We start from the raw sequence: 144,179 nt of genomic DNA on the forward strand, positions 1-144,179 counted from the left end.
GATATCATAACACTAGCCTTAACATTTTTCTAGAAGCTTTACCCACATTTTCTCATTAATCCCTGCAAAACTCAAAGTGATTATCATCATTATTGTTGTTGTTTCATTTTATAGATGGGGAAACTAGATAATAAACAAATTGACTTGTTAAGGTCAAGCAACCAATAAGTGGAGGGGTTTGAACTCAGCTGTACTGACTCCAGAGCTTTTAGCTCCTACATTATATAAGGTAAGACTGTTGGTATTGTTATTAAACTGTACACTTCATGGTTTCTGCAATTTGTCTGGAGGAAATGTGCAATCTGAGTAAAATTTTCTTATCTGATTTTTGAGCGGTGAGGGGCTGGGATACTTCTGTCTGTAAAGTGGGAATTGACACCTCCCATAAAGCATGCTGGACTCTGGAGTATCAGCTAGTCAAGGAGTACTTTTGCTAAGTACCCCTGTTCTCAACTTCTCTGTAATCCAGTTTTCTCTTCTATAAAATAGAAAATAGAAGTACTTATTACATCTGGTTTAGGAGGAATTAAATGGGAAAAGTGCATGTTAAGTTCAGGAAACTTCTAGACAATATTAATGCTTGTATTATTGTCTCCTGGCACTCAGGAGTACAATCTATGGGCTGCTTCCAACTACACCCTCCCAAAGTCCAGAATGCATGGGAGAAGGAATATGCCCACTGGGTATAGAAGAGTGAAAAGATCTCTAAAGTTGAGGATGAGATCTCTGAGTCCTATCTTTGCCTTTCTCTAGCAGTATGACTATAGGCACGTCACTTGCCTGGAGGTATACGGGGTGAATCATACTTGTCACTCAGAGAGTCATAGCCTGAAACAGAGAGAGAGTGGTACAAACAGAAGTTCTAGAGTTGGTGCTGTAGGTCACAGTCTTGACTCTGCCCTGTGATATTAAAGACTGAGGAAAGATTGTGAGAAATTGAAAGCAGTATTTTACCAAAGTGACACCATTATTTTTAATTGGCATGTCACACCATTTTTCAATGAAGAGATTAATTTTCAGCTGCACAGAAATGGGCCCCCTTCACTTTCTAAATTTTAAACATATGTCTGGGTGGTTGCTGAGAGAATATGATGATCAGAGCCTCAGTAGAGGAGAATGTGACCAGCCAGGAAATCACCCTGGAGAGTAAAAATACAACTCTCTCTTCTGGCTACGGGCTTAGCAAGTAAATATGAAAAGGGAGTGAGAGAAGTGGGAGACAGAAACAGATAAAGGAACAGAGAGGCATAAGGCTGGGTGAAGGACAAGGAGTTGAAGAAATCCAGATGGAGTCTTGGGCTTTAACACATCCTGCAGATGCTTGACCTGGAGCAGACATGGAAGGGTGTACAAATTTTTAATTTCCTCTGTGAAGAATACAAAATAGGCCTTTGGTTCCCAGGAAGATAGCTTGTGATTTCTTTTGTCATCAGTGTTTGCCTGAGTACAGACACCAAAGGATGTTTGTCTGCCATGAACTGACTTGACTCCTGCTCCAAGGTTTTCCCATTCCCAGTGGGGCTTTTTGTGTGTGTGTGGGGTGGGAGCGTGGTCTTAGAAGGTATTGAAAATCCTGGGGCTGGGGGCAGAGGATGGGAGAGAGATTCAAAACTGAGGTGACCTGGATAAGAAGGGACTTTCTGGCCTCTGCAGTGGTTCCCTGACTGGCAAACCCAGTATAGTGTAGTTGTGACAAGTATTGGTGCCGAAGTTGGCCAAAGCTGGGCTGGAAGTTTGCTTCTGCCACTTACCAGATACGTGTCCTTGAACTCTTTGCTTCCTCTCTGTGCCTCAGTTTTCTCCCATGTCTTGTAAACATAATAATCACTTCCATCTCCTCATGTTATTGTGCGGATTAAATGGATAAGAACACATCAGAGGCCTGGCGTGGGGCCTGGCACATAGTCGCAGGCACTCCATAAATGTTCAGCATGACTCTCATAATTCGGAACAAGAAAGAGCTGCCACCTGGGCCATATATTTCACAGACATGTCTTGTCTCATGCAGAGTGGTTGCCAGAACTGGACTAGCCCATAATCTCCACGCCTTTTCAAATGCTTTCTCAAAATACTAAAAAGGTTTTTCTTTTTTCAGTTCCTCTCTCTCGCACCCTAGTGCCCTCTTGGGCTCTCTCACGCTCTCTGATGCTCACCCCCTCCCCCACCATCACCAAAGAAGTCCCCCGTGCTCCAAAGAGATATAAAGATGTGACAGTGCACAGGCCTTGTTTCATTTGAAGCTGGGGAGACTTGTCCAAAAAGGATGACAATGTTGCTTTTGTTTCTCAGACCCTAGAATCTCCCAGAAATCCTGAAGTGGACATTCCAGCGCCTCTTCAGCCCACTCCTAGCTACTTGAGCCCCAGCTCTCAGGAATCCAATAGTGCCACCTTTAAGGCCTCAGTCACAATTCTGACACCTGCATCCTGGCTCCTATAGAAACTCCTTCTCTCTTCTCAATGTATGTGATGTTGAGAGAACTGCAGGATGAATGGGGAAGGCATAATCATAATGTTAATGGGGCTTTTAGACATGCAAATGTATGTTCCTAGCAGGGATGAGCTGAACAAAGTCAAGATGGACAAGTCTCAGAGCCCCAGATGTGTGATGTTGGGAGGAGGGGCCCAAGACATGATGAAAGGAAACATAAGGGCTATTTAGAAAAAATGGGACATTTGAAGGACCCAGTGAGAGGTGTGTCAATGGACAGACAGCATGAGAAAGTCAGGAAAGAAGTCTGAGTGCCTGCAAGGAGCATAGTTCAGAGAATTCTTGAAAGCCAGAGAGCAGGAGAGGAGCCTAGATGGGGAACTGCTCAAAGCTGGGGGCTTTGTGTGCTCAAAGAGCTTCCGGACAGGAGGCCATGGGAGCCTGGCTGATCAGGCCGTCAGGTAGATTCTGAATAGTTTCAACCTGGGACCTAGCACTCACCTAGGAATCAGGCTGAAAGGATCTGGCTTCCCATTGAGTTAAGCTGGACTGTGAACCTAGGCTTTTGCTATGTGTAACATTTGAACCTTGCATGTCTTCACACTGTAATAATGCATTTCAAAGAGCTAGCAAAAAATCCTGGCAATGAGAACCCCAGGTGACTCAAAGGACACAGGAACAGCCCTGGTTTTGAGTCTAACCTGCATCAGTGTCTACCTAGGCCCCAATAAATTGCTCTTCTCTTAACAGTGTTTTTTCAATATATCTATGGACAAAACCAGAGTATTGTGTCACTGAAGATGAAACAAAATGATAGTCTTTCCCCCAAATTTTTTAAGAAAGTAATAAGTTGATGGATAGAATATGTTCCCATAAATTTTGCTGACATCCTTGGTGCGTATACTGCAACATAAAAGGTAGCATGGGATTATAGTGGTAGATATTTTATGATTTAGATACAAGTATTTTGGATTTTCCACAAAGAGCTCTATAATTTTCAGTGCTATGTCACTAAAACAGGTTTAGAGGCTCTAGAATTAAAGGTTGAGAGCCTTGTCTTTATTTTGCATGATGACGTTTTCCCTTTCATGTTTGCTCCCTTCCAATTCATTCTTCATGAAATAGTGAGAATGGTGTTCCTAAAATGTCAACCAGATCATGTTATTTCCCAGCTTTAACTTTGTAATGGCTTCTCATTGCCCTTAGACTAAAATACAGCCTCCTGACCACAGCCCCACTGTGAGCTGGCCCCTGCCCACCTGCCCACTATTATCTTGCCCCACTGTCCTCTTTGGTCACATTATTCCAGCTACATATGATTTTTAGCTCCTCAAATATGCCATGCTCAATGCCAAGCTCATTGAACTTATGCATGCTGTTCCCTCTGCCTGTAGTATCCTTTCTATCTGTGGTAGGTAGAATTTGGGCCCCTAGACCCTTCAGCCCCTGGTGTCACATCTGTGGTTACGTAATATTACATAACAAGAGGAATTACTCAAATATAATTATGGTTACTAATAAGCTGACCTTAAGGTGGAAACATTATCCTGGATTAATTATCCAAGCAGGCCTAATGTGATCACATGAGCCCTTAAAAGCAGACAGATGCAGAAAAGAAAGTCAGAGACTGTACGCATGAAGATTGAGATTGGACTCAAGCCACATTTACTGACTTGAAGATGGTGGGAGGCCATGTGGGAATCATGAAAGGGAAATGAGCATGGAAGTGAATTCTTCTCCAGAGTCTCCACTAAAGAATGCAGTTCAGCCTATACCTTGATTTTGATCTTGGAGACCCTGGGCAGAGAACCTAGCTGAGCCACACTCTGCCTGAGCCACTGAACTCTGGAAATTGTGAGACAATAAATCAGGGTTGTTTCCATTCACTAAGTTTGTGGTGATGTGTTACAACAGTGATAGAAGACTAATACGTCATCCTTGCCTTTTCATGCTTATCTTTTTCCCATCTTTTGGATCTCAGCTTAAAAGTCAGCATATTCAAAGCACGACCATCCTACTAAAAATGAATCTCTTCTCTGCATGCCCATTTTTCTCCCTCTCAGTCCTTATTGTTTGCTTCCCGCATGGCCCTTATCATAGTTTCCCCTATTGCACTCCTTTGATGTTTTAACATAAGCACCATGAGAATAGCTTCCCTTGTGGCTCTTTGGTAAGGAATCGGCCGGCCAATGCAGGAGACGTGGGTTCAATCCCTGGGTTGGGAAGATCCCCTGGAGAAGGAAGTGGCAACCCACTCCAATATTCTTGCCTGGGAAATCCCATGAACAGAGGAACCTGGCAGGCTTATAGTCCATGGGGTCACAAAATAGTCAGACATGACTTAGCAACTAAACAATAATAACAACAACAACCATGAGAATAGGGAGTTTTGTTTCCTGCTGTAGGTCTGGAACACACAAGAGCAACTGGCACAGAGTAAACATTCAATAAATATCTGTTGAATGGTTGAATATTTATTGAGCACCTATTGTGGCAACTCAAGTTAGGCACTAGTGTTTTCCCCATTTTATAGATAGGTGATACTCAGAGTGGGTATGTCCATTGTTCAAGATCTTCCAGCTAGTAAATGGTAGAGCCAGGATTCAAAGCCAGGTCTTGCTGACTCTCAAGCCCATGTCTTCTTCTACTGTGCCACACTGACCCCAAGCATCAGCACAACTGACACTTAGGCCTGATAAGACCTTTGCAAGGGGAAAAGGAAAAATATTCACACACGCACAGGCAGCTTTGTCTACAATTTCAGGGAATTCAGAGAAGTCATAAACCTCAGGTTAATTTATGTGCTACCTGCTTCGAACAGTCATCACACTTAAATAAAATAAAATACAAATAAAAAAACAATAAATTCACATTGGCCGAACAAATAATTAAGAGTGTAAGACATTGAGGCTTGAAGTTACTTTCTTCAAGATGAAGAACTAAGCACTTACGAAATGAAAAAAAAAAAAAAAATAGAAGTTAGCTGGCTTTGATCAGATGAACTTCAGATGCCCTTCTAGTTTTTAGATGAATATTCCTGAAGGTGGGAAAAAACTTTAAGACTCAAAAATGTTAAATGCCAATAGTAAGATGACAGACATGGAGGCAGCCAGGAACTTAGGGACTGAAAATCATGTGTCCTACTGCAAGACCTGTAAGACTATAGCAGTTCCTCAGGTGTCACCTCATATTTCAAGTACTTGTGAAGTCACCAGAGATTTGAAAATAGCCTGAAGCAAAGCTAGGAATGAAAGCTCACCACAGAGTTGTGAATTTTGAGGGAGGGCAAGATTTCTAACCAGCCAGCTCCTGTGGTTTAAAGTCTGGGAGGTATGACAGCTTCCCTTTCTCCAAAATCCCCCACCCAGCCCTGGCTTGGAGGAGATTTCCAATCCCCCTGTGAGCACTATTTCATCAAAACCAAGTATTGACATTTCCTCTCAACTTTGTGCAACACTTGAAATTCCTTCCAGATAAACAACAGGATAGTGGCCAACAAGGAGCCCCAAAAGAGGTGAGATAAGGCCGTGAGATTTGACTGATGAAGTTGAGTTTCTGAAGGCTACTCATACCCCGCAGTGATCAGGCAGCAGCCGGCAGACTTCTGTCTTCCAGCTTCACTGCCATCGTCCTAGGGTCTTCCAGGCCTCTTCTGGTGCCCACAACCTTGGAACGCCACTCTCCCTTTCCCTACCTCCTATCCCCTTCCTTGTGGTGAGTCATGAAGGCCCCAGACTCTCAGGCTGGGCTTTCTGAGGGCAACTGAAAGTACTCTGGAACAGGCAGCAAGGAGAGCATCAGTACACCCATTTCACATACAAAGCTTGCTTGTTCTCCACAGAGAGGGGCCACCCACAAAGCCTGTGTTCTCTTTAAGAGTCTGGACATGTTCCGGCTAAATCGCCTTTACTCTTCTAAATGACCTTCTTGACCCCCATAGCCTTCCCTAAGGTTTCAGTTACCAGTTTGGAAGGGGAGAATATGATGGTGAATAATTCAGGCTCTGGAGCCATGCTGTCTAGCTTCATATCCAGCTCTACTACTGCTTGCTAACTGAATAGTGTGGCCTGATGCCAGTTACCCAATGTTTCTGGGCCTCTTTCCTCCTCAGTAGAAAGTATAGTAGAGTTACTATGGAGATAGTAACTATTGCCCTGAACTCTTGGTGTTAAAAGGATTCAATGAGTTAACACAAGGAAAGCACTTAGAACATTGCCTGGCTCATAGTTAGCACTCATCAAAATGTTAGCTATTATCCTCTACCTATTCTGGGAGGCAAAGAATCCTCTTGTATATCCATAGCACAAATAGATACCTTACCTGATGCTTTCAAGGCCATTGCTATGCATCGTATAGAACAGGGGTCCCCAACAACCCCCGTTCCCACCCAGGCCACACAGCAGGAGGTGAGCGGCAAGAGAACAAGTGAAGCTTCAACTATATTTACAGCTATTCTCCATCACTCGCGTTACCACCTGAGCTCGGCCTCCTGTCAGGATCAGTGGCAGCATTAGATTCTCATAGGAGTGTGAACCCTACCGTGAACTGCGCATGCGAGGGATCTAGATTGAGTGCTCCTTATGAGAATCATCCCGATACCATCCTCCCTCCCCCATCCATGGAAAAAGTGTCTTTCACAAAACCAGTCCCAAAACCAGTGTCAAAAAGGTTGGGAACCACTGATATAACGCAATGTGTGATGGCCTTAACTTGGGTCTGTGCATTGCCCTGCCACATTAGTGAAAACAGATGTGACTTCCTGAGCACTTACTACATCTCAGGCCCTGCCCTAAACACTTTACATAACGTTATCTGGATGCTGTTGTTGTCCTCACCTACCCCATCCAAGCACAGAGAGATGAAATAACTATGTAATATAAAATGTAAGTGAGATTTGTGCAAGGGGTGATTGTCACAGGCTGGGGCAACAAAGGAATGCTCTCTGGAGGATACAGAACTCTGATTTTGGATCACAGATCCCTAGATCATTCAGATAAGCAAAGGGGAAGAGGAGGGAGAAATCCAAGTAGAGGACATCAATGAAATGGAAGGTGGACAGGACCCTAGTGTGTATAAAGGGAAAAGACTGTTCTGACTGGTCCAGAAATCAGTAATGGACAAAGATAGGAACTCAGGCTGATAGCCTTCCCACCTCACGGATTGAGTACCTGAGCCTTGGTCCTGGAACTGCCACCAGAATCCAGAAGCAGCAATCTTTTGCTTTTCTGACCTCATCTATCCACTTTAGATGATCAGGCTTTCTAAGTCATCCCTCTGGGCTTCCCCTGCCATGGGATCCATGGCCACATGAGTGTCCAAGGCCAAAATCTCTCCTTCTCAGCAGCTCCACTGAGATTTAGCAAGATGTGTAGGCCAGGTCAGGAGATTCAGCCTTGGGAATTCAGAGCTAAAGTGGATCTATTCCCTACTTTAGGATCCCAAAGCAATTCAAATCCATGCCAGAACGTTACCCCACCCCTATTTCTGCCATCATTTAAATTTCTTGCTTCACTGCTGACCATGGCAGGGAGAACCTTTAAGAAAAATAATAGTTGCTTTTGTTACAAAACTTTGTGAATCAGTCATGTTAGACTGTTGGTAGAACCAGGAGACAGGAAGGAGAGCTGGATTTCTAAGGAAGGAGATACAGCCAAAACAAATTTTTCCAGTCCAGGAAGGGTTAATGGCAGCACAGTGTTTTATATTGCAAGCAAAATGCCAAAGAAAAGAGAAGATTCTCCCCTCCCTCCCTCCCTCCCTCCCTTCCTTTCTTCCTTCCCTTCCTTCACCTTTAAAACAGAGGATATTATAAACTGGAAGAAAAGAGAGTATCCACCTTCTTATCGCCACCCCCAACCTGCCCTCCCCCACCCCCAACACTTGACAGTTGGAGGCCCATTTTCTTGGAGTGTTGGATCTCATCTTGATGAGGACAGGCAGTGTGTGAGAATTCTATCTTCTCCTTGAGCCTGAAATGCATGCCCAGATGTTGCTATGGTAACTTGCTGGTACTCAGGCTCCCATCTACACAAGCATGATGCTTCTCTAGTGACCACCAGTTCCCTAGCTTTTATTTTGGTTTCACCTTCTCTGGATATAAATAACATGTTGGAGTCTTAGCAGATCACAGGCTAGTCTGGGAAACATATGTACCGCCAGCAAACACAAAGGGAAGAAAAGTAAGCTAAAAATGGTCTGTAAGGTGGAAGACCTTATGTGAAACTCTGCATTAGTGAGCTATGTAACTTAGCAAGATGTTTCAGCTTTCATGATCCCCTCATTGTCCCTTCCTAGTATACAAGGTAGGGGAGTGGGCTAGCTGATATCCAAAGGCTTTTCTCTCCCCCTAAATGATTCTGTGCATATCTTTTAGTATGCATAGAAATGTCAGTGGTAACTGTTTCTAGAAAATCAGCTGGCATCCTGAGAATTTTAGAAAGAGGTTATTTAATGAAAGGTCTGTGAAAGGAGTGGGAGAAGGGAAGTAAGTGGTGGGTCGGGGACAACTGCAAGTAGGAGACAGATGATGACTTTTTACCCTCCTGTTTGGTGGAAGAACACTCAGAGTCAGATACAAGTGGGAAATGGAGGCAGCCCTTCACTCCTCTGTCCTTTTTACCTTCTGGGTAGGTGGTATCTATCACATAACTCAATCTCCCAAATTTCTAGATTGCGCGAACTCAGTCTCATAAACTTTCTAGATCTCACAAACTTTCTTGCCTTTATGTAGTCCACTTTCCCCACCTGAATTCCCCACCATCTCTGCCAACCAAATCCTGTGTGTGAGTGTTAGTCACTCAGTCATATCCGACTTTTTGCAAACCCATGGACTGTAGCCTTCCAGGCTCCTCTGTCCATGGGGATTCCCCAGATTACTGGTGTGGGTAACCATTCCCTTCTCCAGGGATCTTCCCAACTCAGGAATTGAACCCAGGTCTCCCACATTTTAGGGAGATTCTTTACCGTCTGGGCCACCATGGAAGCCCAACCAAATCCTACATCAATGCAAAATCTTAAGCTCCTGAGATGTCACCTCTTAATTCTTATCATAGACTGCTCCTTCATTTTAGCCACCCTTACTTTTGTAATTTTAAATATACTCTCTTTTAAAATTTCATTACTTTCATATTGATTTTAAATATGGAGAGATGCAAAGAAGAAAACAGGAATGAGCTGTAATCTGTGTTAAATATTTTTTGGTAAAAGTAGTACCCATATAAAGGTTAGAAAAGTCAAACAATGGAAAGGTTTTACCAAATGAAAAGCAAAATTCTCTCCCAAGCTGCCCTGGTCTCTTTCCCCAAGATCACGATAAAATACTCCAAATGATATTGTCTGTAAGAAAACCAGCATTTGTTGTTCAGTTGCTAAGTCATGTCTGACTCTTTGCAACTCCATGAACTGCAGTACACTAGGCTTCCCATACAGCATACATATGTATATCTATATTACAGAGCATAATCCTTTATCCTAAACCCTGGAGGCCAGAAGTATGTTGGAATTCGAAAATTTTCAGATTTTTCATATAGTAAGATAGTGCTTGTGACATTTAGCACATCACTCCCACAGTGGGGTTGGGGAGATCAAAGACCTAGATTAGACATGTTCAATATTAAACACATTAAAGCTTGTCACACACTATTTTGAGATAAATGAAGATCACAAATAGCCACATGTCAGTTAATATCAGGTTCTATCCCAAATGAATTTGTGCCAAGTTTTGGGGTATGGTGGGGAATGTTCTGTTTTCAGAAGATTTAGGCTTAAGGAAAAGCAGATAAGGGATTGTCTTTTTTTTCTTTTAATTTGGTGGCACTGGGTCTTCCCTCATAGCTTAGGGCTTCCCTCATAGCTCAGTTGGTAAAGAATCCACCTGCAATGCAGGAGACCCCAGTTCAATTCCTGGGTCAGGAAGGTCCTCCTCTGGAGAAGTGATAGGCTACCCACTCCAGTATTCTTGGGCTTCCCTTGTGACTCAGCTGGTAAAGAATCTGTCTTCAATGTGGGACACCTGGATTCGATCCCTGGATTGGGAAGATCCCCTGGAGAAAGGAAAGGCGACTCCAGTATTCTGGCCTAGAGAATTTCATGGACTGTATAGTCCATGGGGTCGCAAAGAGTCAGACACGACTGAGTAACTTTCACTTTCACTTTCTTTTCCAGGTTTTACTTGTGGCATGCCAGGGTCTTAGTTGCAGCATGTGGGATCTAGTTCCCTGACCAGGGATTGAACCCAGTGCCCTGCCTTGGGAGCATAGAGTCTTAGCCACTGGACCACCAGGGAAGTCTTGGGGATTATCTTTATATTCATATTCATTCTCTGTCTCTGCCTCTCTCTCATAATACACACACCCACACCCACCCACACCCACACCCACACACACACACACACACACACACACACAGGGTACTATATACGTACTATTCTCCCCTTGCCTCCTTTTCTCCTGAATAACTTATATTAGAGGATTTTAAATTTCAGCCAATACAGATCTAACTTATTATTTTTGTTATCCCCCAATATTCCAAGGTATGGTTGCACAAATATTTACTTATCAAGTCCCCTGCTGGTGGACATCTTGGTAATATTCTGCTTTGGGATTTTGATTTTGGCTGATTTTATGTTGATGTTTGGGGGGCATTCATTGCAATTACAAAGTTGCAGGGAATATCCTTCATATTTTTTAATGAACTTTTTGCAGTCTATCTGTAGGGGAGATCCTTACCAATAGAATTCAGTACACTTTTATATGTTTGGATCTTGGGTTTTTGGATAAATTGCAAGCTCCAAAGAACAGAGTTTGTTTCTTTAAGTTCTTTCTTATCCACCTCAGAGCTCTGACATATAGTGCTAGTAAATATTTTTTAAATAATAAAGATAATGCAAAAGATGAGATAATGACCATGATCATGAAGGTCCTCACATAGATCTTAAAAATAATACAAAAATATGTAGCAAGAACTTGAAAATAGCATACCACTCAACCCTATAGTGCCACCTCTTAGCTGTTTTTCCCCCCTAAGGAAAGTATTTTACATGTAGATTTTTATGAATAAAAATATCAGTTGGAACAGTAGTCATAATAGCAAACCTTTAAGAATGTCTAAACGCTGAACCCTGCTGAAGTTTGCAAAATGATATAGAGAAAATTTTAAGATCAAGCGGAGAAAAAAGCAAGGTAAAAGTTACATATACAATTCCCAGTTATCTAGAGGTATTTTAAAGGCACTGGACTAAAGTATGAACAATGTCTACATCTAGGTGGAGGGATAATCAGAAATGTTTTTTATCTGCTTTGAAACATTTTTCTATATTATGCTTATTATATCTCTATAGGGAGTTTATGTTGCTTTGATAATTAGGACCAAGACTTTTGCCCTAAAATCAGCTAGAAGGAAAATATCTTCATCTATTTGGGCTGCTATGACAACATACCATGGACTGGGTAGCTTGTAAATAACAGAAATGTATTTCTCACAGTTCTGGAGGCTGGGAAGCCCAAGATTAAGGTGCTGGCAGATTCAGTGTCTGGTGAGGGCCTACTTTCTAGATCAATAGACAGTGCCTTGTCTCTGTGTCTTCCACCACATGGTAGAAGGGACCAGGGCTCTCTCTGAGGTCTCTTTTATAAGGCATTAATCATGGCAACCCACTCCAGTGTTCTTGCCTGGAGAATCCCAGGGATGGGGGAGCCTGGTGGGCTGCCGTCTCTGGGGTGGCACAGAGTCGGACACGACTGAAGCGACTTAGCAGCAGCAATCCTATTCAGGAGTGATCTGCCCTCATGACTTTATCACTTCCCAAGGGCTTCACTTCCTAATACCATCACGTGGGGTGGAGTAAGATTTCAACATATGAATTAAAAAAAATTATTTATTTGGCTGTATCAGGTATTAGTTGTCCACTCAGGTTCTTTAGTTGTGGCATCTGGGATCTAGTTCTTTGAACAGGGATTGAACCTGGGGTCCTTGCATTAGGTGCACCGAGTTTTAGCTGCTGGACCACTAGGGAAGTCCCAACATATGAATTTTGAAGGGATGCACACATTTACTCTAAATTGGGAAGGATTGTCATTTTCATGTCCACATGGAAGTATAGGGACATTTCTTGGTACTTACTCATACTTTCCTCCACTTGATATCCTAGAGAATTCTCTCAAGGTCCCCAGGATACATTGCTAGCCATATAGTATGCTCTGACATGTAACTATTTTATAAGCTCCAGCCCAGGTTGAATCATGCCTTCCTCAGAAAGCCTTTTCCTCCCCATCCCTGGCTCCACACATACCTACCCTTCAGACTCATTCTAGTTTACATTAGTCAGGTTGACTACTTAATCATTTTAACAGCTTTTTCATTCTTTGTATATTTTTCATAAGGGTTGGCTGGCATCTCTCTCTCTCTCTCAGATGGTTGCCCACTTGAAGTCCCCTAAGACCTAGGGAAGGGCTTTCCAGGTGGCATGGGTGATGAAGAACCTGCCTGCAATGCAGGAGACATAAGAGATGCAAGTTCAATCCCTAGGTTGCGAAGATCCCCTGGAGGAGAGCATAGCAACCCACTCCAGTATTCTTGCCTGGAGGATCCCATGGACAGAGGAGCCTGGTGGGCTACAGTCCATGGGGTCGTAAAAAAGTTGGCTGTGACTGAAGCGACTTAGCATGCACACACACAAGACCTGGGGAAGAGTCATGCCATTAATCAGGAGGAGGAAAGCCAAAGATGTTAACAAGAGAATCTGCCCAATTTGAGCCGTTGTCTGCCACCAGCTTTCTTCTTCCTGAGTGGTTTCAGATGGATATCTCTTTCTGGGTTCTTAATGCTTGCCTTACTTTGGGGTCTTCATAGAGTGGAGGCTATTTATAAAGCCAGGTCCAAGTAATATCCCACCTCTATCCATCCAAAATTATGTCCCCAAGCCAGTCTTCTCTTTCTTATGGCCATAACCATATTTTCCCAGCTGATTTGCATGATTACATATTCTGACTGGTGGAAGGGGGCCTCTGATCTACATGTTCCCTATCATGTTAAACATTGATGCCTTAGGGCTGGCAGACTACAGCATTTAAGTCTAATCTGCTAAAGCAGCCTGTTTTTGTGTGGCCTGTGAACTGCAAATTAAAAAAAAATATTTCCTAATGTTTTAAAAATAAAAAGAATAATATTTCATAACCATAAAAATTATATGACATTTCAATTTTAGAGTGCATATATAAAATTTTATTGGAACACAACCATACCCATTAGTTTACATGAATGCTTTTGTACTATGGTGGCAGAGTTGGGTAATTGATACAGGGACTGCATGGCTTGCAAAGCCTAAAATATTTACTATCTGTCCCTGTAGAGAAACATTTGCCACCCCTTGCTGTAGTGCATTCCCATCTATTAATTGCTAGTGTTATCCCCAAATTCTATACCTGGAAAGTGCCAGACTATTGAGATAAAAGAATAAGCTTGCCTGGACATGAAGCGATAGAGAAGTTTGAGAGCACAGTGTCTATGTCGAGATGACAACCAGGCTTGCGATCATTTATGGTGCAGACTCAGCTTTGCCAAAGATTTTAAGTTTTCAAGAGAAGACAGAAAATCCAGATTTGTATGTGAACTCTCCTGGTTTATGTTGGCAAACACTGCTCAGGTCAAATATATCCTATCTGCCAGCTACCAGTTTGCAACGACTCCTTCTCAGACTTCTAACATGCAAGTTCAGATTGTAAAAGTCAGAGCCCCACATTCCACCAACCTTGCAAACCAAGGATGCAGGCAAAGGACAAGTGAGCTCATGGTGATAGCCTGCTCCACTGCACATGCTGCAGCACTGGAGGGTGAGGACTAGAAATGAAAACAAGGAGAAAAGACCAGCATGTCCCTCTACTGCCTTATTTATGTGGCTTCTCTGGTGGCCTTAAACATCGGCGACAATTCTCTTCTTGGAACTCTCCACACTTCCTCCTCCATCGCTGGCCTGTTTTACAATTTCTTTCTCTGGCTCATCTTTTCTCGTCCATTTTCTCTCTCCCATTAAACCGGGTCCTCTCTCTCCTATCGCCACTCTTTTAGGCATCTGGGTCACAGATTCTGCCCTTGGCTGTGTTGTTCTTACAGCATCCTTCAGGTTCTACCAAGAGAGGGATAGGTTCTAGAAGGGGTTGAAATTCTTTCCTCCTTCTTTTTCTTGCATTTGCGTGCATGCTCAGTCATGTCCAACTATTTGCAACCCCATGGATGGTAGCCCACCAGGCTCCTTTGTCCATGGGATTCTTCAGGCAAGAACACTGGAGTGGGTTGTCATTTCCTCCTCCAGGGGATCTTCCTGACCCACGGATTGAACCTGCATCTATTATATCTCCTATATTGGCAGGCGGATTCTTGACCACTAAGCCACCTGGGGATCCCAGAGGGAGTTGGAAGCCCTAGTTAAACCTCTGACCTAAGATATGTCATTCAACCCAACTTTCCTAGAGAACCAAGTAGTGAATTTTAAGCCTTTTTATTAAAGTGATGTTTTGTTCCTCATTTGCCTACTCTTCTTGCAGATCTTTCCCTGCGAAATCTCATGAGGATAAAGGCTAATTGGCAACACAGAAATTTCAACATTCGCAGGTACTATAGACTATGCCATTTAAATATGAACAAAATTTCACCCCAATTCCTAACAGAAACCTTCTCTCTTCGTTGTCTTTCTTTCTCCTACTCTGTTCTATCCCAGGTTCCATGATGAACCCTTTTTCTTATGCCCACCCTTGACATGCTGCTATGACCTCAAATTTTTTCTTGCTCCTTTTCCGTTCACATTCTGTGCCTTCTTCCTACACAATCTCAGCCACTCCTGTGGCCTTAAATACAGTATCCAGGCTGATGAATCCAAAAATCTTTATCTTTAGTCTAGATTTCTCTCCTGAGCTTCAGACTCATATATTCATCATCAGACTCATATATGCATCCTCACCTTAGCAAGGATACCCCAAAGGTACCTCCAATCAACATGTCCCCAGTTAGACCTATTATCTCTACTCCTTCCCTTCAAACCTTCTTCTCTTGAAGAATAGGGGTGTCTTACTGCATGGCACCCCTGTTCCCCAAGACACTCAGACCAAAAACCTGGGACTCATCTCAGATTCCTTCCTCTATACCTCTCCCACATATTCAATCACTCCCTCATGTCCTGTGAATGTCACCTCCTAATTATCTCTGAAACCCACCCCTCCTCTCCATTCATATTTCTATTATTTTCCCTAGTTCTGGCACTTATTACTCATCAAAAAAGAAAAAAAAATTAACTATGGGAATAATCTGCTTCAAGTCTAACCCTTTCAATCCATCCACCAGGCTGCTGCCACAGCTATTTTTCTAAATTGCAGAGCAGGTCCTATCCCTTTCCTGCTTTAATACCTCTAACTCTGTAGAAAGCCAAGTCTAAATCCCTGTGTGTGGCATGTAAGACTCCCTGTAAGTGACTTCTGTTTGGACCTGTGTGTGCTCAGTTGTGTCTGACTCTCTGCAACCTCATGTACTGTAGTCCACCAGGCTCTTCTGTCCATGGGATTTCCCAGGCAAGAGTAGTGGATTGGGTTGCCTTTTCCTACTCCAGGGGCTCTTCCTGACCCAGGATCGAACTGGCATCCACTGCATTGGAGGCGGATTCTTTACCACGGAGCCACCTGTGAAGCCCTCTGCTTTGGACACTATTCTTCAAATATGCCCTGCCCTGGGACTTCCCTGGTGGTCCAGTGGTTAAGAATCCATGTGCCAATGCAGGGACTATGAGTTCAATCCATGGTCTGGAGGATTCCACATGCTGCAGAGCAACTACTCCCCTGTGCCACAACTACTGAGCCCATGCACTGCAACTGCTGAAGCTCACATGCCTAGAGCCCATTCTCCACAAAAGAGAAGCCACCCCAATGAGAAGCCCGCACACCACAACTAGAGAGTAGTCCCCACTTGCCACAACTGGAGGAAGCCCGTGCAAAGCAACAAAGACTCAGTGCAGCCATAACTAAATAAATAAATAAAAAGTTGAAAAACATTATGTCCTGCCTTAGTTGTTTTGAGCACCGTTCATTCCTCAATTCCAAATACATCATGCTATTGGATTGCCCAAAAAGTTCATTCAAGTTTTTCTGTGAGATGTTATGGAAAAGCCTGAACAAACTTACGGAAAAGCTCAGATGAACTTTTTTGGCCAACCCAATATTTCTGACCTTCATGCCTTTGCCTCGAATGCCCTACTCCATACTCCCCACCTCAACAAATCCTACAGCACAGCTTGTCAGAGCTTTGCTGGGTGACAAGCTAATTAACATCTGATAGGCATTCATACTGAGATGGCTGGTGGTGACTTCTTGTCAAAAAATAATATTTGTGCATACCATGTGACAGGGATTCTTCAAAGGGTTTTCTTGTGTTAGCACAGGTAATCTTCATGATGGCTCTATGAGATAGGTACTACTGTCACTGTCATTTTCTAGAGGCATCTAAATCAACAGTTACAACAGTTCATAGGTGGTAGAGATACAAACCCAGGTCTCTGGCTCCAGAGTGTGTACTCTTAACCACAGCTCTGTTGTTATCATCACCTTAATTATGTCACAGCTTTTGGGAAGGCTGTGTGGGCTCTTCAGTCAGAGCTTGTTGAAGCTCTGCCACTTACTAGCTATTTGACCTTGAACAAGTGAATTATCCTCTCTGATTCTCAGCTTCCTGTTTGTAAAATAAGAATAATTTTTGTAAAGATTAAATGAGGTAATTAATAGGTGCTAGGAGAAGGCAATGACAACCCACTCCAGTACTCTTGCCTGGAAAAAATCCCATGGACGGGAGCCTGGTAGGCTGCAGTCCATGGGGTCGCAAAGAGTCAGACACGACTGAGCGACTTTCCTTTCACTTTTCACTTTCATGCACTGGAGAAGGAAATGGCAACCCACTCCGGTGTTCTTGCCTGGAGAATCCCAGGGATGGCGGAGCCTGGTGGGCTGCCGTCTATGGGGTCACACAGAGTTGACCACAGCTGAAGTGGTCACACAACTGAAGTGACTTAGGAACAGCAGCAGTGTATAGTAGTACAGAACCTGATCCATACTAAGTCTTTAATAAATACTATCATTGTTGATTGTTCTAGTGAATAAAAACAATGACTCCAGTGGTGGAGATTTCAGACAGCAAAGGGAAGCATATATAGAAAAGTAGTTAAGAAAAGACCTTTGAATTCTAGCTCTCCCTCTTGAGAACTGAGTGATCTTAGGCAAGTTACAAAGTCTTTCTGTGTCTCAGTTTTTTCATCTATTAGATTGGGTAATAATAATCTCTATTTCTTAAGATTATTTTGAGGCTGAAATAAGTTAATAGATGTAAAACTTTTGGCACATCGCCTACATGACTGTTGGGTTATGATAACAAATATGTTTCTTTGAGGCCCTTGCCTCTTCTTCCCATGTATATGGACCTCCAAATATGCAGCTTTGTTTTGGCAACATCTGTGCCAGACGGCTACTGCTTTTATTGTTTTTTTAATCATTAGTGTCCTTAAAGGAAGAGGCTTAACTTCTTCAATATATCCCCAAAGCCAACATAGTTTCTGGAGCATGGTCTGATTAATGAATGAATAGGTCTGAATCAAAACATGAATAAATAAACAGAAGAATGAAAAATAGGGTTGAAGTTCTGGGGCTGATATAATATCAGCAGATATGACCAATTTTTCTGACCAAACAGCAGAATGGAAAATTCCTTCATACCCACTCGGGGGACTTACTAAATATTTAATATATGGCACTTAAATAGCAATATGCAAATGGCATATTCCATTTCATTTAACTCAGTGTACTACTTCATAGTCCTTCATCTGAAAGCAAACATGACATATCATTCATTTCACTTTACTCAGCCAGCATCAGCATGAAATAGCTGCCTTTTTTCAAATCATGGCAGCCTGAGGGTCTGTAACTGATCTAGATGAGGAAAGCTGAGTTGCCTTTTGTGGTTACAGCCACCTCTTAAATTTGAAGGCCCTCTGCTGCTGCTGCTAAGTCACTTCAGTCGTATCCGACTGTGCGACCCCACAGACTGCAGCCCACCAGGCTCTGCCATCCCTGGGATTCTCCAGGCATGAACACTGGAGTGGGGTGCCATTTCCTTCTCCAATGCATGAAGTGAAAAGTGAAAGTGAAGTCGCTCAGTCGTGTCTGACTCTTAGCGACCCCATGGACTGCACCCCACCAGGCTCCTCCGTCCATGGGATTTTCCAGGCAAGAGTACCGGAGTAGGTGCCATTGCCTTCTCCATTGAAGGCCCTCTAAGGCAAGGATTCTCAATCCTGACTGTGCATCAGGGTAACTTCAGAATTAATTAAATATGTAGCTGCCCAGGTACCCTAAAAGAACTACTTAATCATATCCTCTGGGAACAGACGTCCAAGGCCTTGCACTTTTAAAAATTTGTACACGTGTTCCCCATCCTGAACCCCCCTCCCTCCTCCCTCCCTGTACCATCCCTCTGGGTCATTTTTATTAAAAAAAAAAATTGTACAAATTAAGTGGTGCTTTAAAGATAGTCGAGTTTGGCCAGTAGATGTCACTGAATCCTTCCTAGGTTCTGTCACCCACCTGTCTTATTGTCTTAACCTTTACAAACTTACTTGGAAAACTGTCTATAGCAAGTAGCTGAGACCATACCCCAAAAGCATCCATAGCTGAGGTCACATGGACCAAAAGAGAGAACAAGGGCCCTGTCATATACAGCATCCGGAAACCAAATGTTTTCCTGGTCAGCTTGGTGAAGCAAGCCTGGTGAAGCCTGCACAGGAAGCAGTCTCCAAGCCTGTGGTTTTTCATTCCATCTTGATGCATTGATGGCTAAAGTGATATAGTCTGAAGGAGCCACTGTTCCTTTGAATTCCTGGGAAAAAAATAGATCCCTGAAACAGAGCACAGAATCAGAAGCAGCAACTTCATTTTCTTTTCAAATGGAAGAAAAAGAAAACATGTAATTTCTAAACCCACTTCAATTTTTAATTTTTCTAGTTCTGAAGAAACTGGGTGGAAGGGGTGGGGAAGTGCAGCAAAAGAAGGTGCAGAAGCAACCCCATCTGCTACAGAAGCCCTCTATAGAACTTGAGCACTAAAAAAAGAAACAGACCGTGGCTGGCTTCAACAACTCATCCTCTCATGGTTCAGTCGAGCCAGTTGTACCACAGAAGGATGCAGGGATTTACTCAGAAATGTGGCTTTAGTTTAAAACACAAACGACCCCCTGCTGGAAAACAGTTGTAGAGCTCCTTGTCTGGGAAGGCAGGCACCACTCATTCACACACCACGCACTACTGCTCCCTAAGTTTCAGGGCCTCAGGTCAGGGTGGGGCTTCCTCTTGATTTGTAGTCCGTTCCTTCACAGCTGCCATGTGCACATCTGCATGTGGCTGTAGTGTGTTGGCAAGTGTCTTAGTCTGCATGGGCTGCCATAACAAATACCATAGACTGCATGGCCTCAGCAACAGACATTTATTTTCCCACAGTTCTGGAGGCTGGGAAGTTCAAGATTAAGGTTCAGCAGGGTTTAGTTTCTGGTGAGAGCTCTCTTCCTGGCCTGCAGACAGCCCTCTTCTCACTGGGTGCTCATATGGCCTTTTCCTCAGTGCTCTCCCATGGGTAAAAGACATTTCTGCTTCTCTTCCTCTTTTTATAAAGCCACACACTTTATCAGATTAGGATCCCATTCATATGACCTCATTCAACTAGATTACTTCCTAAAAGCCCTATCACCAAATATTGGGGGTTAGAGTTTTAACATAGAAATTTGGGGATGGAATGGGGGACACGATTCAGTCCATAGCAAGAAGGCAGTGTAAGAAAACTGAAAACAGACACTTCTACCTCCCTACGAGCAGCTTCTGGAAAGGTCTACCAGGAAAGAAAAGCACATATCAGATGAGGGAAAGAGCCCATACTCAACTGCCACTGAGTCAGTCTGCATTCCCCAAATTCCACCCTCCATCCCTAACACGCCCTGTTTGCCATCTCTAACAGCCAGCTTGATACACTCTGTGAAGGAGTATCTGCTTTAACTCAGTTTTCAAAAGGTACACCATTTATACCTCTGAGGCTCAATTTTCTTCCCTCTAAGCAGCAGTCCCCAATCTTTTTTGGCACCAGGGACTGGTTTCATGGAAGACAATTTTTTTTCCATGGACCAGGAGGAGGGATGTGATGGTTTCAGGGTGATTCAAGTGTATTACATTTATTGTGCGGTTTATTTCTATTATTATTACATCAGCTCAACCTCAGACCATCAGGCATTAGATCCCACAGGTTGGGGACCCCTGCTCTAAGGAGAAGAAATTGGATAAATTTGGTACCACTTATCAGCGTGATAACAAAAATTAATATTGATTAGGTATCACAAGTGCAGAGACATGAAATGCTTGCAAAATGATAATCATAATTGCATTTGGACTAAGCACATTCTAATACATTACCTCATTGGATCAAAGTAAGTCAGGAGTTGTTATTTCTATTTGGCAGATGAGGAAACAAATACAGATGAGCTATGACAGTGCCAAGATCGCAAAGCAAGTTACTGTTGAAATCAATACTGTAGGCTAAAAGAATGTAAGCAGTCATTGATAAATTAACAGGGCCACACTAGGCCCCTGGGCACGAGAAGTGCTGTTATATAGACAATACCACACAATTTAGCACTCAATTTCTTTCCTACTGTTTCATATTTCACTTATCTGGTCTTGAATTATCAATTTCACAAAATCAGAGACCTAGGTTTGTATATTATTGAATTGCCTGTAAGGCTTTGCCTAGTACTAGGCCAAGAGGGTGAACTCACTGAAAATACTCAAATGTTGGTATAGCTCTTTACAGTTTGCCAAGGGCTCTTGTATAGATTATTTTATTTCATCTTTATGACAACTACCAGAATATCATTTTAGGAAAGGTCACTTTGTCTTTTCATTCTCATGATGCTTATTTTAATGCTTTTGTTTTGGGAAATATTCACTGAGAACTTATCATTATTTTATCGTGAATAACTAACACTAATTGAATGCCTACTGTGTAACAGACATTGAACCAGGCACTGAGCCTAAAATGCTGAGAATACAAAAAGTAAATCATGTGTGTCCCCACCCTGAAGCTGTCTTGTGAATAAATAAATGATGAAGTTTATAACAATGTAGAGATAATCTCAGGTGAAAATCAAAGGGTCTCAGCCATACATATACATGTATCCATTCTCCCCCAAAGCAACTTATCTCATTGTTTTCCAGATAGTTGTGATAGAGAGCTCTTCTTCACCTTGTATATTCTTTGCTTCCACTCCTTGCTCTCAGACGTAGTCCTGGGGCTACATAATATAAAATTTCTTTTCACTTGACATCCCTTCAAATATTTGAAGGCAACTGTTATCATCAGTCACCCTCTCCTAAGCTTCCCTGTCTCTGGCTCTGCCTACCCTGGCTCCCCCAGAGCCGGGCCCACAATTTACCCCAAAGGACTCAGCCCTTCCCTCGTGTCCAGAGCAAGGGAGGCTTGAGGTCAGAAGCGCTCAGTTGGCCAGCCTGAGCCTCCTCCACTCCAAATTCCAATCCTTGAGGCTCTGCATTAGGGCACACTCCTTGTTTTGTTAGTTTCTGAATCCCAGCCTCTTTCCCATCTGTACCCTTGTTTGTAAAGCAAGAGATGAACCTGCAACTCCAGCATGTTAATTAGAGGAGAGGAGGAACTGAGGAGGAGAGGAAAGGTTGCAGATAAAATAGGGGATTTCATGGGTGAAACAATGTGCTCAAGGAGATAAGGGCGAAGTCCAGAACAAAGGTGGAGATGACGTGTGCATGTGTGCTCAGTTGTGTCCGACTCTTTGCAAACCCATGGACTGTAGCCCTCCAGGCTCCTCTGTCCATGGGATTCTCCAGGCAAGAATAGTGGAGTGAGTTGCCATTTCCTTCTCCAGGGGATCTTCCTGACCCAGGGATCGAACCCAGGTCTCCTGCATTGCCAGGTAGGTTCTTTACCACTAGCTCCATCTGGGAAGTCCAAGGAGATGATGGGGTAGGTCTTAATCTGGAAGAAGGATGCCCTATCTTCAAAGACTTAAGAAAACTAGTGAGTTGAACGGAGCTCTTGGTAAACTTGCTGTTGGAGAGGGCTGAAAGTTGAAATTGCTCCTGAGGCTGATTTTGAGCTGGTTGACGCCAACATGAGGGCTTCCCAGGTGCCTCAATGGTAAAGAATCATCTGCAATGAAGGAGATGTGGGTTCCATCCCTAGGTCAAAAAGATCCCCTGGAGAAGGAAATGGCAACCCACTCTAGTATACTTGCTGGGACAATCTCATGGACAGGGTAGCCTGGTGGGCTACAGTCCATGCAGTCTCAAAGAGTCAGACACAACTTAGCGACTACACACACACGCACACACACAGCTCCAACATGACGATATTCCTTGTTAAAGCTGAAGTGCTTTTTGAGTGAGAAAGGGTAGTGCTCTACCTATTGTTATATATTTTCTTCCAGTTTTGCTAAGATATAATTGACATACAGCACTTTGGAGAAGGCAATGGCACCCCACTCCAGTACTCTTGCCTGGAAAATCCCATGGATGGAGGAGTCCGGTGGGCTGCAGTCCATGCGGTCGCTAAGAGTCAGACATGACTGAGCGATGTCACTTTCACTTTTCACTTTCATGCATTGGAGAAGGAAACAGCAACCCACTCCAGTGTTCTTGCCTGGAGAATCCCAGGGATGGGGAGCCTGGTGGGCTGCCGTCTATGGGGTCACACAGAGTCAGACACAACTGAAGCGACTTAGCAGCAACTGTATAAGTTTAAGATGTACACCATGATGATTTGACTTATACACATCATGAAATGATTACTACAATAGGTTTAGTGAACATCCATTGTTTCATACAGATACAACATTATGTTTATCATGTTGCAGGACACATCCCTATACCTATTGCTATGTATTTTTAATAATACCCTTGGGTTCCCAGTTGAAAACTCAGATTTCACACTGAAGTAGGAATTAAGGCTGTGAGGGAGGGAGGCAGTTAATTGTAGGCTGTGGGAGAAGAGAGCCATGGGCGGAATACTTCCTGAGGTGAATAGGAAACTGGCTGAGGGCAAAAACAGAAGTTCTCAGCTGGAATTTGAGCCTCTAGGTGTATAGTGGCATCAATTTTCTTATCTTTCTTCAGTAGTCACAACAGCTCAGATACAGGAATGGAAAATGCAGCTGTTTTCATTCATTTATCAAAAAAAAAAATTCAGTAAGTACCTACTTTATGTCAGGTACTATTCTAGGCTCTGAGGATATAATAATGAACAAAAATAGGATCACTTATAGTATCAATATGGCTGTATATGTCAGCATTTTCCCTTTTACTTGCTAGACATTATGCAAGAACAATGAGGAGAATGGAAAAATGCCCTCCATACTCCACTTATCTACTAAGATAGATATAATCTCCAGATTCCAAATTGCAACAGCTAAAAGTATTTGAGATAGGGGCCGAATGGAAAGAAGGCATGGGAAATGAAGAAGCATTGAGAGTGTAGAAAGAACACATAGATCTTAGGAAGCTTAAGAAAAAAATATACTTCCTGAAGTTGACTGGAACATTCTGAAGTATGAAAGCTAATTCCATGGTTTACAGCAACAGACCCAAGAACTAGGATGAGTAGAGCAGGGGCAGATACCCACGTAGACTAGGTTTGATTCAGAGAAGCCAACAAAATGGGACCAGACAAAGAACCTCACAGAGGAGCTATATTTGCTGTAAGAGAGTGGTCCCCAAACTTTTTAGCACCAGGGACCAGTTTCCTGGAAGACAATTTCCACAGACCAGGGAGGGGGCGGGGAGGGATTGTTTCAGGATGATTCAAGTGCATTACATTTGTTGTGTACTTTATTTCTATTATTATTATACTGTGATATATAATAAAATAATTATTCAACTCACCATAATACAGTCCCTGTGGTGCTAGTGGTAAAGAACCTGCCTGCCAATGCAGGAAATGTAAGAGATTTGGATTCCATCTCTGGGTTGGGAAGATCCCCTAGAGGAGGGCATGGCAACCCACTCCACAGTATTTCTTGCCTGGATACTCCCATGAACAGAGGAGCTTGGCGAGCTATGGCCTATGGGGTCACAAAGAGTCTGACATAACTTAGTGACGGAACACGCACACACACGCATGAGAGGAACCTGGTGGGATACTGTCCATGGGGTCACAAAGAGTTGGACATGACTAAAACAACTTGGTACCATAATGCAGAATCTGTGGGAGCCCTGAACTTGTTTCCAACAAGACAGTCCCATCTAGGGATGACAGAGAGCAATGGGGAGTGGCTGTAAACACAGATGAAGCTTTGCTCACTTGCCCACTGTTCACCTCTTGTTGTGTAGCCTAGTTCCTAACAGGTCATGGATCAGTACCAGTCCATGGCCAGGAACCTGCGGTAAGATACCCATCTGTTTACCTGCAAGGGATAGAGCTCTGGGAGAGTGAAATGTGGAGGGCTACCCTGGCCCATTTTCCAACACTGCAATCTCCTGCAAATAACTGAGACTGAATAACCCAAATCATTCAAGAATGGCTAATAAAAAAGGAACTGACACAGTATTGATAAAAGTATACTATCTTTTAAAAGGTGGAAATGTGCAACAGAGACAAAATGCCATAGTTTTACCACTTAGTAGATGAAAATTTGTGCCCCAAATTCCTCCAACTACTTAAAAAATAATGAGGTAACCAACTCTCTGAATGAAGAATACAAAACAGAGATGAACAAATTCCAGGAGAGATAGTGATATAACAAGAAAGTGAAACTAGCGGAACTCAGGAGAAGTGATCACATTATGGATATATTTTGAAGATGGAACTGATGGGATTCACTGATGGGTTAGATGGGGAATATCAATTGCATGAGCCCATTCCAATGACCTCAGAGAGTTTCTGGTAATGGGTTCATATGGTAGTGTGTTTCTATATTTGCAGGAGACAAATAGGAAACAAATATATAATAGGAGAGCTTATCCTATTAGTTAACATTGGTTAAAGACTGCTATGATCATTAACTTTATGTGCCAACTTGGCTAATGCGGCCAGTTGTTTGTTCAAACACCAATCTAGAATTTGCTGTGAAGATATTTTTAGATGTGATTAACATTGAAATAAGTAGACTTTGTTTCAAACAGATTACCCTTCATAATATGGGTAGTTCTTATCAATCAGTTGAAGGCCTTAAGAGCAAAGACTGAGGTTTCACAGAATAAAAGCAGTTCTGTCTGAATATTTCAAAATCGATAACTTCTCAGTATCTATCTTTCTCTCTGTGTCTCCTTCCCTCACTCTCCTCCCTCTCCTCCCTCTCTTATATTTTGCTTTTCTGGAGAAACCAAACTAGTATAACTGCTGGCTTGATTACACTCTCATTTCCCTCCCTTACACTTTCTCTCATGTTTGAGATCCAGCAAAGGGAAGTTCGGTGGCAGATATACTAAGTTTGTGTTAAGTGACATATTTATGTGGTTTGCAGTCAGTCCTGTGTACAGATAAATCATTGCTAAACCACTGTGGTAAAGGAATGGCTTCCAGAAATACCTCCACTATTCATTCTGCTGAGCTATCCAGCATGGTAATACAAAAGGGCAAAGCCACAGGTCTTATCACTGTATGAAAGTGTCTTATGATACTTGGCACTGAAAGTGTGTGAGTACTGAAGTAAGGTTTGCATGTATGGATTCACAAGCTAATCTGAGGAAATTTTCTTCAGTCCCCTGATGTACAAAATAGTAAGCAGGGCATTCAGTTCTCACTAATGCCTGAGAACAGAGGAAGTTTTGTTCTGTTAAAAATGTACTCAGTAATACAGTGTATACAAGTATGCACACTACTTTTGTTTATTCTGTGATGGGATTTGCATAAAATCCAATTATCAGAATTCTTATGTGTATAGCACACAAACCTGAATCAGTTCTACAAGCATCAGTTCTGCTTCAAGTGTGTGAAGTTGTGTGCTTTAGCATCCCAACTATCAATCATAATGATACATATTGATCAACCATGCTAGTGGAAAGAGTAAATTATCTTCCTATTTTCTAGATAAGGAATGTTATTACAAAACCACTGTCATATGAAGAAACCAACAAAAATATGAAGCCAAGAGTGTAGGGAAAAAATATTATAGACGTGTCAGACGGTTAATTCATAAAAATAATATACTGTCTTGTTTTTCTTTTCTATTGTTCTGTATATTGTATTTGTCAGCTTGTAAAACTTAGTTGTGATTTCTCATTCTAAATAAGTATATTAATATCTGCTGGTACATTTATAATTTTAAAAATTCTTTATCATAAAGAGGGCTTTTCTCTTTCTGACTTACTTCACTCTGTATAATAGGTTCTAAGTTCACTCACCTCATTAGAACTGACTCAAATGAACTCCCTTTTATAGCTGAGTAACGTTCCAGGAAAGTTATGACCAATCTAGATAGTATATTCAAAAGCAGAGACATTATTTTGCCAACAAAGGTCCGTCTAGTGAAGGCTACGGTTTTTCCAGTATTCATGTATGGATGTGAGAGTTGGACTGTGAAGAAAGCTGAGAGCCAAAGAATTGATGCTTTTGAACTGTAATGTTGGAGAAGACTCCTGAGAGTCCCTTGGACTGCAAGGAGATCCAACCAGTCCATTCTAAAGGAGATCAGCCCTGGGATTTCTTTGGAAGGAATGATGCTAAAGCTGAAGCTCCAGTACTTTGGCCACCTCATGGGAAGAGTCGACTCATTGGAAAAGACTCTGATGCTGGGAGGGATTGGGGGCAGGAGAAGAAGGGGATGACAGAGGATGAGATGGCTGGATGGCATCACTGACTCGATGGACATAAGTTTGAGTGAAGTCCGGGAGATGGTGATGGACAGGGAGGCCTGGCGTGCTGCGATTCATGGGGTCGCAGAGAGTCAGACACGACTGAGCGACTGAACTGAACTGAACTGAACGTTCCATTGTGCATATGTAGCACAACTTCCATATCCATTTATCTGCCAATGAAGAATAGCATTGAAACATATACATTACAATATATAAAACTCGCCAGTGCAAGTTTGATGTATGATGCAGGCATGCAGCCAAAGCCAGTGCTCTGTGACAACCTGCAGGGATGGAGTGGGGACAGAGGTGGGAGGGGGGTTCAGGATCGAGGGGACACATGTATGTCTATGGCCAATTCATATTCATGTATGGTAAAAACTATCACAATATTGTAATTATCCACCAATTAAAAAAACAAAAACATAAAGAGGGCCTTCCAAATTGTCTTAAGTTTCAAAATGCACATGATGTGGATTTGCCTCTGGGTGTGAAAGAAAAGAGTTCTAAAAGATACATCCTTTTTTGAAAATTTAAACTTTTTATATATTATTTATTTATTGACTGTGCTGCCCATAGACTTTCTCTAGTTGTGGTGTGGGGGGTTCTTATTGCAAAGGCTTCTCTTATTGCAGAGCACAGGCTCTAGAGTGCACAGGGCTCAGTTGTTGTGGCACACAGGCCGAGTTTCTCTGCAGCATGTGGAATCTTCCCTGACTAGGGATTGAACCCATGTTTCCTGTATTGGCAGGCAGACTCTCAACCACTGGACCACCAGGGAAGTTCTAAAAGATACATTACTTTTTTTTTTTTTTTTTGATCTTTTAGCTTTGGTTGTTGGGAAGAATACATATGTTACATATTTGTCACACAGCTAGTTTTTAACTCCAAGCCCTGGTGGCTTAGCGGTAAAGAACCTGCCTGCCAGGCAGGAGACACAAGTTTTATCCCTGGGTCAGGAAGATCCCCTGGAGAAGGAAATGGCAACACACTCCAATATTCTTGTCTGGAGAATCCCATAGACAGAGGAGCCTAGAGGTCTACAGTTCATGTGGTCACAAAGAGTCAGATACAACTTAGCAACTAAACAACAACAAGTTACAAGAAACTTATTTCTCTTTCCTCTTTTCCTAGCTCTAGTTTGTCCCATGGGTGTATCATGGTGGCTTAGCTAATACCACCCTTCTCTTGGCCGTCTTCTGCAACATGATATGTGCCTTGATTACTTCCTCTTTTACTCTCCCTTGTTTGTGCAACTTAGCCCCACAACTGGATAAATGCAAATTACCTAGACGCACAGCTTGAAAGTAATGTAAACAATCCTACCTTCCCTCTGTTTTGATCTCAGGTTTATCTAGGAAATTTATTTTTATGGATATGTCTTCTTTGGAAAATAATATGTGTAGTAAGAGAATGAAGTAGGTATAGGCAAAATGAGAGAATAAAATGTCTAGTGTAGGCAGAACGAGGGGGGATTATTGAAGTTTGATGAATAGATTCTTAGGCCTATAGTATATTTTCAATATATTTGGAATTTAAAATCTTTTATCTATGCCACATAGCCAATTTTGGATCCATGTGAGAGAATTTACGACCTGGAAGGTAGTATTTAGTCTCATGGAATCAAGAAATAGAAGAATTAAAAGGGACATCAGAGATCAAAATTCAGTGATTTCATAGTATAGAAGTCATTGAGGCTAAAAGAGCTGACCAAGATCATAAATATGGTGGTGGTGGCCTCAAGGACCATAAACCATGTAAGCCAATTACAAAAGTAACCAATGTGTCTCGTTTGATCAGAGCAATGACTCCAACCACTTAAGAGTTTTATCTGGGGAGAATGGGCAGCTATTTCACCATAGGTGCTAAACGTGAATGGAGAAAGTAAAATGCCTTTAAAAAGAACAAAATAATGCTATTATCAGCAACATGGATGGACCTAGAGATTGCCATGCTGAGTGAAGTAAGTCAAAGAAGGAGAAAAATCGTATGACATCCCTTACATGCAGAAAATAAGAAATGATACAAATGAACTTACAAAACAGAAACAGACTCACAGACTTAGAGAAAGAACTCATGGTTGTCAGGGGGAAGGATGAGGGGAAGGAATATTTAGGGAGTTTGGGATGGACTTGTACACTCTGCTATATTTAAAATGGATAACCAACAAGGACCTACTGTATAGCACATGGACTCTGCTCAATGTTATGTGGCTGCTTGGACAGGAGGGGAGTTTGAGGGAGAATGGATACATGTATATGTATGGCTGAGTCCCTTTGCTGTGCACCTGAAAATATCACAACATTGTGAATTGGCTATACCCCAATACAAAATAAAAAGTTTAAGAAAAGAAAATGACCGCCTACTGAAGGAGGGGTGTGTGTGATAGCTCATGTTCAAATTGGACTTATTTAACTGTGTGCAGTTGAGAGTCTATTATGTAGCAGAGGAACTGAAGAGGGGAAGGGAAGTAAGATAAATGCCAGGAAATCCTCAGCCAATGTTTCTCAAAGTATGTAGTCTCAGAACAAACTACATCAAAGTCTCCTGGGAAGCTTGTTAAATTGCAAATTCCTGGGTCTTATCCTAAAACTACAAGAGAAGTTCTCTGGGGCAAAGCCAGGGAGAGTGCATTGAATAAACGCCTGCCTGAGCTGATTCTGATACAGATGGTTTGGATAGGACTTCAAGAAGTACTCTTCTAGATTAATAGATTAATATCAAAGTAAATAATGATGTGATAGCGGTAGTGTCCTATAAGAAAAAGAAAACACTCAGAATAAGGCATGATAATGATTCTACTGAAATAAATGTCCAAGATATCTGGGTTATAGTTTCACATCCATCAACAATAAAATTTAGGGTTAGTTGTTTAATTCTCACCATCTCATTTTATTTACTTTGCAAAGGGAAGTTTTTGAAAGATTTTTAGCAGGGAAATGACATGATATAAGTTATATTTGTTGCTGAATAAATATAAATATTCATGCTAAATAGATATAATAAAGGGTTAAAACAAGAATGAGCATGACAGATCAGTTAACATTATAAAGCAAGTATACTCCAACAAAAATTAATAAATAAAATGAAGTATATACTTTAAGGAGATATTTGCACTCTATAAAAATAACAACAGATCGTATTAAGAAATTTAAATAATTCCCTAAAATAAGCATGAAAACTAAACTTTAAAAAAAAACACACAAAAATTATGCTATTGAACCTTTAGACCATGACATTTTTTGTACCTTGTTTTATGTTCTTTGATATATTCTAGTGTCTCCTTGTTTATAGTCTATGGAAACTTTAGTAGAATTTGTATCCTGATGTTGTGTTAAAATTGTATAAATCTTAATTATGTTGAATTGATTGATAGTGCTCTTTGGGTTTACTATATCCTACTTTTCTGTCCATTCATTCTATTAATTTTTGAGAGTTTGATATTGAAACCCTAACTAAAAATCTTACTTTACTTTAAAAAAATAATTGTAATATATAGAGGAACTATATGTAACTTTGTTCTGTATTTTCCAAGTCTCCTGTAAATGTGTTATCATACTTTCATAATTTAAAAAATAAATATATAAATTATGCTATTGAAATAGCATGATAATGAAGGACTATGATGATAGCTTGAAATAGGTTGCTGACAATAGAACTGGAGCATAGTGAATGAGTTTTGCTATTTGTAAGGATCAGTGATGAACTGGCTATCAGCTCTGAGGGAGAGGGGCTTCCCATGCGGCACTAGTGGTAAAGAACCCACCGCCAGTGTAGGATACTTAAAAGAAGTGGGTTCAATCCCTGGGTCAGGAAGATCCCTTGAAGGAGGGCATGGCAACCCACTCCAGTATTCTTGCCTGGAGAATCCCATGTACAGAGGAGCCTGGAGGGCTATGGTCCGTGGGGTCACAGAGTCCGACACGACTGAAGTGACTTAGCACTATGAAGGAGAGATAGGCTCATGGAGGACTCGTGAGTTCCAGGCTTGTGATGAATGATCGATATTTTAAGGGGATATGAATGATTTGAGGGTTCAGGTGATTGAGCATGAGGTTCAGATAGGTCAAAGTAGGTCAAGGCTAAAAGCCTAGGAGGAAATAGGGACATCAAAAGACTTTATGGTCTCTTGGAAGTCAAAGGGCAGATAGAGTGGGAGTAGGGGAACTGGGAGGATGGGAGACTGTGGCCAGAGAGCGGGATCCTGGTTTATGTGATTTCCACAGTGGAGGAGTTCGGCAGGATGCCAAGGTCTGGGTTAGCGGCAGGCACAGTGGACACAAGTGGAATGGATGTGGGGATCTGTGGAGCTGGCAAGGACAACTGTGATCCAGGGACCAAAGTCATCATCACACTTAGGATAGTGACCAAATTGGTAGATGAGAGTAAACAAAGACTAACTGGATGACAAGGGCTTTAAATGAACTGGAGATTTTTATATGAGTGAAGGAGGAATAATAGCTTAGAACCTGCATTGGGGAGCCTTTAAAGAAAATATCTTCCCTGTGCACTTGAAACTATCACAACATTGTTAATCAGCTATACCCCAATACAAAATAAAAAGTTTAAAAAGTACAAAAAATCCCTCCCCCGTTCGATATGTGAATTGTGGGAGAATGAACCCCTCTACTTTTGAGACTTCTAAGTGTCAGTTTGAAGCAGGAGTTATGGGATCAAACAGACAAGGTTTGTAAAGCAAAGAAGCACAAATGTGGTATCATTCTGTTTGTTTGGTGGGTTATACACTTTGGTTCCAGGAGTAGCACTTTAAATTTTTCATTATTAAAAATTTCATCTTATGCATATGAAAATATTTTGGGATGAAATGCTATGATGTCTGGGATGTGCTTCAAAATAATATAGGGTCGATGGGTGGGAGTTAAAAATTAAGCAAGATTTGCCACATGTTGATAATTGCTGAAACCCAGTAATGGTGATGTGGAAGTGCCTTCCACTCTTCTGTTTTTGTGTGAGTTTGAATTTCTTTGATAAAAGTTAAATAAGCTGCCTCATCTTTATAGATTCAGCCTATCCTTTTGCCTTACCTTTTCCCTATAGTCTCACTTTGTGAAGCTTTTATCCCCTCTCTACGAGACCCACAGGGACAAGTATTCATCTGCATTTTACTGATAAATTATTGCATTTAACTTCTCTGATCCTGTTAAGGGATTTATCCAAAGGTAAACATCTGTTTCGCAGCAGATTTAGGACTAGAACTCCATGTTCTTTTGACTTCTGAACTAGTATGTTCTACCACCTAATTAAGTGAGTTTTTAAATTTCCATTAAGAGACTGTTAAAATTCAGAGGAGTTCTCTAGGGACTTGGATCTTGGAAACATAGTCTTCACTTGGTTGCAAGTCTGACAAAGTGAGCTTGCCTTTGTACCTGCTATTTCTTTTGCACTTAATGTTTGTTCCCACCCTCTAGCTCACCAGGTTAACACCTGCACATCCTTCGAAGCTCAACTTACTTCTTCCCCCACACATATACTTTGTTCCATTCCAACAATCATTCCCTCCTTTGCACCAATTTTGCAGCTTGTTCAGTGTTTGTGTTTCATATATCACAATGAATTGTAAATGTATGGGTGTGGTTTTCTCTAATAAACTAGAATCATGCACTGTGTTTTATGAAACTTTGGGGCCTTGTACATAATGGCAACATCTAACTCATCTCACACGCTAGTAAAGTAATGCTCAAAATTCTTCAAGCCAGGCTTCAGGAATACGTGAACCATGAACTTCCAGATCTTCAAACTGGTTTTAGGAAAGGTAGAGGAACCAGAGATCAAATTGCCAACATCCGCTGGATCATCAAAAAAGCAAGAGTTCCAGAAAAACATCTACTTTTGCTTTATTGACTATGCCAAAGCCTTTGACTCTGTGGATCACAATAAACTGGAAAATTCTGAAAGAGATGGGAATACCAGACCATCTTACCTGCCTCTTGAGAAATCTGTATGCAGCTCAGGAAGCAACAGTTAGAATGGGACATGGAACAACAGACTGGTTCCAAATAGGAAAAGGAGTACATCAAGGCTGTATATTGTCACCCTGCTTATTTAACTTATATGCAGAGTACATCATGAGAAATGCTGGGCTGGAAGAAGCACAAGCTGGAATCAAGATTGCTGGGAGAAATGTCAATAACCTCAGATATGCAGATGACACCATGCTTATGGCAGAAAGTGAAGAACTAAAGAGCTTCTTGATGAAGGTGAAAGAGGAGAGTGAAAAAGTTGGCTTAAAGCTCAACATTCAGAAAACTAAGATCATGGCATCTGGTCCCATCACTTCATGGGACATAGATGGGGAAACAATGGAAACAGTGAGAAACTTTATTTTGGGGGGTTCAAAATCACTGCAGATGGCCATTGCAGCCATGAAGTTAAAAGACGCTTACTCCTTGGAAGGAAAGTTATGAACAAGCTAGATAGCATATTAAAAAGTAGAGACATTTCTTTGCCAACAAAGGTCCATCTGGTTAAGGCTATGGTTTTTCCAGTAGTCATGTACAGATGTGAGTTGGACTGTAGAGAAAGCTGAGCACCAAAGAACTGATGCTTTTGAAGTGTGGTGTTGGAGAAGACTCTCGAGAGTCCCTTGGACTGCAAGGAGATCCAACTAGTCCATCCTGAAGATCAGTCCTGGGTGTTCATTGGAGGGACTGATGCTGAAGCTGAAACTCCAATACTTTGGCCACCTGATGTGAAGAGCTGACTCATTTGAAAAGACCCTGATGCTGGGAAAGACTGAAGGCAGGAGGAGAAGGGGACGACAGAGAATGAGATGGTTGGATGGCATCACCGACTCAATGGACATGGGTTTGGGTGGACTCTGGGAGTTGGTGATGGACAGGGAGGCCTGGTGTGCTGCGGTCCACGGGGTCACAAAGAGTCAGACACAACTAAGTGACTGAACTGAACTGAATATGTAGTTATTCAGCAACTCACACATGCCTAAAACCAATGGTAGAGGCAATAGGCAAATGAATGATACATGGGAGCCAAAACAAATACCCTGGGCTTGGCCAGTTTGTGCATCTGAGGGGTGAGTACTTGGATGTGGTATGAAATGGTGGTGCTGTGGGAAGCATTTTCCCCTTTAGAAACCAAGTCCTGTTATTCAGGGATCTTCATTTAAATACCAGAGTGATTGCCAATCCATGTAGAAACTGTCTCAAGATCCAGTCACTTAACAGTTTTTTTCCTCCAATAAAAGCCAACCTGTAGGATCAGATGGAGGTGGTGAAGGAGAGAAGCAGGAGGTGTTTTCTTCCTGCAGTGTGTAACTCTTACAGATAGAGCGGATTGCTTATCATGGTGGAGGAGGCCGACAGGATGGACGGTGCAGTACCACACAGATAAGAGGACTTTATAATATTGGATAATAAAGCTGCTGTATAGCACAGGGAACTCCGCTTGGTGCTCTGTGATGACCTAGATGGTGGGATGTGAGGGTTAGGAGGGAGGCTCAAGAGGGAGGGAATATATGTATACTTACAGCTGTTTCACATTTTTGTACAGCAGAAACTAACACAACATTGTAAAGCAATTATTCTCCAATTAAAAAAATACTGATATGTATACATACTCCTACAATGTGGTCACTTTTGAAGGAACGCCTGCTTTTTCTGTCCACAAATGACTGCTCATTAAGAACTAGACGTAATATATTTCTGAAAGGAATGCTTCACAAAGCTTTGTAAGACGGTGTGGTTAACTTTAGTACTATCTTCTCTGTCCTGAAAAAGAGGAGTGGGTTTTCACACATACAGTTTTTAAAGCACTCATCATAAATATAAAGGGAATTCAGCCCAATTTAATAAAAAAAAATATAGAATGGAATGAATTCTATACCTTCTCCCTATCCATTCTGCACCACTCAACATGCTCAATGTCAGTGTGAAAACTGCCATTTCAAAGCCTGTGGGGATCTTATCCTCCCAGGTCAGGCTGGGACTCGATGGTAAACAGGAGGCACAGAGAGGGCAGTGTAAAGTCAGCTTTAACATTTTCAGTGAAAAGAGCCAACTTGTTTGTGGGTTTGATTTGCTTTTAATAACAAGCTCCCTCAACCAAAACTGATGAATTGGCATAAGAACAAGGGTACAAAAGGAACATCAAGGGGCCTTCCAAAATGCTAACCCAAGGATGAATTCTCTGCTTTGGGTGGCCATCATTTTATCCCTTGGAACCAGGAGATAAAAAGATGCAAAGCTTTTAATATATGCTGCCTGAATATATAAAGGAACCAGTTAGACCATGTGGCTCATGGTGATGTTGTCTTAATACTTTATAATCACATTCCATACCTTAAACAAATGCAAAATCTGCCACATGCTGCCCTTCAAAGGTGATTTCACTGGACACTGAATAAAGCCTCTTCTGGGTAAACACCAAAGCATTTTCCACACAGTATTGCATTTTAAAATAGCTAACTTTATTATCAGTGAAAAGATAGGCACAAAGTGGATTCAAACCTGCTTAACTTTATTGGAACTAGCTCAGTTGATTACAGAACAGGGTCTCCATCATTATGGGGCCACATACATTTTAAATCAAAGGTGATTCCTGTCCAGCCATCTGCCAACCTCAGCTATCCATTCTACAAACACATGCCATCAATCACAAGGGAGGCCAGAAGGAGGTCTGATGGCTCCACGTAACCCATCGTTGTTGCTACCAGAGAAAAATAAACAAACTCCCAACACTTGTCTAACTGATGATGGACGGTACTTGGAAGATATATTTCCAAGGATCATGGCGGGCTGAAATTGGTGGCAATTAGCCCGTAGCTGATGCCTTCCTTTGAAAACATGTTCAGCAAGACTGCACACATTTTAAGTAACACATTCCAAATGTGAATGAGCAATTGAGATAATGAGATTGCATGGCTAACAGACAAGAGAGTATCATTTATAAAAGTTAGTGCATATGTATACACTTGAAGCTGCCGAATTATGAGTGGTTAGGCTCTTGATAAAAAAGTAGTCTGCACAATCAGTTTGTTCGTTTCTCAACTGGTGTCCCCACCCACTTTGTAACAAGAAAAAGAATGCACGACTGGGCTCTTGGTGTTTCCCATGGCAGATGACATCAGATATTTTAGGTTCCCACTATCCTGTCGTCCTGAAGCTCAAAAGCAGCATTGAGAATAAATCCTTCATTAAAACAATAATCAGATACATGGTCTTAAAAGACAGCTCAAGCTAGTTTTATTTAATAGAAAATTGTTAATAGGAATTTTATATCAAGTAATGTTTATTCTAATGAAGTTTTTCTGTACATGGGACATTGGTATACAACTGACTCAGAAGGTCCCCAGAGACCACCAGGCAGTACAAGTTAAGACAACAAGGTCACCCTCCTGTCCTGAGGTGCCAGTAAAATGCATAGATAAGTGGGAGCCCAGAAGAATCCCCCAAATGTTATTATTTCCACACAATCATGAAAAGGTGGCTAACTTGAGATTTCTCCCATAAACCTGAATTTTTAAAATGACACCTATTAGAGATTTTCTGAAAAGGCTGGATCTATCCTCCCAGTAAACAGAAACACTGACATGGACTTCTTCCATCTCTTAGATGTTCCGTATTACTTTAGCAAATTACCTGGGATTAAAAACTGAGCCAAAAGGGACTCCCTCTGGTATGAGGGGGCAAAGAAGTTGTGAAAAGTTCAAAATAGTAGTTGGCCAAGAACTTCTTTTCCTCAAAATACAGGAGTCTAAAGAGACAGCTGCCACACAGTGTGGAATGCAGACATTTGTCACCTTACAAAATGTGATTAAAATGATGGCTCCCAGAGCTAGCAAAAACTTAGCAATGTGTCATGATCATGAAAGGAGTAGATGAAATGGTGGTTTCTTCTTTTTCTTTTCTATTTATCTGAATAGAAAGTAGCAGTCCTGAGGTTTGCTACTTGTTGCTTCTATTATGTGAGGGTTTCCCTCCATGACTAAAGGGTAGTATGAGTGAGTATTAACACAACTGCACTTTTCATTTCTATTTGGGATTCAGTTGATGACTGAGGACTTGTGTAGGATGATCATTTCATTTTTTAAGATTTCAGTCAAGACTGGCTGAAAAGTTACATCACCTTCCCTCCTGTCTCTCCCTCACCACAGACAAAATAATTCCTTTCAGGAACAATACAAAAATATTGTTAAATATGCCATTTCTACATTTGCAGAGGAACCCTGTAAAATGATCTGATACCCAAACCCATAGCAAGAGAAGAAGTGAGGTTGATTTCTTAGGGGGATGTTTCACGTGACTCTGTTGAAATAAGGATCAGGAAAGCAAAAACCTTGCAAAAGGCACTGCAGGAGAAGCAAGGAATTCAAAACGTTGGACAAATTACTCAAACCAGGGACACTGTCCAAAGTGCATGTGCTCTGGACTATGTTGGTGTCTCTTCTTAAACAGGAGCATTCTGTATAGAAAAAATGTTTCCCAGAATAAGTATGGTAACTGGCAGAATGGAAAGTTGTAGTGTGTGGTCTTGAAAAAGTCATTTAACCTCTCCAGGTCTCAGATTCCTCATTACTAAAATGAGGGGGTAGAGCTATAGCTTAAGTTCTTCCAGCCACTATGCCTCACAATGTAATATATCAGGCCTACTCTTCTATTAATCTGGTTTCTAGCTAACACATCCCCAAACCCCTATCCCCCCCAGCCTTATCTAACACCTCCCTTCCTTCCCTCACCCCCCACCCGATACCCCTGAAAAATGATCTTAATGACATTGTCTGTGGATCTGTCACCTTAATGAAGGGCAGAGAGGTGACACAGAGCAGAGACCTGTGGTAACAGACAGCCATTCTGTGTCCCTAGAGGCAGCCCAAAGGCAAAGCTTGGGGCTATGGCCTCGTTGGTCCCTGCCCACATGTGTGTTTCTTGCTGCTCTCCAAAGGTGTTCCAAGATGAAGTCCCTGGCAGTGAGAAGAGGTAGCCGAGAACAGTGCTGCAGCACCCTCTCCCCCGACTGCAGCATAGTACTTTGGGCTCCTGATGCTATTCCATCGGAGGTGATAGCCAAATTTGTCTTTTAAGACGTATGTGAAGAATTTGGGAAAACAACACGAATTATTTCAATGCAGTCACCAAAAATTCAAAGCCTTCAACCTTTCAACAAAAATGCTTCTTCATTTTGCCAATGATTAGCAGTTTGAGACTGGTGACACAGCCAGTGAATTTTGCTAAAGAAATAAACACTAAGCAGCTTGGTCTCAGGAAAGGCAAGCAAGCTGTTTGTGTTCCTGGCTCTACACAGACTACACAAGTCTGCATACAGCACCTCATGCAACTGTCCGTCAAGGCCTCAGGTGGTCTAACTCCCTAAGAGAGAAGTTGTGCATCACTCAGCTAATTTACTTTCCTAGCATCCGACAGCAATATATTAATTATCCAAATGCATAAATTACTCCAGAGTATATATATGAATGTATGAACCTCCACAAGGGGAACCAAAAGAACCCACTTCCAAAGCACCACTGAAATAAAGATAAACACAATCTCCTGGCCCAGGGTAGCTGGGAAATTGGGAGGGGGAAATCAACTCCAGCACCCTTCCACACCCCAATACTCCCTACCTTTTCTCCAGTTTACACAGCTTCTAAAACTATTCCCTTTCATGAGCCCAAAGCAAGAGGTCTCTCTGGATGCTGCCTAGGTGGTAACCATACAAAACAGCACACACCTCAATCCTCTCTGGCTTCCCACTTCTGAACTACATGTTACACACAGTCTTCCAAACATACTGTGCTCTTCTATAAAAGAATGATCTGGAATATGGAAATGCGAAACAAATTTCAGCACGTTCAGAACATTGATGTATGTCCAGCTATTAACAGTCCTAGTAGTTGTATAAATCCAAACAATAAACTTTAGAGCACATTTGAATGGATCTGGCTTTAGAGGTACTCCCTAAGGGTACCAGAACAGACTGGAGTTCGTACAGTATTACCTAAGTACTATGTTGATTCAATAAAAAGTTCCTTTAAAAAAATCCCCTCCCCCAACCCTTGTCCTCACCCTCAAAATAAGAACAAACAAAAGGGAAGAATGATTAAAAGCATTCTTGCTGATACGCTGCAGCTCTTGATTTGACCATTTAGATGAGATATTCCACCATCTCTGTATCAGGCTCTTGTCCCAGGATCTGAATGGGAGTTTTTCTTTCCAGAGTGTTGGAGTGGAAAACAGAGCCATCTAAATGGAAATAAAGGTTTAGAAAACACTTAGGGACAAGGTGAAAACTCACATTTTATCCTCATTTAAAAAAGTATTTATTTTTAATTGGGTAATTGCTTCAAAATATTGTGTTGGTTTCGGCCATCCATCAACATGCATCAGCCATAGGTATACATCCTGATTTCTTAAAAAAAAAAAGAAAGAAAAGGTTTGGGCCACACTGTGTAGCATGTGGGATCTTAGTTCCTCTACCAGGGATCGAACTCACACCCCGTGTTGGCAGCTCAGAAACACTCAAAATTTGAGAAACGGCTTTAGAGCCCATATTTAAGCCTATGGCAAAGTAAGATTGGCCCACTACCCTCTGCATCTTGCTCACCTGAGCATTTACTGTTACTCGGAAAATGACCTTGCCTCATCCCCATTCCTGTCCTGGAGAAGTCCTCGTCAGACTCTCTGCCCTCATCTCTTCTGATGAATCTGCTTTAGCACTTAAAAAGTCCGGCCCACATGACCAACTGTACCTACACATCAGGCCAACCCACCAATCCATAATTGAGGGCAAAACTCCGAGCTACCTGACCCAGAGAATCCTTACCTGGCTTATCCGGATTGCAGCTCAGGCTTGGTGTAGACAAACGACGTGGTCCAGAACCAGCGGCTGGACTTGCAGGAGCCTCAGACTGAGCCAAAGCTGGAGCTGGAGTTGGAGCTGGAGGAGCAGCCGCAGCCGGAGCTGGAGTTGGTGCCTGAGTCTGAGCCGGAGCAGAAGCCTGAGCCGCTGCCGGAGCTGGAACTGGAGTCGGAGCTGGAGCTGGAACTGGAGCCGGAACAGCTGGAGCAACCTGAATGGCGGCGGCGGCGGCAGCGGCAGCAACAGGAGCAACAACAGTAGCAGTGACAGCAGAGGCAGTAGCTGGAATTGGAGCTGCGGTGGCAGCTGGAGGAACGGCAGCAGCCAGAGTAGCAGCCGCAGTTGCTGGAGACGGGGCGGTGGCGGCAGCAGCGGCTGGCGCAGCGGCAGCAGCGACAGCCACTGGAGCAGCAGCTCCCATGGTGGTGGTGGTGGCGGCAGCGGCGGCAGTGATGGTGGCAGCGGCGGCGGCAGCAGCAACTGGAGCAGGAACAGAGATGGGAGCTACAGCGTTGGTTTTGTTGGATTCTACTCCCCGTTCCGTTTGGGTGCTGCAGTCCCGGCTGCCTGTCTTGGAGTGAGCTGACAGCAGGGGAGTCGAGGGCGGCACAGGCGAAGGGGTGGAAGGAACTGACTCAGCACGGTAGTCTCCACCCAGGAGGATACCTACGAAGGAAAGAAGGAGAGAACTTAGAAAACTACAGGCTATTCCAATAGACACCTGATGACCTCTTCTTCCTTGCAGGAGGTTCAGGGGGAAATAGGAACAGTTCCAAATTCTTTCCTTGTGCCTCTAGGGAACCCAGGAATTAGTTTGTCAGGCACCTCCCACCAGCGCTGGCTCAAAGTTTCTTTCAGACTGGGAAGATCCCTTCTGGTTCTCATTCTCTAACCCCCAGCACAACATATTTAAACCTTTAAGTGTCCTGGGTATCTGTTTTGATTTATTTTTCCAATAGTGATTGATTTCCAACAAGCTGTCAGAATGCTTCTGCTTGGTTCCACTTGTAACCGACACTAGCTATTAGCAGACAGCTGGAAAGGACTGAGGCAAGGATTCTGTAGTCGCAGATGGGTATGATAGTAATTGTGTGATCTAAGGCTCTCATCCTAACCATGGTCCCCCAAATACCTACTCTAACCAAAGGACAGTGCAAGTGTCAGAGGACCAAGAGAGGTATTAGAAGCAACAAAAAGAGCTAAAATAAAAAAATATAAAGAGCTTGTTTCCTCAGGCTCTAAAAAAATGTGCCTCGTGGTATCCACAAAAGTTCTGGGGTTTTGATTAGAGGGGAAGGAATGGACAGGAATGGAATGAAAAAGTACATTCTGTTCTCAGAACATCCTGGTAACAAAAACCTGCCACCCAGCTCCACTTAGGTTAACTAGAACTCTGAGTCCTCCTATTATATGGGAGGAAAGAACACAGAAAAAGTTGGAATTTTGAAGTGTTGAATGACACGAAAGCCACATGGGCTTTGGACAAAGCCAAAAGGTTCCACGTGGCAAAAGCCAAAGCTGAGAATTTTTAATAGGAAATTGACATTATCTTCCTTCCCAAAGAGAACTTGGGATTCTTATCAGCCTGTGGCTTCAACCAGTGTTCTCTCAGTGAGACTTCACACTGTCTGCTAAATATGCAGTCAGCCTCTCATGATGACTAAACTGAACCTGGTGTGCCTTCCTCTCTAAAATCAGGACCATCACTCCTTCTCATTGCCATGTGGGCATGTATCCAAGTCAGGGTTCTCTCTAAACATGTCACTTTAATCTGCTGTGTTTACTGTCATTACCTAGGCTCCCCTTCCAGCTCTTGTCATCCCGCTTCTCTTCCATGATGGGGGTGCCAGTCAGGGTTGAAGAATGGGAGAGCAAGCCTGATCCAGCATTGGAAATGGACATCAGAGACTTTGCTGGCCGCATGGATGACAGCTGCTCTGTCTTACTCGGCTCCTTCCGGGAACGCTGCTGGAGTACTTTGATTATGGCATCCTTCTCAATAATCTGGGCATGGAGGGTCTTAATCCTAAGAGCCAAAGACAAAAAAATGTATAAAATATTGTTGCCACCTCTAGGTTTTGATCTTGAGCTTCGATCTTCTTTTTCTAAAAAATCTTTTTGGCTGGCCATTCTGCCATGGTATGGGGATCTTAGTTCCCTAACCAGGGACTGAATCTGTGGCCCCTGCAGTGGAAGTGCAGTTCTAACCACTGGACCACCAGGGAGGTTCCCCATTATCTTTTCAACTAAGGGGTGGTCTACTTATTTCTGAGTTGTAAGACAAGAGACAGTGTCTTGCAACAATTTTTAACGCACACCCAAATGGGCACAGCAGAACATCCAGGAGTTATTGCTTAAACCTTAGGAAGCCAAAGAAAAAGTATCTGTGAAAAGAAAGGTTGTATGTGAGAGAGTAAAGTGATGCAGTGGGTACCACAGATAAGAATCTGAGTCAATGGAAATGATGAGTCAGTCAATGAGAACTTCTAAGATTGGGCTACAACTTGGGCTAATAAGTAAGTGACCATGAGCTTCCGAGAGACATCAGATACCCTATCTCCCAGTTTGAGTGGATACTCTTTTGCCAAGCACTTTACTGTACCACAGAGTTGAGGTGCAATCCTAGAAAGAATACCCCAGAGTGCAAATAGTAACAATTCAGTTCTAGCAGAGGGCCTATGAAAAGCAATTACCAAGGACAATGAGGAAAGCAATATTATTTGGAATTCCAGAGTTAGAATAATCAAGGTAAAAGTCATTCCATCTCAAATCCTAAATAACAGGCTGGGAGCGGGGAAGGGGTGGAGGAGGTTGCCTTATCAGGTGTCCCTGCGGTGAATGAAGATGCTTGCTCTTCCCCACTGACCTATCTGGTGTCTCTGCACCAACTCTCAGATCCACCAGAGTCCAGATCAGCATTTTACCTGCCCTCCATGTCAAGGCAACGCTTGTTAGCCATCAAGATTTCTTCTTCCTCCTTCTGGATGCGAGCTTCTAGAGCCGTGTCATAGCTGGTATTAGGAGAGTGGCTGATGACTGTAGTGTCCCTGGGAAGGAAAATGGCAGTGATGATGATGGGAGGGCAACAAAATTGATGAATCCTATCTCCCTCCTAAGTCAAACGTATTGTCAGAAAGTCCTAAACTAAAATCAAACTTATCAGGAATGGTGGTTTTCTGGGTGACTTACTGGTAAGAATCAGTGATGGGTTCTATGAGAGATGTACAGGCTTGCCTTCAGAACTACATAGACACCCTCCCAAAACCTCTGGCAGAAAGTCCCTTCAAGTTTTTAGATCATGGCCAGGCAATAGGAAGACATTTATTTTTTAACTTTATAGTATTTATATTACATATGAGAAATGCCCACTTTATTCTCATGACAGTCATGGAGAGGAAAAAACTAGACTTTGAAGGAAGTCAGAGAATGTACCAAATTGCTGTTGCTACATTCAACAGCATAACTCTACCTGAGTGTTTGCTAAAAACGAACTCTAGACATGTCAACAGACCAGTTCAGGTAGGGCATGGGAACTGAGTGAGAAGCAGAGTCTTTGAGTCAGTGCCACTTGATTCCTATCGAAGCTACATCTGAAACATTCTAGGCCCAAATCAGTGAGTCCCCCTCAACTGACCAGTCTCCTGCCAGAGTCCCAACTGCCTGAGGGACCATCATGTTCCATCTGAAAGTATCTCAGGCCATTAACTCAAAGAGTAACTAACAAGGAGAAAATATGTGTGTGTATGTGTATGTGAAAGAGGTAAGGGGTGGGGGAGAGACACGGAGAGGAAGGGAAAGGATGTAACCCATAGACAAGGCTGATGTTTAAACAGCGTAAGTCAAAGACACATGACACATGGAAATCCTATATTCCCCTGATAAGTGATATCATGCATCTTTCTTTAGTTCATTTAGAACTAGTGGTAGAGAAGAGAAGGAAGAAAACTGGATCTTACTTGAGTAACTTGGAGGGAAAGAAAAAGGGATTAGGAAGAATGTTGATGTAATAACATTGGTTTTAAAGAAAACCAGACAATGGGCTGAGAAAACAATGACCGGCACTGCTGTGTGATACTTCCTCTGAGAATGAGGATCTGCAGGAGAACTCCAGGCATCTTTTGTGCTGGCAGCTAGTTATGTCCTGTGAGCTTAGAGACTGTGACCAGTGCAGATGGCAGTGAAGGGGCAGGGGAATGAAGAGGCAGAAAGTTGGTATTAAAGTTGGGATACTTTGGAGAGCTTCTGCAAAATTAACAGTTCCCCCAAATGCTTGCCTCTTATATATGAGGTGGGGAACAATGTACCTGAATTGTGAAGTAATTGGAGAGCAAGAAGGGAAAGGACTACAGTGGCTTTCATCATTTGCTATATTCAAAATATTTTAGCATCTCAGAATTTGGAGAAGGCAATGGCAACCCACTCCAGTACTCTTGCCTGGAGAATCCCTACCAGAGGAGCCTGGTAGCCTACAGTCCATGGGGTCGCTAAAATTCAGACACGACTGAGCGACTTCAGTTTCTTTTTACTTTCATGCATTGGAGGAGGAAATGGCAACCCACTCCAGTATTCTTGCCTGGAGAATCCCAGGGACAGAGGAGCCTGTTGGGCTGCCGTCTATGGGGTCGCACAGAGTCGGACACGACTGACACAACTTAGCAGCGGTAGCAGCAGCAGAATTCTACATTTGCCCTAGTTCAGTTCACTTGTTTGTAATCCTACTGGGAATGGCCCCTGTGTCCCAAAGTATGCAAAAGAAAGCAGCGTTGTGTAGTGTTGAGAGCACAGACCACGACTGTAGACCTGGTAAGGGTCAAGTTCCACTTTCCCAAGTCCTCTGCCACTAACAAACTCTAAGAGCTCAGGAACTGGTTAACTGCCCTAAGCCTCAGTCTCCTTGTATGCAAAACAGAGATAATAATTATACCCATATCTCATAGGATGGGGGAGGGGAGGGATAAAATGAAAGTATGCATGTAAGACATGCAGTGCCAGGCACAAGAAAATCCCCCAACAAAACTATCCATTATTAAGAGAGAAAAGTATAGGTAGAAAGAAAATTGCCTACAAGAGAGTATGAGTTGAATGAATTCCAGCTCTAGGTATGACCCTGGAGGAGTTCCCCACAGTGCAGAGTTCCCATGTGATGGCCTGGCTCTGACACTGGGGACTTGAGTTTGCGGTCTGTCACTGGGGGAGCCAGTGCTGGCTTCCTGCCACTTTCACTGCATAAAAGACCATTTTGGGGACACATAGCCCTGCCAGCTAATTGATATGGACACTGTGAACTCCTCAGGAATGGAGCCTGAAAATGTGGGGCACTTAGTGAATTCCTACAGAGCTGCCAGGATGGCCTTCAACATCAATCTTCCTTGTAGACCAGGGCTACCAGGCCAATGGCTTAAGCCAAAGCAAGCAGGCACAGCGCTGGAGGGAGCAACTTGACCTGCTAACTTCCAATACTCTGACCGCACCCAGTAGAGAGATACTGGACTTGAAATGACAACCTACAGACCCCAAACCCAGATACCTGAATTTACTATTCTGCATCTCAAATTCTTAAGTAAACTGTTTCTGGCAACTATCCTTCCAATCATCTTCTCTCTCCTTCCTCTGTCTGACAAAGTTATCCCTGTCACATTACTTACATTGCTTTCTAGAATGTCACCCATGACCTCCTAATTAAAACATCTAGCGGCCTTTTAAACTTCAAGGCCATCTTTTCCTATCAGTAGCAGCCTTTTGTTTATTTAATATGGGAACTCAACCATGAGTGGAGCACTGTGTTTGAAGTTCCTGGGAGGCTGGAGAGTGAATGGACATGGATAAGACTAGTCCCTGAGTGCAGGGAACTTGCAAGGGGAGGGGGAAAAAAGAAAAGAATTAACTACTACAGCAATGAGTTTGGACTTAATTCCAATAGGCACCGAAGATTATTAGAGCTTTTCAAAGGGAATGAAATAATCCAGGCTGTGTTTTAGGAAGATAGCTTTATCTCTGCTGAAATGTTATGGAGAGATGAAAGGAACCATAACACTAGAATCAGGCAGGCCAGTCAGAAAGGTTATAATCCCAGCAACAGATTTTGAAAATGGGACCCAGTGAAGTGGCACAGGAAATGGCTACAGGAGGGAGAATTGCTAGAACCTGGAGACTATTTAAATTTGGATGTTAGGGAGATGGAAGAATGAATGAGGACTCTGTTGTTTCTAATTCTAATGACTAGAAAAGATGGCATACTGCTCTAATTCTGTGACAGGAAACCAAGAACTTTTCTCTCTCTTTCTTTTTTGGAAAACGCTATGAGTTTTGATTTTAGTTACAGTGGAGTTAAAGTATCTTATTGAATAGCCATGACAATATACAACAAGTTGTTGAAAATTCTAACTTTAATCTTAGAGATATCAGAGTTACTATTCGAAGCTAGAGTAGTCAATTCAGTTCAGTCACTCAGTCGTGCCTGACTCTTTGCGACCCCATGAACTGCAGCACACCAGGCCTCCCTGTCCATCACTAACTCCCGGAGTTCACACAAACTCAAGTCCATCGAGTCGGTGATGCCATCCAGCCATCTCATCCTCTGTCATCCCGTTCTCCTCCTGCCCCCAATCCCCAGCATCAGAGTCTTTTCCAATGAGTCAACTCTTCGCATGAGGTGGCCAAAGTACTGGAGCTTCAGCTTCAGCATCATTCCTTCCAAAGCACACCCAGGACTGATCTCCTTTAGAATGGACTGGTTGGATCTCCTTGCAATCCAAGGGACTCTTGAGAGTCTTCTCCAGCACCACAGTTCAAAAGCATCAATTCTTCAGTGCTCAGCTTTCTTCACAGTCCAATTTTCACATCCATATATGACCACTGGAAAACCATAGCCTTGACTAGACAGACCTTTGTTGGCAAAGTAATGTCTCTGCTTTTGAATATGCTATCTAGGTTGGTCATAACTTCCTTCCAAGGGGTAAGCGTCTTTTAGCTTCATGGCTGCAATCACCATTTGCAATGATTTTGGAGCCCCCCAAAATAAAGTCTAACACCGTTTCCACTATTTCCCCATCTATTTCCCATGAAGTGATGGGACAGAAACCATGATCTTAGTTTTCTGAATACTGAGCTTTAAGCCAACTTTTTCACTCTCCTCTTTCACTTTCATCAAGAGGCTTTTCAGTTCCTCTTCACTTTCTGCCATAAGGGTGGTGTCATCTGCATATCTGAGGTTATTGATATTTCTCTCAGCAATCTTGATTCCAGCCTGTGCTTCTTCCAGCCCAGCATTTCTCATGATGTACTCTGCATATAAGTTAAATAAGCAGGGTGACAATATACAGCCTTGACCTACTCCTTTTCCTATTTGTAACTAGTCTGTTTTTCTATGTCCAGTTCTAACTGTTGCTTCCTGACCTGCATATAGGTTTCTCAAGAGGCAGGTCAGGTGGTCTGGTATTCCCATCTCTTTCAGAATTTTCCAGTTTATTGTGATCCACACAGTCAAGGCTTTGGCCTAGTCAATAAAACAGAAATAGATGTTTTTCTGGAACTCTCTTGCTTTTTCCATGATCCAGAGGATGTTGGCAATATGATCTCTGGTTCCTCTGCCTCTTATAAAACCAGCTTGAACATCTGGAAGTTCACGGTTCACGAATTGCTGAATCCTGGCTTGGAGAATTTTGAGCATTACTTTACTAGCGTGTGAGATGAGTGCAACTGTGCAGTAGTTTGAGCATTCTTTGGAATGGCCTTTCTTTGGGATTGGAATGAAAACTGACCTTTTCCAGTCCTGTGGCCACTGCTGAGTTTTCCAAATTAGCTGGCATATTAAGTGCAGCACTTTCACAGCATCATCTTTCAGGATTTGAAATAGCTCAACTGGTATTCCATCACCTCCACTAGCTTTGTTTGTAGGATGCTTTCTAAGGCCCACTTGACTTCACATTCCAGGATGTCTGGCTCTAGATGAGTGATCACACCATCGTGATTATCTTGTTTGTGAAGATCTTTTTTGTACAGTTCTTCTGTGTATTTTTGCCACCTCTTCTTAATATATTCTGCTTCTGTTAGGTCCATACCATTTCTGTCCTTTATTGAGCCCATCTTTGCATGAAATGTTCCCTTGGTATCTCTAATTTTCTTGAAGAGATCTCTAGTCTTTCCCATTCTGTTGTTTTCCTCTATTTCTTTGCATTGATTGCTGAGGAAGGCTTTCTTATCTCTCCTTGCTATTCTTTGGAACTCTGCATTCAGATGCTTATGTCTTTCCTTTTCTCCTTTGCTTTTCACTTCTCTTCTTTTCACAGCTATTTGTAAGGCCTCCCCAGACAGCCATTTTGCTTTTTTACATTTCTTTTCCATGGGGATGATCTTGATCCCTATCTCCTGTACAATGTCATGAACCTCCATCCATAGTGCATCAGGCACTCTGTCTATCAGATCTAGTCCCTTAAATCTATTTCTCACTTCCACTATATATCATAAGGAATTTGATTTAGGTCATACCTGAATGGTCTAGTGGTTTTCCCTACTTTCTTCAATTTAAGTCTGACTTTGGCAATAAGGAATTCATGATCTGAGCCACAGTCAGCTCCTGGTCTTGGTTTTGCAAACTGTATAGAGCTTCTCCATCTTTGGCTGCAAAAAAATATAATCAATCTGATTTTGGTGTTGACCATCTGGTGATGTCCATGTGTAGAGTCTTCTCTTGCGTTTCTGGAAGAGGGTGTTTGCTATGACCAGTGCGTTCTCTTGGCAAAACTCTATTAGCCTTTGCCCTGCTTCATTCCGTATTCCAAGGCAAAATTTGCCTGTTACCCCGGGTGTTTCTTGACTTCCTACTTTTGCATTCCAGTCCTCTATAATGAAAAGGACATCTTTTTTGGGTGTTAGTTCTAAAAGGTCTTGGAGGTCTTCATAGAACCGTTCAGCTTCACCTTCTTCAGCGTTACTAGTTAGGGCATAGACTTGGATTACTGTGATATTGAATGGTTTGCCCTGGAAACAAACAGAGATCATTCTGTCGTTTTTGAGATCGCATCCAAGTATTGCACTTCGGACTCTTTTGTTGACCATGATGGCTATTCCATTTCTACTAAGGCATTCCTGCCCACAGTAGTAGATATAATGGTCATCTGAGTTAAATTCACCCATTCCAGTCCATTTTAGTTCGCTGATTCCAAGAATGTTGACGTTCACTCCTGCCATCTCGTTTGACTACTTCCAATTTGCCTTGATTCATGAATGTAACATTCCAGGTTCCTATGCAATATTGCTCTTTACAGCATCAGACCTTGCTTCTATCACCAGGTCAGGGGCAGCAGCCAGGAGGAGCTACCCCATACTAGAGGTCAAGGGTGGCGGCCGAGAGGAGCAACCCCATGTCCAAGGAGCAGTGGCTGCACAGGTGCAGGAGGGCTGAGAGGAGCTACTCCACGTTCAAGGTCAGGAGGGGCGGCTGTGAGGAGATACCCCTCGTCCAAGGTAAGAGAAACCCAAGTAAGATGGTAGGTGTTGCGAGAGGCATCAAATGGAGACACACAAACCATAATCACAGAAAACTAGTCAATCTAATCACACAGACCACAGCCTTGTCTAACTCAATGAAACTAAGCCATGTGGGGCCATCCAAGATGGGCGGGTCATGGTGGAGAGGTCTGACAGAATGTGATCCACTGAAGAAGGGAATGGCAAACCACTTCAGTATTCTTGCCTTGAGAACCCCATGAACAGTATGAAAAGGCAAAATGATAGGATACTGAAAGAGGAACTCTCCAGGTCGGTAGGTGCCCAATATGCTACTGGAGATCAGTGGAAAAATAACTCCAGAAAGAATGAAGGGATGGAGCGAAAGCAAAAACAATACCCAGTTGTGAAGCTAGAGTAGAGAGCAAGATAACTAAGACAGAAGGTAGAATGAGAGGAAAAATCGAGAAAGGAACTGGAGAAAGGTCTCCAGAATGCAAGATTAGATAGACATGCATAACAAGTGTGACCAGCTTCTACCCTCTGGTATCCATTTCTTTACTTCCCTCTTTCCCAGATGTACTTGGTCCCAAATAAAAGTGAAACACTGCACATCTGGAGAACACTAACAACCTGATTTAGTAAGTGCAAAGTAATAAGTTACATGGTTGGTCAGGTGTGTTACGTTTTTATTTTTTTGCTGCTATTTAGAAATAGATCACCATTTGTGAGCTGAAACTAAAAATCTGCATTGCCAAATCGGTTCTTCTTAGATGAACTCCTACTTGCTAGTAATTTCCCTCATCTACATTAGGCATCTAGAGAGGAATCTTTAGGAATACAATAATATGAAGTTATAATATAGGCTATGTTACTGAGCTTATTTATAATAGTCTAAGAAACTAAATAAACCTCAAATAGCAACTCTCGAAAGGGGATAATCCCTATTTCACCACCTTTGAAATCATCCTATATGGGGCACAGCAGATTATAGAGTTAAGATGTCAAAAATGCAGATTTAAGTCCTGGTTCTTCTGTTTTTTAATAGCTGTATGATCTTGGGGGAAGTATTTCATCTGTCTGTGCTTCAGTTTCCTTGTCTATACAATGAAAACTAGTACTTGGCTCAAAGAATTATTATTAAGATAAGCAATAATTGTAAAGCACTTAGAACAGTATCTTATAGTAAACACGACATGTGACTTCTTGCATTGACAGCTTTCCCTTTGACAAGAGATGTTTCAAAAATCAAAGTGCCAGAATGGGTATAAACAGAAAACCTAATGTCTTCTCACCTGAGAAAAGACAGATGTCTATTTTTGTATTAAAAATCTGTATTTTATTATTCACAGTGGTCAAACACTGGAAACAATCTCAAAATCCATCATCAAATGAATGCATAAAGTGTGGTACATCCATGTGATGGAACACTACTCAGCAATAAAAAAGGAACAGACTATTAATATACATGAAATGCTGGGCTGGAAGAAGCACAAGCTGGAATCAAGATTGCTGGGAGAAATATCAATAACCTCAGATATGCAAATGACACCACCTTTATGGCAGAAAGGGAAGAGGAACTGAAAAGCCTCTTGATGAAAGTGAAAGAAGAGAGTCAAAAAGTTGGCTTAAAGCTCAATATTCAGAAAACTAAGATCATGGCATCTGGTCCCATCACTTCATGGGAAATAGATGGGGAAACAGTGGAAACAGTGTCAGACTTTATTTTGGGGGGCTCCAAAGTCACTGCAGATGGTGATTGCAGCCATGAAATTAAAAGATGCTTACTCCTTGGAAGGAAAGTTATGACCAACCTAGATAGCATGTTGAAAAGCAGAGACATTACTTTGCCAACAAAGGTCTGTCTAGTCAAGGCTATGGTTTTTCCAGTGGTCATGTATGGATGTGAGAGTTGGACTATGAAGAAAGCTGAGTGCCGAAAAATTGATGCTTTTGAACTGTGGTGTTGGAGAAGACTCTTGAGAGTCCCTTGGACTGCAAGGAGATCCAACCAGTCCATTCTGAAGGAGATCAGCCCTGGGATTTCTTTGGAAGGAATGATGCTCAAGCTGAAACTCTAGTACTTTGGCCACCTCATGCGAAGAGTTGACTCACTGGAAAAGACTCTGATGCTGGGAGGGATTGGGGGCAGGAGGAGAAGGGGACAACAGAGGATGAGATGGCTGGATGGCATCACTGACTCAATGGACGTGAGTCTGAGTGAACTCTGGGAGTTGGTGATGAACAGGGAGGCCTGGCGTGCTGCGATTCATGGGGTCACAAAGAGTCACACACGACTGAGTGACTGAACTGAACTGAACTTAGAGGGAGCTCAGAGTAATCATGATGAGTGAAAGAAACTTAAAAAGAGAGTACTATATGGCCTTTTAAAAAAATACGACATTCAGGATTTTTTGCAAAAACAAACAAACTTTTTGGTCAACCCAATGTTGGGCAATGTTGCAAGTTTGCCAACGGAAAAGGCAAACTTACAATGACAAAGAACAGATGTTGTCTGGGGTCAGGCATGGGAGAAAGGGTCGAGTTAAAGGGGCATAAGGACACTTTAGAATGTGTCCTCTATTTTGATGGTGGATACATATACAATAATGTCTTTGCAATGATATACAATAATGTTATTTTACATATACAATAACATTATTGTATATCATTACCAACATTCACCAAACCAGACACTTCAAATGAGTAGTTTTTAAATATGTAGCTAATACTTCAATTGAAGAAAATTCTGCAACTACCATTGACACCAACATTTCCTAATCATGAAACCTGTTATTTACCTATGAGCTATTATTTTGGGAATATATTAAGTTTGGGATACTAGCAGAATACACAGAAGAAACCAAGCAGGCCATTACAATGTGACACTAGATTTAAGGATTTAAATTGTAGAGTGAGAAATCATCTCTGTCCTTCTTTCATTTCTTTTCTCCTTCTTTCATTTTTTGTCCTTTCTTTCCTTCCTTTATTACTCAAACGTATGTTGAGCACTTTCCTTCTGCAGCCAATAGCCTAGGTACTTAAAAATTATTCTGAAAGAAAATCAGATATAAAGGCTTTACTACAGAAAGGGGCAAAGAGCAGAACCTTGGTTAATACGTTAAGGATTGGGAGGAGGGAAAGTGAAATCATTGGAGAGAAAATAAATGGCAAGAGAAGTTGGAAGGGAAGGCAGAAAAGCACACAGGTTCTGAAATAAAGTTTTCTGAATGCCAGTTTCCAAATCTGAAAGCTCATAAAGAAAGAAAGGAGGAAAAGGAGACCAATCTCCATGGCAGAGCATAAGATGCAAATATTTGGAAAATAGTATAATCTTAGCAATAGAAGGGTCTGGAGGAATCACCTAGTCCAATTCTCTCATTTTACAGGAATTCAAATACAATCTCTCAATCTCTCATGTGGGTTGTATTAATAGGCATGCAAAAGGTACACAGTCCAGATATGGAATGTTTGTCCAGGGAACTATTACAAAGTGTTCCTACTAGGTGGGATTTGGCTGCTTTTTATCATTAAATGATAAGCATGCCCATTTTACTGAAAATAGTGATTACATGGAAACTTTCTACCTGGTGATTTAAAGGAATTCAATTTAAATTAAATCTCTTTTACAGGAGCCAACAGACTCTGGAAAGAAATCCATCTGAAAGGGGATTCTCCCCATATTCTAAACTTCCCAGGGAGGCAGGAAAGGGGTAGTTTCTTTATATAAGGCCCCCAAATGACAACCTCCTACCTTTCCTGAATTTTGACCTGGAGTCTATTCTGAAGTCAGTTTCAATAGCAAACTTCCCAGCACCAACATTTTCTCACACAGCACACCTTCATGAGCTCTAGCTTTCTAAGTTTCTGCCCAAAGATGACAAAAATTCCCTTTCATCATTAGGGTTTCCTGAACAACCTCTGAACAAAGAGTGGGCACAGGTGTTTTCTTGGGAACCAGCAGCTAAAATTATACTTCATTCTGCTTCTAAGCTGCCTACAAACTTCTCGACCACCTTCCAGCATAGCTGGGGCTTCTATGCACTCTATTACTACACTGGCATGTACTGAGCACACTGTTCTCAGAAGAAGAAAGAAAAAAGACAGGTAAGCTTAAGCCCATGAAGACCTCAAAATCAAGACATAGGCAATTTGTTTAAGGTTTATAGGGGGTATGTGAAAACAGACAGATCACATTAGAGAAATGTAAGCCATCTTCCTGAAGCACTGGGATTAGATTTACAAACCACCAGTCCAGCTTTTAAGCACTGACCTCCCTCTGATTTGGCAAGAAAAGGACTCAAAAATAAATGTATCCACCGCCCCCTCTACACATATTCCAGCCCAAGTCTGGCAACCACTGCCAGACTCTGATGACTTACCACATTTAGGAGAATGCTAAAACAATACTAGGATTTTTAATAACTTTCTGTGTAGAGACCTATCTGGGTGCAATATGCTATAGCCTGCCTTAGCTACCCAATTCCAGACCATGCTCTGTCTATATCTCCAACATGCACCATCTCCTGATTCAAATTTAGTTTTTGTTTCTTTCCCAACGGATGATTACAAACAGCAGCAAGACAGACAAACTGGGTAAGAGCACAGTGTCCCCCAAAGACCAATAATAAATGTTTATAACGAGAAGAGGGGAAACACATAAAAGGCAAAATGAAAAAGTCTCCTGCCATTTTCTCTGCTTTACCAAATGGAATGTGACTGCTTACATGCAATGAACTCAGGGACACTGAGAATGCGGGCTTCAAATAGACCTTCTCAAAGGGCACAGACAGATTCGGGTTCAGTACAACCTTCGGCATACCTTGGAGGAGCCAGAGCTATCAAATGGCAGTAGCCACTCCTGAGTGACATTTAGTTTTGGAGTGGCATTTCTCTGGAGAAGCTTTCATTCCAGTCCTGGGGCTAAACAAAGAAACCTACACACGTGGCTCAAAAAACCTGAGGCCCTGGGGAAAGAGATGTACACAATTTGATCTGGTCTGCAATTGTTTGGGCTCCTGAGGAAAGCTGAACTATGAGTCTAGAAAGTTCATCAGTAACTTGAATTTTCAAATCCTGTACCCTCAGCCCCTACAGTCATTCAGTCTCTGCATGTGCTGTGCAGTGCTAGTTGCCCAGTCGTGTCTGACTCTTTGTGACCACATGAACTGTAGCCCACCAGACTCCTTTGTCCATGGGGATTCTCCAGGCAAGAATACTGGAGTGAGTTGCCATGCCCTCCTCCAGGGGATCTTCCCAACCCAGGGATCGAACCCAGGTCTCCAGCATTGCAGGTGGATTCTTTACCACCTGAGCCACCAGGGAAGCCCCAGAATACTGGAGTGGGTAGTCCATCCCTTCTCCAGGGGATCTTCCCAACCCAGGAATCAAACCAGGGTCTCCTGCATTGCAGGGGGATTCTTTACCAGCTGAGCTACTAGGGAAGGTCCAGTCTCTGCATAACCAGATTAAAAAAAAAAACTGAAAACCACACACTTAAGCAGAAACTGAGAAAAAAGAAACACAACATGACGGGGGGTGGGGGGACCCTGGAAAAACTATCATTCAGTCACTTTTCTGTTCTCCCCACCACCCCTGCCCTTCATGTCGAGATTTTACCAGCCAACTACTTACCTCTGAGCAGCTACAGTCGCTGCAGCATCCAGAGCAAAATGTCTCATCACATTCTCTTCCAAGTACTTCTGCTCCCACTTAGTCATGTCAGCTTCCAGGGCCAGGATCCTCTCTTCCTTCTCACGAAGGATTTCCATCAGTGCAGCGGCATTGTATTCTGAAACATTGGTCGGCTGAGAGTTGCCCTGGCGCTGTTGGGGGAGATGCCGAGACCTCTGAAATTAGTGTGTTAGGACCATGGTGGGCCAAATCCCATTTGAAGAGTCCTTATTTTTGCACAGAACTACTGCCCAAGCCACTGCAGTTTGGACTCCAATTCAGAAGCTAGGGAAATTCCTAGGACTTTCTACCTTAGGCTTGAGTATGTGACTCTGGACCACAAAAGGAGCCTGCCATATCAAATTATAATGCTGCTCAGAAAGTGGATCATAGAAACAGAAATTTAAAATCTGGGATTTCATCTCTACCTTTTCCCTAAATTTGTGTGATCTTAAGTGAATCATGCCACCTTTCCTGGATCTTTATTTTCTCTCATCTGAAATTGAGGAGTTGGGGGGACTTCTCTGCCAGTCCAGTGATTAAGACTCCACACTTTCCACTACAGGAGGTATGGGTTCAACCCCTGGTCAGGGAACTAAGTTCTAAGATGCCAACCATGGGGCCAAAAAAAAAAGTGAGATGTATGACTAAATGACTTGGAAAGAACATTGGGAAAAAAAAAAAAAAAAGAAAGACCATTGGAAAGACCATTTCCAATCCTAAAATATCCCAAAGTCTGTTTGCATAGCATCTTTACCTCTTATAAAGCATTAAGGACTGTGTTGCACTAGGAAGCTAAGGAAGCCGACTATGTCTTTACAATTGAGAGCCGCTGTGGAGTAAGACCAGGTGGGACAAAATTGTATTTTTGTTTCTCATGTCAGACACTATCTGACAAATGGACGATCAGGAGCCATCTCACTTTCTGGAAACTGTCCATACCTGCTGGATTCGGAGGGATTCCAGTTCTCTTTCCAGTCGTGTCCGTAGACGGTGCTCCAGCTGCTCTCGCTTTTCACATGCAGCCTGGAGCTGTACAAGAGCCTGCTGCATCTTTTCCACCTTATCTACATACACTTGCTTCTTCTTTAGCTGAAAATCCAGGTTGGGAGAATTGCAAGATGGAAGGAAAGAAAACAACAGGGTCAGTTATACAGAGCTCCCCAAATCCAGCCCTGTGTTTACATCTCTTCCTGTCCAGCTCCAGGAAAGAATGAATAGCAAGAAGATCCTTCATGAGTAGCAGGCTGCCTTGTGTTGACTATACATAGAATGTCTCAGCAGATAGGAATTAGGAGCTCCTTTTTCATCTCTCCCTCTATCTATGTTTCCCCCAAATCTATTTCTATCAAGAGAGTCTTTGCTAGCAAGCTCCTAAGATTCCCATCTATAGATGTCCTCACCTCTTCCCTTCTTTAAACTGTAATATTCTGGGGGAGGAATATCTTACTTTGGTCCTTACATTGGGCGGAATGCTAAAGAATGAAAGGGCGCTCCCCAGGGAGAAGTGTTTAATTTGGAATGGAAAGGAAGCCCCTTTATATAGCAGTCTCCCTTTTAAGTGAGACAAAAAGGGTGGTCAACAAGGAGGCCAGAATTGTCTTTCTGAACTCTACAGTCCTAGTAATTACTCAGTGTCATCACTACTGTACTCCTGGAACATTTCTACCCCTCAAAAGTGAAGGTGCCATGCAATGGTTCAAAAGTCTTTAGTCTCTTCATTGACCAGCACTGTCCCACCAGTTCTATATTACAAGAACACAGGTCATTTGCGATTTCTGCCTTACTCATGAGCCTGAGCTGATAACATTGGACTGTAATCTCTTAACTTTCACTCTTGCAAAGAGAAAGAATTATATGTGCAAGTCTATGAACCATAACGAACAACAAAAGCTGAAGCAGGCTGGGACTAAGAGTTTGAGTTCTTTGTACCCTTGTAACTTCCAAGGCAAATTCTATCATGGCAAAACCCTGATTCCATTGGAAGGAAGGAATGAAGAGAATTCCAGAGCTTTTAAAAGAAGGCATATAGACCCTGGGGGCTCAGTGGTAAAGAATCTGCCTGCCAATGCAGGAGATGCGGGTTTGATCCCTGGGTCAGGGAGATCCCCTGGAGAAGGGAATGGCTACCTACTCCAGTATTCTTGCCTGGGAAATCCCATGCACAGGGGAGCCTGGTGGGCTACAGTCCATAGGGCTGCAGAAGAGTGAGACACAACTTAGTGACCACACTACCAACAACAACATATAGACTCTCAACATCTAAGAAGATAGGGCAAAGTACAACCTTCCCAAATTGTTAGGAATGAGCAGATGATGCTCCTTAATACTTAAAACGCTTGTGGGAGTGCCTCTTTTGCTAATAAAATCAACTCATGGACTCTTTCTATAGTAGAAATTCTTCCCAGCTGGTCACATCTGTTATTGTTATTTTCCTGAAATCTCACTACAAAGATTTAAATGTAAAGATATTATTGATAACATGGTCCAAAGGAAATTCAAGAATTCAGCTCAACTCTAACTTTCCAACAAATTCCCAAGCCCTTGAGATACCTAGATAGACAGTTGCAATGTAAGAGGTCACCCACTTTACCAGCATTGCCCCCATCCATTTAGCTGGAGCCAAGCCAGCAGAACCAACCTGACTCCCTCATTGCAGAAACCAGGAAACAGATTCAAGGCAATGTGTCCAAATCACTGCTCTCTAGAATGTCCAGTTAGACAATGATGATACATGCCAATTGGGAACCTCTCCTTGTCTTTTACCCGCTCTCTCTCCAAATTAGAATCGCTGAACTTTCTCTAGGTAGAAGAAAACTTCTATTTTCCTACCAGACTTGTGTTATGCTTTGCCTAGGTGACTGGGAAAACCTAAAAAATTTGCACTACATGTCTTGACATTTCCTTTCATTCCAAGGCCTAGTTCAATCTAGCCTTGTAAACCAGTTGAGGCAAGTTTTAAGTCTAAATGCTTTTATCCATTAGACCTTCGCCTAGAAAATAAAAGAAACAAAAATTGCCATTCTCTTTTTCTTAATAAGCTTAAACCTTTCTTTTCTGGGATATGTGACTATTTGTAATAACATAGACTAGGGCAATCAAGACCTTTAAGCCATGGATCCCCCTGCCTTCTTATTTGCTAAGCTTTGAATAATTGGACAGCAGAAAATATCCTCTATCCTTTACCTTTTGGGTTCCATAGTCCTGATGAGCTATTTAAAGCTGAATGCATTTATTTGTGAATCACTCTGAAAACCCTAGGGGAGCCATGCAATGTTAATGTAGAGAATGTTAACTATAATTACTGAGGCTTACACCAGTTATACTTAAAGGCAATTAAAATTAGATAGCATGCAGTTCTTGCCTTGATGGTAAAAGTACTGCAATGTAAGCTTAGAGAACTGAAAAATAAGCAGTCCAGGGCTAGGTGTCTTTCTCCATGCCCTGTCTTTCTTCAGAAAGGTACCCTCAATGTCTTAGCTAAGGAATCCCCAGCAGTAGAAGTCACTGAGCCAACCATCTGAAAGGGAAAAGCAATAAAGGCCTAGAGTTTTCTGAGTTGGCTGAAGACAGTTACACAAGTCAGACAACTTCCACAAGCAGGCTAAGAAAAATCCCATTATGCTTCGCCACTGGGATGGTTTTCCATAGGTACCAGGACCTCTGTTGTTGGCAAAACTCTTCTACTTTCTTTAAAGAAGAAACAATGCAGCTCAAACATAAACACCAAGAAAGTGAAAGTGTTAGTTGCTCAGTTGTGTCCAACTCTTTGCAACGCTATGGACTATAGCCCATCAGGCTCCTCTGTCCATAGACTTCTCCAGGCAAGAATACTGGAGTGGGTTGCCATTCCCTTCTCCAGAGGATCTTCCTGACCTGGGGATTGAACCCATGTCTCCCACACTTCAGGCAGATTCTTTACCATCTGAGCCATCAGGGAAGCCCTATAAACACCAAGATCACCTAGTAAATCCTTAATCCCTAAATAATTTAGGATACAAAAAGACAACTGTTACACACTACCAGTGGATACTACAAGTGCTAAGACCCTATAAAGATGCACTCAATGAAGTCAGCAATCTTCAAGGTTACATATTCTATGTTTTCTAGGTCTCATCTATACACAGAAAATAACACATGTCTATTAGGCTTATTAACTCCTCTATTATCCTAGACTTTATATGCTTCATTTTTGCCTTCATCATGGTAAACCCCTTTTATTTTCTGCCTCTCTTCTGTAAACCTATCTCATATGCTAAGCTCCTCAAATGTTAGCTCGGTAATTAGGACATCCTGAGTCCCCAACTTTACGTTTCAATGCCATCAGAAATGTCAGTGGTTCCTTCCAGGCAAAGAGAGAGGCCATAGAGGAAAGTGGTTAAGGTCATGGGCTCTGGCCTCAGGCTACCCAAGTCCAAATCTTGGCTCTCCCACTTACTAATTGTATGAAACCTGAAGAAAGCTACTTAATGCCCCTGAACTTCCATTTACTCATTCATCAGTAGCATAGAGATGATGATAATTTGATATACCTCTAGAAGGAACCAATGAGATAAAAATGAAGTGCTTAGTAGAGTGTCTGGTACAAAAAGTACTCAGAGTTGTTTTTCTGTTTTAAAGAAAAAGTTAATGCCAAGTCGCACATGTTCTAGTCCTTTCAACTTGGAACATTCACTCCAGATAGCCTTGACATGGTTCTCATTATCTCAATAAGTCTAATTATCACATCAATTAAGGCATTAAAAACATAGCCATTTTGCCCCAGGAAGGCATATAACAAGGAGGCCTCAAACCCCTTGTGCAACAGAGCTTCATGTATCTTTAGAGGGCAAGGCCTTTCATTGGAGATACAATTAGAAGCTGTAAGGACACCATATTCTCTCAAAATGATACAATTTGGAGGGCACTTCTGCTTTATGAGAAATATTTTTGTTGTTGCTTAGTCGCTAAGTCATGTCTGACTCTTTGTGACTCTATGGACTATAGCCCACCAGGCTCCTCTGTCCGTGGGATTCTCCAGACAAGAATGCTGGAGTGGGTTGCCATTTCCTTCTCCAGGGGATCTTCCCGACCCAGGGATTGAACCTGAGTTTCCTGCATTGGCAGGTGGATTCTTTAACACTGTGCCACCAGGGAAGTCTGAGAAATACTTTACCTATAGTCAAAGGTACTGTTTAAATAAAGGCACTTAGGCAGATGTCATTCCCTGCCCCACCGCACACCTTTGTACACACACATCAGAAATTTCCATTTGACAGTAAATTGAAAGATAAAGGAGCAAGGTGGCAATCAGGAGACTTGGGTTCTAGTCTCACCTTCACTCTTAATGGTAATTTCCTTCTCTGTTCTCCCATTTGTAAAAAATGAAAGAGGTGTTCAGTTCAGTTCAGTTCAATCACTCAGTCGTATCCGACTCTTTGCGACCCCATGAACTGCAGCACACCAGGCCTCCCTGTCCATCACCAACTCCCGGAGTCTACCCAAACCCACGTCCATTGAGTCGGTGTTGCCATCCAACCATCTCATCCTCTGTTGTCCCCTTTTGCTCCCACCTTCAATCTTTCCCAGCATCAGGGTCTTTTCCAATGAGTCAGCTCTTCGCATCAGGTGGCCAAAGTATTGGAGTTTCAGCTTCAGCATCAGTCCTTCCAGTAAACACCCAGGACTGGTCTCCTTTAGGATGGACTGGTTGGATCTCCTTGCAGTCCAAGGGACTCTCAAGAGTCTTCTCCAACACCACAGTTCAAAAGCATCAATTCTTTGGTGCTCTGCTTTCTTTATAGTCCAACTCTCACATCCATACATGACCACTGGAAAAACCATAGCCTTGACTAGACGGACTTTTGTTGGCAAAGTAATGTCTCTGCTTTTTAATATGCTGACTAGCTTGGTCATAACTTTCCTTCCAAGGAGTATGTGTCTTTTCATTTCATGGCTGCAGTCATCATCTGCAGTGATTTTGGAGCCCCACCCCCCCACAAAAAAGTCAGCCACTGTTTCCACTGTTTCCCCATCTTCATTTCCCATGAAGTGATGGGACCTGATGCCATGATCTTAGTTTTCTGAATGTTGAGCTTTAAGCCAACTTTTTCACTCTCTTCTTTCACTTTCATCAACAGGCTCTTTAGTTCTTCTTCACTTTCTGCCATAAGGGTGGTGTCATCTGTATACCTGAGGTTATTGATATTTCTACAGAGGTTTTGGGAGCCAGCAAACCAAAATGGTCAGCAGTAGGCCAAATTCAGACATGCTCACTCATTTACATATTGGCTAGGGCTGTCTTCCTGCTGTAATGGCACAGTTGAGCAGCTGCAGTTGCAAAAGAAACTATATGGTCCACAAAACTGAAAACATGTACTCTCTGGTCCTTTACAGATAAGGTGCCTGCCCCCAGAGTGATTTTCAAACTGTTCCAGAGTCCTAGCATTCTAAAGAGTGCTTCAGAAGCCAACTGCAATTGGTGAGTTGTAGCAAGTGGCTCCTCTTTTATTTATTTTTGGCTGTGCTGGGTCTTCCCTTTCTTTCCCTAATCCTATGATCTCCTCTTGTGGTTCCTTAAATCATTCTTACTTTCTGCCTTGATCTTTTAGACTCACCTTCTCTTCCAATTTGTCACCTCCTGCTGTACCTCAATGGTCCAATCTATGGTAGTTTACTCTTTTACCTCTATACTAATGATTCTTAACTGGGGGTGATTTTGTCCCCAGGGAACATTAAGTGTGGAGACATTTTTGATTGTTAGATCTGGAGGTAGGTTGCTATTGGCAACTTGTTAGTGGAATCCAGGGATACTGCTCAACACCCCACAGTGCACAGGACAGCCTCCCCCATCACAATCACCAAAAAATGATCTGGCCCCAAATATCAATAATGCTGAAGTTGAGAAACCTTGCTCTCCACTTCAGCACTACTGGAGATTTCCTTCATATCTCTCTTAGGTTCTAATTATAGTTCATTTTTCACTATACTGCTGGTGACCAGTTAATATTAAATAACTGTCAAATACAGGAACAAAAACGAGCATAGCATAGCTTAGCTATAATGCTAAGATATAAAAACAATAAACACATTCATAAATGTATTTGCTTTGCTTGGAAAGTCAAGATAAGGGCTTCAAATCATTTCTATTAAGAGTTAAGTTTTTAGAGGGGAATCATAAAATTGGGGGAAAGAATTGCAGGAAGGCAACCTATTGAAGAATAGGGCAAATACTCTTGAGCTCAATCATGTTTTTTCATCGCACTTCTACAATAATTTGAACCCATTCCCAAGTATTTGGCAGATCTGTTAACCTCCTTCTGACTCAGGAAAATCTGATCCCTGCAAATGAATACCATGTGATGGCATCTCTTCCCTCCTTCCAACAACTGCAGATGTCTTTCAAATTTATTTTTTCAAGGATGGCTAATTACAAAATTACATCTAGGGCCCTGAAAGCTACCCATTTGTCTCAGTCATTTGTAAGAAAGTGATTTCATCATCAACCTTCTCCATTTATTCACTGGTAGACAAGGCATAATATGGGATATTTTGGAGTTAAGAGATCTGAGTTTTCTTCTAGATGTATTGTATTACCAACTATATAATCTGTCTGTACTTTAATTTCCTAATCTATTGAAACTTTCAAGGTTCACAGTGGGGATATATTAAGTATTTGGAAATACTTTCAAAAGGTTAAAAAAATACATGGGGGTGGGGGTGAACAGGCAGAACACAGGATTTTTAGGGCAGTGAAAATATTATATATGATACCATAATGATGGATATGTGTAATTACGTATGTTTACCAAACCCACAGAATATACACTACCAAGCGTGAACCCTATTGTAAACTATGGACTTTGGGTGATTATGATGTGTCAATGTAGGTTCATCAGTTGTGACAAATGTACCACTCTGGTGGGGAATGTTGATAATGAGGTGGGGGGGGGGCGGTGCGGGCTGTGCATGTATGTGACCAGTGAGTATATGATGAAATCTCTGTACCTGTCCTTCAATTTTGCTGTGAACATAAAACTGCCCTAAAAAAAGTAAAGTCTTAATAAACAATAAAAAATATATAATATGGATAAGTAGAGGGAGTGGACTATTATGAGCTAGATGAACACCAACATATACACACACCCAATGGCTAAAGAACATTCAGACTAATACGGCACTAAGTCCGATGTCACAGAGGTCATCCTTCATTATGTCTTGATTTTCATCTTCCCTTCTATCTCCCAGAACTCTGAACACTCACAGTCACCACAAATGTCACAACTGAAATGTACTTTCTTTGTTCCTCTCCTTCATACAACTAAGTTATATGTTGCATGTTGCTCCATGAGCCTCCAGTGATTTCCATTTGATCTGATTTAGTCTCACCCAGGAGCACATAGCTCCAAGTAAGAGTTCCCTCTGAAGCAATTTGGTAACATTACCCTGGTATTAGCAAGTTGCCTGTGTCCACTGCCAAGAAGCTGTGGTCCACTGGTAGATATTAAAAGAACTGCGGAGTAAAAAATAAAACCACGTCTAGAAACTTGCTACCAAGGGAATGGAGTTCATTCTGTTAAGCAGACTAAAGAAAAATACACAAGGCTTTTAGTTTGGGGATTTCAAATGCCAAAATCAGGAGAAAAACAGAATATCAAACTCTGAGAAGTAACTTTACCTATGTTGGGAGCAGGGACATAATTACTCATACTGAGTGGAGCTATACCTACTTTAAAGAAAACATGTTGCCCGTAAATATGGAAAAAAGTCCTCTTTAAATGAAACACCCTTCAAATGAGTCAACAATTCATCAGCAGAGCACTCAAGAAGATTTCTTGCTATATACATATTTTATCTGAATTCCTATCTCTACTCTCAATGCACACATAAATCGTACCCTCAGATTTATAATCCATTATAACCACTGTATGAATTTTACCTATCACAGCAAAATCCTATTGTTTGAGGATTATTCTGGATGAGACATATAAATGTCTATCCCTAGGACATCTTCCTCTAATATTTGGCAAGGAGGAGACAATGATGCCCTGTGGATATGTGTGATAGCGAAAATTATGTCTCTCTAAAGTCAAAGACAAGTCAAATAAGTGGCAGGGGATCGAGAAATGAGAAAATATGAGCCATGAAGAATGGTGGTGGAAATGAAATGAAACAATATGGATTTAGTTTTGGAGAACTGAGAGGAGTGGCAAAAGGACTCTGGAAAATGCACCACCGCTAAGGGTTTTCACTGCAGTGTCTAAATATCTGTACCAGACACTGCAGCTGAGAAAAGGTTAACACTTGGGCCCTTTTTGCCTCTGAATCTCTGTGGCTGTCAATCTAGCCTAAAGCCAAAGAACAAGGCTCACTGGCTCTTTCTGCCAGCCCTCCCACATTCCACTCTATCCCTTCCTGTGCATTCTGCTCAGTAAGCAGCCCACCCGCAGCATCTTCCCTCTTTGATCTTGCCAGGGCCTTTTTCCCACTATCCCTGAAACAATTACCCAAGCAGTAGCTCCGCTCTGGATCATCATAAGACAGCAGCCGGCTAGAAGCCTGGGCTGCCTTGAGACTTGTGAGTGGATATGCCAAGCATCTGTCGAAACTCTCCAGTGAGGTCAAATTAGTGGTGGGCAGAGGGAAGTCTCTTTGAATGTGAGAATACCATGGTTGCTGTAGGACACAGAGTTCTTTTGACTTGGAGCTTAATGAGGCTCCACTTCAATAGGACCTATGTGTCCTGAAAGATAAGGGCAGGGATGGAAAGACCCCATTTACCTCAGCCAGCTGTATGCTGCGTAAGCAAGCAGGATTATAGTCAATCACCAAAAAACAGGTCTGCTCTTTAGAATGATATTCCCTTCCTAGCAAGATACCATATCCCTCGATGTCAGCAGAGCAGGGTTTGTGAGAAAATCTGAGCTGAACTTGGAAGAGGAAGGAGATTGTGACTGCAGAAGAAAGTTCTCTGTAAGGCCAAGGAACCCTTTCTGTATAGAGCTTAGAGCACAGTGAATGCTGAGTGTCATGGGCAAGAGACTTAATAGGATTAGAAAGATAGAATGGATTTCAGGGAAAATACCTGAATGAGGATGTTGTAAAAGAGAAAGACGTAAATAGATGCAAGGGTCTTCAGACCATCAAAGTAGTCATCATTGTTCCCTAGCCATCTTTATTTTTATTTGTTGTTGTTGAGGTGATAAGTCATGTCTGATTCTTTGTGACCCTGCCAGGCTCCTCTCTCCTTGGGGTTCTGCAGGCAAGAATACTGGAGTGGGTTGCAATTTCCTTCTCCAGGGGATCTTCCTGTAACACGGATCAAACCCATGTCTCCTGCACTGGCAGGTGGGTTCTTTACCACTGAGCCACCTGTCAGTGGGCTCACAGGGCTTCCTGTCACTTCACTTATCTACACTTCAATTTTCATATCTGTAAAGCAGGTGATATCATTGAGATATAATTGATTTGTAACATTACATGCATTTCAGGTATACAACATTATGATTCAATATATAATATGTGTCAATCTGACCATCTTGATGCAATGCTGAATAGGTAAACTTGAGTGACCTTGCACTTAGTAGGCTAAGAAAATATTCCCTAGGGGAGAAAAAAAAAAAAGCTTAATTTGGGAAATTTTCCCTAATTCTCATTTGCAAAGTAGACTAGAGAGGTTTTCTCTGGAAGAACTTCTAAGGAAAATCATGGTGCCATTTGTAAGCCATGACTAAATTATCTGTTTCTATGAGCCATAGACAGGCATCTGCCATATCCCTCTGCCTTCCAACATGACCTGACTTCAGCCACCTCCAACAGATAGATAAATATTTTCTGTTTGGGAATACTCTTCTTCATTTAGAAATGTCCACCATTTTTGTGAAGAAATCACAACAAAGAACCCTTACTAGATTAGTTCCAAGGCTACTTACATCTTAAATACCTCCCTAATGTTCTACTTAAAATTTTTACCCCAGGAAAAATGAGACCTCGTGGGGGCTGAGTCACAGCAAAAACAAGCAAAACTTCAGTTATCAATTCCTGTCTTTGAAGATAAGGAAAAGGAATGTTTTCCTTTGAATACAGTGGAGGAGATACGTCAAACATCACCCAGGAGCAAACTTAGCCCTTACGGGCTACTTAAATGAAAAGGTAAACAGGAATCCATGGATTTTTTCCATGAGATGTGGTTTTAAGCCCTGACATGTGCTAGAGGTGATCTAGCCTGAGATACTGGAAGCCATTTCATGGCCTCTACCTCTGCAATTCCGCCAGGTACAAGGCTCCCAGGTTACACTCGCTGTCACATGTCCTGCCTCCTTGAGCCACAGCAACTCAGAATTTCCCAATAACTAGACTGTGTGAGACAACCAGTTGGATGAGGACTAAAAAATTAACTATAATTGATGAGCTCATGTGAGATATCTCTGACTACTAGATGCCATCATTCAATTCTAGCCCAATATTCAGAGCTTCTTCTTTAAATTGTAAATCTACATGTTTTGGAGCAGGGCCCTGGAAAATGACAAAAAATCTCTGGAACAAATGCCCAGAAAAGCCTCAGAAGTCTGAAGCCAGAAATATATTTCAGGCAACTGTTTCACTGAGGGCTGCTCAGTGGGAACTACAGATTAATATCATCTCCATACATGTATGTTATTTCCATGATTAACAGCTAGTTACCACTGAGCCCTCAGACCTGAAAACCAAGATGGCTGCAGAGTCTTTATCCCCAGTTTGTCTCCAACTAGATGGGCATCCTTCCTGGAGAGGCAGTGGGCTGTATATATACCCTAATCTCAAAGCAGTCTGGACAAGCTTCCCATAGTCTGTTGAAAAAGAGTGGCCCAATGAGTAAAGCAATTATTTTTTTTTAATTAAAAGATGCAGAGGTTTACTAAATCTGAACAAGCGCCCACATTCTCTTTTTGGGAGTGGAACCAAGGGATGATTCAGATGGGGAGACAGGCAGCAGGGTCTAGGGAATAAAGAGTCATGAGATCCCAGTTTTATTCCTGGCTCTGTTAAGAATTGCCATGTGACTACCAGGAAGCTACTTCTCAGTGGGTCTCTCAGTTTTCCCTTCTCTAAAAGAACACAGTCTTAACCCTGTCCTGTAATTTACTCTGTGATCTCCTTGCAAAAAGGGAATGGAAGGGACTATATGAATGTGGTGAAGGGCTAGCTAGAAGGAGTGCTAAGCTCCTAAGACCTGGACACCAGGCACGTACAAGTATCCTTCATTTTCAATAAAGAAACTTGGCAGTATTTCTGATCTAGACAACTGATGAAGCAGAATATTAGCCTGACTTGATGCAACCTGAAGTTTAATGATTAAACAATTCAGGTTAAAGGACATCATAGGTTAGACGGCACCATCTATTAGAAAAGTTATGAGCCCATATTGCAGCTCCAACAAGCATGTTAACACCCACAAAATAATTCAAAGGGTATTTATAAGTCAGAAGATTTTTAAGAACTAGAACATTCTTACTGAGGGAGAGGAAGCAGGCAATGAATGAAAGTAGGAGAGGCACCTCACCTATAATAGCCAGAATGGGTAAGGCTTTGAAACTGAACACTTTCTTTTTTAATCTCAAGTTTCTAAAGATTCCAACTTCTTATAACGGAGGCTATTTTTTTCCTACTAATTCCAATTTCAGAATAGACAATCAGTGATATATATATACACACATATATATTTGTATATGTATTTTGTGTATATATACATACACATACATGTGTATGTATATATACACAAAATACAAATATGTAAACATATATCTACACACATATATAGATATATATGTATATCTATCTATCTATACCTATAGATACAAAAATATATACAAAATCTGTCATTAGCTTAATTTAAGGCAAGGTTAGCTATCAATACATAGTCAGAATTTGGAGAGGGATGGTAGTTAGTTTATTATATAAATGAGCAAATGAAAATCACTCCTTGACCTTGGTAACTTTCAATTCTGGAGCAAAAGGAAGGAACTCGAAGAGAAGAGACAAAAAATCCAAGTCCAGTCACATCAGTACAGTTATAACTAGAAGTAGCAGATAGCATCTTCCTGTCAGGGGATGATGCAGCTGCCAGTTTGCCAAAATGGGAGACCCCCCCAACCCAGGGCCATCAGTTTCTAGCTCTTCTACCCTCAGGCTCACATGCCACCTGAGGAAACTACACATACCTCTTCTTCCAGCTTTACCACCTTGGCCTGGGCATTGCTCAGGGCCTGGTCTCGGATTTCGATGTGTCGCCTTTGGTCCTCATTGGTAGAACGAGCAGTGGCCAGCTCCGCTTCCAGTTTCTCCTTCTCACGCTGGCTCTCCTTATCTATCAGGACATGAAATATCAATACTGCCATCCCGGAGCTGGCTCAAAACCTTACCTGAGCAAAACTGATAGTCATACCCATTCCTGGACATTTAAGTGTTGTAACACCCAGTAACAAGAAGCAGGACGCCGACATCTGGACTCTTACCACTGGTTCTACCACTAAATTGCTGTGTCAATTTAGAAGTCACTTAACAATGGTGGTTTGTGCAGAAGCAATGAGGAAACAGATGTCAAAAGTATTGTGAAAAATATTATACAAAGGTGAACACAAAAACACATACAGACACACATATATCAGAAGAACAGGTAGGCTTGTCTCCTCCATTTTATTTCTTCAAACAGTCTTGTATTGGCCAATGAGCCATTGAGCCTCCACAAAGTTTCCCCATCATTTCCTCAATAGACAGTCTATTAAATCAATTAAAAAATCGATATTAAATTGATCAGAAAAAAATGGTATTTCATAAAAATGCATAAAACTGGCAATGTCACCCTTTATTCACTAACATAGTTATCAAACTGAGGTCAATCTGAGATGACACTGTAGGTACAGATGACCATGACACATGTGGTTATGCCCCATGCCCTTCTAGGTCCCTCCGCTCTTAACTCTGACAGACCTCACACAAAAACTCAAATGAGCAGTTTTGATGCTCAGTGGCAGGAAGAGTGCCCTTCCTCTCAAGACATGCATACTTAAGTCTTTAGGAGAGACTTTATCTGGCTACACCACAAGGCATGGCATGTGGGCTCTTAGTTCCCTGACCAGGGATCAAACCTGCATCCCCTGCCTTGGAAGCTCAGAGTCTTAACCACTGGACTGCCAGGAAAGTCCCTGTAGGAGAGACTTTAATAGGGCAACCTACCTTCCTTCCCACCTTGACTTTACATACCTGTTCAGATGTACCTTGGGAAGAAATAAATATTTGTTGAATACTTCTTGCATACCAAGTATTGTACTAACTTAATCCTCAGAACAACCATGCACGGCAGGTGTTGTATTATTCTCTTCTCCATTGTGCATATGAGAAAACAGAGTCTCTGAGAGCTTGAGTACCTTGTACTATGTCCCACACCCTTAAGGCCAGGTTGTTCTGAGCTCTTTGTACTGTACCAGACAGCCTTCTTCTAGGATTAGGTTGGTCTGGCCTGTCTAGGGGGCCTTTTCAAGAGTATTTTCTTGGCTCCTGCCACACTTCCAACCATGTAGCACTCTGCAGATGCCCAAAGGCAAAAGAAATGACAGAGCCACACAAGTCATGCCCTCTTCCCTACCTACTAGGCTCCTTCCAGAACCATTTGACAGTCTTGGACACTGCTGCTAATACAGTTTGATCTACTAAATGACCACATTTGAGAAACCAGCAGCAGAACTCTCAGGACACCTGAAATATCATCTCCACACAGGGAGTTTGTGAAGTCAAAGATCCAGGGCCAAGAACCCATACATTCTCTGTGTTTTAAACTGGGAGGCCACCACCATCTCCACCAGCAAAGTAGCCTCCAAGGGACACCACAAAAGCAACTTCACAACAACTTACACTAAGCACTGATGACACCAGAAAAGCAACATTCCTTCCTCTAAGGCAAACTGACAAAAGAACAGGAAGCTCAGGGAAATGAGGAAGGAAAAAAAAAGCTCCAGTTCTAAAGCCAAAGCACAAGAGAGCAACCCAGGAAGGGAGGGGGATATTGTAAGTGAAGATCAAACAAACTGGTAAAAGCTGACTGAAAGCCGCATGGAGTGACTTGAAAGGGTCATGTGGAGGCCCAACAAAGATGCGGCCCAGTGGATCCCCACGAAGCACTTCTCCAGCTGAGAACGGCACTGGTGGAGGCCGAGGGTAGCGGCCACCAAGCCTTGGGCATCTGCAGAAGTCAGAGGAGATCATCTATTTCCTCCCGACTTGTCTCGCCTTATGGACTCAATCCACTGTGTAGTTTTTTACTGCTGTTTTTACTGTGGCAGTTGGAAAGAATGAAACATTGTCTAGCTGGGTGGAGTCCATTAGGGACCCGATAATGAAAAAGATTAATTCATTGTCCTGGTCCTAGGAGTATTTCCAGACAAAGGAAACACTATTAGGATGAAGACATAGCTCTGCCCTCCCGCACAACCTCCAACTCCACACTAAAGTCACTAGTTGAGGCCTTAGCCATGGTCTCCCTCTAGTTCCCCTTGCAATCCTCCAATATGGAATCATATGATATAAAAAGGATGTTGACGGGAGCCCCAGGTACAGGTTAGGTATTCTAAGTACTTGTCTCAGTCCTACGTGGTAATCTCATCTCTTCCAGAACCAGCAGATGCAGCCTTCAATGATAAGTCCCTTCAATATGAAGGGATCTCAAGTTTACCAAGGTCCTTTTCAGCTAGCTATGACAAAAAGCCAGAATTCCAAGGGGCTTCTCTGTTTTAATACAGAAGGAGTTATGTTGATGTGACTCGATGTTGTGGCAAGCAGCCTTCGTGGCCAGAAGGAAAAAAACAATCTCTCAACTTGATGCTTAAACAGGAAAAAGAATCCTTATATGACATTCACTCTTACTGGCTGTTTTAGGAGGCTATATAGAACTGCATAACCTTTTCATACACCTCACTCCCACTCGTACATGAATACCTGCTGCTGAAGCTTTCAGACTTACTTTTTGCAAAGAGCTGAGAGATGGTTTTTCTGGTGTCTTCTGACCCCTCATATTCCTTCTCTGCAAGCTGCTTGTTGGCCGTCTCCAGACGCTCTGTGGAATTTGGAGACAATCAACAGGGCCCTGAGGACAAACTTCCAAGCACAAGCTATTTGCCCTCTAAATACTGATCTTGAGCAAAACAAGCCTGTCTCTTCTTATTACACAAGAAGGGGTGACACAGACAAAGGTTTGCAAACGTGGATCCCAAAACAACACTAGACCATGACTGGAAAGTAGGAGGCAAGTACTTTAACACTTTCACTCCTCACTGATAAACCTAAGTCCAAATTTCTAGATTCCATCCAAGAAATCTGTCCCTGAATATATGATATTTTTCATTCACTGGGGAAAAAGAGCACCAGAGTTCTTATAAAATGTTTAAATTTAAATCTTTATAAAATCTTTAAAGCCGGAAAGGAAGACAAGTAGCATAGACTATGGGGGCAGGCCAACTGGGTCCAGGAGACCTGAGAGGAATACCGTCTGATTTACACATCAGTTCATCCCCCTTTAATTAAGAAAGCTTAGAACCAGACACGACTGTAGTCACAAAAACCTAGCCTGTCTATGCTCTGTAACTTGCTGACCATCCCAGTGGACTGGACAAGACCTAGAAGCCTCACCATGTGTTCCTTAGCTTAGCCCTTCCCTTCACCATCCTTTTTTTAAAATTGAAGTATAGTTTACAATGTTGTGTTAATTTCTGCTATACAGCAAAGTGATTCTGAGATATATCTATATCTATATACACATTCTTTTTTATATTCTTTTCACTGAAGTTTATCAAAGGTATTTTTTTTTGTTGACTGCTAGAGGTACTGGTAGGCTCTGACATCCCTTTCTATCATAGGATATTGAATATAATTCTCTGTGCTATACAGTAGGACCTTGTTGTTTACAGTAGGACCTTGTTGTTCCCTTCAACCTCTTGACTGATGCCTTTCAGTGATTCTCTCACCTCTCAGATCCCTGTTGAAGTCATGCATTCTCCGAATCTCGCCCTCAAGCTTGTTTCTCATAGCTTTCTCCAGGGCCTCTCTTTTGGAGGATGACTTGACAAGGTTCTCATATGCCTCTGAGACTCGCTGGATTTCTGTCTCCACCTGAACAACAAAAATGAAAGACAGTGATGATGGTAGGAAGCGGATGGGGGAAGAAGATCTGAAAACATATATGCAAATCCTTAATGACAACTTCTCCCAGGGATTTATGGATGGCCAGGAGGCAATCATAACACAGTCAGATAAGAAAAGTTTACTGAAAAAATTTCTAAGTTCAACCTCAAGCTCAGTAATTAACTCACCAGTCCCCAAGATTTCCTTAGGTTAAAAACAAATATGTTTATCTGTCTTCAGAGAAGGTTGTAGGAGAGGATAAATTTCATAAGTATAGTTACAAATGATTTTCCTTTCCTTTCTTAATTTAGAAAACAATAATAATGTATATAGTTACTGCAAAGCATTCAAAGGGTTTTTATATGTTTATTTCGATCCGGGCTGATATTGGCCTACACAAGATACCTCTCCCCCATTTTAGGAAAGAGAAGACTGAGATGGCCTTTTACTAGAAGGCAGAGGCAGAGATGAAAACTAAAAACCCTAAGACTTAGCCTCATTAGTTAGTTCAGTTCAATTTAACAAACATTTACCAGGGGCCAAAAATTACTGGAACTCTTTAAAGCACTGTGGGGTGTGTAAATATGAATAAGGACATTACAGCTGCCCTCAAGAAGCTTTCAATCTAATCAAGTAAAAGAATACCAGGAGAGATATGTTATTAAGAAAAGTTGGAGTAGTGTTATAAATTATAGGGGAGAAAGAGGTTGTTCCTGTTTGGGGGTGAAGGGAGAGGAGAATTTCAGGGAGGAGGTGGTATTTACAGTCAGATCCTGAAAGCTGGGTTAAATTTCAATGAGCAGAGGTGAGGGGAAGGGTATTCTATTCTAAGTGAGTGAATGCATTCCCAGAATGACCAGTAGTCTAATTTGGCTGGACACTGTGGGGTACACAGGGAGAAGCTGGTAAGATCTGGCTGCAAAGATAGATTGGAGTCAGATCATAAAAGGGCTTTAATGCCAGGCATTTGGACTTTATCCCATAGTCAATGGGACACCGTAACAGATTTTTTAACAGAAATTCATGATTAGAGTTGTGTTTTATGACACTCCAGCAAATCTTGTAAAAGGTAAACACACACATACACACACAATGTATACATACACACACAACCTCAAAGAGAAAGGATCCCGCCCTGAATCAGCCCGAATTGGGAAGAAAATAAGAAATCTGACTCTAGAGTCTCTCTGGAACCAGCAGAGCTTCACTGTACATGTCACAACCACAGAGATATTTGCATATGATTTGTATAAGACAAGTAAACCCCATTGCCTATTAAGTAATTTTCAAGTTAAATCTGACTCCTGCAACCATTCTGCATTCCTTCTCAGCTTTTCACTATCCTCCTTAACAAAGCTCAGGCTACTTTAGGGGGAGAAATATTAGCACCCCTCCCCCCGCCCAGTGGGAGACTCAGGGAAAGGTGGGGTTACCAAACAACTCTGATTGCACCTGCCCCAGCTCCAGCATGATGCCTGAGGCGGGACTGCCTGCAAACAAATGAAGCTTACATCACAGAAAAGAGCAGACTTGAGAGTGTTTTTTTCCTTGCAGATGGTACCAAGATAGCAGCACAGAAGGTGAAAACTGGTGAATGGCATTTAGAGACAAGATCTGCAAGGCCTGAGCCCAATAAAGCTTTTGCATGAAATTCAAGTGCTTGGTAGAGAAAATAAACATTTCTATTTGAAAGAGCAGGCTTGGTGCTGGTCCGCTCTGGGCTGTCTTCAGAGTACAAGGTTTTCTAGTGCCCCACGGAGTGCCACACCTGGAATGCAGTCCCCTTTGTTTATGTTTTTATGGAAGTATATTTGGTGTACAGTACTGTAGAAGTTATAGGTGTACAATATAGTGATTCCCTATTTTTAAAGGTTATACTCCACTTATATAAAATATGGGCTATATTCCTCATGAAGTGAAAGTTGCTCAGTCCAGTCTGATTCTTTGTGACCCCCTGGACTGTACAGTCCATGGAATTCTCCAGGCCAGAATACTGGAGTGGGTAGCCGTTCCCTCCTCCAGGGAATCTTCCCAACCCAGGGATCGAACCCAGATCTCCCACACTGCAGGTGGATTATTAACCATCTGAGCCATCAGGGAAGCTCAAGAATACTAGAGTGGGTAGCCTAACCCTTCTCCAGTGATCTTCCCAACCCAGGAATTGAATGGGGTCTCCTGCATTGCAGGTGGATTATTTACAAGCTGAGCTACCAGGGAAGCTGGCGTTGTGTAATGTATCCTTATAGCTTATTTTATACCTAATAGTTTGTGCCTCTTACTCCCCTCCCCCTATGTTGCTCCTCCCTCTTTCCCTCTCCCCACTGGTTATCACTAGTTTGTTCTCTGTATCTTTGAGTCTGCTTCCTTTTTGTTATATTCACTAGTTTGATGTATTTTTTTGATTCCTCATATAAGTGATATCATTTAGTATTTTTTTCCTGACTTATTTCACTTATCATAATACCCTCCAGGTCCATCCATGTTGTTGCAAATGGCAGAATTTCATTCTCTTTATGCCTGAGCAGTATTCCAGTATTTATCTGTTGATGGACACTTAGGTTGCTTCCATATCTTGGCTATCGTACACAGTGCTGTTATGAACACTGGGGTGCATGCATCTTCTTGAATTAGTGTTTTGTTTTGTTTTTTCAGATACACATCCAGGAATGGAACTGCTGAGTCATATGATAGTTCTATTTTTAGGTTTTTGGGAAACCTCCATACTGTTTTCCATAGTGGCTACATCAATTTACCTTCCCTTCCTACTGGCAGTGTATAAGGGTTCCTTTTATTCCGCATCCTCATGGAAGGCAGCCCCTTTACTCAAGTTGTTCAGAGTACTATTTCAAGACATTGTACCAATCCTTTCCCAATACCATTTGTAGATACTTCCCCCACTAAAAGGGCAAGCTGTACATCTGTCAACAGGAAAAGGAGACACAGAAGGGCATATCCATCGGTTTGGTCTGTGGTGGGAGGTGAGGGGAGAGAGAGGATGGTGGTGGGTTTCCAGGTTGATTCTATCTACTTATTCCCCTCATGAGCCTCAGGCCTTCTTATTTTTCCCAGCACCAGCTGACATCTACCTTATTCCCCTCATTTGTCCTCTTCTAACCCACCTGTGCCTCTAAACCACTGCAGCGTTGGGTCAGCTTTCACTTCTCCCAGCACTCAAGCTGTCCCAATTGCACTTGGTTGAGGCATCTTTCCCCATATTGGAGAACAAAACAACCCAGACTCTGTTCTGCTCCACCTCCCTGCCACCCATCTTCCCCTTCATTAAAAAAAAAAAATTCACTATCCTCTAGAAAAGAGAGTCTGTAGAAGATCTGGGTTCACCCTTTATTTACTACATCAAAGATGGGGCCAGGGCCACCACAAAGAAGAGTTTAGGGAGCATTGTCAACTGTTAAACCTAATCAGCCGAACTGGACCAGTCTGCTTATAGTGTGTGAGTACCAATGTGATGGAACAGGGGCAGGTATGAGAGAAGAGAGAAAATTTTAAATTGGGGGCAAAGCCAGTAAGAAACATTTCTCACTCAACAACCCCCATCCATCCAGACTTGGGAACATTAGGCACGGTAAAGGCATTTTTTTGTTCCATAAAAATACTTAGCTGATAATAAGCCCTCCTCTCCTTTAGGACTCAGATCTGGTGTTTACACAGTGTTAGCTTCATTCAGGCCCCTGAAATTTCCACTGTTGGGTGTCTCCTGAGGACAGAGTTACTGAACAATACCAGGCAACCTCCCTTCCCTCCTCCACCTTCATCCTCACATCCCTGAGCAGTCTGCATTGTCTGGGAGATCAAACCAAAGGAGCTCCACAAGGACAGAAGTTGCAAAGAGGCTGCCAAAGGCAGAACCCTATTCACCACCAGCCACAGGAAGCTAAGAGCTAAGGTTCCTAGCTTAGGGCACTCAAGACCTAAAGTCCCAGCTGCAAAAGACTCAGGAGGGGCCCAGGGAAGAATGTGAACTTGGGACATACACTCCTTTTGCTACTTCCTTAGCCTTGGGCTGTCACATGTCACCCATCTGTGGTGTGCTAAACCCCTCCTGCCCCCCACACACACCAGAGGAGAGCAGATGTTTCATTTGAGCTGAGGGAAGGACCAACACAAGAAGGGGGGAAAGTAAAGGGCATTGAAAAAGTTACAATGAAAACTACCACTTGGAAAAGTACTCTAGGCCCTTTCCAGAACAAGGCAGGTCAGGATTTAACTTCAATGATGAGATTTTTCTGGGAACTATGGATTTATAGTTAAGATTCAAATTCAGTATTTTGTATTTGGGAAAATGTAATCAAAAGGAAAAGTCTTTATGCTAGCAGGTACTTCTCCAAAAGAGCCCTCTCCAGTGTTCTTGACCTTCTGAAGCAGTTTCCCTGCCTTTTGTAATTCTCAAACACTCAGTTAAGCTTTCTTGGGGGCTATGGTTTCTGTGAAATGTTACTTCTAGAGAGGCAGAAGGTTTTTCTAAAGTTTGCTCCATCTAACCTTCAGATATAAGAATCCTGAAGACCCACCCATATGTCATACAGGGGCCCACAAGTGGACACTTTTATATCAATATTAAACAAATAAGATTTCGAAAAGACTCAAATAGCCGCATACGGAGGTCTCACCTTCTGCAGTCTCGCCACCTTCTCATAGCATCCTTCCAACTCCTGCCGCAAGTTCCGGTTCTCATCTGAGAGAATCTCAACCATCTGCTGGGCTCTGGAAACAATGGCAAAAGGGTCGGCTGGCATTGGCTGATATGAAGCAGACGACTGCTGAGCTCGTGGCATAGCGGAATAGCCTTCTCCTGGCTGCTGCTGCTGCTGGTGATGGTGGTGATGGTGTGACTGTGGCTGCTGTTGACTCAGGCCAGGCTGGGGGAGACGGTAATGATCCCCCTGGTGAGCCTGGTTAGGAAGGAAATGCTGCTGTGGCCTAGGCAGGTGAGCCGAGTGGTCTCCTTGGCTGGGGACCAAGGGGTGTTGGGCAGGAGACAATCTAGCAGATGGTGGAGACTGCAGCAAGGGCAAGGAACCCCCAGATGTGAGGGAAGAAGTAGGGCTGTGAGGCTGAGCGTTCCGGGCTGACAAAGGCAATGAGATGTCCTGTGTTGGCCTGGAAAACACGGAGGGTGTACTCAGGTTAAGCTCCCAGTTGAAGGCACAAGAAAGGGAGATGTGGAGGCTCCTGGGCCCCCAGAACAGGTGCAAAATGAGGAGCAGGCAGGGTTGGACTACAAGGTCTCTCCCAAGACCTCTCCAGTCCCTTCCACACCTGGCCTCCTCTCAATACCTGACCCACAGAGGTGTGATCCTATGGAGGACAGATCAGATGATCTCAAAGGTTGCTTTGTGAAAATCAAAGTAATGCATCCTTATACACTTGTTTCTCAAGTCTAAGCATTTCAAATGCGTCTTTGACAACGTAATTGTCACCTCATGATTTTAAACTAAGCTTTTTCTGGCATTCTGTATATGGCCCTGCACACAGAAAGAGTCACAGAAAGTTCGTTCCACTTGCCCAGAAGGAAAGAGCAAACCGTCATCAAATCCACCCCTCATCTTGTTATCTGCAACTCTCTTGGATAATTCATATAGTCAGAAAAAACTACCTGAGGATATACAGGTACTTACTAAATTAGAGACACCAAATAATTATTGTTGATGAGAGTTGTTAATAACTGAATGATGCTTTTTAGCAGCAATAATTCCAAGAGTTGGAAGGGATTATAAGTAACACTATCATACAATTTTGATGTACTGAATCACAAAATGTAAGGACTGGAAAGGCCTTAAATAAATTATGTAGTCCAACTCTGTCAGTGGACAGAGGGGGAAACTGAGGTCCAGAGAGGAGAAGTATTCTGCCAAATATTATAGAGTGAGTTAGAAGCAGTGCCAGGGTAGAAGAAGCTAAGTGCCATTTTCAGGTTCTTTCCACTACTATTAAATAAAATGCACTGATTTGTAGTGATGTTCAGATTCCCAATCTATTACTTATAGAAAGTTCCAGAAAGAGAACTTTGGCACATGGTTTAATGTGACTTTTCCATTTTGGTACCTAATACTGGACTATGAGCCATTAATGGAAAGTGTATGCAAATTGATCATTTCCACCATTGCCACAACCAGGAAGAATATCTGTCAGTATACACCAAACACACACAAAAAATGTTCACCTCCCTGCTCCTGCCCAGTTAACCTAATATACTCCCACATCTAGTGGATGCCTGTCCTACAGTTGTTATTTCTCAATCCAGGGAAGACAGATGGCTAAGAGCACAGGATTTGGATCCCAACAGAGTTTGGAGACCTTTCCTACTGCTTACTAGCTGTGTAACCTTGCTCAAGTTACTTCATCTGCATGAGCCTATTTTGTTCCCGAGGTCACAAAAGAATTACTAAAATACTGGGCTCTTCTCAGTGTTGAATTACAAACAGTCTCATATCTACCTCCCAATGAGAATGGTTGACCCTGTTAGTGATTTTACTTATGGGATATCCACTTAATCTTTGCACTAAATTGCATAAAATTTGTGGTGAAACTGGGACAAATCATCAGGAGCAATTAACTTTTAACTGGCATTCCTGATGCTAAAGCACATTCCCTCCCACACATAACTCCAGTTATCATTACTGTTTATTTATCTATCACTACAAGAGATCCTCACTATGACGGATTTTTACCACTACAAAACCATTCCAAACACTTGCTCACACATACCCAATAACCCAGATGTTCACCAGAGTCCTCAAACCTATTCAAGTTGAAGGTTGTTGCTCAGCCCCATCAGTGCCTCTGGTGTACCCACATTCTTCCAATTTCACATATCTGTCACTATAAATAATTGCTGAATACTGAAGTGGGCAAACTACTTGTGGACAGAAGAGTTTACATGGTTTTCATGGTGACGACTGGAAAGTTGCTACCCTACATAACCCTTACGTCTGAGAGTTCAAAGCACTTACGCAATCAGAAGCATGGGAGCTGTTTATAAACTTATGTGGGGGGAGTCTGTCTCCATTTTTCATACTGTGGATCTTTAGTTTCCTCAGAGGTTAAATGGACTATGTACTCTCCTTCCACTTTGAGTAAGAGCTATTATAAATTGGGTTGGCCAAAAAGTTCATTTGAGTTTTTCAAAACATCTTACAGAAAAGCCTGAATGAACTTTTTGGCCAACCCGAGTTAAACTATGGCATCCTGGGATCTGTTAGGGCTTATGTCTCAGGCAGAAAAGAGGGGCTGAAATTTCATGTTCTCTAATCCAGTCCTCAAATTTTAAGGGGAAAATGACAATATTAACGTTCATCCTCATTGCCAGGATGTGTAAACCCAAGGCCTGGGAGGTGTTCTCTTTTAAAGACTGAACGCCCAGCTATGAACTGGGCTTCCTCCCCTCAGCTCCCCTGGGTCCTACCAGCAACCTAGACCTCTCTGTCAAACAGACCAGCCACTGACCTCTCTCCCACCTGTAGACCGAAAGGCCTCCCCATGCCCTGGACAGAACATGGCCTTGCAGGGGCCTTGTGGAAGGGGTGACCACACGTGCCTGGAAGGAGGCTCCAGAGTTGGATAAGCCCAGGTTGGCAGTGGCCATGACCACGACTGTGGGCTGTGCCTAGAGATAAATGGAGAAGAGGCAGCTGCCCTTCACATTTCCCAGGCTGGAAAAGGAAGCAGATTTCCGTGCACCGTGATGTTGGGAAAACTGAGGCAGTCCAACCCTGGCAGGTTTGCAAACACGAAGCAAGGCTTGGGCAGTCGTAAAGGAAGAGAAAGCCCTCCAGCCAACGAACTCCATCTGGATCTCAGCATCCGCCCACCATGAAAAAGCAGGACAGTATTAATGCTTGTGTGAATTCCCCCCTGAGAAAAGGGGACTGAGGAACGACGGGTGTGGGAGAGAGCTGGGGGAAATGTCAGAGGAAGCAAACCGACACTGAAGATAGAGTAATTGTAATAATGGTAATAAGGGTGTCAGCTGGGTGAGTGACACTCTCCCCAGCTCCTTCCACTGACATATTAACCAGGAACAACAAGGCGCGTGTAGACAACAGAATCACATGAACCCATGGAAGCCCTGACCTGCCTCCCTGCCCCTTCCCTCCCTTTGTCCTTCTCCTTCCTAAGACAACCTGGGCCTCCGGTTCTCTGTGGAAAAGGGACCTGAGAGACATGCGGGACAGAAGCCAGGGACCAAAATCAGCATCTCCCCGAAGCCAGGGAAAATTCCCACCCAGAGACAGCTTGTGAGGATACAAACGGAAAGCAATCGAGCTGACACTGCAACTTATACCCTGCCCCCCACTGACTGGAGCCCCTACTCTTCCCAGACACATGTCACCCCAACCCCCCACCCCAGCCCCCAATGCACGCAAGACAGTCCTAGCCTACACGTATGCATGCTCCCCCATACACCCTCTCACCAGATCAGGTGCCAACAGCCTGGAACCCAATTTATTCTCCCCACAGAAACTGCCTTTCCCAGGCTCTGTGATGGTCACTCTCTGAAGCCTGGAGAGAGCTGCAAATTCCTGATTGTTTCTCTTGCACAACCAACTCTGCTCTAAGCTACAGAGTTAGGTCACCCTTAGATTCCACTAAACAAGGATTTCAAGAAACCTCAGATCTGGGCACGATGTCAACAACTGAAAGGAGGTGGCTGCTTTACAAACAGAAAGGATTTGATTTTTAAAAGCAGTTGATAAATGCATAAACCCCGGCTGCAGAAAAGGCTCAGCACTTAGACAAAGATTCAACAAACTTTTAATTCTTCAGATGGCCTGGCCTTGTTTCCCATCTGGAGTTCAGGGCATTCAGGATATTTATTTTTTAAGTGGGGAGGAGGGCATAGGGAAAATGAAGTAATAAAAAAGACTGTTTATAACATTGTGTTCATCTTAACAGCAAATCTCTAGCATTTCACAGCACCTCTGAAAAAGAAAATGGCAACCCACTCCAGTACTCTTGCCTGGAAAATCCCATGGATGGAGGAGCCTGGTGGGCTACAGTCCATGGGGTCGCAAAGAGTCGGAAACAACTGAGCGTCTTCACTTCACTTCTGAAGGTCAACAAAGGTTTTTTTGGACAACAATTTGCTCAAAGAGCTTGCTCTGAATCTTGATCTGTAATTTGTGGATTAAGAACTAAGTATTTTGTCTTCTAATTGTTTGGTACTAGCAGCAGTTACTTGGAAAGGTGCTCACAAACTGTCTAGCTAGTTGGTTTAAAGGAAATAAAGGAGGAAAAACGTGCGTCCACCTAAAATGGTACACTTATGGAAAGCCATTCAAGGTCCTCCCCTTGGCAGGCATTCGTCAACATGTGCCACACCCTCACCTCAGGCTCTGCAAAAATTTTATTGCCAGTTTGTCTGCTGCAGACCCAAAACTCACAAAGAGCATCTTCTGATTAGGACTGTTTTAGGCTTGACTTTTCATTGAGCATGGGCTTTCCAGGTAACTCAGTGGTAAGGAATCTGCCTGCAATGCAGGAGGTGCAGGTTCGATCCCTGGGTAAGAGGGATCCTCTGGAGAAGGGAATGGCAACCCCCCAGTATTCTTGCCTGGAGAATTCCATGGACAGAGGAGTCTGGCGGGCTATAGTCCATGGAATTGCAAAGAGTCGGACACAACTGAGCATGCAGGCACATTCATTGAGCATATCAAGCACCCTATTTCTCTCCCATAGAGGGGGGAAAAAAAACAAACCACCAATTCTCTCCCATAGAGAAAAAAAACACAAAACTATTTCCTCAAACCTGTGTGTTAAAATACTGCTCAAGAGAAGATAATCAGCGTGGGCTCTACTGCTTTGGGGAGCAGAGCAAGAGATCCATAGATAACATAGGAGGGAGGAGAAAATACAAATCTCTTCCGGTTAAATATATGCAACTAAGTTTCTCTGGCGGTTTAATCAGTATGGAGGAAAAAAAAAAAAAACCCTCTTTGGGCTCCTTAGTATTTATTTAGGCAGATCAAAGGGCTTTTCCATCTAGCTTCAAACACTGTGGGAGTCATTTCAGATCGCAAACAATACTCCTGAATGAGTTCTGAAAATAGCTTTCCTGGGAAGGCGGGCCATGTGCTAAGCGGGTCTTGGATTCTGCTCCACACCCCAGCCAACACATTCCCCTCCCACAAGGCAATACACACACATCCCATCCACATACAGGAGTCCCCCCAGACTCTTCCATGCTGATGAGAAGAGAAAAACAAAATCCCCCCGCTTCACTGACATGTTGCTGGCTTGCATGGGTCTCCACTAAGCTAAGCAGTCCAATGGACCAACCCCTCCCCGGGTCTTTCACTGGGCAGATGGGAATCAGATTCTTGCTCATTTAAACCAAAAGGGCCCTGTCCCTTACCCCATTTCCTGTTCCAAGCCACTTATCAGAAGTTAGGCTCCTGCCCTTTGAAAGCTGCACAGCAGAGGTTGAAAAGGGTTAGGAAATCAACCTGAGTTAAGGAAAAAAAAAAATCCTAAACTAGCAAAGTTAGGGGTGGAGCCCAAAGTGAATTGCCTCTGGCTAAAAAACAGGACCTGAAGGTGAAAAAAGTAAAATACCAGGAAATGCCAGGTGCATTCTCTTACCTTCACCCTACTCCACCCCTTGACTGCCTTCTTTCTCTCCTGAGTCACCCACTATACTTCAAGCCAAGAGACTCTTTCCCAAATGAGTAAGAGGGGACAGGAGACAAAAAGTTAGACATCAAAGAGATCATAGGCCTCGTCTGGGGGCTGCCTATGGAAAAAAGCCACCCATAATTACCCATGGTAATCAGGCAGGAATACCACATATAACTGACATCATTTTTGTCCAGCCCTGAAACCTTCCCTCTGTAACCCATATGCTGAAATACTCCTGACTGGAGACATGGCCCCAGTAGGAACAATGAACAGAATCAAGGAATCATAAGGTCTAGTTGATACAGCAATAAGTCAATAGGCCCCTGAATAATTCAGAACTATATTTAGGGATTAATGAATATTCAGAACAGTCCTCCTGAACTAATGGCAAGTTGTACAGAAGCCATGGGAATATTTTTTTTTCTTCTGCATTTTAGCGTTTGACCAAAACTTCTATACAATATGAGGTGAATTTAACTTAGATGTTTAAAAACATCACCTGCAACTACTAAACTCACTACAGAAGAAAGATTAAGCAGCCCAGACTTCGTGAACTGCAAGGAAGTACAAGGCTAGTCACATGCTGAACCTGCACATACAGAGTTCTCCCAACAATAATATCCAGATGCTTGTTTAGTGTCTGAGCGAATCATGGTAATTCTGCAGAAAGATTTGTTTGCAGAAATTAGTGAAAATAATTTTGTGGAAGAGAATAAATGAAAGTGATAGGATATTCCAGACTCAGGTGCAAGATAATTTACTTGCCCTCAAAGGAGGGCTTAATAACACACAAGAAGAGGAACACTGCCTCTTTCTTCAGTCTCCCAGGAGACTGGACAGTGAAATGCTACTGAAATCAAGACTTGTGCTCCTGTTCAGCCACTAGGCAGTTGAGGCCATGCTCAACTATAAAGTCAAGGGTATGTTAATTACAGGACTAATGATGTCTGAAGAAGGGTACACGTTCAGGTTGGCAGGACATTTACTAATCCGAGGGTCAGCCATGCATTGCAGAGTTTGTTACACCAAATGCCTGCCCATTACTTCCCTTAAGGTTCCCGACACACAGCAGAAGCTGGTTGGGGATAAGGTCAGGGAATGACAGAAAGGGAACTGTCTTACCTGGCTGCTCCATACTCAGGGGGATGCTGATACCTCATCAGTTGCCCCTCTGTTCTCCCTGGCTGGTTCAGACGATGCTCACTATAGTAGTGCCCTGGCTCTTGGGGCTTGCACACTACAGATTGGGGTGGCATGCCCTTGAAGGGATACTCTGGTGGGGGGCCTCGATGTTCCATGCCCTTCAGGCTATGCTGGCTGGGAGGTGGCCCTTGGGCCTTGTAGAAATCACTGGAACTTGTGGGATTCTTGTACAGGTCATTGGGTTGTGGTGGGGAGAGGGGAGCGCTGGTAACAGGCGGATGGGCCTTAACTCCACTGGTAGCCAGTGACATCTGCATGAGTCGTTCACTCAGGGAGCGAACGTGTCCTTGCTTAAGATCTCTGAGTCCTTCATCCTGATGCATCTTTCCAGGATTGAGCCGCTGAACTGATGGGCGTCCCTCAGTCCTCATCTTCTGGTTGGTCACTCCAGTGACATAGAAGGCAGCTCCGACACTGGCATGCTGTTGGCCCCGAAAATACTGGGATTGGACCTTGGCTTCCTCATAGGTCGGGAGTTCTTCATTATTCTGCATCCGAGGAGACAGCTGTTTCTCCATGATGATGTTTTCTGACTGGATTTCCTGCCCCTGAGGTTCCTGTCGGGCAGCATGAGCCACAAGCTGTTGGTGGTGGTCTTGGGGACTCAGCACATCATTCTGAGGGCCTGGGTTCCCACTGGCACTGGGGAAAGGAGGGCCGTTCCCTGTGGCTTGCTGGTGTATGGCAAGCAGGTTGCGATTCTCATTGGGATTGCCATAGCGAAGCTGCTCTTGTAGTAGACGCTGCAACACCGTGGTTCCTCCACTTGGCTGTTCATCAGAATTTCTCATCTCTATTGCTGGTGGTGCCTTGTGAAGAGAGAGAGAAATTGGGCACCTGGGCTGCCCTTGACCTGGGAAGGGGAAACAGGAAGCTTAACACCCAGTTGATGGATAAATCAGTCCTCTAAAGGGGGAGAAAATGAGTATTTGGGGGGGTGAGGATTTCTCTGCAGAGATCAAGTAGAGAACTGAATCTAGAATTAACCAGTTAATTTGTTGACCACTTTTGGCTCTAGCATTAACATGAGGAGGAACTTGGAGGCATACGAGCCCTCTGTTTCCTCTTTTACTTTTAGCCTGGGTTAAGTATTCACTCTTAACTCCTAAAAGGACTGGGGAAACCTGAAGCAGTCAAGTGAGGTTGTCAGAGAGTGCAATTTTCCTAGGCCCTTATCAAGTTCATCTCTCTGTATTCTATTGAAATGAAAAATTCAACTCCTAAGGTTGTGGCAGCAGGGGCAGGAAATTACCCCATAGGCAGGATCTGTAAAACAGTTCAGCATGTGGAGGGAGCTACAAAATGTCAAATGATAACTAAGATAAATAAAAAGTGATGAGAGAGCTTGGTTGTACCAGATAGAAATGATCTCTGCTTGATGCAAATCTTTTTCTCTGATCTCATAAAACCCTGAAACATTTTTTTTTTTTAAATCCTTTTTTGTATTGTCCATTTTGGATGCTCCTTGGCTTAATAAGAGAAGAGCTTGGGATAACCGTTATTGACAAAGTTTCTCTTTCAGCCATCCAGGAATAGTCATTGAGCATTTGTTGTTGTTGTTGTTGGGTACGAGGAGTTTAAAGGGGAAGCCCTCTTTCATTTGAAGTGTGCCACTGACAGTAGTATAGTATCCACAAATTCATTAGAAGCTCATTAAATCTTTGGACAGAATCTGTCTGTCATGTTAAGTCCTGCAATTTGATACTAAGCTTTAGTAGTGAAAACTTTCACCCCAAGGATCTTAAGTAGTGTTGGAGAATGGACATGATGTCACGCCAAGTCACAGGTAGGTCAACCTGAGCCTCAGGTTCCTAGCGGAGAACTTTGGACTCCTGGCTTCCAGGTCCTGATTTCTATGACATGAAATAGTTTCCAGTGTCTCTGGAAACATGATCCCCTTTGCCTTCAATCTTACAGGGACTGACCCAGAAGATGTGTGTGGTAGCTGGAGAAAGGTCGTCCCCCTTCCTTTTCAACTTTTCTGATTACTGCTACCTGGTTTCTAATTGTTCTATCGAACAGTTTGACTCCACAGTTAACCTTCCAGAGGCCCCCTTTAAATCCCATTCATCAGATTCTTGGGGGAAGCATATACCAAGGGGCTGAGCAACCTGCCCTTAAGTCCCCTTTCACTCCCTGCTAATGACCCTCAGGGATTCCTGTATTTCAACTGTCAGACTGATATTTTCTATTAGGCTGACAAGTATAACATAAATCTCTCTTGGTGCCTTAAACTGGAAAGATGATTACCAAATTACTTCTCCTCTGTCAAAAGAAAAATAGAAATGGGAGTGTGTATGGTTAAAACAACACCACTGAGCAACCCCTCCTGCAAGGCAGGGAGATCCAGACCGTGAGCTGCCCCAGACTCTAGAGAGTACACCACCCCCTCCCACCCCACACCCACCCCACCCCGTACACACACAGGTTCACACACACACACTGGCACCCACACACACTGATGGTCCATACCTATTTCTGCTTTCTTTCAGGCTTAAAGCCTTGCTCAGGATAGGGAATTCTTGCTTATGAGCAGCTCCAGAAACCGCAACAGTAGATTCCCTCTGCCCTAACACTCAGGTTCAGGGTAAGCGTCGCCAAGAGTCCAACCACTGGTCACTCTGAAATGGTCAGGAGGGGGAGGGGGAGAAACAAAAATGTCGTTTCTATTTTGCCACTAATGGCCAACAGTTAACCAAACCAGTTCTTTGAAGGGGATGACTTCGCCTCCCGCTTTTTTTTTATTTTTTTGCCTTTTATGTGAGTGGCAGAGTCCATTTCCACAAGGACAAAAGGCAATCTCAGTCTGGTGGCTGTATTCAGGAGGCCAGCCAGTCTCCTGGAGATAGAAATGTGCAAGATGGCTCTGTCATAGCCTCACAGCCCTCAGGAGCTATTGCTCCCATTCTGAGTTGGAATGGTAGTTTAGGCACTAAGTCGTGTCTGACTCTTGCAACACCATGGACTGTAGCCCACAGGCTTCTCTGTCCATAGGATTTTCCAGGCAAGAATACTGGAGTGGGTTGCTATTTCCTTCTCCAGGGGATCTTCCCAACCCAGGGATCGAATCCAGGTCTCCTGCATTGCAGGCAGATTCTTTACCGGCTGAGCAACCATGGAGTTGGAATGGTAGGTGATGACAAAAGCTGTAACTGCCATCACCTTGAGAGTGCAATCTTTAAACTGCTATCAATGGCAGGGGAGGTAAGTGGGGCTCATTGGCCCACATCCCAGAAGGGAAAGCAGTCATCAGAAAGTAGATTTTAGTAAAAAAAAGAACACTTGGTGAAGCTCCCGATTAACAGCTACAGGCTCAGAGGGCCAGAAGAAAATCCCAACTTCTTGTCAACCAAGCCATTAAGTATTTGTTGCATCCTGGCTATTCCAGATATTTGCCAGCCTCACGCTAGACACAATGAGGGATAGAAATGACACATAATATATAGTTCCTGCCCTCACAGAGCTTACAATCTGATCAACAGTCCATCCATTCTTACTAGAGCAGCAAAAGTGATGGCCCTTCTCCACACACAGCAGCAACTCTTCTCTGAGAAGATGGCTCCACTTGCTTTCTCAGTGCCCCAGTGTCTCCACGCAAGGAAACTACTAGACTCACATTATAGAGACTAGATGCAAATGCCCACCAGATACGGATTTGAGAGCCCTCACTTCAAATGACTCCTTTGACCCTCAGCAAAAAGCCCTGCAGGTCCAACCAAAATGGTTATGAAACTGAGGGGTTGAGGTGAGAGGCACATGATCTACATTCCTATTTTCTGCCCTGGACTAGCCATGACTCACTCATATCACTTAAAGGAAAGCCTTTAATCTGCACCAGGGACGCCATTTGAGGAGCAAAGCAATGCAAAGGAAGCACACCCGCGCCCCTGTGCTTTGGGAGCATGTCCAAAACATCCAAGTTGGAAAAAAAAAAATCTACAAAACCGCACGGTGATTAATTTAACATTATTTCCTTGCAATGTTGCCAAAAATAAAGAGAACAGATATAGAGTGAACAAACACGGATATTTGTCTTTCCATCTTGTCCAATATATAATGACAATCAAAAAGCAAAATTATGCAAGGTAATTGTTTTAGGGTGTCTCCCCTAATTTCAAAAGCAGAGGAACAACTTTTAATTGGAATCAATGCTGGACTGCTAACAGAGCAATGGTAAAGAACTGCTGTGTTTCTATTGCCCAACTTTGAACAAAACAGTTGTCTTTTTTTTTTTTTTCAAACGAAACACACAGAAAACAGGGTTTTAAACTTGAGCCCCTGGTGAGAAACCACCACGACTCTTTTCCAGGACTATTTAGATTCTTCATGCTGATTTTGCCTGGCTTGCTCCTAACACCCAGTTCCTCACCAAGAAAACTTATCCAACATCTTGCTCTCTTCCTTCAATTTTGTCCCTTCTCCTCCATATCCTTTTCAAAACCCAAATCACTTTGTGTCAACTAGACAGACTGTCCCTTCCCAGCACCCCGCCCCCTGGCCTTTTTGTTTCTGTTTAAAAGAGGAAAAGAAATCAGTCTAAGAAAAAAGCTTTGCTGATTCCTTTCCAGTTTACCGATTTTTTTCCCCTACAAAACTTATATTCATCTACATGTTCAGAGTCACATAAGAAGGAAAACACTACTCCATTTTTTTATTAGAGAAAAGATAGGAAGATTCCTTGTCTCATGCGCAAGAACTAAAATAGTGTGAACTTTGCAACCTTTTATCTGCCCTCAGCTTTAATCATGCCACTGCCAGGGGTCTGATATCATCTTCAATCAATAAAATAACCTTGTTTCTCCTGTACAAATAGACTGTCCCTGAGGATATTTGATAGGGGAGGAAAGGATTTCTGTGGTTCTCTCTTTAAAAATGCAATTTGAATCTATATATTCAACTCTTTTGTAACAACAACAGGGCAGCAAGGCCAAGCTAAGTTCTCACTGCATTTGCAGTCATCGGCCACTCCCAGTGTACCTGAGAGAGTGAGCCAAAATGAAACCACCAAGGTGTTTCCCAAGCTAAGTCCCAGAAAATCAACGTGGCCAGGACACACCAAATTCCAACCCTTCACATAAATTTTGAAATCTGCCTATAAGATCTTCTTTCTATCCCTTCTACCTCCTCCTCCAATTCTGCCCTCATCCCTCACTCTACCAACCAGGATGAAGAAGCTGAGTCTAGGGAACCTGTTTCTCTGCTAAATCTTGGTCAACTTGTTTCATACCATTTTACTTCCAGCTAAGTGGAAGGAAGCCAGTTCAAAGTTTTCCCCATATCTGTGTGCATGGATTTGTGCATAACACACACACAGACACACAACCTCCCACATAAAGATGCCACACAAGCCATTGAATTCTCTCATGTCCTCTCACATTGGTCCATATTGTGGCCTGAAGTGTTCTAGAAAATGCCTTTCCCAAGGGTCTTGAAATGCAAGCTACTAATTTGCTTCCTTTGGCAGGTAAGAAACAATGGTCCCTTTGCAGGTTATCCCTAAAACTTTCAGTGGGTAATGGGCAGGCAGTATAAATATCATGATTAAGAGCCTGGGTCCAGAATCACACTGCCCAAATCCAAATCCTCGATCTATGGTTTACCAACTGACCTCACCCATGTCTCTCAGTCTCCCCAAGTCTCAATTTCATCATCTGCAAAATAGGGCTAACGGTGCTCATACCTCATATGGTTGTTATAAAGATTAAGGGAAGTAATCTATGTAAAGTGCTAAGCCCAGAGCCCAGTACATTGTAAAGGCTCAATAAAAGTTAGCTATTACTATTACTATTTCAAACTGGTCTTTTTCTAGCATAGTACAGTTATTTTATGAAGAAAGTTTTTTTTTTTAAACCTTTTATTTACAACTCAAATCTTCTATGTCCACACCCTTAAATAAGTGAAGGCCAGAACTAGAAAGACTCTTGGAAGACCATCTGGAAGTCTAACCCTCTCTTTCTAAAGATGAAGATGTCAGAGCTTAAAAGTGATCAGAGCCAGGGCCAGAATGCAGGTTTTATTATTCCTAGGGTAACAGCACTTCCACTACAATATATGGGCTTCCCAGGTGGTGCTAGTGGTAAAGAACCTGCCTGCCAATGCAGGAGACACTAAGAGAGGCTTGATCCCGGGTCAGGAAGATCCCCTGGAGAAGGAAGTGGCAACCCACTCCAGGATTCTTGCCCGGAGAATCCCTTGGACAGAGGAGCCTGGCGGGCTACAGTCCATAGGGTCACAAAGAGTTGGACATGACTGAAGTGACTTAGCATGCACATTCGCACTACAATATATTATGTAGTATATTAGCTTGTACATTGAAGATTCTTAATAAATATTCATTAAATTGAATTGACTCTGGTTTTAAGAGATTATAAATCTGGCTTAATGCTACCATCAATTTTCCAAGTCCACTGGAAGTAAAATGTTAACTGGAGGAGGGAAAATTCAAAGACATAAGAGGGATATGTTTAGCCAGAGGTATGGCAGAAGGACCTGGCAAAATCTCTCCTCTTTAGGCCATGATATGCAGGTAGGTTGGAGAGTAATAGGAATCTCCACTGATCAATATTTCCAGGTCTCTGTTTCAGGTCTTGTCAACATCGTACCAACTTGGTACTTACTGTGGCTTAAGTCTAGCACTAGTTTAAGAACAGGTTATGAGTTGGGCCCACCTCTTTGCTCCTATCTCTACTTCTATCTAGATTAGGTTGGAAAATTATTTTAAGAATCACAGTGGGTCCTTGGCATTTCCAAATCTTAGGATCAGTGTCAGTTAACTGTTTCTCAAATGGTAACTCAAGGCATGGTCAATTTGGTAGCAGTTTTACTCTTCTGGATTCTAAAACAATCAACTTGAACAAGATAATAGTCAACAAAGGTGATTAACCCTAAAGAGTACATGAGCAGTGAAACACTAACAAGGAGAATCCTGATGCTACCACCCTCCACTCCCCTCCACACAGACCCATTCCAAGGGAGGAATAGATCACACCATCACATCCCATTTCTTCTTGCCTCAGAAAAAGTATAAGCAGTCCATGGAATCAGATTGAGCATAAACTGAGAAAAGGTTAAGAATATACCTGAAACTTGCCAACTTTACCAATCTCCTGTTTTCAGTGGCATACTACCCATTTTTATTTTACAAGTATAATAATATAAGCACAATATGCAAATACTGATAACAAAGAGAAAAAAAAAACCACTCATAATCCCAGCACCTCAGCCCAAGCATTGTTAGCATTATAAAATATTATCTGTAGTTTATTTCTATGTGTTTTTGTATTTTTCACAAAGCAATGAAATATTAACATAGGTATCATTTTGGCTCCTCCATTCCACTTAATCATAAGCACTTTTTCTATGTTGTGGCATAGACTTCTTAACAAACAATTCAATGTCCATTAAATGAGTGCACCAAGATTCCCTAATCCATTCTCCAATTATTAAGAGATTTAAATTGCTTTTTCACTTTCTGCTAAATAATGTGACAAGATTATCTTTGTGATTTAGCCTTTTTTCAATATTTTGGATTGTTCCCTAATAATAGAGTCCCAGAAGTGAAATTAATGGGTCAAGGAACATGAATGTTTTCAGACAACTCACCAAAAAAAATTAATAAAACTAACAAAACACCAAAGCCCCATGAAATCTCTCCTTCATTTAATGAAAAGTTCTTCTGCTCCCATTTTTCCACCAGGGCAGAGCAGGACTCCTGGGAGGGAAAGAAGCCAGTGTAGTATCCTAGTGGCTTGCGAAATGGCAGAGTAGAATGTGGGTTCCCCTGTGAATCCAGCTTGCACGCACTTGCCCCAAATTGCCACTCAGCCAAGAAGCTAATTAGTAAAAGCATCAGGTGGGTGAGAACAGGTTCATGGCCTGTAATGGCTTATATCATGTTTCATTTTTGCCCTTGGAAAGATCTGACAGCTCAAAAACATTCAGTTCCAGCGACCCAACATGGTACATTCTGAGAAATAAATCTGTTAATTTTCAGAACCAATCTTCAATGTATTTTAAAGGCTATTTTGCTATATAGAAATAAGTGCACATGACCAATGAGCCTGTGTGTGTATCTCTATTTTCAACCACAGTTTTGAGGCACATTTAAGGTCAGTCTTGTTTAATATTATATGAGTAAGTGGCACCTGTCTTACATGGTCAATGTGTTATAGACGGAGGTTTATTTGCAGATCCAACCATAAAAGTCATCCAGTCTTAAGACAGAGGAGGCAACAGGGCAGAGATGCCCGTGGCTTAGCAAAAGCAGACACAACAAGCATTTCTTTCTGGGCTGCTCAGTCAGAGCTTTCAGAAGACGGCAGTTCCTCTCTCTCCATCTTCTCCTTGAAGAATTTTCCCAATCCAACTCCATCTTCCCCTTGCCCCCAACTCTGCTCAATGTGGAAAATTAATTCTCTCTTCTCAGTCTCCTCGCTGGACTTTGGACACATCTCTATTACAATACTTATTGCACCATATTTTCCACAAACATTTATTGAGCACTTACTATAGCCAGCTTCCCCCCAGCTCAGCTGGTAAAGAATCTACCTGCAATGCAGAGACCTGGTTTCGATCCCTGGGTTGGGAAATCCCTTGGAGAAGGGAAGGGTTACCCACTCCAGTATCATGGCCTGGGGAATTCCATGGAATGTATAGTCCATGGAGTCGCAAAGAGTCGGGCACAACTGAGAAACTTTCACTTTCTTTCACTTTACTATAGCCAGGCACTGAATAGGCCCTGCTGCTGCTAAGTCACGTCAGTCATGTCCGACTCTGTGCGACCCCATAGACGGCAGCCCACCAGGCTCCCATCCCTGGGATTTTCCAGGCAAGAATACTGGAGTGGGTTGCCATTTCCTTCTCCAGTAGATGAAAGTGAAAAGTGAAAGTGAAGTTGCTCAGTCGTGTCTGACTCTTTGCAACCCCATGGACTGCAGCCTACCAGGCTCCTCCGTCCATGGGGTTTCCCAGGCAAGAGTACTGGAGTGAGTTGCCATTGCCTTCTCCAGAATAGGCCCTAGAATGGATTAAAAAAAAAAAAGTAATATGGAGTCTAGTCCTCAAGGAGTTCCCAGTCAAGCAGAGGGGGCACAATTCAATGGGAAACCAGAGGTCTGAGCAGATAGCTCAGGCAATGCAGAGGATGCTGCAAAAAAAGAAAACTCTGGGCCACCTGAGCAAAACTTCCTACAGGGAAAAATCCCATGAGCTGAGTAGGAGAGGTGGAATCTGATAACCAATGTTGGGGAAGTTGAAAAAGGAGGAGTCAAAAATAGGTTGATATATATCTTCCAGAGTCATTAGCATATGGTAAAAGCTAAGGTCAAAGAGTGGGCTGGATCATATAGAATAGGAGCAGAGCAGAACAAGGATGAAGCTAAGGATAGACTTCTCAAAAAAGTGATCATTAAAGAGTCAGGTGCTATGCAAATGTGGGAGTGAGAGAGAAATTCCCTTATGTACTGAATGGCTTTTCCCCCATATACCTTTAATCGAGACCTGACACTGCTCCAGGGTCAGAAGTCCCCACTTGCAATGCAGAGAGAAGAAAGTTCATTCTTATTCTTTTATGCTTCCAAGTATCCAGGTTGAAGTGAAGTGAAAATGTTACCCTCAGTCATGTCTGACTCTCTGCGACCCCATGGACTGTATCCCACCAGGCTCCTCTGTCCATGGAATTCTCCAGCCAAGAACACTAGAGTGGGTAGCCATTCCCTACTCCAAGGATCTTCCCAACCCAGGGATGGAACCCAGGTCACCTGCATTGCAGACAGATTCTTTATCACCTGAGCCATCAGCGAAGCCCCAATAGAAATCATTATGATAGGCTGAGCCAGAAATGGAAATTTGTGATCTTAGAGGGCATGGGCTGAGTGCATGATTTCCTCTGTATACTTCCCAACACCTAAAATATTAGGTGCTTAATAACTGCCTATTGAGTAAATAACTTTCCAAAGACTCTGCTAGAGGCAACAGAAAGAGAAGAAAAGGAATGAAAGACACAGAATAGCAATAACAATAATACTCTTACCTTAAGTTTCTCAGCCTTTCTTCTAAGGAGACAGAAGCTTTCACTTCTGTTATCTTATTTGTCCTTCTCCGCAGCTCTGTAAGGAAATAAAGCCTGATGTAATTAATTCCATTTTATTAACAGGAGAAGCTTAAGTCCAGGACAGATAGTTTTTGATAATTAATTTGACCAAGGTTTCACTCTGACTTACTCGTGGGGCCAGGATCAGAACCCAAGTCTTGTGACTTCCTGCCCCATGCTGTGTGACTAGACACAAACTTCTACAGAACTCTCCAATTATTAAGACGACAGTTCCCAGGAAAAATTCATCAGGAAAGCAAATTCCTCTGGGACTTCAACAGTCTCTTGAGCAAGCCAGTGCACTGCACCTATAAGAAAATATCTAAGACGTTTCCCCATACCAACATTGCAATGGCTCAATGTAATCATTCACAGTGGTGCTTTGCTAACATAATCAGGAGCTCTCCGTTTTGTTGAACCCGTTTTGAAGGGAGCTCCATTTGCCTTCAGTCTGGCTTTTCTGTCTGAGTGGGGCTCAGGTGCTGACTACAGGTGTGGCACCCAGCAGGTGCATGGACAGAAGCCAGCATTTCGTATCTTCATACCAAAGGGCCTGAGTCACTCCCCAAAGGCAGCCGCTTCTCCTCCCTCTGATTTGCAAGCCCCAGGAACCTGTCTTCACTGAGTTGCTACTGAAAAACAAAATTCTAGACCCTGATTTCTCAGGAAGGGCTAAGGTGGAATCAATTAAACTACAAATCAGATAACCCAGCCAATGTCCCCACTTACTCTCAGATAACCCAGCCAATGTCCCCACTTACTCTTCAAAACTGGTGCAGGCACAGGTCATATTGCATCAGGGAATATATGTACAGAATGACTATCCCCTACTAGTTACAAGGGAAAGGAGGACCACAGCAGACCCATATTACATATTTATTTAACTACAGGACACTTATTCTATTGCAAATGGCCTTCAACCCTCAGAAGGAAGGATTCATTTCCCTAAATAAGATGGAGTACAGTAGAAAGAACATGCTAGAAATTCTGCACTCCAATTCCCATCATAACCACTCTACTTCAGGCTGCCATGGGAGAACCACTTAGCAAACTCACAAAAAGTACCAGGTCGGAAAAGTCATCACAGTGTCCTAATGGAAGCCAAGCTGAGAGTCTGAGGCAGACAAAATGTTCTAGGGAGTAAGGGGGGCGGTCATCAAATTTTTCTTAGCTCCAAAATTTTTTTTCCTGAGAAAGCAATTTGCCTCCACCACACACACACACACACACACACACACCAAAGAGAAACTAATTGTAGGAGAAAAGAACGCAAATGTTACCTTAATAAAATGGTTTATTGTCATTTGTCGTATTTCTCCAATTCATATGGGAAACTCAAACTAATAAGCTTTGGTTTACAGCCCATGATCCACAAAGTAAAACTGGCTACTAAACTAAAATGTGATCGCTGTATATAAACAGAGTGAAAGAAAAATCTGAACTGAAAACCTAAATGTAATAAAGAGGAAATTAGATTTCTTCAAAATAGGCAATCTAAATAATTTTCCCCATCTGTGATTTTTATCTTTGCTATCAAATGGAAAATAATGTCATTAATTCAATGCAAATCCATGCCCCTTGAAAACAACCAAAATGAGTAAGTGATGTACTAATTAGCTTCCTAATGGGGAAGGTTTTAATTGAACCATTCTATAACAACCTTCATCAAAGTTTCCAGGGCAACTTCATAAAAGGATGTCAAACCTGGCCCATATTTTTATCCCCTTAAAAATAATTCTCAATGCACAGAAACACAGAAAGCTTATTTCTCTTCAATGCTGTTAACACTCAGGCCACTACATTTTCTGATGTCAGCAATCTCCTTCCCACAAATATTCCAAGTATGCACCACCGTCATTCTCCTTTCAATTATGTGGTTTCTCTGCTCCTTTACTGATTGAGTCCAGGCCTCTCGGATAATGAGAAGCATGTGCAGGGAAAATATGCTCTTAAAAAACACATACATCAGTTTCATCTGCATTATGAGTGGGGGGAGGCGATCATTTGTCCATATCAAAAGGATCAAAATTTGAAGTATACTACAGGATATATAAAGGGAAAAAATAAAGATCAGCATCAATGCCTAAAGTTGGGAGGCAGTTATTGTGATCTGAAGCAACATCAATAAGGATAAAGAGGACTCCCCCAATCCACCCTTTCTAGCTTGGCCACATTTATATTTAATGTTATCTTAATGTTGCTTTGGGGGGTATTTAAGTTCTGACATACACATGGAAATGAGCCACGAATTGTACAGCAAGCATAAATATTCCATCATTAATAAAAACCAGCTGTGTATAAAACACTACAATGGCTGGGTTTCAGTTACTGGCTATCATCAGTATGTGTCACAAACAAATATTACTCAAAACTTTCTCCCTTAAAACACACACACACACATCCACACACAGAGATACATGCAGAAATTTTCTTTACTCTTTAATTTTTTGTAAGAACTTTGAAGAACTCAATGATCTCCATGGCACATTCAAACTAATGTCTCTTTTTGCAGCTATTTTTCACCACCCCAGCAGATGCTGGAGTCCTCTGATTAGAACCTCAACTTATCATATAAATGACAATGTTGTAATTTTTTTTATAAAAGTCAAGAGGACGAATAATACAAATGTTGGGACAATCAATTATAGTCCGTACGGCAATTGAGGCATCAAAGGGCTCTGGATGTTATAAAAGAGAAAAAGCTCATTAAAAGTGAACACCTGCTCAGGACCCTATAATAAGCCTGCTCGGCCATCAGGCAGACACCTTTCATCCAATGACCTCAAAGCATGTGCCCAATATGAAGCATGCCTAAACACCTCTGTGAAATATTAATATCCTTGCTTCCCAGAAGGGTAACTGAAGCTCAGAGCAGCTAATTCATTTACCCCTGGTCACATGGCAAGTCAAAGGGTTGGGCAGAGAAACCCAGAGCCTGGCTTCAAGTCATGCAGTCTAATGATATTTCATGAGTTGGGGCAATAGTGAAAGTGACTTAACAAATGTCAAGGGCAACCTACAGAGTTTTGTTTTTTTTTTTCTTAAGCAGATTTTCAAAAATCACCTTAGGAGATGTTAGCAGATATATCCATCTGCATTTTTCCCATGAACACATATCATTAAAAAAGTTCCTATATTTGACTTGGTACTTTCTGATTACTAAAAACTCATACTTCACTTTCCTATTCTGGTTAAATGAAATTTAATCTAATTTATGAAGAGCCTATCAAAGGAAAATGAAAGGACCATGTAACTGAACTGTCACTGTATAGTAAAGCCTCAAACGAAGAATCTCTTATGTGTGGGTCATCCTGCTTACTCCCTATGTCTTTTATTTAATTATCTAAAGCCCTTAGTTTCCTTACTATTATTTATTCTAGTTTAATATTGATTTCAAAGCTATTAAAAATTTTGTGTTCTCTTGCTTTTTCTTTCTTGTTTGGGAGATTTCATAGTATACCCATATTTGTACTCTCCTGAAGGGATACCATGATACAGTGACTTAAGAATCATTGCTAATGATTTAGACAAAGTAAACAGTGAACTCTAGTTTTCCTTTTGCTTAAAAAGAATGGGAGAAGGGTAACAGGATATCAAGGGAGTACACTTAAAAGCCTTGCTAGATACATGAACACCCTATATTACAGAAATGGATTAGGGATTACTTATTAAATCTGTTAGTTTCTCCTGGCATTTGATTCCTCACATATACTCAGATTCTGACTTCATTCCTCCACATAGATTTACAAAGCTAAGTCTTAGGTGGGCTCTTTTTCAAAATTTAAAAGCAACAGTGTACACTTCTAGGACTCTCACTCTGTAAAATTCATATTAGCACAGAAACAAGGACTTGAAAGGAACTACAAAAAGTGAAAGCAGGTGATCTGTTAGGATGTTGGGATTCTTGATGAAGTTTTGGGCAGGGTCTTAGCTTTTTAATTTGATACGTTGCTAAAATACAAAACACAATGCATTTATATCAATATATTGATTATTGATATAGCCTTAGAGGGTTTTTCTTAATATATCCATGTGACTACATGATTGTATTTCTAACAACTGCTGCACCTCATTTAGTAGGAATCATTCACATTCACATCAGAAATCGAGGCCTAATTAGAGAACCCTAAACTTTTGATAACTGGTTCTCAAAATCACCCTGTCTGATCCCCCACAATTTAAAGAGGAGGGTGGCAAACTTAGAGTTGGGCTCAGAACCAAGTCCCACTCACCAACAGGCTCACAAGGAAAACTTATTGTGCATTTTTTTAATTTAAAATGGCATCAGTTGCTATTATTTTTGTCAGCCTTACTAGATACATGAACAGACTACCAGAAAAAAAAATTCCGAATCCTTGGGTTATTCAAATATAACAACTGGAATTTAAATCTTCTACCTATACAGGATAGAGGCCCATTTAGACTTCTCAAAATCCACGAAGTCTGATATTGTTTCAGAAAGTCATACTAGCTTTCTTCTATGAGTGGATGTATGCTGAGGCTAAACGTGGCCAGCATTATTACAAGTCAGGATGATTTAGACAATTAACTCCATGCCATGTAACAAAAAAATTTCCAAGACCAAATAATGGCCTCTCTTATTCAAGCAATAATCATTACAACAAAATTCTAAAACCTTTATGCAATAAATATGTTTCTGAGCAGTCTCAGAGTGAATTTTTACATATCAAGTCATAGTTCAAAGACACTAACTAGGAAAGCTAGTTCTTTCAAAGAAAACGGTAGTGGATTCTTTTATAAAACAAATGACCTCCTATTTTCCTTCTTTTTCCTTTTTGCTTTCCTAGTTCAGATTTCGTGTATGGAAGGGGAGATGGCCCTCCTTTCTCTGTTTTAAAAGGGGTCAGAAGCCCACCATGGAGAAGAGTAATGCCATATGGGCAGCCTGTTTAATGCCCCCCTTAGTTCTTGGGACCAAATTCTAACCTTTGACTTAGGGGTGGGACCCTAGATTTTGGACCAAAGTCCACAAAAGGAAGCAAAGAACGAAGAAGTAAGCAAGACTAAAGACAACACGTCATAGTAAACCAGCAACAAAAATTCCTGGGGACAGGAAATCAATGCAGCACAATTCTAAACAAATTGGTTTAGTCCCAAGCTAATTAACTTGTCAAGCAGATCTCCAAACCCCCTGAATCCATGAGGGAAAGAGGTGATGTAATAGGAGATCTGGAACATTTACCCATTTACCATCCTAAAAGGCTCAGCTACGACCACACACACCTCTCTCCACTCCTTTCAGTAGGTTTAAGCTGGGCTTAATGGGTGCAAAGGACAATTTCTTCCAGACAGACCCTAAGAATAAACTGTTCTCATGCATTCCAAATGCTCAGTCTCCATGGAAGAGGCTACCTGGTCACAAACATTTCTCAAGAGGGACTATATCATCAACACTTCCTCATTGGTAACACCCCCACCCCAACAAAACAAAACAATTTCTAGCCATCCTGAGAACTTTGGGGCACTTTGGTGGGGAGAAAGGAAAAGAAACCTTTAGAAGGGAGTAGGAGAGTGTGAGAAACAACTCTTGTCCCCAAAATGGAAAAAAGGCCTTAAAAAAGCTGATCAAAGGACGAAAAGGGGGATGGGGGAGAAGGGCTGCTTAATTACAAAGACACCCTTTTAAAGAAGGCACAGGCCCTGGGAGAGGGCTCTTAGGAGAGGCACAGAAGCAGATGTACCCACTTAGAATTCTGGCACTCAATGGAACCTCAAGGTCATAGCATCCATCCCTCTGCTTTCTGAATAGACTGTTCCTAAGGCATTCTAGAAAGAGACTGATTCGGTCTTTACAAAACTTCATAAAAAGCAACTCCACAAAACACCTTGGTAGTGCATTAGTCTAATAAATCCTACTTCATAAACCAGAAATGAGATTTCAATTTCCAAATCCAAAACAGTATTGAATGTGAATTTTTAAATTCCCTAAAATCTTTTACATAGGTGAACAGATCTTTCAAGCAAAAGTTATTTTACATATAAGCATGGTTAGAGATTTACTTCATATCTAGACCATGAAGTAAGAAAAAGTGCTTTCAATTTTATGGAGCCACAGACTTTTCCAAAGAAAGAAGTATCTTAAAATGAAGTATGATGTAGTGCCAGAAAGTCTCTGTAAATGACACTGGATAAACCCATACAGAATAGCTGGAACCTGAGTTATCATCTGTAAATAGATGCAAGTACTCTACAACCACCTGGCTATTAAAATGTCCCAGGCCAGTTACAAAATGCAGTTTCGTCAGGCCAACTTTTCCTTCTCAGTTGATCTGAAATATGATAGCCTTTAAAATTGTCACCCTGTAGCATTCCTTCCCTCCTTCCTGCTTTCTTTTCCCCCATTGAAATCATCTAATTAAATCAGGTAAAAATATAAGAAAATAATTTGTTCCCCAATAAGCAATGTGTTGCAGACATCTTGGTAATTGGTCTTTGAACACCACCATTCTTATAAGTTTGCCATGTTTGCTAGATTGGAGGTTAGGTGGGAGATGGGTGAAGATTTATCTAGCATCCAAAATGGTATTTCAAACTATTCTTAGCTACTAAATGAGGGTGCTGAAAGGTCTAACTCAGAAAGCTTCACAAAGGCTGTTCTGAGAAAGGACTTTTCAGAAAGCCTAGTTCAAGGAGACTTAAATACCCTTAGCCCCACATTAGGGAAGATTATGGTGACTAATTATCTTCCTTTCTGAATGGGAGAAGAGGGTTATATTTTTTAAAGCTTTAATCTGCCTCCCAATTTCCACTCTTCATGGGGGTGGGGGAGGACAGCGAAGAGGAAGGAAAACTAAACCAGATACTCCAAGGTGTCAGAAAATCCCTTCTAAAATACATGTTAGAGATTAGAAATGCCATTTCTCACAAACTGTCCTTTCCTCTCTCATTTAATTGTATGTAGTCCTTTACTGCAAATTACTATTAAATTATTACTAGCAGCAATTAACCAGGGATTGCTCAGTCTACAAAGACTGTCACTTTGTCTCTCACTTTTCTTCTCTTCATTGGCTTACCCTGATAAAGCTGTTCTGCTGCTGAAGCATCTGTGTACAGCGACCCAGCCTTGGGACCCTCAAGATACCTGCATGATCAGGCAAAACTAATTACTAACATCCATAACGCAAATAAGGGGCAACCCTTTCTTCATGACCACACACACACCTATACCTAAAAGAGTATAGCACTGTAGATTACTCCTCCAGGCTAAGATTTCAAGAATTCACAGCCCCGGGGAAGAGGAGTGTGAGCTCCCACCCCAACCCCAAGCATTTAGGAAAAATGCATCTAACAATCTGAGATAAACCCAGACATTCCAGATGATCTAAACGTAGACTTCAAGTTCCCTCTGCTCTTTAGTTCCTTTTGTGTTTAATTACCTAGAGACCTACAAGGACCCCAGAAGGCAAGAAAGTAAAGGTGCCATCAAATAGTGGTACCCATTCGCATCTCCGTAGGACGGGAAAAGGAGCGCACACTCTTTAACCTATTTAACTTACTGCACATCCCGGAAAACTTGAGGCCAGCTGCAAAGAAAGTAGAACACAGGCATCCCCACGCAAATCTAGATCGACTCACTCACGCTGAGGTTATGATCAAGTTCACGCCACCACGGATTCCTGCCCCAATTCCCCGCGAAAAGTAACCACGCGTCTCCTACCCCTGAAGGAAGCGAAGACAAGGTGACGACTCTCCTCGCGCAAGTGGCTTCGGTCCCGGGCCAGAGGCCAGGGGTAGGCAGGAGGGAAGCCCCAGCTCCCGGCTGCTCCCCTCCTCACCGCTCCGTCCGGTCTCTCCTTGGTGGCAGTGGACAGGCAGGATACCGGGCCGGAGGGTGGAGCAGCGGATGGTCGGAGGCGAGACAGACTGGAGGTGGGGGTGGAGGGGGCGCTGAGAACTAAGAGAAGATGAGGCGAAAGGGAGCGGAGATGGAGGAATAAATCAGGGGGTCTACCAGCTTAGGCAGCTAGAAAGCTCCTCAGAAGGAAGGGGCGTGACTGCGATGAAGGCAGCTCCTGGGCAAAGGAGCTAGGAGCTAGGGGAGGGGGACGAACGGGTGGCTTTTCTTCTTGCGGTGAGCGGCTAGGACCGCCCAGAAGCCGGGGCGGTGGGGGTGGGCGGGGAGCTGGGTGGACTAGGCAGTGGGGCGGAGAAGAGGGCGGGGAAAGAAGCGGGGGAGTCGGCCAGGACCCCGGGCTGGGGCGGGGGGGGCGGAAGAGGGGCGGGGCTAGGGGGCGGGGAAGTTCAAACAATTGAACGCCTGGGTCCGATAGCTCCGACGAAAGCGGGGACGCTCGCTCTGGTAGCCCACGAACGTGGCACGATTCGGTTATAGTAGCCCCGAGTCTACGCAAAGACTGGCTGGGAGGAAGGAAAGACTTGTGCAAAGACTCCAAAAATAGTGTGCGGCAACAGCGGAGCGGAGTCGCGTGGGAGAGCTAGTGCCACTCCCCGCCCCATAGCGGGAGGAAGAAAAACAAATAACAGAAATGCTGAAAAGCAGCTTCTCGAGAAGCTTGCTTAAAATAATTCAGGAAGGAGCAGCGATCCTTCGTTTTCCTTCCCCTCTTGCTTCCTATGACCAGGAGGCCCCCACCCAGGTCACAGCTCCGCGAGACACCCTCCTTTCTTCCTCCACTCCCCCTAGCCACCCCTTTCCTCCCCCGCGCCACCCTGCGTTCCCGCCCCTCTCCAGGCGGCGGGCCGCGCTGGCAACTGGGGTGGCGTGGGCGGTGCTCTGCCGAATCTCCGCCTCCTGGGCGGGCTGAGAAGGCCGGTCTGGGCGGGGCCGGCCTAGAGGAATAAATCCCGCCCACCAGTCTTTGACGGCTACCGGTTGGCGAATCCTGGCCCAAGGTTCTCTTATGATTGGTCACTTGCGTCGTCGCTCGGATTCTTTGGTCCCACCCGCCCTCAAAATTAATAAAACCAAACAAGAGGCTATTGTCTTGCTCTCGGTTCTCTCGCAGCTACTGCCGAGAAAAGAAAGATGAGACGCTTGGTTTTTCCGTCTCCTAAGAGAGTACGACAATGTGTCGGCTGGATCCGGTACACCTTCCCGGCCCTCCGGGAATAGGTAACTTTTTTCCCCCCTTAATTCATTAGGCCCAGAGGGGGGAAAAAAGTATGAGAAGTCTCAATGTGGTGTTCACATTTCCCGGCTGCGAAAAAATTGGTATTGCTTGAAAAATACAGCCTGGTTGAGAACAGCTTCCTGAGACACTGAAAATCAACCATTTTAATCCAGGAAAGGAAAGCACAAAGAAATAGCAGGAAAGATGAAATTCGGAACTAAAGGAAGAACTCCTTCAGACTCAAGCACTCAGTAGCTAGTTGTGCGACAACTTCGGTTAAGTTCCTTAATTTTTCCTATCTGTAAATAAAGGCTATGAGACATGTCCTGTTAACCTAATGGCACTGGTATATGAAAAATAAAACGAATTGTGTGTGAAAACTCTGTAAATCACAAGGCACTCCACACGTGTATATGTTCCTACTTGTTTCTGTCACACGTGGAGATTCTCCACATGTGTTTGGGAATCATATTCAGCTCATATGTTTTAAGCATTTATACCCAAGGTGTGTAGGTTTTGTAGCTTTTTTTTTCTTCTTTTAAATTTATTTTTAATGGGAAAATTGCTTTACAGTGTTTTGTTGGTTTCTGCCATACAACAATGCAGATCAGCCATAGTTATACATATATCACCTCCCTGTGGCTTTATTTTTTTGAAAGTCAGCTCTTTTCCTACAGTTTTCAGGGTGAATATGAAAGTGGCTCCCTGCAGTTAACATAATAAATTACTACTTAATCTAACCAGGGTAGGTGAGATTGCTTTTTTAAACAGTTCTGCAGTGGCGCCACGACCTAAAGTCTATTGTGATGCTGGTACTAAAAGAGGAAATCATACTGTGTATCTCTGAAGAAAACTTAAGAAAACAAATGTGAGGGAACATTTACCATGGAAACCACCATTCTCTACAGATCCATATTTCCTAGAAAATACTACAAGGAGGAAGTTAGTCTAAATGTAAGGCCTTGACAATACTGAGCTATTACAAAGAACTCATGCCAGTGAGAAAATGACACCCAATTCAAGCCTGCCTAATGGGAACCTTCTGAGGTGCCATGGACCAATATGCAAGAGAAAGTGTGCTCCAAGGAAATACCATCTCACCATGAACAGGGTCCCAGGCTGTAACCAGGTACAGAAAAAGTAGTGAGGTACCCTCAATGTGCAGAGGGTTCTGCTAGAGCTGCTGAAAGATTCAGAAGCAAGCACAGGGGCAACAATGGTTTCTTGGTAGGATTCGGTTTATGTGTGTGGTGAAGTTATTTAGGTGATTTTTTTCCTGGGAAAGGTGAGATTTTGAGTGTTCAAGACATGGAGACATCTGGTTTGTGAAGCAAAGGAAGATTATTCCAGCCTTGCTTGGAGGGGTGGACAACAGAGCTAGATAGGGTGGGTATATGCTGCAGACAACTGCTGATCATAATGGTAATGGGATACTTGCTAAAATTAACAATGCTGTTAAAGTGGGAAAAGTGCACATGGTAAAATGAAAACAATGCTGAAAGCAGGACCATAAAGGGTTCCTCTCTAGCTCTGTTCTCAGTAGTCCCTTTCTCTCCATACCTAGGTATAATCTTCAAAATATATTATTTGCACACACACACATTTTGCATTTCTTTACTCAGTAATGTCTCTTAAATATCCTTCCATATCAGGGTAACTTCCTTTACCTCATTCTTTTTAATGACTGTTCAGTGTTCCATTGCATGGATGTGCCAAAATTCCTTTACTCATGCCCCTCTTGAGAGGTGGTTTAGGCCATTATGGAAAATACTGGAAAACAAACCCTGGTAGCAAAGGCCTAGTGACTGTTTACAGAATGCCTGACCCCAGGCTTGAAGTTGTCCTTCAAAGATTTTTCCAAACCTGCCTTCCTCACAGCTACTGGGGCCTTCATACAGTGGAAACTCCTCAAACACTTAATTTCTTTAACACTCCCCATCTCAAATCCTACCTTGGGCATTACTGATCTCCTCTGATTTTGAATTTTTATGTGGTAGAACAGAGCACAGCTCTGAATCTCATGGTGGATCAGGCCCTGTGTGAGTCACTTTCTTAGCCTGTGGCTAATAACAGGTTTTTCACTACCTCCTCTTTGCCCAAGTCTTCTAAGCGTCTTAGGTGTTCCTTCTGTCCTGCCATGCAAGACTTCCTTCTGTTTTTACCCTGAAAACCCTTAAGTTTGTTTAAACTGAGTTTCAATGTAAAGCTATGCTTTGCCTGCTCTACTTAAAAGGAAGGGGGGAGGGGGGCAAACATCAACAAACATTGATAGAGCCGCTTTTATGGACAAGACTGAAAAAACAAAGAGGGATGAGACTTGGCTCCTGCCTTCAAGGGTATATACAGAAAAAGACAACTAACAAGCATATGATAAGTGCTAAATGAGTGGGATTGACAGTAAAAGCTGTAGAAGTTGAGAGCAGGGAGCGAAAACTAGTTCCAGAGAGCGAGTTTATATAGCCAAGTTTGCCACACACATTTAACTAATCCCTGGAGCATCCCTGTGTCTTCATATCCTGACTATATAGAGAAGCCTCTGGGGGATACCAAAAGAATTAACCACTAACTGTAGAACACCTGTGTAAAGACACAGGCTTGCCTGAGTACATGAACAATCTCCACATATTGATAATAGATGTAACGAACATTTTAAGCTTAGAAGTCAAAAATCTCCATCCCAAACCACCTGTCCTATTTGACACTTTTTTTTTCCCAATAAAATGCAACTCTTCCTTTAAAATGCAATAAAAATTGGTAGTTTCCTGGTGGTCTAGTGATTAGGACTCACCGTGGCCTAGGTTCAATCCCTGGTCATGGAACTAAAATCCTGGAAGCTATGGGATGCAGTGCCCCCCCAAACACAGTAAAAATCAATGTCAATGTGCTTCTTTGGCCACCTGATGTGAAGAGACAACTCATTAGAAAAGACCCTGATCCTGGGAAAGATTGAAGGCAAAAGGAGAAGAGGGCAGCAGAGGATGAAATGGTTAGATAGTATCACTGACTCAATGCACATGAGTTTTGAGCAAACTCCGGGAGATAGTGAAGGACAGCGAAGCCTGGCATGCTGCAGTCCATAGGGTCTCAAAGAGCGAGACATGACTTGGCAACTGAGCAACAGCCACATGTGCAAGAAAAAAGCAATTAAAAAATCAAAGTCTCCCTTTAAAATATTACACTAAGCCAAAGAAGCCAGATACAAAAGGACAAATATTGTGTGATTCTGCTCATCCGAGGTACCTAGGATAGGCACTGTTCACAGACACAGAAAATAGCAGAGTGGCTATCAGGGACTGAGAGGAGGAAGAAATGGAGAGTTATTGCTTAACGAGCACAGTTTCTCTTTGGAATGATAAAAAAAAATTCTGGAACAAGATAGTGGTGATGGTTGTACAACATTGTGCATGTATTTAATGCTACTTAAAAATAGTTAACATGGTAAATTTTATGTTGTATATATTTTACCAAGATAAAAACAGTTAAGATACCAACCCTCAGGCTCAGTGTCAGGAGACAAAGCCAATGATGGAGGCTGCCAAGAAGAAAGGCAGGACCCCTCTAAAGGGGGCAGCTAGGTCATCACCAGGGGAAAAGCAGGCCCAATTTGGCCAGGACTTCTGATTTTTCAAGAGAAAGCAGAAGTCAAAGGTTTCAGTGTAAAGCCTCCTGGTTTTTAATTTTGGCAACTACCAGATATTTTAATGAAAAAAAAGTCTGCCCTTTGCACACAGTATTTTCCCCAATGTATGGGAAAAGTAGGAAGGAGAATGTGGTGTATAGTGTATTCCTCGATCCCTGGCTAGGTTCTTCTAGAAGGAAAGACCACAAAACCATAGTGCCTTGTATTGAATGACATTCTCCCCACCCATCAAGTCAACTGGGAGTGTGAAATGAGCACATCTTCCTCTAATTGCCTGGTGAACAACTCAATCATTTAAATGTATTTAGAAACAAAAGTAGAAGCAAGCACATACACCAAGGAAAATAAATCCTAAGGATTTATGGCTCCACATGACTCTTGCTCTTGCCCCAACTCCAGGGCAGCGGGGGCGGGGGTGGGGGGGTGGGAACACTCTTCAGATATATTTGACAAACACTGAGAAGCAGCCTTCCCCAGGACACCTCTTAAAGTCAGTCTCTCGTTTATTCCCAAGGATACTATCCCTTGCATATACAGAAGCCAGCTGAATAGATAATAGCTGCTTTATCTGAACAGGAAAGGATCAAAGGAATATATATGCAGTACAAGCATGGAGCTAAATTATCTTCCTTTTAGGTTCCCCTCCTTCCCCCTATCCACCCTTCCCAAGCATATAAACACACACACACACACACACAAATGCGTGAGCGCGCGCGCACGCACACACACACACAGTCCAGACACAGGAAGTTTGAAGCCTGATCTATGCGTGGAAAACAGCAATGTGGGAATTCAGGAAACAACACAAGAACTGTGCTCCAAGGCCAAGACCGGCTCCAGCATTTGGGAGCCAAGTTACTTCTGGGGTACTTGTGGGCCCCAGCATTTTGGAAGTCAAACAACTGTAGAAAAATAAAGCTGACTGCAAGTCTATTTCCCAAGTACCTCCTAGGGTCCTGTTTGAGTAACCTGGGTTCACCTCTTTATGATTTATGCAGGGCTTCACTTCAGCTTAACTAAATATCGTATCTCCCTCAGCAGCTTGAGTTTCTGGAAAGGCCCAGACTGTCCATACTTCTCAGTAGGGTTTGTTTGCAAAGTCCTGTGTTAGATGGTGCAAGAGGGAAGTAGGGAGACCAAGAAGCACACATCAAAGTCTGCACTTCTGAAAGATGGTGGGATGAGAAGAAGAAGATGATTTAGTCAATGATAAAGAACAAATCACTGAAAGCAAGTCAGAGAGAAATCACATTCCTGAGCCAGTAAGCTGTTGAACTGTATGAAGTTAGCAGGATTTAAAGGAAGTTCATCTTCTGACATTACACTTTACAAATAAACTCTTGATTGATTCAGAGCTTTCTCTGTTTCTGCAGTTGCTAGAGTTTCTTAGAGTTGTTATCCCAGTTGGAAAAGAAGGCTGTGACTGGAGTAGAGATTTATCTTTGTTGGCACGCTGCCCCACCTCAGGAACTACAGGGAGAGGGCAGGTCAATGCCATTCCAGTGTGATTTAAGGCACGCTCACCTTGCAGCCCCCAATTAGCCTTCTCTTCACGTTCGCCATGGTTCTGTGAGATTCACACAGGAAAGACTCTTGTTAAAGTGCAAATACGTAACCTGTGAAGGGTTAAACATTAAGCCATCTTTGGTGTACTGTGATGGAAAGGGTGTAGACTTTTGGAGTCACTCAAGCCCAAATTTCGGTCCCAGCTCAAATACTTACCAGTGAGGTAATTATTTAACCATGCTGGGCCACAGCTCCCTCATCTGTAAAGTTGGGGGGACGGTAATAATTTCTCCACCATGAGGGGGTTGCTGTTAGTATTCCATGAAATAACTCATTGAGAGGCCTTGTCACCATGCCTGGCTTTCAGTAGTCACTTAACACCGTTTCTTTCTTTATGCCCCTCTGTTCAACGTTCTTAGGGAATTCCAGGGGTTAGGACAATGGGTTTGCTTAGGGGCCTGCTGGGATTAAGACTCTAGTTATCAGTCTTACAGTACCACACTGCTCAGCCGGGCAGTGTGGTACTAAGCATATGGGCTTCAGCACCAAGGACCGAGTATCAGTGTCTTTGTTCTGTCACTCACTAGCTATGTGACTTTGGGTCCATTTGGAACCTGTTTTCCTCATTTGTAGACAGAGCAATTGTTGTTGTTCAGTTGTTAAGTCATGTCCGACTCCTTGCGACATCATTAACTGCAGCACGCCAAGCTTCCCTGTCCTTCACTAATAAATAACTACTACTACTACTACTAATAGCACCTATTTCATTGGGAGAAGGGGAGGATGATGAGGATGAAATGTCAGCCATATGCAGATATTACAACAGCTGAGATGGTTATTTGCAATATTCTATGCCATGGGCTGATTAGAGGATTAGAGTTTATTTTTATACCAAGCAGTTCTAATCTAAACTAGTTTTAGCGAGAGTGTTGAAAATCCTTAAGCAATAACAGTGATATGTTCCTGGCTTCCGGGTTTTGGCTAAGGAATTTGGGGTGCTTTTGGAGTAGCTGCAGACATCTCAGTTCCAAGCAATTGGAACTTCTCCCCACCCCCACACCCCCACAAAGATTTTCACAGTGTTTTCACAGGATATGAGCAAAAGAGGAAGAAATCCTAGGAGGTGTTTCAGGAGATCCTGAGATAATAGAATATTCTCGTTGTGGAGTGTGAGCTGAGAACACTAAGGCCTCCAGCTCTTTGAATCCCACGTGTCCCTGCCTTAGATTTCTTGCCCATACTGTTTCTGCCAAGGACACAAACACACACCTTCCTTCGCTCCATTCTTCACCTCGTGGACTCAATCTTATTTCTCAGGCCTCAACTTAAATGTCACTTCTTCATGGAAAAATTCCCTAAACAGTAACCTCTACCCTAGTCTCCTGTTTTTCTTTAAACATTCATGAGAATTGCATATTCTATGTGATAAACTATATCACAAGTGATTTTAGTATACAAATAATATTTAAATTATTTCATAGGTAAATTATTTAATTTTATCTTCCAATCTAGAAAATCATTGATTCAGGAAGAAGCTTCAGGCTTATTAGATAGCTTTGTGTATGGCCTGGCACCCTTTTGCTTACTTCCTTAGGAATACCCATGGACTGACCTGAGTTAGTCATTGTTTTAGAGTGCTTCCTGTGTTAGGCAGGTGCATTGAACTAGATGATCTTTAGGGTTCCTTGCAACTCTTGACTGCCGACGGTTGTCAGATGCTGACAAGTTTGCCTAATGCTGGCATGGGAATCTATGTCGGAAGTGTCATCCATATCCTCCTGCCTCCCAGTTTCTTGATCTCGGTGTATAACGGGGAGTTCTGAAGTATGGCAAGGAAATGTGGGTGTGAACTGTTTAAGCACAAGGTGGTTTATTTATTTGGTGGCTAGTAAATGAGTGCTATGAGATCAGAGGGAAGACAGTATAGGCATGAGAGATAGGAAGTCGATTCATTAGAGTGTGACTGATGGCTGAAGGCTTTTGATGGCAACAAAATGGTTCCCAATGGGTTTATGAATGGTGTCGCTTCCTGTATTCCCATGAGAACTATAAACCAGGAAGAGTTTCACCCAAAGGCAGCCTAGTATAGTGGAAGAAACAAAGCAGTTTTTCATTCAGACCCAACTAGGTTAAGATCTCCACATTCAAGCAGTTATGTGACCTTGGAAAAATCACTTAACCGCACAAGTCTGAATTATAATTTGTTGGTTGGACAGATATGTATTGAGTATCAGCTATCTGTTCAGCACTGTTCTAAGCGCTTGGGATGATTCAGTGAAAAATACAGGTAACATCCTTGCCCTTACAGAGCTTACATTTTGGAGGGATGTGGTAAGTAGATATTTAAAGATCTGTGAAAATTCATGATGTTGTCGGCATAGTCCTGAAACATGATAGTATCAGTAAATAATAATAGTAAGTAGTAGTTATTATATTATTGTTATTATTATAGTTTTAGCAAAGCAATCAACACCTGTGAAGGCAGGTAGTTTCTAGACAAATTCAAATGTCTGTACAAAAGTTTGTTAAAAAGAAAGAAGAAAACTCAGGTAAAGTCAGGTAATTTCTACATAAGAGATTATAGATGGCTTGAACAAAGTACTTAAGATCCATGAAATTTGTAGTAAAAGGAGACTTGTATGAGTTTATGCTAAGTGGCAATATGTGAGTTTCCTACATGAGTTTGAGCAAACTCTGGGAGATGGTGAAGGACAGTGAAGCCTGGCATGCTGCAGTCCATGGGGTTGCAAAGAGTCAGACACAACTTAGCAACTGAACTATTCAGTAGCAGTTCCCTCTCTGGCAAATTTTCACCCAGGGTGTCCCTAAGCCATAGGTTTAACCTCCATTTGGATAAACTTTCATTAGCTCCAGGAGATCAAAGAGCATAAGTTTGGGATGATGACATTCCCCTCCAACCCCTCTGGTCATGCTCCTCCTCAGGTGACATTAACCAACTGAACTTTTTAACAGAGGTCCGATGTCCCATCCCTCTAGCCCCATAGCCCCCTTTCTAGAAGCATAGTGTCAGAGGGGGGAAAGAAGGGAAGGCTGTTCATAGCTTTTCATGGTTCATAGTTTCTAGCTTGAAAAGAAGAAATTGCATTTTTTGCCTCATTACAGAACAACAGAACTGCAACTTATGTTTACAATATATATAGTTCATTTCACAGGGTGTCATGTTTCATGTACTATCCCATTTCCAGCATTTCAATAACACTCTCCTTGGGAGTGGGGCAGGCATCCAGCCAAGGTATGCTGTGGGTGAGCAACACCTCCTCCCTAGATCCCTCCCTCTTTCTCTAGGCTCCCGGTCTTTTCCTAGTTCCTCTCTTTATTAGATTACTTTTCACATTGTCTTGTAGCTACTTATACTCTGGATGCCCAGCTAGACTTTAGGTTCACCCGTGGTCACAGTCTCTTATTCAGTGCTATATCCCCAAAACCTAGCACATGCTATATCTGGCCCATAGTGGGTACCTATGAAATACTTGTTGGGTGAAGGAAACATGTTTCATAACAATTCCCTATCTTACTTTGTGTTTAAAATCAAAATCAAAACTATTTTTCTCAGCACCTGTGACAACTGAGCAGGCAAAGTCATTTCTCCAGTGTACCCCTTTGCCCCAGGTAAAAAACCCCCAAAGCCATTCCAACCCCATCTTGGTGGCTTTCCCAGGATGCTCTCAATATCTTCAAAACTCATCTCCCCGTTTCCTTGGCACAAAGACTCTGGATTCCCAACTATTTTAATGTAAAAGTCTTTTCGATTCCTAGCCTTCTGAAAGCCTGAACTTTTCCCCACAGCTTTACCATCCTCATTTCTCGTTTTTCATTTCTGTTTTCACCTCTCCAGCTCCCCAGTGGGTCACCTCTCCCCATGGATGTACTTCTTTGCCAACCATTTCCCACCTTGCTGTTTTGTCACTAAGAACACCAGCAGTAGTGTAAAAGTAGCATTAGGTATGAACTCTTGAAATATTTGAGTGTGTAACAAGCTGTGAGAACTTGGGCAAGTAGCTCAACCCTTTTGAGCTTCAATTTCCTCATCTATAAACATTGGGAGAATAATCTCTGTCATGTTTTAGGACCACACTGGCTTGTTGTGAGCTTCAGATCAAACAAGGGTGGTGAAAACACCTTGGAGGCTGAAATATATGGTTATTTTCAGGACATCTGTGGTTAGTGTGGTACTAAACCTTCCTCCTCCCAATTAGGCACCAAAGATTTATTTAGTCTTAAATACTCCGGCCCCAGGCTACATTTGGGTGGGGGAAGCATTGTTCTTCCTATCTTCTTGACAAGTTGATCTCAGCTTAAGACTTGTTGCCCTCAGGTCTTTTCAGTCAACATCTTGGGGGGAGCCCCTCCCTTGGTTTCTCAAAAGCTGTTTGTCAGGTGTTCTTTAGAGACTAAGTACCTTCTACCTTCAGGCCCACTTTGTCCTCCCTAGTGAAAAGTGGTTCCAGTACGGGAAGGTGGGGGATATTTCTAACTTCCCCCTCTCCTGCACCTGAACTCCCAGGGTCCCCAGACTCCAATTTTTCAGGCCTAATTTCTTTACATTCATCAGGGTCTACCCTGTAAGGTATTTTAGACTGATTCCAGGCAGGTAGGTTACATTTTGCAGAGATTTTCAGCTCAGTTCAGTTGCTCAGTCGTGTCTGACTCTTTGCAACCCCATGAATTGCAGCACATCAGGCCTCCCTGTCCATCACCAACTCCCGGAGTTCACTCAGATTCACGTTCATCAAGTCAGTGATGCCATCCAGCCATCTCATCCTGGGTCGTCCCCTTCTCCTCCTGCCCCCAATCCCTCCCAGCATCAGAGTCTTTTCCAATGGTCAACTCTTCACATGAGGTGGCCAAAGTACTGGAGTTTCAGCTTTAGCATCATTCCTTCCAAAGAACATCCAGGACTCCTTTAGAATGGACTGATTGGATCTCCTTGCAGTCCAAGGGACTCTCAAGAGTCTTCTCCAACACCACAGTTCAAAAGCATCAATTCTTCGGTGCTCAGCTTTCTTCACAGTCCAACTTTCACATCCATACAAGACCACTGGAAAAACCATAGCTTTGACTAGATGGACCTTTGTTGGCAAAGTAATGTCTCTGCTTTTGAATATTCTATCTAGGTTGGTCATAACTTTCCTTCCAAGGAGAAAGCGTCTTTTAATTTCATGGCTGCAGTCACCATCTGCAGTGATTTTGGAGCCCCCCAAAATAAAGTCTGACACTGTTTCCACTGTTTCCCCATCTATTTCCTATGAAGTGATGGGACCAGATGCAGAGATTTCACTTATTCCCAAAGTGCAGTCCCAGCTGCTTGGTAATTATAAAGACTTCCCCTGCCTTTGTGGTCAAAAAAACACCCTGAGCGTTTGCCTCTCCTTGACCCCAGCTTCCAGACTGCGTTTGGGTCTGCTCTGAAAGCTTCTGGGAGAGATCCCCAGCTTTAATTTGGCCAGATGCTCAGTGTCCTGCTCAAATCACACTCACAAATTTTTTCCACTTTGCGTAACTTTTGTACAGACTGTTAGATTCACTGAAATCTGGCTCTCTCCTCCACCTAATTCTTGGTGCTGGGAGTGTTGTCCTGTTTTCAGGCTGAGAATCACTGGTTATTTAGCCTGGAGTTTAGTCTTTTCCTCCTTAAGAATTCTCTTCATCATTAAGTGTTTCTCAATTTGCAGTGGACTTGAAATTTACACACACACACACACACACACACACACACACCTTGCAGAGCAAGGGCAGACAAACTGCTACTAACAATTCTTTTAAAAAGTCTTTACAGAGTTGTTAAAAGAAACAAAGAAGAATTACAATCAAGACTAGAGCTCTGTAGGTTGCAGAGCCTCAAATGTTTACTAGCTGACTCTTTACAAAAAAACTTGCTGACTGGTAGAGTTTTCCTCAATATCCAAAAACATAGTTTGAAGCAGTTTTGACCCCATCACCTTGTCTTCCAAGGCTACAGGAAATTTCTGACTTATTTTTTGCCACATTTTACCATCTCATCTCTCTCTGTCATTCAACTTCTACTCTGGTCCTGCAAAGTTCAAAAGGTTTCTCCTCTACCTCCTGAACTCACATTTCATTTTTTTCCCGGGGAATAAATGAACTTCTTTTGGTGAGACTAGCTCCCTCTTCCCTCCCCTCCTCAGTTCAGTTCAGTCGCTCAGTCGTGTCTGACTCCTTGCGACCCCATGAATCGCGGCACGCCAGGCCTCCCTATCCATCATCAACTCCCGGAGTTCACTCAAACTCACGTCCATCGAGTCAGTGATGCTATACAGGCATCTCATCCTCTGTCGTCCCCTTCTCCTCCTGCCCCCAATCCCTCCCAGCATCAGAGTCTTCTCCAATGAGTCAACTCTTCGCATGAGGTGTCCAAAGTACTGGAGTTTCAGCTATAGCATCATTCCTTCCAAAGAACACCCAGGGCTGGTCTCCTTTAGGATGGACTGGTTGGATCTCCTTGCAGTCCAAGGGACTCTCAAGAGTCTTCCAACACCAGAGTTCAAAAGCATCAATTCTTCGGCGCTCAGCTTTTTTCACAGTCCAACTCTCACATCCATACATGACCACTGGAAAAACCGTAGCCTTGACTAGACGGACCTTTGTTGGCAAAGTAATGTCTCTGCTTTTCAATATGCTAAGTTGGTCATAACTTTCCTTCCAAGGAGTAAGTGTCTTTTAATTTCATGGCTGCAATCACTATCTGCAGTGATTTTGGAGCCCCCCAAAGTAAAATCTGACACTGTTTCCACTGTTTCCCCATCTATTTTCCGTGAAGTGATGGGACCCTCACCTCCTACCTCTAATTAATATTCCTTTGGCTTTGGTGGACATTTTGGAGCTCCTTGCTCATTTTCACAGGGTCTCAGAAAAATGTCCAAGGTAATTTGAAGACAGAGCAGATGTTAAATATGGGGAGATTTCTGAGGGGGACTAAACCACGGAGACACTTTAAATCCCCCTGCAAATGGAGACTAACTCTGTTTCACCCACAAGGTGATTTATTTCCATTGCTCTTAGGAAGAAGACAGGCTCAGTTTACCAAGGCTCAGCTTACTCAGCAGAAGGGCTAATCTCTGTTAAACTGTATTTTCTGCCAAATTTAATCTTCCTTTCATTGGTCTTCCTTGTGCACTACCTTCCTAGTAACTGAGTGTGGGTCACACCTGAAGAATGTTGCCAGACTCAAACAAAGAACATTAGCAGTTAGTCCAAACACAAATTCTGACTGAATAACTACTAGATACCTAGCATGTAGTTGGTGCCATGTGGGGTACAAAGAAGTTTAAACTTGGACTGAGCCTCCAAAATCTCCAGGGTAGCTATAAAGAGAAAATGCTAAATAAGTCTATAAGGAGTTCTCTGATATAATCTAGATGAGTTTGAATAGCCTCAATTTAAAATAATCTCTCCTAATTGTCCCATAACACATATATATTTATCAAATTCTCATTTTATCCTGAATATATGGTTACTGTAACCATGATTGCAATATAATATGGAAGAGAAGGCTGAGAGCTGTACGAACTTTGATTGGCAAAGAAAGTATGTAGTATGTGTTCAATAAAGATTCCCTGAATGTGTGTGAATGCTCAGGTATCTGTTCAATTAAGGTTCCTTGAATGACTGTAGATAAAGAAATTAGTACCTGGCATTTCAAGCTCATGGAACAACTCTTCAACTCTTGCATTAGCAAGAGTTAACAATCTGAAAAACTCTGGTTTGTTTTCAGTACATGTGAGTAATAGTTTGGTGAGGCTAAGAAAACTTCAGATATGTAAGATTGGACTAGATTTTTCAGGAACTTGAATAACAACTGGGCCTTGGGAGGTTTGGGAGACTGATGAAAGCGGTGTTTTATGAAGAGTAACTTGGAGGTGGTACAGAATGGTTTAGAAGGTCTATAAACTGGGGTGAGGAAGACTTTGTAAAGCCTTAAGAACAAAAAAGCCCCAAATCAGGAGCATACAACCTCTTGTTTATTCTGTTCATTTCTCTTTGATGCATAAATGCTATTTAGTGAAGGACCAAGACCAACAGATACCAAGTTTGATTTTCTTGGGTCATTTTCCACCCCTTGCAGAGTACATTAATTACTGTGCTAATCACATTTCACAGCTAAAGTCCTCAAACCTGTCCTTCTATCCTGGGTCAAGAGCAGCTAGATTGAATTGGGGGCTGGGGGGTACACAAGGCTGACCAGTGGCAAAGATATTTCAAAGATACCTGGAAGTTTCTCCCACCTTAACAGTGTCTCTTCCACCTGCTATTGACGAGTCAGAAGCCAAAGACTTCATGATCTCACAGAACAACAAGAGGACATGTTGAGTGATTCCAAAATCAATACACCTATCATATTTCTTATAAGATCCAGCTATCAAACTGCATGCTGGAATCCCCTGAATGTTTCATAGGCATCTCAAAGTTAACATGGGTAAAGCCAAACATATCATCTGCCTCCATTCTAACCCATAATTCTCATTTGCCTCTTCCTATATTACCATCTCCATGAATACACCACCCTCTACCTTACTGCCTAATTAACCCAGCCAGAATCACCAAAGACCTCAAAAATTTCTCTCTCTCTCCAGAAATTTTTACCTCCTTGAGAAGCCCTCCCTCATTTCCCTTAGTGTAGGTTAAATGTTCCTGTGCAGCCTCTGCAGTACTATGGTTTTACTTTGAATATAAAATAATGACATTTGACTCTATTGTAGTAGTCTGTCTTTGCCACCAGAAAATGAGTTTCTTGAAGGAAAATGTCCATGAATTTTTTTTTTCTATCAGTAATGTCTTTGAATAGTACACCCTTCAAAGTATTTGTTACTGGAATGGATGAACAAATGAATTTGAATGTATTCATGGTGATATGTAAAGGTTCAATACCTGATCCCTCTGGAGAACAGGTTTGAGAGGTACAGAGCAGGGAAATCATGATGATTGAAAATATAAGAGGAATGTTGGTATATGGAGTATTAGGGGATGCTATGAGCAGAGGAAAAAAATCATACTGAAAGTTCCATAGAAACTGCCCATCATTGGAGAGGACAAGCCTTGGCAATCTAGGAATTTATGTGACAACAGAGAAAAAGTACAGCCTAGTTAGCAGAGCCAGCTGACTTCCTGGGAGGTAGGAGGTCACCAGGATGCTGGAGGTAAACAGGAGATTACTACTGACGGAGGCAGAAATAGATAGTGCTTATAGAAGGAAGAAGACTTTCAGATTTTTAGTTACAAGAAAGCATCTGAATGAATGCATCACCAACTACCTCCTCCTTTCCCCCAACCCCTGAGTGACTCTCTGAAATGAGAGTTCCTTAGACCTATGTAAGACAATCCAGGAAAGATATTCAAGGAATGTGAGACTGTACTTGAGGTACTAACTCCATAACATGTTTTGAAGGAAATAGATTTTAAATTCTTAGAGGGCATGGGCATGCTCATTTCTGTGTCATCCCATAAGGCTCAAGACAGAGTCTTGAACCTGAGGAGGTATTCTTTCAAATTATGTTTAATGAGACAGTGGAGTATAGAAGAAAGAGCATTGGACTGGGAGTCAGAGAGACATTGAAAAGTATGAACTTTTACACATTCTTGCTGTCTGACCATGAAAGTCACTTCAATCCTCTGTCCCTCAGTTTTGTTTTGTTTTGTTTTGTTTTCTTTAAAATTGAGATGTTGTTATCTACTGACAACTCACTCCAGTATTCCTGCCTGGGAAATCCCATGGATAGAGGAGCCTGGTGGGCTACAGTCCATGGGGTCACAGAAGAGTTGGACATGACTTTGTGACTAAACAACAACAACAAAATATCTACTTCATAAGGTTGTTGTGAAGAAGGCAATGAGCTGAGTGAAAGAAAATGCCTGGTCTGATCAGGGAAAGAACACGTGTTCGATACATGTCAGCTGGAACTGAATACATGAATATGAGAGGTTACAGACCTCCTACCCCAAAGGATTCATCCACCACATGTCAGTCCATCATTAGAGCTATATTCTTTTTGGTTCTGAGTGCTCTTTGATCTCCAAGACAGACCTGTTTAAACATAAAATATTTCTCTGAAGGGGTCATACTTCAACCTTACACCTTGTTATCAGTTAGTACCTTCATGGGCAAAATTACCACAGCCAGACAAAGCATGAAATGTGATAGGGACACAAATAAGGGCACCTTCCTGGGGGTAGGCAGAAGGGAGAGGGTGGAACATGACAAAAAATGGAGGGGCTTCCCTGGTAGCTTAGTGGTAAAGGACACACCCGCCAATGCAGAAGACATGGATTTGATCTCTGGTTCGGAAAAATTCCACCTGCTGTGGGGCAGCCAAGCCTGTGAGCCTCAGCTACTGAGCCTCCACTCCAGAGCCCTCAAGCTGAGACTACTGAACCTGCATGCCACAACTAGTGAAGTCTGAACATTCTAGAGGCCGTGCTTCACAACAAGAGAAGCCACCACAATGAGAAGCCCATGCACCACAACTAAAGAGTAGCCCCTGCTCATTACAACTAGAGAAAAGTCTGCACAGCGATGAAGAATGAATAAATAAATATTTTTTAAATGCGGGTCTTTGAATATGGGACTGAAATAAACACAAACACTGACGACTTCAATTTGACAAAGCCTTGCCATGGTGGCAGCAGGGTCTGGCCTGGGCTCTGTTACTGGGGGTGACATCTAATTGGCCTTAGATTTGCACCCTTCCCTCCATCACATCATAAATCATGGGGTGAAGGTTTATAGTATGACATGAAATGAACTGTGTATTTTATTAAATCTGGGGAATGAAACAGTGCCACAGTGTGGTCCTTGCATAGTGTTTCATAAAATGTGTGAGGAACTCCTCATTTTCGAGTAGGAGATGTATCATTGGAAATAAGGATTCATTGGGAAAGATATGGGCAGGAAACCAAACGTAAAGCTGTCCTGGAACCTTCCCCTTTCCCCTTCCCCACTCTCCTTCCATGGCCACCTCAGAGGGACAGAGAGATATGTAAATGTGTCATTGGATAAATGGAAATGTCAGAAATGCCAGGAGAAATCTAATCTTTAGAGCACCTACATACTGTCTGTATATGAGCAAATAAGACCAAAAATATGTTTGCCAGGTCACAGGGTAGGGAAAGGCATCTGTGGGGCCCTGGAAATGTCCTAATCCATCACAGAAAACAAGTTTGCCTTAAAGCAAGAATGTTGTTTAGTCACTAAGTCGTCTCAGACTCTTTTGTGACCTCATGGACTGTAGCCCGCCAGGCTCCTCTCTTCATGAAATTCTCCAGGCAAGAATACTGGAGAGGGTTGCCATGCCCCCCTTCAAGGGATCGTCCAGATGCAGGGATGGAACCCGCATCTCCTGCATTGGCAGGCGGATTCTTTACCACTGAGCCTCCAGGGAAGCCCATATTCTGTATCCCATATCATGACCTTTGGGTTTCTGTAATCAGCCCTCCCTCCTCCCACTTGAATATTTAGCTTTGGGGCCTGCCTGACTCCCTGGTTCCTGATCAGTAAATGAGAAAATAGGATAAGAGCAGGGTTTCTCAATTCAAGGTTCACAGACTAACTGAAATCTACAACATTATGAGTGAAGATGTATGTTTCTACTAGTTTCCTGTGGCTAATGTAACAAATTTCCACAAACTTGGTGACTTAAAAACAACAGAAGTTTATTCTCTCGCAGTTCTGGAGGTCAGAAATCCAAAATAACTGTGTCTAGAAAGCCACATGTGCGTGCATGCGTGGGTGTGCATGCTCAGTCGTGTCTGACTCTTTGCAACCCTAGAGACTGTAGCCCTCCAGGCTTCTCTGTCCATGGAATTTTCCAGGCAAGAACACTGGAGTGGGTTGCCATGCCCTCCACCAGGGGATCTTCCCCACCCAGTTATTGAACCAGCATCTCTTACGCTCTTGCATTGCTTCCTCCAAAGGCTCTGGGTGAGATTCCGTGACTTTCCTCTTTCAGTTTCTGCTGACTTCCAGCATTCCCTGACTTTTGGCCACATTTCTGCCTCCATCTTCACATCACTTCCCATCTTCTGTCTCTTGTGTAGGTTTCTTTCTTTTTTCTTTTTAATTATTTTATTTATTCATTTTTGTCTGTTCTGGGTCTTTACTTCTGCATGAGGGCTTTCTCTAGTTTCGAGCTTCTCGTTGCTGTGGCTTCTCTTGAGGAGCTCAGGCCCTTGAGTGTATGGGCTTGGGTAGTTGTGGCTCATGGTCTTAGTTGCTATGTGGCATATAGGATCTTCCCAGACCAGATATCAAACCTGTGTCCCCTTCATTGACAGGCAGATTCTTAACCGCTGGACCACCAGGGCAGTCCCCTCTGTGCCTTTCTTATAAGAACACTTGTCGTTGGGTTTAGGGCTCACCCCTTTAATCCAAGACAATATCTTCATCTCAAAATCCTTAATTGTATCTACAAAGACACTTTTTCGAAATAAGGTCACATTCACAGGTTCTAGAGATTAGAACATGAACATATCTTTTAGGGAGCCGCCATCAACCCACTAAAGTGTTGTTGTTTCTTGGGACAGTTCCAAAGAGTTTACCAGATTCCTCCTCTCTCTCTCTCTTTTTTAGCTTACCAGATTCTCAAATATCTGTGGTATAGAGAAAGCTTAAAAACCAATGATGCTTAAAGCTTTTTGAAGTCCAACATTCTGTGGTTCTATAACTGGTGAGGTAAATGTTACTTGGCCTTAGTAAAATACCTTGCTTGTAAGAAGTACTCAGTAAAATTTTGTACATTTGATTTGACATTGGAATTTTAGAAATACTGATATATCTAACATTATTGAACACTTACCATGTACTCAGAGCTATTCTAAGTGGAGCATCCAACATCATAAAAGATAAAGAACAGCAGTGGAAATATTCCAGGTTAAATGAGGCTAAAAAAAACATTACTTCTAGTTTAAATACCCCATCTTAGACTAGGTCCTGTATTTGGGATTGAGACAGTATGCTAGAGAGGACATTATTGGGCTACTTGACAAAACTAGAAAACAGATGGTAGATTGGATAAAACATTGTATCAATGTTAATATCACTGAAGTTGTTACCTGTACTTTGGTGTGTAAGAGAATATTCTTATACATAAGAAACATACACCAAAGCATTTGGGAGCAGAGGGTCATGATGCATGCAACTTACTCTCAAACGATTCACTAATGTCCTTAGATTAAAGAGATAAGTAGATGGGGTAAAATGGTAACAAAAAGGGCATCTGGATAAAGGGTATGTGGGTATTCTTTGTGCCTTCTCTCTCTCTTTTTTTTGGCTGTGCTGCATGGTTTGCAGGATCTTAGTTTCCTAGCCAAGGATCAGACCTTGGTCATGGCAGGGAAAGTGCTGAATCCTAACCACTGGACCGCCAGGGAATTCTCTGTGCCATTTTATTCTGGCAACTGTTCTAAGTTTGAAATTATCTCCAAATACATTTTTTTAATGTATAGAATATTTACAGGGGAACTGGATGGCTCCCCTTTGTTAAAATATTTGCATTTTATGCTAAATAAGCAAGTAACATATTCCCTGGTGGCTCAAATAGTAAAGAATCTGCCTGCAATGCAGGAGACACAGGTTTGATCCCTTGGTCAGGAAGATCTCCTGGAGAAGGGAATGGTACTCGCTACAGTATTCTTGCCTGGAGAATCCCATGGACAAAGGAGCCTGGCAGGCTACAGTCCATAGAGTCGCAAACAGTCAGACATGACTGATCAACTAACATTATTCAAAGATGCTAACATTTACTGAGTGCCTGCTACATACTACAAAGAGTTACAAAAATTCTTTAATGATTCCCCTAAACATTATGCTATTTATTTCTAATCCTATTTTACTGATGAAGAAACCAATATCAATAGAGGCCTGGTGATTTGCTTAAAGTTCAGGATAATTGTGTGACAGAGTTGGGATGTGAATTCAGCTTCTCTAACCCCAGAACTAAGTCTTTTTACACTATGCTACAGCTACCTCCAATTACATGTGGCCCATTTCAACTTTTTTGAACATAGACATCTTTAACTGTTATCAGCCTGACTTTCAGATCCAGTGGTCAGAAGGTCAGTGGGAGGGTTTTCTCCCTTCTTTGGCTGCTAGTGATTATAGCCTTGAGCCCCAGGAGCCAAAAAGGGAGGATCAGTCTAAAGGAACAATGTTTCTGTCCTGGTTTGATAAATGGAATTAGCATTCCCACACTAACAGGAAATGTTGAATTGTTAATAGCCTCCCTTGGGTTTATTATACACACACACACACACACACACACACACACACATACACACACACACACACGTATAATATCTACATGCCTTAGCTATACCCAGGAGGTATTCAAGACAAGTACTCTCACCTGAAAGTAATGCTGTCCTGTTTTCTGTCAGTCTGTGTACTGACAAGAGTAGAGATTAAACACACTGCTTAATTTTCAATATTACACACAGCACAAACATACAAAGTTAGTTACAGGTTGATTGAAACATCCTTGATGATGTAAGTAAGTAAGTGTTAGTCACTCAGTCGTGCTCGGCTCTCTGTGACCCCATGGACTGCAGCCCACCAGGCTCCTCTGTCCATGAGATTTTCCAGGCAAGATACTTGATGATGGGAGGGACATAAACCAATCAACATATTTATTGAATGCCTACAATATTTATAACACTGAACTCAGTACAGTGGGGATATATGGTAGACATAGACTAGGTCCCCAGGGCTTAAACTAAATAGGAAAATGAGACATGGAAACAGAAAATATTACCACAAGCCAATGCTTGGGTTATGACTACATAGGCCAAAAGTTCTACAGGTGCCCCAAGGGTAAATAATCACTATGGTCTGAATTCCTCAGGGGATGCTTCTTAGATGAACTGGACTTTGAAGAATGAGAAAGATTTGGATAGACAGAAGAAAAGCATTCCAGCATATAGTCATGAGGGTGAGATGGCCTAGGTTTCATGAGATAGAATTGAATCAGATTTTAAGGAGCCTTGAAGTTGCTCAATGGAGGCTTATTAAAGGTTTTGAACCAGAAAGTTACAAAATGAGAGCAGTGCTTGTAGAAGTCCTGGCAGTAGTGAGTAGAATAGAATAAGCATTGGTTCACAGTGTTAGATGCCTCCATCCTAACCCCAAGATTCTGTGTGGTTTTTTAAAACTAACACCTTTTTTTAAAAAAACTTTCTATTTTGTAAAGGGGTATAGCCAGTTAACAAACAATGTTGTGATAGTTTCAGGTGAACAGCGAATGGACTCAGCCATACATATACATATGTCCATTCTCCTCCAAACCCCTCTCCCATCCAGGCTGCCACATAACATTGAGCAGAGTTCCATGTGCCATACAGTACGTCCTTGTTGCTAACCCCAAGATTCTGATTTAATGGTGTGGGATGTAGCCTGGGCCTTAGGATTTTAAAAAGATCTCTAGGTATTCCTAATAAGCAACAGAGTTTGAAAGCACAGTAATGGAAGAAGGAGAGATACGGGCATGGAGATTAGTTAGAAGGCTATTATGTGAAAGTAGCTCAGTCGTGTCCTACTCTTTGTGACCTCATGGACTATACAGTCCATGGAATTCTCCAGGCCAGAATACTGGAGTGGGTAGCTGTTCCCTTCTCCAGGGGATCTTCCCAACCCAGGGATCAAACCCAGGTCTCTCACATTGCAGATGGATTCTTTATCAGCTGAGCCACCAGAGAAGCCCAAAATGTAAGCTTAAGACCATGAGTTCTGGGACTGCTGGAATTCTTGAAAAAGAGACTAGAGAGGGAGGTTTGGATATGGCTGACATTTCAAAGGAAGAACTTACTGAGCTTTGGGATAGACTGAAGACAGAATGAGAGAGAAGATTTAAAGATGCCGGCATGATTTCTGGGTTCAATGTCTTCTTCCTGGCAACCATCCCATTACTATTTGTTGAAAATAAACTGAACTTAATAGAAGAATTTGGAGAGTTGTGCTCCCTTATCAGAAATCAGGGAGGAAAAAGTCAGTTTGGGAGGATGGAGGGGATTTTTTTTCTTAGCCAAGTGAGATGGCAATGAGTTATCAGTCACTTTTGAGAGGTGGGCCTTGGATTCTGAGGCAAAATCAGAGCTGGATACCACCACTTAAAAGCCAGCATCATAACTGATAGTTGAAATCCTGAGAGATGATATCACCTAGGGAATAGAATCGAGTAAGAAGAGAAAGTTTGGTTATAAATGCTTAAGGAAGGCAGAATCAAGTTTTTATTATTGCTTTTACCAGTTAGAAGGTCCTGTGCATGTAAGTAAGTGGAGAAGAGCAAGTTAAAACATCTAACTGGAGTAGGGAGAGAAGAGATACCCAGCTTTCTATAGCTATCCTGAGGAGTAGAAGTCAAGGTCCCTGTCTTCAGGTAGATTAGTTGTACAGACAAGCCATAGTGCTGGTTGTATAGTCAGCAGAGCTGCCTTTACCAAATGTGATTGAAATGATCACAGGAAAGGCAGGAAGATGGAGCTTGAACAATGATTGGGTGCACATCTTTTTCTGGGGGGAGAGGTATATTTGCATTACAATGATGTGCTTGTTTCTGTTGTACAACAAAGTGAATCAGCTATATGTATACATATATGCCCTCCCTCTTGGACCTTCCTCCCACCCTACCGCCCATTTCCACCCACCTAACTCATTACAGAGCACCGAGCTGAGCTCCCTGTGCTATATAGGATTCCTACTAGCTACCTATTTTACAAACGTAGTATGTATATGTCAATCCCAGTCTCCCAATTTGTCCCACCTTCCCCTTCCCTCCTCATGTCCACACATCCATTCTCTACATCTGCATCTCTGTTCCTGCCTGACAAATAAGATCATCTATATCATTTTTCTAGATTCCACATATATGCATTAATGTACAATATTTGTTTTTCTCTTTCTGACTTACTTCACTCTGTGTGACAGACTCTAGGTCCACCCACATCTCCATAAATGACCCAATTTTGTTCCTTTTTATGGCTAATATTCCATTGTACATATACACCACATCCTCTTTAGCCATTCATCTGACGATGGACATTTCAGCACTTGGCTTCCATGTGGTGGCTATTGTAAATAGTGCTGCAGTGTACACTGGGGTGCGTATGTCTTTTTGAATTATGGTTTTCTCGGGGTATATGCCCAGTAGTGGGATTTTTGAGATTGGCAGGAAGGATGAAAAGGTGAATTCATAAAAGTAAAGGTAGACAAGAGAAGTTTACCTCTTAAAAAGCAGGATCCAAGACCCAATATCTTCTCTGTCACCTTACCTGAACACTTCAGCCCATTGCCTACATCTTCTATCCTCTATAGGCCCCACCCTTAATATATCGCTTCCTCTCAATCCCACTGTGTCCTGAGTCAGTAGACAACCAGAGCAGTCTGCTTAATTTGCCTTAGCTTAAGATGTCCCTGGGGGAAATACTTAAAATACTGCATGGGCAAATTTAGTCCATTTCAGAACGACCTGAATTTTCCCTTAAGGTTCCATTTGTTAAGTATTTAGTGCATGAATGTGTTCTACGTGTTCAGGGTGGTGTATCAAGACAAGACGTGGGAGGGTGGCCCAGACAATTCCTCCACTTCACAGTGTTGCCTTGGGGCAGGCTTGACTGTGCCTCTCAGAATAATTTCAAGTTGCCTACAGTGTAGGCACGACCTGAGACGCTCCCCAGGTTACTGAATCAGCTCATTATTTGTTTAGTGCCCTACCATTTGTTTGACATTATGTAGACACAAGGCTCTATTGAATGAGGAAAGTGTGTTCACTGGTAGGGTCATAACTGGGGCCTTGGAATTGCAATCCAAACAACCTGTCACACATTTCAGTCACACATAACAGCAATATAATTCTATTGCTTTGGAAAGAGTTAAAAGCTAGTTTTACAATAAGAAGACAGGTTCTTGAAAACAGGGAGGGGTGGGCTTGGGGTGTGATTGACAGACTGTCATTAATATTTGACAGATATCCATGATTGTTTTTTCTAACAGGAAAATGGTGATTTTTAAAAGCAGTTTTGGATTCCTGCTTCTATTTTTTTTTTTTTTTTAAGAAGAAAGCCTCTTTCTTCAACTTTTCTGTGTAGTGTCAGTAAATGAACTGTTTCCTCTCAAATCATGCATATTGCCTTGCAGCCTTCAACTGCTTGGTAATATATCACAAACATTTGGATGTGGGCAGGGGAATGGACAGAAATAACCATTTAGGTCATATTGGCTTTCAAATGCATCTGTTTATGCACAGAGGGTCCCTACAGAAGACTGTTTTATTTCAGGGAATATTTTACCCGGATGACAAACTGTAAGTCAGTGAGTCATTTTCATGGTCTGACATTTTTCTGTAAAAGTGCTTGAGAGAGGGTATGGTGCTTTTACAGGATTGCTTGTGTCCTGAAACAAAGTTTCAGGCATTGTGCATGACACACATAGGTTATATAGGATGGAGGAACTTTATGAGACTGGGTTAAAATGGAAACTTGCATTTTTCAACTTTATTTCAATTACTTTGTTATAGAATTACTTTATTTCAATTACTTAGTTGCAGTAATGGGTCATTTGAGAACTACAGTACAGGATTGGTATAATATAATACCTATAATGTTATAGTTAAATATAGCCATGATCACTCCCCTCTCCCTGATTAAAACTCTTCATTTTCATACATTTCTAGATTCCCATTGATACACTCACTGTACTTCGAAAAAGAATTCAGGAAGTCCCCAAGTTAAGTTCCCAAAGTTTGTTTTTTTAAACTCAGAAACAATTTTCCCATATAAACAATGTTATAAATTGTGGGCATATTTCCAAACTAGTCTACCCAAGGCTATTTAACCCATAATGTGTTTGCAGTAAAGTAGTGTGTGTATCACATGTCAATGAAAAAAAAGGTCCAGTTCCAACATGAGAAGACCAGAACATATTTCCCATTTCTTCAGTGACCCTCCCTCTAGTGCTGCCCGCATCCCAATTCTGAATCCCTTATCAGTCAGGGCCGTTGGCTCTAAGATTGATATGATTTCCTTAGGGGCAGGAAAGAAGGAATGAGCAGGCAATGGAGGCTTGCTACCTCTTTTCTTCTCTGTCACCAGGTATTGGATTGCCTACTGCCTGGACAACACAGTCTCTTTAAGAATTTTTTATTTTAGGACTTTTATTGATAGTAGTGGTGGCAATTCAGTTCAGTCACTCAGTCATGTCCGACTCCTTGCGACCCCATGAATCGCAGCACGCCAGGCCTCCCTGTCCATTACCAACTCCCAGAGTTCACTCAAACTCACGTCCATTGAGTCAGTGATGCCATCCAGCCATCTCATCCTCTGTCATCCCCTTCTCCTCCTGCCCCCAATCCCTCCCAGCATCAGGGTCTTTTCCAATGAGTCAACTCTTCATATGAGGTGTCCAAAGTACTGGAGTTTCAGCTTTAGCATCATTCCTTCCAAAAAACATCCAGGACTGATCTCCTTTAGGATGGACTGGTTGGATCTCCTTGCAGTCCAAGGGACTCTCAAGAGTCTTCTGCAACACCACAGTACAAAAGCATCAATTCTTCAACACTCAGCTTTCTTCACAATCCAACTCTCACATCCATACACGACTACTGGAAAAACCATAGCCTTGATTAGACAGACCTTTTTTGGCGAAGTAATATCTCTGCTTTTGAATATGCTGTCTAGGTTGGTCATAACTTTCCTTCCAAGGAGTAAGCGTCTTTTAATTTCATGGCTGCAGTCACCATCTGCAGTGATTTTGGAGCCCAAAAAAATGAAGTCTGACACTGTTTCCCCATCTATTTCTCATGAAGTGATGGGACCTTTTGCCGACTAAAGTCCGCCTAGTCAAGGCTATGGTTTTTCCTGTGGTCATGTATGGATGTGAGAGTTGGACTGTGAAGAAGGCTGAGCACTGAAGAATTGATGCGTTTGAACTGTGGTGTTGGAGAAGACTCTTGAGGGTCCCTTGGACTGCAAGGAGATCCAACCAGTCCATTCTGAAGGAAATCAACCCTGGGATTTCTTTGGAAGGAATGATGCTAAAGCTGAAGCTCCAGTACTTTGGCCACCTCATGCGAAGAGTTGACTCATTGGAAAAGACTCTGATGCTGGGAGAGATTGGGGGCAGGAGGAGAAGGGGATGACCCAGGATGAGATGGCTGGATGGCATCACGGACTCAATGGACGTGAGTCTGAGTGAAATCCGGGAGATGGTGATAGACAGGGAGGCCTGGCGTGCTGCGATTCATGGGGTCACAAAGAGACGGACACAACTGAGCGACTGAAATGAACTGATGGGACCAGATGCCATGATCTTAGTTTTCTGAATGTTGAGCTTTAAGCCAACTTTTTCACTCTCCTCTTTCGCTTTCATCAAGAGACTTTTAGTTCCTCTTCACTTTCTGCCATAAGGGTGGTGTCATCTGCATATCTGAGGTTATTGATATTTCTCCCGGCAATCTTGATTCCAGCTTGTGCTTCTTCCAGCCCAGAGTTTCTCATGATGTACTCTGCATAGAAGTTAAATAAGCAAGGTGACAGTATACAGCCTTGACGTACTCCTTTTCCTATTTGGAACCAGTCTGTTGTTCCATGTCCAGTTCTAACTGTTGCTTCCTGACCTGCATATAGGTTTCTCAAGAGGCAGGTCAGCTGGTCTGGTATTCCCATCTCTTTCAGAATTTTCCACAGTTTACTGTGATCCACACAGTCAAAGGCTTTGCCATAGTTAATAAAGCAGAAATAGATGTTTTTGCGGAACTTAGTGGTGGCAACAGGGATACAAATGAACAAATCTGTGCTTCTCTTTCTCTACATTCATTCACTCACTCAACAATGCATTAATCAGTTCCTAAGTAGCATTCCAGTTCAGTCTAAATCCTGAGGATACAAACATGAATAAGCCCTTGATCCCCCACCCCAGTCTAACAAGGAATACAGAGACACAAAATATTGCCATGCAGCTTGCTACCTGCAATGATAGAGGGCAAGACTAGGTAAAGTGGTGGGACAAAAGGGGTAGTATTCTGCTTGGTTTGAGGGCAGGGGAGGTTGTCAAAGAAGACTCCACAGGGCAGACACTGAGGCTAGTCTTGAAGGATGAGGTGTTAGTCAGGGAGATAAGAGACTCTGAGAAGGCATTTTAGGCAGAGACAAGTCATGAAATACCCTATGTTTGAAAAAGTAAGAACAGCTTGGTATGATTTGGCCAGAGATACAACATAGGGCAGTGTTTTGAGATGGGACTAGACAAGAGTTTTAGGTGAAGAGCCTTGCATATCAGGCTGGAAACTACATTTTATCCTACAGTGGTTAATGGGGGGTGTTGTGATACATGCACCATTCGAGTGACAATGTGAAAAACAGATTGAATGGGAGATAAAGGGAGACAGAGGCCTTTTAAGAAGGACAAGAAGAAGGGAGAGAAACATTTTAGTTTAGTTATTTTTTGAATTGTTGGCTGCTCCTTGGGGCTTGTGGGATGTTAGTTCCCCAACCAGGGATCAAACCCACTCCACCGTATTGGAAGCATGGAGTCTTCATCACTAGACCAACAGGGAAGTCCCTCATTTACTTATTTTTCATCTTTCAAATTTTAATTAAAATTTTTTTGAACTGTGGTAAAATACATCTAATACAAAATCGACCCTCTTAACCATTTTTAAGTGTACAATTCAGTGACATTAAGTACATTTACATGGTGCTGCAACTGTCAACACCACTGATTTCTAGAAATTTTTATCATCCCAAACTGAAACTCCTTACCCATTAAATAACAACTCCTCATTCACCTTCTTTCCCTATCCCCTGACAATCACCATTCTGCTTTCTGTCCATGAATTTGACTACTCTAGGGACCTCACCTAAGTGGAATCATAGAATATTGGTCCTTTGGTAACTGGCTTATTTAGTTATTTTCATTTTAAAGTAAGGGAGATGCTTGTTTGTGGTTTAAAAAAAATTCCAAATAATATAAAAATCTGCAAAATGCAAAGTAAAAGGATGAAATGGCTGGTAGACTTTGTTGAGGAGATTTTCAGTGCTCATCTAGGAACTAACATTTGCTAAGTGTATGCCATATGACACTGTTGAATGCTTTACATGTGTAATGTAAGTTGCCCCTTAAAACATATGTGATTTCATTTATTCATCATACTTTATCATTTCAGCATCTTCAGTCCTTAGGGAGAGGGGTCTGACAAGAACTAGGTAAGCAGTCAGTGTGAGTGCCATATAGATTAGCATGTAGAGAAGAGAAGAGCTTCTGTGTTGGTAGGGGCACTGGAATACACTCTGGGAACCAAGGAAGCCCAGCCTTCAACAATGAATATGGCAGAACAAGGCAGGGGAAGAATTGTTTGCCCAGGTGGGCCTGGAGTTCACAGGATCCTTCTCAGACACACTGATTCTTGAGTTTTAAAGACTTAACAGGTCAGACATGATCCATGGTGAGGTTGATGGTTTTTCGTTTGTTTTGATTTGTTTGGGCCGCAGTGAGGCAATGTGGAACTTCCAGGGATGGAAGCTGAGCCCCGCCCTCCCGCCCCCAGCCCTCCCCACTGTAGAAGCACATCTGGTCCCATCACTTCATGGGAAATAGTTAGGGAAACAGTGGAAATAGTGTCAGACTTTATTTTTGGGGGCTCTAAAATCACTGCAGGTGGTAACTGAAGCCATGAAATTAAAGGACGCTTACTCCTTGGAAGGAAAGTTATGACCAACCTAGATAGCATATTCAAAAGCAGAGACATTACTTTGCTGACTAAGATCTGTCTAGTCAAGGCTATGGCTTTTCCAGTAGTCATGTATGGATGTGAGAGACTGTGAAGAAAGCTGAGCACTGAAGAACTGATGCTTTTGAACTATGGTGTGGGAGAGGACTCTTGGGAGTCCCTTGGACTGCAAGGAGATCCAACCAGTCCATCCTAAAGAAGATCAGTCCTGGGTGTTCTTTGAAAGGACTGATGTCGAGGCTGAAACTCCAATACTTTGGCCACCTCATGCGAAGAGTTGACTCATTGGAAAAGACCCTGATGCTGGGAGCGATTGCGGGCAGGAGGAGAAGGGGACAACAGAGGATGAGATGGCTGGGTGGCATCACTGACTCAATAGACGTGAGTTTAAATGAACTCTGAGAGTTGGTGATGGACAGGGAGGCCTGGCATGCTGTGATTCATGGGGTTGCAAAGAGTTGGACACGAGTGAGCGACTGAACTGAACTGAACTGAATTATAATATTGTAGTGGTTTTTGCCATACATTGACATGAATCAGCCATGGGTGTACATGTGTCTCCCTGTCCTGAACCCTCCTCCCACCTCTCTCCCCATCCCATCCCTCAGGGTTGTCCCAGTGCCCTAGCTTTGAATGCCCTGTTTCATGCATCAAACTTGGACTGGTGATCTATTTCACATATGGTAATATACATGTTTCAGTGCTATTCCCTTAAATCACCCTACCCTTTCCTTCTCCCACAGAGTCCAAAAGTGTGTTCTTTATATCTGTATGTCTTTTGCTGTTTCACATATAGGGTCATCATTACCATCTTTCTAAATTCCATATATATGTGTTAATATACTGCATTTATGTTTTTCTTTCTGGCTTACTTCACTCTGTATAATAGGCTCCAGTTTCATCCACCTCATTAGAACTGATTCAAATGCATTCTTTTTGATGGCTGAGTAATATTCCATTGTGTATATGTACCACAGCTTTCTTATCCATTCGTCTGTCGATGGACATCTAGGTTGCTTCCATGTCCTGGCTATTGTGAACAGTGCTGTGATGAACATTGGAGTACACGTGTCTCTTTCAATTCTGGTTCCCTCAGTATGTATGCTGAGCAGTGGGATTGCTAGGTGGTATGGCAGTTCTATTTCCAGTTTTTAAGTAATCTCCACACTGTTCTCCATAGTGGCTGTACTAGTTTGCATTCACACCAACAGTGTAAGAGGGTTCCCGTTTCTCCACACCCTGTCCAGCATTTATTACTTGTAGACTTTTTGATAGCAGCCATTCTGACCGGTGTGAGATGGTACCTCATTGTGGTTTTGATTTGCATTTCTCTGATAATGAGTGATGTTGAGCATCTTTTCATGTGTTTGTTAGCCATCTGTATGTCTTCTTTGGAGAAATGTCTGTTTAGTTCTTTGGCCCATTTTTTGATTGGGTTGTTTATTTTTCTGGTATTGAGCTGCATGTGCTGCTTGTTTATTTTTGAGATTAATTCTTTGTCTGTTGCTTCATTTGCTATTATTTTCTTCCATTCTTAAGGCTGTCTTTTCACCTTGCTTATAGTTTCCTTCATTGTGAAAAAGCTTTTAATTTTAATTAGGTCCCATTTGCTTATTTTTGCTTTTATTTCCATTACTCTGGTAGGTGGGTCATAGAGGATCCTGCTGTGATTTATGTCAGAGAGTGTTTTGCCTATGTTTTCCTCTAGGAGTTTTATAGTTTCTGGTCTTACATTTATATCTTTAATCCATTTTGAATTTATTTTTGTTTATGGTGTTAGAAAGTGTTTGAGTTTCATTCTTTTAGAAGTGGTTGACCAGTTTTCCCAGCACCACTTGTTAAAGAGATTGTCTTTTCTCCATTGTATATTCTTGCCTCCTTTGTCAAAGATAAGGTGTCCATAGGTGCGTGGATTTGTCTCTGGGATTTCTATTTTGTTCCATTGATCTATATGCTTGTCTTTGTTCCAGTACCAAACTATTTTAATGACTTTAGCTTTGTGGTATAGTCTGAAATCAGGCAGGTTGATTCCTACAGTTCTATTCTTCTTTCTCAAAATTGCTTTGGCTATTTGAGGTTTTTTGTATTTCCATACAAATTGTGAAATTATTTGTTCTAGTTCTGTGAAAAATACCATTTGTAGCTCGATAAGGATTGCATTGAATCTATAGATTTCTTTTGTAGTATATTCATTTCCACTATATTGATTCTTCCAATCCATGAACATGGTATATTTCTTCATCTATTTGTGTCCTCTTAGATTTCTTTCATCAGTGTTTTATAGTTTTCTATATATTGGTCTTTTGTTTCTTTCAGTAGATTTATTCCTAAGTATTTTATTTTTTTTGTCACAATGGTGAATGGAACTGTTTCCTTAATTTCTCTTTCTGTTTTCTCATTGTTAGAATATAGGAATGCAAGGGATTTCTGTGTGTCAATTTTATATCCTGCAACTTTACTATATTCATTGATTAGCTCTAGTAATTTCCTGGTGGAGTCTTTAGGGTTTTCTATGTAGAGGATCATCTCATCTGCAAACAGTGAGAGTTTTACTTCTTTTCCAGTCTGGATTCCTTTTATTTCTTTTTCTTCTCTGATTGCTGTGGCTAAAACTTCTAAAATTATGTTGAATAGTAGTGGTGAGAGTGGGCACCCTTGTCTTGTTCCTGAGTTTAGGGAAATGCTTTCAATTTTTCACCATTGAGGATACTGTTTGTTGTGGGTTTATCATATATGGCTTTTATTATGTTGAGGTACATTTCTTCTATGCCTGCTTTCTGGAGGGTTTTTGTCATAAAGGGATGTTGAATTTTTGTCAAAGGCTTTCTCTGCATCTATTGAGATAATCATATGGTTTTTATCTTTCAATTTGTTAATGTGGTGTATCACATTGATTGCAAATCCATAAGTTCTTTAAACTGCTTACTTACATGGTGCCAGCTTATCACTTCCTACTTCCCACTCCAGTTCCATAACTATTGCTGAAGCTTCTATAAGCCACAACTTCCTAGGCTACATTTTCTCTTACTTAAATCTCTGAAAAGCATACAAATTGATATGAATTTTGAAGGAAAATGAGGAGAAAACCACTTTCCAACTGAATACAGTCAAATGTGAATACAATTTCACTTTTCTCCGTGAAATAGCCCTGAGGTCTCCCAGAGATCTGTGAACATTGTATTTAATCAGAGACTGGAGTAGCATGGGATTATCAGTCTACTTTAGCAAAAATGTGATGTACCCCAGTGCTCTTGCTTGAGTGACTGGAACACCTCATTTTGGATAGACTTAATGACAGCATCAATTCTATTTAAAAAAGAAAAAGAAAAACTCTGGAAATGTCAATTCAACCTTCTAACATCAGGCTTCTCATCCTATAATGAATGAAGATACTAATTACCAAGGTCTATATTATACTCTAGGCATCAAAAATATACCACAAACTGTCTGTTCTTTTCAGGTTTCATGGTATATCACCAGCATTCCTTGGGAAGTCTGTGGCATAATGGTAAGAACACAAACCTTGGAGCTGGATAAAGTAGATTTAAATTCCAACTCTGAAAATGAATGCTTGTGATATCTTAGCCAATTATTTTAAATAGAGTAGCAATACCTATCTCAATAGGGTTATTGCCACATAATGTATATAAAAACACCTGGCATAGCACCATATGCACAGTAATAATAATAATGATAGAACCGTTAACTGAGCACTTAATATAGGCTCATTGTGCTAAGTACTTTATATGCATTATACAAATTAATATATCTAACACCATTTTGTTCATGATCCTTCATAATTCTGGGTGTGAACATGGATGTATCACAACTTCGGAGTTGTGACGCCATTTATTGTCTTGAAACTGGATTCTCTCAAAAATATACACACATATATACACCCTTAAGCAAATGTCCTACTCCCTATCTTTCCCTGACTATTAAATTTCCAGTTACAATCCAAGTTCATCTCCTGTATCTGGAGGGCTCATCTTTAACACATTACTCATGACATCACACTTCTGTTTATTATCACCAGATCTTTGAGAAATGATTCTATTTCTAATCCTGTTATAGCAAATATACTAGGTAGTAAGGTTTCGTTACTATCTTCATTGGACTTCTCATGCGATATATATTTCACAGATTACATCTCTATCAAGAATATTCCATTCTGCACCAGATTGGTTTTCACCTTTGTATCTTTCAATTCCAACTATCCCCACTGCTGTCTTCATTAGACATGACTACCTGACAAATATTGTAACAGCACAAATGTTCTTCAGCAAGCAACATTCTAGAATAAACAGTTCCAATTTGTTTCAAATTCCTGAAGAGCATTTGAATAGAGGTCTGAATCTGGACTCAGAAAATTAGATTATAAATGGTTGGACACAGTAATGGTTGCACCTTGTTTTTCTATCTGGCACTCATACTTCCTTTGAGAAATTGCTCCTCTTGCTCTCCAATCATGTGATTATGTGCTTCTTGTGAGGGAGTTGCTAGGTAGGCTAGCGCCCTATCTCACTGGCCCCAAGGTTGGCTTCTGATCCAGGCCCTTCTAAACAAAACTCCATTTCTCTCACTACAACAACTGTTTTGAGTTGAGCATGTGACCAACCTTAGCCAATTTAAGTCTTTCCTTGAGGTTTTCAATTTTGAGCCAGAGAAAAGTGGTTTTGCTTTTTAGGTCATAAATCTAGGAGAAGAAAGGAAGCTATAAGCCATTATCATCCTTGTCATGAGGTTAAAAACTTCCCTCATTGGAAGAGAATGAGGCCAACAAATAAAGAGAAGCAAAAGATAAGAGATTTGTCATTTGACTGTATGGTCCAGATATTCTAGATCTACCTAAGATTTCCCAGTTTTATGAGCCAATAATTTTCTTTTTCTCTTCAAATGACTTTGATTTGGGGTTATGTCATTTGCATAACTTTTGCATAACTTCCATTGTCTATCTGATTGCCTGGCTTTCTCCACACTTCAGATATATTCTGTGTTCCAGCAACTCCTTCTCCTTTTGTGTAAACAGGACGCCAGACTGTATCTGGCTCTGCGACTGGGTACCAATCCAGAGTATTAGATGCCACTGGTAGCTGAGCAGACATTTTGGAAGTAGCCATCTAGTCAATAAATTGCTTTTTAACATCAGGGTAGTGTGAAGTAGAAGCAAATAGTGTTTATGATGAAACAATGGGTCATCCTAATAGGGAACATATTACAATAATGAGGAAATTCAGAGATGGGCAATACTCAAAACACAAAGATAAGAAGTTAGTGTTGAGAGAAACACGATTTTTAGTTTTTTTTTAGGTCCTCTAGTTATCCTAGCTTTAACTATTTACCTACTTACTCTGGTTGTACCTAGTAACACATAGTTATTCAAATGAGAACGGCGACATTATAATTGAGTGGAATGTGTATTTCTGATCCTCTGGCTCACTCTAGTTGTTCTAGTTGTCTGTAGTATATTAGTTAGCTTGTTTGGATGGAGGAGCCTGGTAGGCTGCAGTCCATGGAGTCGCTAAGAATCGGACACGACTGAGCGACTTCCCTTTCACTTTTCACTTTCATGCATTGGAGAAGGAAATGGCAACCCACTCCAGTGTTCTTGCCTGGAGAATCCCAGGGATGGGGGAGCCTGGTGGGCTTCCGTCTATGGGGTCGCACAGAGTTGGACACGACTGAAGCGACTTAACAGCAGCAGCAGCAGCTTGTTACTCGTTGACTAATTATATAATGCTTCTGTCTCTAGTTTTCGAAAGTTTTCACTCGTTCCAATAAACAGAAAGAATGAAGAAGAATGAGTTATTTTGGCTTCTTGGTTTACTCTAGTTATTGCTAATGAACCCTAGTTACATCTAGTTACCAACAGTTATTCCAGCAAGAATGAGAATTATAGTTGAGAGAATAAAGTATCATTCTGAGCCTCTTATATTACTCCCAGTTATTCTAGTTACCTAGTTAGTTACTGGCTAACTTTCTCCTCTTTTTTTCTAGTTTTAAATAGTTTTCACTTATTCTAACAAGAAATAAGAAATTAGATTTGAGAGAGTTTTTCTCCTTAGTTTCTTGGCTTCATCTAATTATCTCTAGTTACCTCTAGCTAACAAGTTGCCACTGACTGTATCTACTTATCAATATTTGCTCACCAAGCTTATTTACTTTTCTTAGGACACGAACTATCTTTTCTAGTCTTCTTTTGTATAAGTGGAGCCACCTGACTGGTTCTTCCCTAGGCATTGTGAGCAGAAGTGATGTGTTTCTTCTGAGCAGAAGCAGGTAGTTAGTGGATGTGTTTTTCCACACTCTTTCTTTCCTCTCCATGATGATCATAGAGACCATGTGTTAAAGATGGTGGTGGCGTAAGATTGAAAGAGTGTGGGTCCCTGAATGGTTGGTTAGAATAGAGGCTCATTTGCCTCCTCCTGATCACATTGGATTTTGACTTGAATGAAAAAAAAAAAAAAAACTTTACTGAGTTAAGCCACCGATATCTTGAGGTTTGTTACAGTATTTAGCCTATCCTGACAAATTCATCCTATCATTGTACTTATCATATACTATTATAAATTGCCTGTTTTATTCCTCTCTCTCCTCCATTAAGACTGTAAGTTCCTTGAGGTCAAGGCTGGTGTCTATTTATTCATTATTGTATCCCCAGTATTTAGTGCAGGGTTAATAGTTACAACAATAGGTATATTGTAAGAATATAAAAATATAATAAACAAGTCTATATGTACTGATAGCATTCCTCCTTATTGTCTCACTAATAAGAATCACTCTTAATGAAAGAGGAGTTGCTAATTCTTGACTAATACTCAGTGCTTCTCCCTAAGTTTTGACTGTAGGAAGGTAGAAATTTGTAATGATTTTGATCTAAATGATGAGTTACATTGATCAACCTGTGGCTTACTCTCAGTGGATGTGAAGACCCTTATTCTACATAATTGAGTCACATTTTAAGTTGCTTGTAAGCAGCCAACAGAATTTTTCTAAAAAGCTGAATTTCTTTTATGAAGTCCATAGATGTCAGTATAACATAAAACAAATATACTGAAAAGTGGTTCATGGAGTATAAACTATGCATAGCAAAGATATTTTGAAATTCATGTATTTGGGGTCTATAAAATTGCACTTGTGATTAGTCATTCTGGATAAAAATCCAACTAACCAACCAAACACAATTAGTTGAACTAATATTTGGCAATATGTAACCAAAAAAATTTAGTTGAGAGACTTTCCCACTTTTACACGTTGAGCAATCATATATAGAAAATGAGCTTAATGTTTTTAAAATGTGTGTTTATAATCCTCACGCGAATTTCACTGAAATCTCATCAATCTCTAGCACATGTGTTGAAATATGACAGGCATTTTCTAACCTGGTAGAAAAGAGAAACTTGCAGGGTTAGGCGGAAATGTTTTTTGTTGAGTCTTAGAAAAGGTCACTGAAAAGATTTCTGAGAAACTTCTAGAACATTCAGGCTGTGCTACTTCCTGAATCGGTATGTCCAGTTGAAAAGGAAACTGAATCCAAAAGAAATGAAACAAAACAAAACTGGGGGTTATCTCAGGGTCTACTTCATGCCAAATAACCATTTTGCTTTTATTTTTCAACTATCCTTCTGGGTTTGTTTGATGCAACCTGAGTATGTGAGGTATTATGGTGTGCCACAGGCACTGATTGATTCTGCTATAATTCAATACACTGGGTCTACTCATTTTTACAGTTCTGCACATATTCTTATAACAGATCTTCTAAGGAAAGTGCAGAGTGACAAGCAGCTATTGTGCTACTATTAATAAAAGACAATAAAGATAAGGTTGCAATTTTCCAAATGAAAGTTTTTAGTTATAATTGCATATGTAGCACATTCCTTAACCCACTTACATAGAAGACATTGTCAATTACTTCTGAGAGTCAGAAAGGGACAATTAGGTCCATATTCATACGTTAATAAGCATTGCATTATTTAAACCTGTTTTCTTGTTAATCTATGAAAATGAGAATTGAGCAGTGGCAATGGAAACATTAAAGTAGTAATTACCTTCTTCCAAGTGCAGCTTTTCACATAAACACATTTCAGCTGGCAGGTTTAGTAGTTATTTTTCAAAACTAAAATTTGGTAAATAAACCTCATTCTCTCTTGTAGAAATAGCCTTTAAAATACAGAATATCAAGTTACCTTAGAAACATTTCTAAGGAAAGTGGTTTGCTACAAATACGGCAAACTTCCCATTTCTTATTTTTGAAAGTCTGCCTTCATAGAATATGCTAGAATCTCCCTTTATTTTTTTTTTTTTTTTCTTTTTGGAAAAAAAAATTCAGCCGGATGAGGAGCAGGAAGTAGCCTCACATTTTCATTAATTGGCATTTGGTGTGAGACTCTGGAGAGATTGGGGAGCGTGACTATTTTAGATGCCGGACATTAATCGCCAAAGCGCCCACAGGCTCTCTCTGTTGTGACATGAGTCTCTCACACTGAATATTCAACAACAGGCTAATGTTTGACATTTGTTAGGTGGGTTGGCTGATAGTTAATAAAACTAAAGCCATAAAGAAAATTACTCCCTGACTTGCTTGAGGGGTAGATTTTGCTTTATAAAGTATCAAGAACTAAACAATCATGAAATCCAAACAAAGTCCCACCTTAATCAGGGCATTTTGTGGAGGTTAGGTCACACTGCACATTGATTATTTGGCACGTAATGTGGAGCCCCAGCTCATTACTGAGCATTAGCTCTCACACCTGCATCATGCCAATTTCACTGAGCCACCTGCCTGTCTGCTGCTTCTGCACAGCGTTTAACATACTGAAAATCCTAGTTGAAATAAAGATGAGCATGCCACACATTGCGGTAAGATTTTCTTCACAATCAAGGCTCATAGGGAGTAGAACTGTGAGTTCTTCACATACCTCCATTCCTCATTTACCTCACACAAAAGGCAACTGATTCTTATGCATACCAATTCACAGTGCAACCTTGGTTAGGTAAGTCGCTTAACCTCTGTGTGCCTGAATTTTTTCCTCTATCAAATGCCTGTATTAATGAACACCTGTTCCACAGGGTTGGTGTGCCTATCAAGTGAGATAATGGTCATAAAAAGGCTTTGCAAATTGTACAGTGTTGTAAAAGTGCAGTGTTTTAATAATAATAATCTGTTAGAAAATGGTGATGGCTTTTGTTTCTGCTGTGGCCTTTTTGCCTTAGAGAAGCTAGACATTTGCCCTCTTGCCCTCTCAAATATCAGAAATTCTGAAGCAATCCATCTGCCTGCTCTGTGTTTATGAGATTGCTCCAAGGTGAATTGCCGTTTAGGAAATTGCACAAGCTGCAACCACCAGTTCAAACCAGAAATAAGCTGGAAGGTGTGCTCTGTGGCATTTGAAGTCTGGTAAAATTTCTTCCTATACAGGATAGGATAATATGGTTAGAGCAGAACTTCATATGTAGATTCTACTCAATGTGCCACATAAGTAGAATAACCAAAGAAGCAAATCATGTTTTGAACCTAATAAGTAGTTCCAGTGAATGAAAAAGGGTTACTTGTCACCTTTGCTTTTCCTCATGAAATAATCCTAGATCTTTATCAATTCCATAATGAAAACCACATCACAGAAATCCTGTTAGTCAATGGGATAATGACAAATATAGACTGTGTTATAAACCTTCTCTAGGGGATCTTCCCAACCCAGGGATCGAACCCAGGTCTCCCACATTGCAGGTGGATTCTTTACTAGCTGAACCACAAAGGAAGCCCAAAAAGCACTTAAGACTCTCCAACCCATGAAATCTCAACTTGCAACATATTATTAGGTCTGCATGAAACTATTCCTTTGGAAAGCTGATCTTATTGTTTAGCCAGATGTTATGATTTCCCAGGTTGCCAAGTGAGCCTGCTGCCCTCAGAGACGTTTCTCTCCCCTAGTTGACAGAAAGTGTGGATGTTCCCTTTTAGTTGAAGCTTCATGCTAGGATCTTAAGAATTTCATTAATACTCATCAATCCCTGGGTCGGGAAGATCCCCTGGAGAAGGAAATGGCAACCCACTCCAGTATTCTTGCCTAGGAAATCCCATAGACAGAGGAGCCTGGTGGGCTATAGTTCATGGGGTTCTCAAAGACTTGAACACAACTGAGCAACTGAGTACACACACACACAATAAATTTTTCTTATTAATGTATTCCAAGTACTTGTGTCTTATTCAAGATTATAGAAAATGGAACTGTTATTTACAACTGAAAGTGAAAAAGATGATCTCCTGACAGTTTAAGTGAAAAGAAGTGATCCTCTAGTCTAAGGGGCTGTAAACCCTTTCATGAGAGCAAAAAATGCTCTCATGGATCACGAAAAAGCATTTGGGGAAAGAGAGCCTGAGGCAATTTCACTCATGGAAGGGGTGAAATTTCGGAAGCCTCACCTATTTCAGCATCAATATTTTCCCCTTGTAGACATATTCAAAAGACATTTTATGGTTGCTGTGACCTTGGAAAGACAGGATTGGGCAATTACACACACCTGTTACAATGGCACAGTCTTTAGAAGTTTGCTTCTATCAGACATCTGGCCAACTTGAAAGAATTTCAATCAAGACGAGGTTTACAAGGTAACTTCGCGTGGACTCTCCTCTCTGAAGCCCTTTTTTAAAAAAAATTATTTATTTTAATTGGAGGCTAATTAGGAAAAATTTGTTCAGTTGATCAGTTGCTTATCAGGCCTATCTTAACTATACCTTGGAAATCAGTATGCAAGTTAAATTGTCATTAAGCTGTTACTATACTGTCTTAGAAAGTGTGCGCTGTGTTCATTTCTGAAAGGAGACTTTTCTTCATCTTTAGAGTCACAGCTGGAGCATGACTAAAACCTAACACCAGCCAGGAAGCCTCCTGCTGTGTGCAGTTTCCTAGCTTTCAGCATAATTATGCAAATCCAACTTTGACATTAGAGAAAGGCCAAGGACAATGTCAGGCAAATGGTTATCCGATTTTCATTTAGCCCCATTTTAGGTATTCACAGAGCTGATGTTCAAGGGATAAAATATGAACGTCATTTAAATGTTTGAGGGAGTTGCAGTTTGGTTCCTGCTACTGCTGTGGGGGAGGATCAATTAAAAGAAGAAAGTCATCTGCACAGAGGCCTCTCCACTTCTAGCTTGTTAACCAGCAAAGATGCTTTCAGTTTACTGGTGCTTTTTTTGACATTCCTAAGTGGTGGTTTCCATGACACTGACCACTGTGAACTCTGCTCTTCTGAAATTAAGTTGTGTCTGAATGTAAAACAGAAGCACCTGCAGCCCGTGTTTTATCCTGTGTTTTTATTTATTTGTTTGTTTGTAATGTATCTCTACCCAGCACAGTCACAATGGTCTAGGAAACCATAACCATTACGTGGCTTTTCAAACAGAATAAAATGGCTAGATAAATTCTTCTTATTGTTTACAGAGACTACAGAAATAGATTTGTGGACATGATGATTTGAAAACAACCATAATATGACCTCAAATGACCTCTACATTCTGTGTGTGAATTACCAGAAGCCTGCAGCCAAGGACTTGTCCAAAGTCTCTAAGCAAACCCGTGGTGTAGCTGGGAGGAGAACCCAGATTTTCTGCCATCCAATTTGTATTCATTTCACTACATTACATTGTTTCCAGGGGATGTTTAAGTATTAGAGACTCTAAATGTTCATGGAGGCAATAAGGGCATCTTCTTAATGCCATGAAATTTGAGAGGTAGTTGTTTACAATCTCTTGGAGAGGACCAAATTCCAAAGCCTTACTCCTACCAATTCAGGACGCTTGGATATTCGCCCAGTGATAGTGGTGACCATGAAGAGCAAATGACCCAAATGATGATGTTTGTGGAAAAGCTGGTTACAGAAGACGATCCCAGCATTCCAGAGAAGATCACTTGGCTTTGAGAGATACTGACAATTTTACTAAACGAGGTTTCTTTGGTTGGACAAGCTGGACTCCATCATAGTTATCTTAGCCTTGGGATCCAGGAGGTCTGAAAAATATACACAGTCCATTAAGAAATGTGTTATGGGTTTCCAGGCCTTTTCATAGAGTGACTTGAGAGATTACCAGGGTTTTAAAGGACCAAGAGGGTGAAGCAAGAGAGATGGAAGGGGAAAACAAAACCAGTATGGATGACAGGATAATAGAACAAAAGAGAAATGTAAGAGGAGGAATTTAAAGAAAAGAGGGATGGATTGTATTTTAGTTGGTTGCACACCAGTTGAACTGTTACTGCCAGGTAGAAAGAGCAAAGCCAGACTGGCAGATTCCATGAATATTATAAACAGGATACCAAGATGGGCTGTAGTGTAAAAGTAGAGTTATTGATGAGCCAAACTCTGATACCCATGTTAAGAAACTGTGTTTCCAAATCTGAACAAAAGCAAACAGGAGCTGGAGTTGGAAGGGACAAATCTGATAAGAACCAATAAAGTGGAACCTAGCCAATTTATAGTGTTCTGTGTTGGTGGCAGAGCAAGCCCCAAGTAGGGAAGACACTGTATGTTTCTGCAAACAGTTTTATTTCTAATGTCTAGCATATTGTCCAGCACAAAGTAGGAATTTGATAAATGTTTGTTGAAGGAATGAATTATTGAAATAGATTCTCTCTTAAAAACCTATTCTTCTGGATTGGGTGATTTCCATTGGGACAGAAAGCAAATCCAAAGTATATGTAGAATGTGAAGAACATGGCAGAAGGGTATGGGGGCAGAGTTTGAGGGTATAACTTGGGGGGCCTGGACAGATGCCTGAAAGATAGACTGAGTAGAGCTTGTTATTTTGCTGAAGGCAAACTTTGTATTTTATTTTATATAAAATGAGATGATGTCCCTTTGTGAGCACACTTTGAAGTTT

General features: G+C 42.1%; 1 protein-coding gene across 1 annotated transcript; it reads right to left on the reverse strand.

Moving 5' to 3' along the window:
- Positions 1–38,013: 38,013 nt before the first annotated feature.
- Positions 38,014–102,392, reverse strand: AMOT (angiomotin). Its single transcript, XM_052662801.1, has 14 exons — positions 101,998–102,392; positions 94,260–94,335; positions 86,702–86,850; positions 84,149–85,082; positions 77,020–77,509; positions 72,235–72,379; positions 71,235–71,327; positions 68,440–68,585; positions 56,204–56,353; positions 55,223–55,413; positions 43,066–43,188; positions 41,935–42,167; positions 40,106–40,807; positions 38,014–39,525 (listed from the first exon to the last, which is right to left on the reverse strand). The coding sequence occupies exons 4-14, from the start codon at positions 85,018–85,020 to the stop codon at positions 39,428–39,430; spliced, it is 3,243 nt and encodes a 1,080-aa protein (XP_052518761.1). The 5' UTR covers positions 85,021–85,082; positions 86,702–86,850; positions 94,260–94,335; positions 101,998–102,392; the 3' UTR covers positions 38,014–39,427.
- Positions 102,393–144,179: the final 41,787 nt, after the last annotated feature.

Source organism: Budorcas taxicolor, chromosome X (assembly GCF_023091745.1).
Source record: "Budorcas taxicolor isolate Tak-1 chromosome X, Takin1.1, whole genome shotgun sequence".
Lineage (NCBI taxonomy): Eukaryota > Metazoa > Chordata > Mammalia > Artiodactyla > Bovidae > Budorcas > Budorcas taxicolor.

Bases quoted from the DNA above. Each gene is read 5' to 3' on its own strand.
- AMOT (XM_052662801.1), bottom strand. From the start codon at position 85,020: ATGAGAAATTCTGATGAACAGCCAAGTGGAGGAACCACGGTGTTGCAG. The intron at 68,586-71,234 runs GTAAGTCTGAAA...ATGTCCTGATAG, and splicing joins CTCTCAGCTCTTTGCAAAAA to ATAAGGAGAGCCAGCGTGAG. The intron at 39,526-40,105 runs GTAAGGATTCTC...ATTTCCATTTAG, and splicing joins CTGCAATCCGGATAAGCCAG to ATGGCTCTGTTTTCCACTCC.